Source organism: Pleuronectes platessa, chromosome 15 (assembly GCF_947347685.1).
Source record: "Pleuronectes platessa chromosome 15, fPlePla1.1, whole genome shotgun sequence".
Taxonomy (NCBI): domain Eukaryota; kingdom Metazoa; phylum Chordata; class Actinopteri; order Pleuronectiformes; family Pleuronectidae; genus Pleuronectes; species Pleuronectes platessa.
The window spans coordinates 21,423,660-21,531,636 of NC_070640.1; the positions used below are offsets into that span (position 1 = coordinate 21,423,660).

Sequence of the window (107,977 nt, forward strand, 5' to 3'; positions counted from 1 at the left end):
TGCTGAATCCGCCGTTCCACCTGCCAGCTTCAAAGACAAGTCTCAGAGGCCCAGTTCTGGAGATGGAGCCACACACAGACTGTGTGAATATCTGTTTGGGTGGTTTTAATTTCAAATCACACAATAGGTTTATCTGTGCCAGTCTCACCCTGCCTTCTTTGCTGTCACACACAACAGCCAAGGCCTGCCTGTGCACCATTCTCTTTGTTCACTCACACAGACATGAGATGAGAAATACAATAGATATCATCCTTTTAAGTTTCTGCGGTGAGTCCAGCTCTTGCCTCCCACAGAACACCTCCTCTGGATCACATGTTTATTTGCACTCGTCCAATTCCACCTTTTGTAATGTCTTGTTTCATTCCTGCATCAATCACTCAGCTCTCCCTTTCCTTGGGCATCGCCTGCAGATTGATTACCTTTCAGGAGTTCAATGTAATGACGGGAGGCCAGGCTAATTTCTGAAGTGATAAATGGTGAGCTAAGTGACTGCAATCCACTGGGAGGCAAATGGACCTGGAACTGCTCTGTGAAGGGTCCCCGAGCTTCGAGTCTCTAATGGCTGTCTTTGACGATGTTTAACACATGCAAAGACAAAGACTGTCACCAAGTACACATCCAAGAAACAAAAAGATTAAATCAGCCTGGATGAGATTACTGCTGATAATCCTTTCAAAGTTTGCTTTTTATAAACAGCATTTCAGTCCCGATTTGTAATGGCAGAGCGGTGAATGCTAATGAAACACTGTACCACCAAGTGATACTGGAGGGAGTAAATGGGTTTTACTCATTTAAATGTTCATAATTACTGAATAATATCAGGCCAACGGTTAGAATCGTGATGAAAAGAGCATCTGTGAAACCTCTCAATCTTTTGAGCCAATTAAGTTTGTTTATAAACCTGCTGTTAATTGAATTGTGGGCCTAAAACAGTCATTGTATATGTCATCTTAAAATGTTTTTATAGCTCTTCTATCTTTCGTTTAGATCATGTTATTTACACAACAGCAGCAGAGAACACAAAAGACTGCATGACACAGTTCATTGGCAGCTGCACACACGTGGCTTGTTTGAGTTGCCGCAGAGCTTTCAGGGAAAAATAAAGCTCTACAGATGATTCAATGAGAAACATTGTGTTGCAGCAGCTCAGCCTCCATCCAAACAGGAGCACTTGCATTTCGCTGTATAACTCAAAACCAACTGTATTCTGTCGGTTTCTGCCGATAGAAACGTCTGGGACTACAGTTGTCTGTTAATTTTAATTTTCCTACTGCTTTGTCGATGTTTTTTTTTACTTACACATTATTACCTTTTCTTGAAATTCAAAGAAAATTCGGATAGACCTTTTGTGTATATTCAACTGTTAACTGTGCATCAGTAAATGCTGATAGTATATGAAGTCACATATGTCTAATGCCAGTGTTTACAGAGATTGTCATTAGGTTAAGATGTAACTAATTGCCCTACGTTATCTTATTCCATACAAACAAATGGAGTAATCAGCTTTAAGTGTTTTACTTTTAATTCACACAATAGATGTCTTATGATGTCAATGGATGGATGGATGGATGGATGGATGGATTTTACTGATCTCAAACTGGCAAATTCCTGTACTGCAGCAGCAAGGTAACTGCCACAGAAGAATAGGAATATGAGAGGAAAACTAGAACATGTACATAATATACAAACATATGTGCAATGAACCAATATTGTTTGCTATATTATATTTTACTATTATGCCTCTATATCATATTTTGTTTTCCATTGATAAAAAACACACACTGAGTCACACCTGCTAAAATTACTGTATTAAGTAGGCAGAAATACTATTTGATAAACGATAATTTTTATCACATTACCTTGGACCCAGAGATATTCTGACAAAGATTTTTCGAATTCAGCAGAAACATTTATTTTTTGATGATGAAATTAAACGGTAGATTAGTCATTCCTTTTGTATAAGTGGAGACACAATGGCTGACACAGCAGCTGTTACATTTATTCTAAACAAACCATGAATTTAACCCTAACCCTAACCCTTAACAAACAAAATTACCAAACATGCAAATGCTAAAGCTTTCATGAAAAATATATATAGGTTGAATATTTATACCCTCCCAATAGGGTGCACATACAGATGCCTTTTATATGAAAATGTAAAGTGCACAACCGAGAAGTGGGAAAATGTCTCATATTTATAAACAGAGCAATATTTTTTTTTGATATTTATGGCAAAAGCTGTGGATCAGAAAGATAGGCAATTTCACTGACGTAATGAAACAGGTCCATCAATACTGCTCTGTTCCAGTAAAAGCAGAGTTCCACTAGTCATTATGTGCATTAGGTGCAAATTTAATAGATTATATGCAAGTTCCATCCCCTGCATATGCAACTAGATAGGGGAACAAAAAGAAGCCCAATTTTCAAGCGAGCATTCAATTTTGAAACGTATCCTCTAATGAGGGTTGTTGTTGGGCTGGACTTAATTTCAACTAATGGATCCCCTCTCAGAGAGCACTCACGCTATACCCACAGTCATCAGTGTCTATGTACAGTATACATGCGGGCGGAGAAGAGGGAGAGCTCACCGTGCATGCTCTCAGCACACACACTCCATTCTGTTTTAATGTCGTCTTCACCGTCGTAAATTATTATAACATTAATGGGCCTGTGATGGTTTTAAATAAAACACATCTGATTATATGGGAAGGAGAGTTTATTAATACTGTATTTCTTCCATACACTTTGTGATTTTGACGTGCACCTTGTCTCAGGGTGTGTGACAGTTGCCATTATTGCTCATCCTGCTCTCACCATCCCAGCCATTCTCCTCTTCTTTAAATAACACAAAGGATTTCAAGATGCTTTCTCCCTGTGGTACCTTTTTAGAATAGAGGACATGTAAGAGGACAAACTCTACATAATTATTGTAACCTACGATTACTGCGTCTGAACAGCTTTCAGAATTCAGAGGAGCTGCAGCCTCCAATAAAGGTCACAGTAAATCCATCTGACAAGCACACGGTGATAAAATAAGAAAACACACAACAGTGTAAAATCGATAAATTGCTCGGGGAAAGTCAACTAAAAGGTGTTTTTGTGCTGGTGCTGAACGCTGATAATTTTAGACATCCACCCACTGAGTTCCACAGAACACAAAACAATGGTGAATCGCTTTGTTGCAATGACAACACTTGTTGTTCGAACAAATTAAGTATTTTATGCAAAGAAAAATAATCTGAAATATGATGTTGCAATGTTTCTGTTCACATAAAAGATATCACCCTGCAGTGCTTCTGCTGCAGAACAAAATTTACTTTTTCAACAGAAGAATCCCACTTACCACATGAGTCACCACACAAAAAGAGAAACTGAGCAGGAAAATCGTATTCACACTCTCATAATTCATTACTAATTGGAAATTTGTTATTCAAACAAAAGCCAACAACTACTTCACAGTGCTCTTTCTTTAGGCAATGTGCACTCGTGCAAGTATAGCAGCAGATGCTCAGTATCTATAGTGTGATCTCTTTAATATCCAGATTCAAATATCTTCCTATAAAAGCACTTTAATGGTAAAAGTAAGTACACTCAGGAAAAAAGTTTACTGGCTTCTTTTTATCTTCATGATCCCGAACAGGATTTCATCTCATGAAATGTTTTTTAATGCAGTTTTATCTCAATAAAAAGCATAATATATATTGAAAATATTTACTGGAGCAAGAGCATAATAGATCCACACATTCAGGATCACACAAACAACGATCTCTCCACTGTGCACTGAAAGCTGACTCAGCTTAATCGGCAAACAATGCACCCTGTGAGACACTTTACACAATGCTTTGGACGCTGGTGCAGTTTGATTCTCCTGATCAATCTCAGCCGGGTCTCAATGTACTCTACGTCAGTTTCATAGCAAAATCTTGAAACGTTTCCAAAATCCCTCACCATTATGAGAAATGATGACAGGTCTACAGCTTTTATGCACAGTCTATGGTCGACAGTACAGATGAGTGACCAATCATCAAATTAACATTAAAACCCATACAATTCCACTGATGTCTTTTAGATTTGTGTCCATTTAAGTGCGCTGACTGGTTTGCATTTCCCATGAAGTTGAAAAAGCTCCCAAGGTCTGAATGTTTTTTTCTCCTTACCTAACATAACATTAGCCTTTTAAGCTTCACTCAAACCCTCACACTTGTTATGATTGTACCTAGACCTCCTGTGATCCCATGCTGACTGCAATCAGCGGTGAATCCAGAGGAGTTTCAATTAATCCTGATGTTATTCATTCATTCATCCGTATTTTTTTATGGTCTGTTTTTTGTGAAGGAATTTGTAAGATTTGTTTTAGGTGGTAAACCAATAATTATGTCCTTCCTACATTGGAAGAAAGGAAAACATAAGCCAGGATTTCCTACAAATGCCATTGCTGTTATGCAAATATTAGATGTTGTTTCATGGAAGTAAACAGTTGGTCGCAAAAACTTTTCACTAGGAGGCCATCAAAGTATTGCTCGAGAAGAATACACACTGAGATGATTTAATTAAAAGAGCTCCACTCAAATCTCAAATGGCAAAAAATTCAACGTGTTTGATGTAATCGTTTGTCCTCGCCTGAAAAGCATGGATGAATTGCTTTTTCAAATGATTATAAGGTCGATAACGATCTATATAATTTAATATTGATAGCAAGTGTAATGGTGTATTCAGTATGTATTACAAATGTCCATTACAAATCACTTTGCTGATATAGACCTTTTGGTTCACAATATTTGTTGTAACTGTCGTTGGCTCACTTTTTTCCAAGACAGGAGTTTGCACCTCTGTTCAGTTGCACTTCACTTCCTATGCCGAGTTACCATTTATACCACTATGACCCTCAGAGCTGACTCTGACTGTCCCCAGTTCAGTTTGCTGAATGTACCATAGTACCCATTCAGTCAGTGATTGTGCTGATTCAATTTAGTCAGTTCACTTGATGAAACTTTTGCTGGTATGTGGGCTTAACACTGATTCAGAGCTGATTTTTATATTTCGTTGTGTAGTGGGTAGCTTGGCCTATACTGGATGAAAGGATATGAGGTTGCCAAGAACATCAAGATTCATCAGCATCTGCAGATCATTCATATCCATTGATGGGACTCGTGGATTTATGGATTTTGTATATTTTATATAACACTGTTTCCCCATTTCATTCTCATTGTTGTTGTGTTTTTTAATGTTTATGTATGTATACTTATATATTAGTGCTGTCAAACGATTAAAATATTTAATCGCGATAAATCGCAATTAATCGCAAATTTTTATCTATTGTAAATGTCCCTTCATTTATTTTTTTTCCATAATTTTTTTTCTCGTTTTAATGCTCTTATGAACATGGAAAAGTGAATTGGCTTGCTTTATGCAAATGTTTTATTTTATTGAAAAACAACATTGCCAAACAGGGCGATACAAAATAAAATTATAAAGTGCACATTTCAGGTAAACAAGGACTATAGTGCAGCTAAACCATGGCTTAATATTTTCTTTTTTTCAAGTTTGCTGTGAACATAGCATTCAGGCCTCTTATTTCAGAAACAATGAACCGTAACAGTTAGTTTACCAATAAAAGGTAAGCCTACTACTTCTTTGCTTTCAGTCAGCTACTCAAACAGACAAGCAACAAAATAACAAACAAACAAAATACACAGGCAAGTGTCGGCCTACTTTGAAATAAATTAAACACAGAACTTTGTAGGGCTATTTGAGTCCTCCCCATATTTGTGGGAAATGTATGAAATAAAAAGTTCCCTATTTTTAAATAAATAAAAACATATAGCTGCAGCCTAATAGCTCAAAAACATATATTTAAGTTGGCGAAATATTAAAACAAAAAGCGAGAGCAGGTCAGACTGGAGGTGAACACAGATACTGAAGATCGGTAGAAACCAATTGCAGCTTCTGCTCTGATCAAGACGCTGAGGCGCTGATCTCTGATCAGCGCCTCAGCGCCCCTACTTTGCCTGATCCCTGATGTATTTGTTTGCCCTGGTTGACTTTCTGCCTGGTTTTGACCCCTTGTCGTTCATTAAACCTGAACTCTTGCTACATCTAAACTGCTCAAGTGTCGTGCTACTGTTTTCCCGTTTTCCATTTTGTGTACCCTGACAGTAACAGTATGATGAGATAATGTTTCTGTGAATTGGGGAAAGCGCAATAACTTCTGACTTTTGTGACGCCCTGATTACTTTTTTCTGGCTTCATCAATAAATACAACTGGATGTCATCTACGTAACAACTGAAATTTATGAAGCACTTAGTCTGATGATATTGCCCCAAAGGAGGCATATATATAAAGTGAAAAGTATCAGTCCCAGCACAGAACCCTGTGGAACTCCATGACTAATGCTTTTGTACATGAAAGAGTCATTGTTAACATTAACAAACTGAAATCTACATGGTGAGTATGACTTAAACCTGTTCCAGCCTCTGCAATAAAATCGAATGATCTTTGGAGTCAAATGCAGCACTAAGATCCAGCAGGATGAGAGTACATTGTCTGAGGCCATGAGAAGGTCGTTGTTAACTTTAGGCAGATGTGTTTGAAAATCTGTCTCTGTTCTATTCTCCAATTATGTTTTTACCTACAGCTAAAATTAGCACGCTACATTCTGAAATTGAACACTGGATCATCACAAAGGCTTTCCTATCCATCGAGAACACACTGAAGGCCTTCTTTGACTTTTCTTGATGATGCACAGGTCTGTAGCCATCCACTACTCAGTGGACTTTTCTAAGGGGCTATACAATTTAAAATAATCAATCACTGTATTGGTCAATTCAAATTTATATTAATAGATTATTATAAGGATTTTTTTTTCCGCTAATCAAATTGTAAGCATTATTGATAATTTATCTTCTTCATTGTACTTTGACTGAACATTAAAAATCATAATTTAGTGGAGAATGACTATCCTTAGGTAATTATGTGGCAATATTGTAGATTAGTAGGGGAGAGCGGGGTAATGTGGGACATTTTTTACATTTGCTCCCCTCTAGGCGAGCTAAATTTATATATCAGTAAAATTTACACTTTTCCCATTAATTCAGGATGTTTTCTAGCAATGGAAATGATCAGAATGTCTTCAGGACAAAGGGTAGTGAAAATATGATTGTTTTAAAAAAAGTGGTCTTGTGTCCCACTTTACCCAAGCTACGGGGTAAAGTGGTCCACTTACTTTTTCCCCGTAGCTTTAAAACTACCATAGTTAAAATCCCGACAGCTAGATTGACAACCACTAATATCGGACTAGTAACAGAATAGTGGGGATTGGTCAATTAAGCACATTTATGATTATTATGATTCATTTGATCTCTTGCACACCCTAGCTTACCTGCACATTGTTTCTCTGTCCAATTGCCAGGGACAGGGATATTGTTTTTCTCTGCGTATTCAAATGCCAGTTCACGGCACTTAACTGGAGCAAGGCCATGGAACTGGTCAGCTATTTGTTTCAAGTGTTTGGAAGCCCCTCCTCCATCTCATCTGTGAATATTCTCTTTACCTCAGCTACTGCACCACAGGCTACTGATTTTACTTTCCCTTTCTCTTTTTTCTTTATGAATCTTTTGAGGGTTGTCTTATCAATATTTCTATCCCTCCCAGCTTTTCTTAAGGACTTCTTTCCTTGCATGACCTCAGCGGCTGCACTCTCCATCTCTTCGAGGGGTGTTTGGCCCCAGGTTGTCTTCCTGGTGTATAGTTTCTTGGCATGATGGCTTTTCTACAATGTTTATGACATTAAAAATAAAACATATATAATGTAATATAACACTAAAATATGTTTAAGACTAAACTTAACTTGTGCTTCATGGTTGGGTAAAGTGAGATACTGTCCCACTTTACCCCACAGCATTTGTCCCACTTTACCCCGAAGCCACAATTTTAGAAAAACAACATCTCTTAGCAATTCAGGCTAATCTTCAGCTAGCATTAATCACATGGTTTTATATGTTGGAAGTTCACCAACATGTATGATATCATTTTTTCTACCTGAATCAATTTGTTTTGACACAACATTTGATTAAGTTCAAAGCAAGAAAATTTACTTTTACATGCAAAAAACACATTTTTGTGAAAAAACATACTTTCCACAGCACCTGCACCAACTTATCCTTCATTCCAAGGGGGGAATGGGAGGGGCTTTTAAACATAATAGTCACATGACCACAAATGTGTTTCGTTGCCTAGATACAGGGGCTGTTTCACATCACCCGATGTCCCACATTACCCCGCTCTCCCCTACTGGACATTTTGTTGGCCACAGGAATACAGCGTTGTTCTGAACAGTGGGCTCATTCAAAGGAGTGTTGATTTTCACGGCCAGCACCTCAGTGCTTCTGCCCAGGATTGAATTTATATCAGACTTTGAAAAGGTCACTTAAGCTGTGCAGGCCTGTGGGGGTTGGCAGTTATATTACCATGGGGTCCACTGTCCCTTCTGGCCCTCCCCATGAGTCGAGTGACTTTAGTTTCCTGGCTGTTACCATGTGCCACATGAGCCTGCAGTTTTTCTGTCTGCATATTAATCACCAATAATGGAGCTTGGAGGACGTTCTTGTAACGACAGGCCTTCGGGTCCATTCATCTTTGAAGAAGCACCAATCACCCTCCCCGCTGTTATTCTGTGGCAACTCCTCTAAGATCAGCTTCTCAGCTGTCACAGGGCTCCACTGCTACACACCGGAATGTGGGGGCTGATGGAGAACAACTTCAGCCTCTGGCAGCTGTTCAGACTTATAGGCTTTCTTGCTTGAAGGCAGCTAAGCAGCCAAAAATGACAACAAATGCTTTTTCACCGTTGTGGGCGCCGTCTGTGCCACTTTGGATAACATCCTCGAACCAGGACGGCTCCTTGGGGTCACACTTAAAGGACAGCCGCTTCAACTCAGCCGTCACACTTGGAGATCTTTGGGGAACTGTAGTTAGAAGTGCAGCTCTCAAACTTTTGAAGCAGATTTTCCTTTTGAAAGGAAATTTTTATCTGTTTCCTAGCTAGAGGACACACTCTTATTTGAAAGCCATGACTAATAATTTATTAATTATTATTGTTAATTGTGGTCTCAGGGGAAGGAAGGAACTTAATTGCTAAATCCAACTGCATTATTTCTGGTTCACCTCAAGCTCTGCATTATGATTTTTTTTTTTGAATCAGCGGCAAGCAGTTTGCTTTGCTCAAATATGACACTTGTGTAGTTTTGTAATTTGAAGCACTTCATCAAAGAGAGGTCCCTGAAATCGTCTTATCTCATGGATCGCTGTGGTGCAAATGACACAAACTAGGAGGTAAAACACAATGAAGCTCCTTAGAGCCATGAGAGAATGGAGTCAGATTCTGAGAATAATGCCATTATTACAAGTCACACCTTTACAAAAAAGCTGTCACGTCATTGACAATATCAAAATATTGATTACAGCACCTTTAAATCTTGAATTCATCTTAATAGCATAAGCCCTTCTGTTCTTTGCCTTGTTCTGTGGTTTTCCAGGGGATTGGAAATGTAATAATTTGGACCAATGAAGCCAAACTGCACATTTAATCATATCTTTTGGTCCAAATTAGACTGATGCTGGTTAAGGGGCCACGATATTCTCACTGTTACCACTGCTGCTGTGGTAGATGTGTTAATGCTGCGTTAACATTCAACTGATACAATCTGACCTGCACTGATTGTTGTTTCAAAGGCTAATTGATTCACTTGTCTGAGAATATTCACACATGAGTGTGACTCATTTAGGAAAGACACTGCCTCTGCTTTGTATTGCTCCCTGGTTTGAGCTTGCTCATCAAACAAGTCACTCATTATAATGCAGCAGCAGCGTACTTGATATCTGACATTTCATTTATTGGACTAACCACAAGCTTAATCTCCTCAAAGCTGCACTGGGAAACTTTGTTCATCTGCAGTCACATACTGACAGAAAGAAAAGTATTTAAACGATTTGACATCTTGATCCTCAATTCATGTGATGCAATTCTAATAAAGTGAACCACAGCAGCAAATGATCTAACACTGGTGAGACAACTTCTCTCTGTGAACAGTGATGTTCAGAATGAAGTCCGGATATCTGTCATAAAACAGTATCCCGGTCAGATTTAGCATTGTACAAAGTTGAAGGAGCAGAAATAGGGGTGTCATATATTTCACACATACTCCTTGCTGGTGACTACATTACCACAATGCAACTAATTAGGCCTGGAGCAGTTTGGTTTGAGTTTTGAGCGTGTTAAGCTATCTCTGACAATCCCGTTTTTAACTAACATTGACTTGTCGTTCATGTGCAGTTCAAAATGTGTCACTAAGCTAACTGTTCGTGTCAACTGTGCTTGCTCCAGGCACAACCATTCCACCTATACTGGAATGGAATGTTGGATCAGGTATGGATGGCTGGAGGGCCGACACAGAGCCTCATTCTAGTATAAATGGAACCCGTGGGCATGTACGTGTGAAAAGAACAAGTAGCTCTTCAGTTAGTGTTGATGTAGTCAGCTATTTTTTGATTTTTAGAGTCCTAGAAAAAAGAGGAATGTCTACTGTTAATCAGAAGCCTGAACAGCAGCCCTGAAATACATCATTATAAAGCTTAAGAGACAACATAACATTTACCTCAGTTTTATTGTGATGAGCCGTAATGTGTCTCCTCTTATCAGCTATTTTATGGCCACTTCCCTTCAGCAATACATTTATATTCTTTGTTTATCTTGAACAAAATGGGCTCAGACATCCCCTCGTTTCTTTCTCTCAAGCTCTGTTGTCATTGTTAACGTGCGGTAAGTTCTGAGTCAAGAGTTTCTGACCTCCTACCAGAAAAAGTGAACACGCCTCAAATTTAGACATACACTTTAAATGCCAAACAAAATTAACATGAAGTATAACTGATTTAATAGGATAACACTTTCTATCAACCTGGATACTGTAAAGAGTACCTGCTTTTTTCATGTTCGCAAGGAGGCCACACTGATGGTTCAAGTGTCTGATTACCAATAAAAAGTATCATTGTCAGCCATGTTTTTTGTTTGCACTCTAGGAAGTTTCAAGAGGGCAATTCTCAAGTTCCATGTTGTATTTTTGTCACAGTAATGTTGATAGAGTCATTGTCCCTGTCTCATCTCAGTCAAAGGTTGGCTGATGAACATAATTCTTCATCATTTGCATTAATGAAATAATCTCAATTTAGACACTCAGTTTAGTTGCAAACATATTTTGCCGTCCACTTTAGTTGTTTGTTCTCCTATCAAAATCTCTAGAGTCTAACATTCGTTGTCATCTGCTGTTAAATTTCACCAGCGCAAACACGTTTTGTATCATTTCTGCTCCTGGATTCCTATCCAGCTCTGCCTCCCTGAATCATTTAGTAGTCCATCTTAATATTGATCAATGTATTCCCTAATTCAACTTATATCTTGTTTGCACTCCTGTAATTTGACAGATTTTCCGCGCTGGCTGTCTGTTGACCTCTTTGAAACTCTCTTGCCTCGAAGCGTTTCAGTTTGCTCTCATTTCAGACATTTATCAGTGTGTCACTTTGCTGACAGAGTTAATGTGCTATTTTAAGCTAGATGAAGCTTGCCGTGGCTGATAACACAGTAAATTGCCCTTGTCTTAATGAGCCAGTTATGCTCTATATTGTCAAGAACAATATGTTATCTGGAGAGGGTTTCGGCATCCTCATTAGTGTGTTGTGCTTTGTGTAGCATTATTCAGAGTGAATATACAAACATGGATCGGCTCTTGAGGGTTGACGGAGGCACTTTTTAAGCAAATTTTTGCTTTACTGTCTTTACTGACCACAAGGTTAATGGATATCCCTACAACAAAACCATCCACATTCATGGAAGTTATTGGAAAACACTTAATGTGCATGCTGTTATTTAAAATGTGTTGTTTATACACTTTACAATTGTATTACTAGGGCGTACCACAGGGTCATAAAGGCCTACCACGGGTTTAATACTAAAGAGCATTTTCACAATCAAAAACCGACCTCTGGCCCGCTGTGAACATCTGCTTTTATTTAGTTCACTTCAGCCGTCATGTGAGGGTTATATGAGGCTAATTGCCCTCTGGGTGAGTGCTCTCCAGTTCTATGGTAATGTTCGAGCATTATAATTACCCCCCTGCTTAATGTTGAGCTGTTCAGAGGATGATGGAGGTATTGAATGTTGGCAAATCTACTTGTTTAGTAACATCTATATTTTCTAAATACTTGTGCATCCAGAAATAAAAGTCCGAAACATCACATACAATAAATCAATTTTGGGGGGATATTCATATTGATATATTTCACATTTGAGAAGGGAGGCTTGTTATTCACATTTGTTCACATCCTGGAGCTTCTACTCAGCAGTTCATCTAAATCGCCTCTGCAGCTGATCACTGACCAGCGAGGAAACAGTTTGGCATTTCAGTAGAATCAAGCAAGCAAAGCACATTAGTTCTGCAGCATGTACACTTTCAAAGGCAATTACAGAGCAACAGAGGTGAAAGAACTTAAGTGATGAAGCAAGAAATATTTTCTGTTGTGTTGAAGCTTCACTGCCTAATGTGGCCTAGTTATTACGTTCAGGTACAGTGATTCCAGTTGCAATGCATGAGCACATAAAATGATAAAAACATTTATGTCACTATATGAATGGGTGAAAAAGTCCAATGGAAAAGATCTGTGTTAGTACAGTCGTGTGCTGGTTTGTTTACCATTTCCACAGCAGACATCTAGAAATGCCACAACAGGAAAATCACAGTTGTAATTACATTAATGATGGGTCTGTTTCATTTTAATGTCCCAGCAAGACAATGCTGACACATCTGAATGGAATTCAGCCATGAATCATGTAAACTTCCAGTTGTTTTTGACAAGTAAGGATGTCTGTTGAGAGAAAGACCTCAACAGACACAACTCAGGGAAATACACAATACAATGAGCCCCATAGGCAGACAATCAGTTATCCCAGTGTAAGTGAAGGACGAACAACACTGCAACAATAGGCCTTTTTTTTCGCGAAAGATATTTTGACTTGTCACAGTGGGAAAAGTGTCAATAATGAAATGAGTGAGGGCAGAATTTCATTTAGTTGCTTCAGTTTCTGGGCTCTGGAATAGATCTTCTCGCACAGCAGACATTTTCACTTGTTTTAGCGGGAGGCATTACTTCTAACGTTAAAGAGACCTGTTCCAGGTCCGTGTCTCAGAAAGCCTTACCAGTAGACAGGATGCACAACAAAACCTTGAACTTGCATACCTCAAAGGAAAGCACGTGTTGTTAATGGTATTAGTAACACCTGCAAGTTCCATTAAAATAAGTCAAAATGTCTAAAGTGGAAATGGGGCTATATATTAATACACCAATAGTAGGGCCGGACCATATAGCCAAAAATTATATCAAGATAGAAATGTTTTTATCAGTCGATATCGATGAATTTCGTGATAAATGTCAGATTATTATGTATTTAAAGCTTAAAGACTAATTGTTGCTTCTGTGGTTTTAAACTCTATGAGCAGAGAATTACAAACACTTGAAAAACGGCAAAACTTTACAAATCTGAGATAGATTAAATATGTGTTGTACCTCCTCACTGTGTTTGGACAATGCATAAGAGATATCAATATCTTGAAGCTTATGCTATTATATTGCTATTGACTGTTAAACTCATTTGTATAGTTTTTATTGCCCAGCCCTAACTGATTTATATTAAAAAAACATAGAATAACATTCTCCAGATTTTCTGCATCCTCCAACTAGTCCAATGAAGCCACAGTCACCATTGACCTTTGAACACTAAATTCTAATAAGTTTTTCTTTGAGTCCAAGTGAACGTTTGTGTAATTAATGTGAATTTCTCTTCATACTAGAACAGGGTCGTCACTTTGATCTCAAGTGGGCCAGACCAGTAAAATCTTAGCATAATAGCTTTGTATTCCCCCATATTGTTTTCCCTGTATCCGGCCCTCGGGCTTTATGTTTTACACCCCTGTACTAGAGTCAAGAGTCAAGAGTCCAGAAATGTGAAGGTCAATCAAAAGCTTGACCTTTGACCCCCAAAATCAATTGATTCCTTCGGCCTCGAAGCATTACTGAGATTTCACCCGAATGAGATGGACAAATGGACAACCAAAAACATAATGTCACCAGCCATAGGTAGGTAGATACAGAGTGGAAAACGGGAATGAAATAGTACAATACTCAAATATAAAGAACAAAAAGGTCATGATGCAGCTAAGTTAGATAAGGAAATGAGTTCGTAATGTGCACTATAGCTCCTTGTCCATGCAGTAGAAGTTGAACCCACACAGAGGAATTCAAATGAAGCAGATCACACACCAAGAGAAAAGCAATAAATTGCAAATCAATATTTGGAGGCTATGTGGGAAGAGTTTATCAAATGTATTCCTAATGGGGATTTCATCAAAAGGAGAAATGAATAGACCAAAGAACAGCTTATCTGCATCACTGAAATGTTGCTTGCTCCTATTAACTCTTTAAAGTGCTGTCCTTCAATAACTAAGTATAGGTTCTTCCTTTTTTCTTTTTGTGCTATTATTATCGCCCATAAAATTTGCATATATCAGCAACAATGATTTGCATTAGAAAGAAAAAACTGGAGGTGTCAGGTCCAAAGTAGGAAAAAGGGTAACATTTTGTGGAGTACGAATATACATTTTACTGTAGATAATTACATATAAAAGAACTTCATGAAACCTAATACAATCCTGTCGTTGGTGGTGTTCAGGAACTAGCCATCCATTATCCAGCTGCTTTTCATTGTTATCCAAGTGACTTAACATTCGCTCCATGTGGGTGACTTTACATTAGGCCTCACTGATTGCCTCGCGCCATCATGGATTATTTCCCTCTCAAGATGTAGGTTAAGTCAAACCTCCACGTTATGATGTTTGGGTTTCATTTTCCTCCACCACACTGTAAATATAAAGCCTGTTTGACTTACCTAACAAAACAGACCTAATCCATCTTCTTCTGGCAGTTGAGCTTCAATTCTTTACCCTTATGATGTTTTCCCCTCCAGAAACAGGCTTTCTTTCTTCTTCTCAGCCTCAGAAAAGGGAATTGATTAAATTGTGAGTCTCAGCTGCAAAGAGAGAAAAAAAAGCGAACCTCAGTCGGAGAAAAATACGGTAAAGCCCCAGAGGCCAAGTAGGTCTGGCATGTAATGTTTCTTTATCTGTGACTAATGACACAACTTCTTTGGTATTCTCATTACAGCTGAGCCCTTCTGCTATCTCTCCCGGAGGACACTGATTTGAATGAGATAAAATGTGCATGAATTTCTACGTTTTCCCCGGAAGACATCAGCTCGGGTCCCGTCTTCATTTGACCTCAGGATGTTGAAGTTCAATCAGTAATGTTAATTTTCTTTCTCCTGACCGTGATGAAATGGATTCAAACAATTGGTTGGAGGGGGCTTATGGAATAAGAGGAGCTGTAATTGCTTGGCAAGCTTGCGAAGGCGCAAACACGGATTTCAGCTTTGGACTCCACTGGCACTTCTCTTCAAACTCTCCACACCTCAGCTCTCTACCCTCTCATCTGACACGTTCTTGCAGACCTCTCCACACACGAACGTTTTATAAACCAATTTCCCTGGAAAAAAATCAATTCATTAGACGTGGCCTCCAAGAAGAGGAAGGCAAAATTAAATATCCATGGTGCAGCAGTGAAAGAAGCTGCTGAAATGAGCCTGTCCAATCACTTAACAAGGTGTTTTTTTTATATTCCTGAGAGGTGGCTCTGTGTCAGAGTGCAGATAACCCTTTAAAAGACCAATTTACTTTTCACAATTATTTAGGCCCACCCTATTAACTAAATTACCAACTTTAGGTGATCTAGCCTCTGCACTATCCAGACTAGGGGCTACACAGCATGCCAATGAATTTACCTTCAAGTGGACACATCAGGAAAACGCCTGACCGTTACAAATCAGCTCCAACTTTAAATTGGATAAGCAAAAGTTTCTTGCAAAAAATAATCTCACAAATTTTCTGATAAACCCAACTTTAAATTGAACTAGTAATAAACAAATACACCACCCTGACATCTGTCAGAGCACATTATTTTATTTTAATTTACTGAAAAAAATTGGAGGTACATCATGGAAAATGCCAGCAACCGACAGCAGCTCAAAATCAGTTCAGTGTGGGAGTGTATGTATTGACCTTTGAGTTAATAGGCAGTGGATTGTGGGAAAGGGTCATCTAGATGTGTACAAGCTGTCTCTGGGAGAGGTCAGTTTGTGAAATTGAAGTTCACCTCAGTTTGATACATTATTATTAAGTCCCCTGTAAAGTCTGTAACCTACTATGCCGTGTGCACATCGCTACTTGAAAAGAACACAGGAGGAAGAGAAGTATTCACAGAGGACTTTTTAATAAATGATCTGAACACACTCACAGCTCAACGTTCTCATCAAAGGTGCTGTTCTTTACACAGGCGTCAGCGCTGTCAGGATCCGAGGCACCTGAAAGCATGAGTGAGGGAAACGTCTGCATCGTTGACATTAATACCGTCTTTGCAGCCTGGCGTCTCGACAAATGATGTCTGCGACTATCTGGAGAAATCACATCTATCCTGACATCCTTGAGGTGAGTTGGAAAAGACCGGAGATGATGCTATTTTGTATATTTTGTCTGTTTTGGTGTATCTGTAAGCCGAATAGTGATTGTGTGCTTTTCTCAATTTGTTCCCAGCTCACCAACCCTGGGTCTACATACTACTATTACTACGACTACTTCTACCACTACTACCAATTATACCACTCCAATTACTACTATTTCTAAATTTTTTACTACTTCTTATATTACTTATATTACTCCCGCTACTACTAATACCACAACTACTAATGCTACATTTACCACTACTAGTACTAACAATACTAATGCTACTTATAAAACCTTACTACCACTATTACTACTTATATTTCTCCTACTACGTCTAATACTGCTAAAATTAGTCCTAGTAATATTATTTATATTACTTCTATAACCCTACTACTACTTATTGTACTGCTGATACCTCTAATATTACTCATATTACTACTGCTACATGCTATAACTACTACCACTACTAGTACTATTAATAATCATATAATTATAATCCTAATTCACGTGAAAACCAAAGACAACATTGTTCGAGCCCAGGGCAGCAGCGTCTTTGTACTAAATCTTATTGAAGCCCAGTGGACACTGTTCAGACCATCAGGGATATGGACAAATCTGCAGCTAATGAAGAGAGCACAGGTCAGTGTGCCCGTGTGTGTTTTTGCAGTTCATATGTTGTCAAATTGGTGAATCTTTTTCTGTTACAGCTGACTTCTCTAAACAGCACTTTCCTCACACACTGTGAGCTGATACCGCTTTTGCTGAGAGGGCTGGACACGGAGATCTGAGCATTTCACATCCGGGTGAGGACATTTTAAAAAGATTTTTCACACTGTGTGTTTTTGTCAGGTTCTCTGCTTCCATTTATGATGCAGGATTAATTGGAGCACACTGTCCTCGGATGTGAGGAGGAATCGCTTGGCAAGCTGAAGGCAGCAGGAGAATGAAGGATAATACAGAACAGTTGTGTACACACTGTTTGAAAATACATAGCCTAACGTGACATTATGCTTTTCTCAGCTATCAGAGAGAGAGAGAGAGAGAGAGATGCGCAGGTCCGGCGGCGTGTTTGCCGTCGGGGGGGGCTGTAGAGAGTCCAGTTTGATCGTCTTCTCGGCGCTCCGCCAGGGCCGTGACCGACTCCGGCGGGGCCGATCCGAGGACCTCAATAAACCATCCAATGGGTAGTAGCGATGTGTGTACAAAGGGCAGGGACTTAATCAACAGGAGCACATTCTGGCACTGTGCAGGCTTTTAACAAAAGATCTTGTTTCCCTTTGCTGGGTTATCATGGGCATTGTGTACAGAATGTATTAGTGGTTATACTGTGGTTTATTAATGTTCTTAGGCAGACACATAAGGCACTTGTTTATTCTGTTGTGTTGATTCTTTGTTGTCTCTAGAAGTTCCGATGCACTGGTCCATTACTAGTTTGAACCTCAGCATCTGGGGTTCAAAATTTGTAAAATTATACATTATATACATTATATGCATATTGTTGTTATAATTTTTCAGTCCGTTAAAATAAATCTTGAGGAGAAACCTTTTGGGTTGTTTTGTGTCTGTATAGGCCTACTATAAAAGCACTTTGCATTTTTTATTTTCGTACTTGTACTTTTACTTTTGATACTTAAGTACCTTTCAACACCAGATACTTTTGATACTTAAGTACATTTAATACGAGCTACTTTAAGACTTTTACTCAAGTCATTTTCTGACGGATGACTTTTACTTTTACCGAAGTCACTTTCAGATAAGATACCTGTACTTTTACTCAAGTATGGCTTTCAAGTACTTTATACACAACTGGCTAAATATCAACAAAATGCTAAAAAAGTTTTACTCTTAACTCGATGGAGATGAACAACTTGCACTGCACTGTCAGCAAATGAAGAGAGCATGAATGAAATATAAAAATCTAACGGCAGGACACCAAACTGAGGCTGTTCAAATTCATAAACCCCTGTCGGCTTCATCTCGAGGCTGAATTCAGCCCCTCGAATCCCAGAGCCGGAGCTGCCGCCCTCTATTCTCAGCTCATCCCGTATCTCTAGTAACCTCAGTGTCATCTGGGCAGGTTATCCACGGTGGATTGGGAGATGTGTCATCTTGTCAGAGTGTCACCTTTGTGCTCTCCTGCTACAGTCTGCTGAAGCTCAGCTGCACAGTTACTGCAGTCATGTTCGAGGCAGCTCAGGTCACCAGGTCGCCGCTTACTTCATTTTCCATTTTCACTTTTTTTCCCAATTTCCCAGTCTGAGATAATTACGTTTCATCTGCGATAACTTAATGGAGACTGTGTGACATGCACGGTTCACAGATATTGGGGAGAGGATTTTAACATCACAAGTTCACTTCAAAGTCACTGGAGTCATTCAGTATGTTCACATGAAACCCTTTGAGCCTTTAATGAGCCAAATAGCTAGCACTTCACGAGCAAGAGCCTCACTCTCAAAAACTGCAGCCCCCCCGTTGCCTTTTTCTTTATTATGCCACATTATTTCAATCTCAGCTGGAGAGAAATAGGTAATAATCCTGCTCTCTTCCTCCAATTCAAAGTAACTTCTTTGAAGCTGCACTACTAGGACAGATTTCTTGTGAGTGGAGGACAAATTGGTCCATCTTTAATTTAACGTACATGAGAAATGTCTGTGTGGATGTAGTCACAGATTAGGAAAACACCCACACTCTTATGTTCATATCAAGTGGCAGATAGGATTCAGACTGACTGGCAGGTCTTCAGACTGTGGGAGGATCCTCAGAGAAACTCCTCACAGATACAAAGACGATGCTAATAAACACCATTGGGTTATATACAAACAGTAAATGCTTGATGACCACTCAAAGCTCTTTACTGTACAGTTTTGTCATTCACTCATTGACACACACATTCATACAGTGCATCTATGTGCAGCACTTTCTCTCACACGTCGCTCAGTGTGTGATAGACACCATTTGAGGCATTTTGGGGTTTGTTCTCTTACCCAAGGCATTTCAGCACTTGGAGAGGATGGAACTACTGACCCTCTGGTGGAAAACCCACTCCACCTACTGAGCCACACCTGCCCATGTTGACATGCCTTGAATGTGCTGTATACATTTTAAATATTGGTGGGCCAGTTCTGTTAATTTGGACTGGCAGTGGTGGAGTTCAGTATCAAAAAAATTAAAAAACATAGATTTAATTGAAGTGAGCTTTCTTATACACCATCTGATATTATATGTGATTGGAGGATGTTCAAACCAGAGTCTTCATTCTTAAACAGAAGGAAGGTTTGATATTCCAGGGGAAAATAACTATCCACAGTTCCTGTAAATTATATAACTTGCTCCATTACCGAGAAGCAAAGAAAACCCTGAAGCCTCTGAAATGAAACAGAATGTGAATAATAGGCAGCAGTGTTGTCGCATTCCAACTGACAGTACTGCAACATCAAATGAGCTTTGAAACCTTGAGCATTTTAATCTCCACAGGACACACATTTATTTGCAACCTTACCTCATATCATTATGGCAATGAAAACAGACAGATCTTTATAATGGTATACAAAATAAATTGTGCCTTTTTAGTTTATTTTTGTTTAAAATGCAATGCTTTTCCTGTTGTTGTTATTTACTGAGCATCTGTGGAGCACGGGCCTCTGACTCTGAGCACCCTGAGTCGCAGAGATGTATTATGCTGTCTCCATCTAGTGTTCACTAGTGAAACTACACGTGGCTCTGCTGAGACAAACAAATCAATAAAACAAGCTGCATCTTGTTCCATTTGTCAAGAGAAAAGGGCAGAGATAACACTTCCTGAATGGGTGAGGCAAGAGTTGTTGTGTTTTTTTTTCTAACAAGGACAAAAGTCTGATAAATAATGCAAAACAAGGTGAATTCGTGTAAAAGGAAAAAACTGAAACAAGAAAGTATGAAAAGGTTGTTTTTAATTGTCAAAGCTTCAGCAGCGTTTGTGAATACCCACTCTATGTAAATGTAAATGTTACGCCTGGTAAAGTTGTTAACAGTTTTCTTTTTTGAAAACATGTGAAAGGGATAAGCCCCTATAGACAAAATGTTGTGTAATAAGGACCTATTGAAAAATGAGGACAGAAAATTTATATTTCTCCGAAAAACGAAGGAAACAAATTTGCTATTGTAGTTCATCTAAATGACTGTGCTAACTTTAATATGTCCATTGCTTTATATTGTTAATTGACCTTCAGCTGAAAACCTGGTGATATGATCATATCATGTGATTTTTATAATTTGATAGTTTTTAGTGTAGAGCTAGACAGGAAATGAGAGAGTACAGTAAAATACATGATTGGATTTATTTACCGTAATCATTCTGCTGTCATTCAGTTCACATGAGAATTATATTCTTTTAAGTATAGTTTATCTACTATAAACTTCAGTGGGTGACTCAACAGGTCTCTGACAGTTGATTTAATGTCCTGACACAGTCTCACAGAAAAAGTCTTATAAACATACAATATAATATGTTTGTGCATGTTACGGGAACACGCTATGTCTGTCACATCATGCCCTCTGGCACTTCTCTCACATTCATCAGTGATGTCATTTCGGAATAGTGCATGTGTGTGTGTGTTTGTGTGTGTGTGTGTGTGTGTGTGTGCGTGTGTGTGTGTGTATGTGTGTGTGTGTGTGTGTGTGTGTGTGTGTGTGTGTGTGTGTGTGTGTGTGCTTGGGGAGCAGTATGTAGAGTAGCAACAGGCATCTTCACACTGAGGACTGACTCATCCACATATATCAAGCGAACACACCCTCGTGTCCTGGCATCATTTCTCTCATGTTGGCCTGTTTTCTTTCCCGTCAGCTTGGCAGCAGAGGGTGTCGAGGAGGCGGAAAGGCCTGGAAAAAAATAAAAAAGATGCTTCGCTGACAGGCTCACATGTCGGAGAAGTGAGGTAAATCCTCAGGTGAGTCACACTTGTACGTAAATGACACTATGACCTATTCAAGCACTATTCAATGCCAAATACTTCTTGATTTTATTTTAATTTGTAAATTGAAACCACAAACATATTTAGTTTGACATCACATTAGAATTCAAAAGATACTTAGTCCTCACTTTAACAGGGGAAAAACGTAGGAACCTCAGGGAGCCACATGTGAGGGATCCCTCTCCCTGGTCAGACAAAAGAGCAATAGATCCTGAACACATCAAAAATATAACAGTATTTACATAATGGAAAGGTGTGTCAATGTTAAAAGTATTTATACATAATAAAATGTCTGATAGAGATGAAGGGAGCAGCTATGTTATTCAGTTGTTAACAGTGTGTGAGTAGACATTTTGTATATCAAGCAGGCTGTTGTAATCCTAGTCCAAGATTAGCCACCAGCTAGATCATGACCCATCATCATGATCCTCGATCACTATTTTAAGCTTTCTGAAGTCAGATGAGCTCATCACATTTGTGCTGATTAGGTAATTGATTAAATGTTTAGAAATTGCACTGTGAAATTCACTGTTAATGTGAAACACCATTATTTAGAAACCAATTAAATTCATGAATTCAGTAAGCTAACAGTTCAGATGAGAATATATCTGTGTCAGACTTTTCTTGCGTTTCTCAGCAAAGCCAAGTTGACGGTGAAAATACTATTCACTCTTTTCTATACGGCAGCTTTTCTATAAAGCAACAAAGAGCCAGCCTTTTTTTCATTACTCTCCTATTCATCTGATGTAGAGATTTTCCTCTTTGTGAAACCACCAGCAACAAGAACTAGACGACCAGCGCAGCGTCAGTAGCAAGATCCTATCAGCCCACTTTCACTCTCAGAGTCTCTCGAGGACCCAGACAAGTAGATAAACTGGCTGTAGTGAGTGGAGATCTGTGTTTGTGCCAAAAAGGGAGGAGAAAGAGACATGCCGTCACTGAGAGCTGTCAGCCACACTTGCTTGTGAGTCAAGGTTTTCCGATGATTCACGTCTGTGCAGAAGCTGAGCAGCAGGCCCAAAGTGTAGTCACTGTCCTCCTTTTTCTTATCCTCCTCTTCTTAGTATTCCACTCCTCCTCTCCATTCATCTCTTTGTCTGCGGTCGCTTTCCTTCCTGCCTGCTAATTGTTGTCGTACCACAGCATTTATTTCTCCAGTCAGCCTGCAGTGCCTCTCCCCGGGCCAGCTCCTTTCAGCAGCATCTCCAGGCCCTTGTTGGGAGACCTCCAGGATGTTCAAAAAAACCTCTCCCACACCCAGTTGCACCTGCGGGCCGGCGCAACCCGACAGGGGATTTCACCGCTCTGATGACGGGGCACACTCTTCCTTCCTGAGCCCACATAAATCTGTCGGTGGGCTCTGTCCTACAGTCTAATATTAAAGCTGTTTTCCATGACATGCTGCTCGGCAGGGGAGGGAAAGCTGTTGTTGACGAACATGAGCTGGTGAGGCCGGGATGAGAGGTTGTGGTTAGAAAGGACTTTTCTTTATTGTCCTCTGATCCTCTGCATGAGCTGAGCAATCACTAGAGGTGATCTCACTTGCTGTTGTTGCAGAGCTTTACCCATAAAAAAGCTAAAAGATATATCCAGGAAAGCTAAGTGTGCATGATACACCACATGTACCTCTCGTTCTTTGAGATATTTTGCCTCACAGAGCAAAACCACCGTCGGTCTTGTCTTTCTAGCTGTCGGCCCTTGCTTTTATTTTATTTTGTGTAAATAGCACCTTGGCTTCCTTCAAGAACAATGACAAGAATGGACTTGTAAGGACATTTTTCTAATGAGTGAAGGACCTCTGTCATCTCTTACCCCGAGAGGTTGAGCCTTCTGACCTTAGGCTATAATCAAACACATAGACACGCACACACAGACATGCATGCACACATAAACACGCATTCTCACACTTGCACTCATGCAACAACAATGTTTTGTGTTGTGTGGAAGATGAGAGAAGCAAATAAATGAAACGTTGTTGTCATGAACGGAAAAGTAACAAGAATGATCTCATTTTAACATTTAATTCTGAAGTTTAGAAAACGATGTACAAGCTCTTTACAATTTTACAAACACCGGGTCAACAGACCCACAGAGACTTAATATGCCATACAGAGAATAAATACATTTACAAATGTTGAGCTTTGGGCTCTAATCGGAATCACATTTCTGTAGGATCCACTTTCCACTGCTTGAAAATATAGTGTAGGAACAGTAACAGTATAACACAGCAAATGCAGGCTGTCTTTGTCGATCAGTCGGCTTATGCATTTCATGGTTGCACACATTAAGTAAAATAATGTACAGTAATTCAGCAGTTTTGCAGCTTTAATAACTAGAGCAGCAGATTGTACAACATTCTTTGGGTTAACCAATTTGAAATGCAAGGTAAAAATACATTTGTTAGTATTTACAACATTCTGCAGTCTCGATTGCCATTGAACTTTTATTTATGTCTGTCAATAACGTTCCTACTATACTGAGTTGATTGCCACAGCAGAGAACACAAAAACCTCATGTGACGTTTCTCCCTGAGATGGTGTCAAAGTCCACTGGTGTCGTCAGGGCGCACGGGGGGGGATGTACCTGTTACAGTATGTCCGAGCACAGAGACAGGCTGTGCTCGGACTCTGACTTGTAGCTCACCTGCCATGGAAGCCCCAGAGCGGGAGGCGGCTCAACAAAAGTGTCCACATATCCCTGCGTGCAAGAGGCCCACATCCCCGGCTGGTAGCCCAGCCCCTCGCCCACCTGAGGGTACCCCAGAGGACTGGGCGGGTGGTTGTGCGGGCTGCTGCAGTGTCCATGCGAGGCGTAAAGCTGTCCCTCAGTGGGGTAACAGGGATAGTGTGGGGACGGGGGACACGATGACACCATGTTGTCCATGTAGACATGGGGCTCCGTGGGCAGCCTGTGTACGTGAGGCCCAAGTTGTGGCTGCACCTGGTGAGAGAGGGACGCGTGCCAGGGGATGTAACTCTGATGCTCTAGACGCGGGACCGTTAACCGGGTCTGGTCCGGCCGAGATGCTCCCGTGACAGCGGCCCCCGCGGTGGCCCTGTTGCACTCCCGGTGGCTGCAGGCCTTGCCGGGGGGGTTGGAGTTCAGGAACACTGAGAGCGCGGAGATGCGGTTGATGGCCCTCTGCAGCGTGGCGATCTTGGACAGCCGCTTGCCGCTGAGGTCATGGTTCAGGGCGACGCGCAGGGCATTGAAGGCCTGGTTGTAGTCCATGATGCGCTTCCGCTCGCGCACGTTGGCTGCCATCCTCCGAGCTTTTGAACGCACCGGTCGATTGCGCTTCTTGGTCTGGCCCTCCTCCAGGTCACTCGGGCTGCTGTCGGAACTCTCGCTGTCTTCGTAGGACGCCTTGTGACTCCCGTCGTCCTCTTCTTCACCCAGAATTCCAAGCTCGAGCTCTTCTTCAGAGAACTCTGATACTTCGACACTGCTGCAGCTCATTCTGTCGATACCAGGGCCGGGGATAGACAAGTCTGAGGTGTGTTTGCAGCTCCCTGACTGTTTGTTTGTGTGGGGCTGTCGGTGTTCGCTGCTGTGCCGACAGCCCAGGTACTCTCCTCCTCTGACTCCTCTGCTGCCTTGTGATTACTTGTACCTGACTCTTGTACAAGTTGGCCTGCTTTTAAAAGCTCTTGAAGTCACATGGCACAGTCACCTTTGAGGAATGGTGCACTCTCTCCCTCTCTCTCTCCCACTGCAGGTTTATGAGCGCCCTCCAGGCAAATGGCACTGTCACCTCCTCCTCCTCCTTCCCTCCTCTGACTCTCCCTCACATCTCTTACAGGATCTTACAGAACAGTTTCAACACTGCACATCAGTTTAAAAACATAATCTAAGCTCAGTAATTATTTGAACAAGACAATCAGCTAATTTCACACTTCCTGTTACACTTTTGTAACTAATTTGATTTGTATGTTTTCACTCCTTCACTCTTCATATAGACTCAAAATCAAGCTCCATTCTCTGTCATTGTAAAGAACAACATTTGAGCTGAATGACTACCAACATTCTTTCTCTGCACCGTCTACATCTCTCTCTTTGCATCATCATTATCTTTGAAGCGTCATTTGTCTACATCTGTCTCCTATGAATGTTCGTCTGAAGGACATTTGCGACAAACTTGATTTTCCAAGTGGCCTGATCCATTAAACGCATTTACTCTTTTCTCAGGTGCAGGAGGAGAGGAACCTCCTTATCCACCGTAGGTTAGATTTGTCCTTGCAATTAGCTGTCTCTCGAGTGGCGATTCGCCCCTGTCTCTCTGTCTCTCTCCGCTCAGGTTTAAGGGCCATGTAATTTAGAATAGCTTCCCTGGAACCCGTCCCCATAAATCAGGCCTGGGCAGCACCCGAGGACAAGAGTAGAATGAGCCTTCGACTTCAAAGAGAGGGAAAAACAAGGGCAAATTTTTACAATTAGAGCCTGCAATTACTGCTGACTTAAGCTATCGATCTTTTGTAGAGAAGAAGTGTTGCCTTTTTCTTTTTCAAGATATATATATTTATAAATAAATGAAATTGAATATAGTTTGTTATTAATTACCACGTAAGTTGATGAGTTACATATCATTTTCTAAACATTTACATACCAGATGCAGAATATAAACAGACTATCCTGTGTTTTCTTTACACATCTTAGACCTGTTTTGACTAATGTCTGGAATTGAATACTGGAGCTGGAGGAAAAGCCTCCAACCCAATGAAGGATCTCTATGTGTACAGTGAAAGGTGATTGCACTGACCTTTAGCTAGGCTTCTGGCCAAGTGCAATGGGTCAGGTAACTAAAGGGTAGGACCTCAGACTCTGAACTGCAGGGGTCGTTGAGAAGCATTGCTTCCTTCCTGCCCTCTTCGTTTTATTATGCGTGTTGCGGCTCAGGGACGGCAACCTTTAAAACAATTACAGCCCACAGTTTCAGTTCCTTAAGCACAGCTCATGATTTGAGGTGGGAAAATTCAGTCTGGTCTTTTTACTGCTGTGTCCAGAGTATCAACTTAGACCTGGAGTATTAACTCATTATAAAGTTTTTTATTCGTAAACCCCCAAGTATATTCTAATATAAAGTCAGATAAATGCAAATGCTTCGATGCATCCTGAGGTTTTGCACAATTTATTATTGCAAAATCAACACACTTTAATTATTTTATTTAACCTGCAAAATATTCTCTATTACACTTCGAATAAACCAGATGCATTTTATACAATGTTAGTAACAAATAACAATTATTCCTTTATTAGAATTTCCAGACCTGGATCCAAAAGCCATTCACAAATAAAAGTTGCAAATCATGTTTGTGTTTTCTAAATTTTAATTTGCTTCTAAATCCAATGAAATGTGTCACGAGCCTAAATCAATAGTATTTTATAATCGATGACACTAATGTTCACAACCTGAATATGATGCAGTTTTTATTAGTGTCATTGGTGAAAGCAGTTTAATCCCAATGATGACGTTAAAGCATGATCTAATTTCTCTCTTTCTTGTTTTGCATTGAACCGATGGGCCATTCCTGCGCCGTTATGAAGTAACCTCCTAATTACCACACCTTTTAAATAACCCTGGTGATCTACTGCATACCTTTATAGGTTCAACTGTTTGAAATGTTCGGTGCGGACCGCTCCGGAGTATGCAGGCTCTATCACATGCTGTGATTTATGGCTTCACAAACATGTCAGATTTACTGCCGTGGTGTAAAGAGCATGCAGACTACAGCCTCGGACTCTCCCCGACCATTCATTTTTGACAGGTGACAAGACACCAGTAATTATCAGCCGCCAGGAATAAATCACTAGATTTTATCACACTGCTCGCCGTGCCCTTGATGGAATAACCATTTTCAAGCAAAGGGGGAACCTGTCCAACGCCTCTGAACCTTAGATTTGTAAATCTCCTGCTATAGCCCCCATAATGACTGGTTGTTAGCCGTTTGTTATTAGAGGTCTGTGTGCCAAACATTATAGATATTTCCTAAGGGGTAGTTAGGGGTAATAAGTGAGTAAGGTCCGGGTTCGCTAACCTTGGCTTTGCAGTGGTATGTTAATACATGTTTTTGGTGTCTGCCATGGAATTTTCTCACCTTAATAAAAAGCCTCCAGTCAAAAAAAAGAAAGGGTTGCACTTATCTGTGTCCCTCCGCTATTTACCACAACACAATCCCTTAGGAATAGTTAATGTCTGAAAAATCAATGTTATCAAGTGGAAACTGCCAATCTGTAGCCTTTCATGGCAGTTATGCTATTTGTCATAGTCTAATTGCTTTTATTGCAGAAATACTGCATTACCTTCTCTGAAAGGGACAGGATTTACATGGAACATTCCTTATTTTCAGGACAGAGTTATGTTTTCCATGTTCCAGAAATGGCAGAGAAGGTATTACAACCTCATCCATTCTGGTTCTTTGTGAATTTTGTGTACTCAAGTTTACGTGATAGTTATTTTTGGTGCAAGGATAAATATTCAGTGCCTGTGTTGGAGGAAGAACTCAAGTAAAACTAATTTAACCAAACTAAACACGTGTAACTTTGTAAAACCAGTGAAAGTAAAAAGTGATAACATAAAAATCAATTGGCATCAAAGTAAAACTACATGTCAGGCAGAATTGTCCTTTCAATACATTATATTTTCTTTTAGTGGGATTTTATTCCAGATACAGTAACATGTTGGCAGCATTTCAATATCACAGCTGGTTAAGATCCAGGGAATTCTAATACATTTGCATTACTGCTGGATAATTGAATGTATAATTATGCATCATGTTGGGGATTATACAAATAAAATCTTAATTGGCAAAGTAACGAGAAGTAACTGGATGTATACCTTATGCAACCAGGTTTAAATTCAGTAAATTATGATTTTTATTTGGATTTGAACTAAATTGATTAAACTCTCTAGTTTCTTAAGCATGCTGATTTCCTGGAAATCCTGGATCCCTCTTTTGATCTGGATCCAGACCCAATATGTTATTAGTTCTTCTTTGGGTCATGCCCCAGACCCCCAGACCCGAGATGTTTTTTGCATGTGTTCTCTGGGTCTGTACAAATACAGGGGCTCCAGTGGGCTGTGGCCTTTAGAGTCATCATCCAGCAGCTCAGTCCATCTTTCATTTTGTATCTTACTGTCATAACCGAATGCTGTCTGTCATGTCTGATGGTTTCAAAGCCTCCAGTGAAGGAGACTCTCAGGCCTCCCTGAGTCACACTCTTCTTGAACAAAGTGAGACATGAAGTCTTGAAGAAACATTTGAACATTTGACAAAAGAAAAAAAAAAAGATCTGAGTTATAGTCGGGTTTTGTATGAGCTGTTCTACTCCTCCGTCAGCGTGTACCGCAGAGACGTACTGGAGTGAGACACGCGTCTTGAATTTTGGTGACATGGTGAGAGAGTGTCTGCATTAGAGATCTCGTCCAACGTGTTAAAAAACAGATCTCGCTGAGAGCAATTCACACTGACAGAACAAATGTGAATCATTCTGACTGAAATTACTGGCACTTGCGTGTAGCTGGCTGCTGTGATGCCTGTCAGAGAGCACGGGAGCTATAAAATCTCTGTTGTTGACTTGAGACGATCCCCCGGGTACTAGAGCAGGCACTGCCCAGCATAGAAAGTGTTATTCACACAGTATCTGTCACAGCGTCGGCTATTAATCACAAAGGTGTGCTGAGGTGTATTCTGCAACATTAGAGAAGTAAAATAGATGGTTGTTAAGAGGAGGAAGAGCATATCTTGATTAAGGCCTATAAATACTTCAAGTTGTCATCATCTTTCATCAAGCAGTTAATCATACCAGGATACATTTCCAATAGAAAAAAGACACAATTAAAATTACATTTTTTCTTTTTATTATTCACATGAATTATTTTTACAGTTATTATACAAATTCAAAATTCTTGACATGGAAATATCAGATTTTTTTTAATTTTGTATATTAACCTTGCCTTTATAATAATAGTAACCAATTGATCAATGATACATTTCTTTTCAGTCAGGTCATGAAGGTGGGCTGATGGCTGTGTGGAGAAAAACAGCACTTATAATGTTTGGGTCACTAAGAGATCCTGTGCTCTCTAATTTAGCCATAAGAAGAACATTACTATAACCTCTGCTGTTAGTGATTTATACCTTGTAATAAAACCATGCAAATCTGTCAGTACTGATGTCATGACATGTCTAACAGTTTCCTCCGCATTGGAATGTCAGTACACTTCCTCCCCTGCCCTAAATACTTGAATCACAATATGAATCACTGGTTTTTACAGGCAAGCATTTACTGTAAAATCATATGAACTGAAAACTGCTGAAAAAGACCTGTATTTATTGCACGGTGCAGTGTGAAGGCATTAAGCTGTTAAATCATGTTTTATCGTGTGCCATGCAAACGCTGAGGTTAATGTATGATATGACCCAAAAATATGCAAAGAGTTGGAAAAAAGAGGATCCCGACAGGACGCGGTGTATGTTCATCGTGCATTCCTTCCAAAGAGAAGTCAGTCATTACTCGGGGTTGTCATTAAAGGGTCCATTTGGAGTGTTGGAACATGTGGTCAAGGTTAACTCTCCGTAGGCTAGTTCCCACACAACCCACAGCAGTTAAAGTGAAGCCCTCTGACCAGAGGAGTGGTAACAAAGCATCAGACCAATACTCTGGTTAAATGGCTCTAATACGTTTACAGCACTCCCCTAAAGTGATGTGCGTGAAATGTCTCCTCATGGGAATAGAGATCGATTGACTGGTCTTAGAAGTCTGTGGTTTTACTCTTATTATCTGTGATCTGTAAAATAAGTAAAAAAATACATCTAAATAAAAATATCTAACAGCTGTCGGGTTTACTGGGAGCATATTTGTTTAAGGACAAAGGAAAGTTACAATTAACTTAAGGAGTTTTGTCATTACGTGGCTGATAATTGTAGCTTTGTGTTTGGGGTCAATTATAACCTTGTCCTGCCTCTGGCCATCAACCTCTCTCACAGCAGGAAAGAGATCCCACACCTTCTACAAGCTTTGAGATAAAGATTTAAACTTGTTCCACCAAATTAAGTCCACAGTTGTATCCTAAACTAAATATATATAATATTCATTCTAATCCTGAATATCAACTTTTTTGTAGCATAAGTCAAGTGATAGGTTCACAATGTCAAAGTCTATCTTAAGCTACATTCGGTGTGAATATAAACAGTGGGACGGTTTTTGCTCACTCCATAATGTTCAGAATGCACATAAGGGATCCATGTGTTTAACTGTAGATGGTCTTTGTTTTGTGCAGAAATGCATTCAGAAGTATTTCCAGTTAAGACACTTTGAAATGAGTCTGTGTATTTTGTCCCCAATCACTGCTCATTGAATAATAATCAATCTTTTGATGGTCACTATAAAACCTGGGGAATAATTGGAATTATTAAAACAACAACACTCTGTTTCAGTGCTCATATTACCACCTGACGATTGTTTCAAGGCTGACTTGTTTCAGATATAATTTACATTCCTCTGCAACACAACACTGAAACACTGCATTTATCTTGTTGTACATGTTGCAATTATCCCTTCAACTATAACCGAAACACTGGTAGTTACCCAAGAGTAATTTGTCAAGTATTTTTGTTTGACCACGGTTGATGTCATCCAAGAGACTGAACTCATTTCCCAGGCTTTCACTCTGCTACTGCTGCACACATCCTTAAAGAATATGATACTTTCAACAGGACGGAAAATGTCATATAGCTCCTAAATAACCAAAAAAATCCCAACTTTACAGTGTCACACTTATTGTAATGCAGTTACATATTGAACTCCAACTTCAGCTTGGAGGACAATAGTTGTATACATCAGTGCCGCTTAGTGACAGGAATAAGAAGGCCTCTCTATCATAGCTATCATATTATTAAAGGCAGGGAAAGAGAACTGTTATAGAAATGCTGCCCTCTAGTGGTAATAACATCACACACAAGTACTAAGGCTGCTTTAGCTTGGTTATTTAAATGCAGTTGATTTGTGCGGTTTTTTTTTATGGTAAATAGCACAAATCAACTGTAGAGGGAGCCACAATCCAACTTGACAATAGCTCTGGAGGACACAAGCAACTACAGGAAGCATGACCATGTTCAGCAGTCTTTTATTGATGTGAGGACCAGGAAATTAGCTAATTAAAAAATGTTAAGTCATGCCAGGTAGAGGTGCTAGGAGTAAGGATTAAAGCTAACTCAAAAGAAACAAAGAACTGTTCAGTGTGCAATCTTTTGCCAGAATTTAAAATGAGAATGGCACTCAGAGAGCACATACCTCCAAGGATTACCTATAGTTTCACATTTTTGTTTGGATCTGCTCCAAATTTCACACACCCCGTCCCCTAAACACGCCTATTTCATTCATCAAGATCAATGAAAAATTCTCTGACAGATCAACAAAAGTGTTGCAAGACACCCTTCCGTGCTATTTTAAATAGACTGAAAAGTAATTCCTGAATTCGCACCAAAATGTAATGGGAACTGTTCTGATCCATACAACATCCTTTCACCAAGTTTCATTCTAATCCATCCAGTAGTTGTTTGCTAACAATCAGACAATATAGATTTTTTAACCAGTAGTTTGGCACTTTAATGAATAGTTTGGCACTTGTCTTTATTTGATAGTGACAGTGGAGATATCAAGTGGGAAATATTGACTTAGTTTATCTGCCAGACAGCAGATGACCATAGTATAAAACTGTTTAAGATTTTTTAACTTATCCAACAGGCAGCATTTAAAAATTACTATTTAACTAGCACAGTGTCATTGTATGCTTATAGTGACATTTTGATAGGGTCTGATCTGAGGGGTGGTTAAGTTAATGTATATAATTATAAATATTTCTCAAGCCTTGTGATGTCCATGTAATGTCAGTGGTTTAAATGGCTTGATTATTGTCTCCCTGTGAGGGTTTTCACAGAAAAATGCTTTTGTTTGAAAGTATTTGATTTCTTATGAGATTTAGACCTGTGTTTATTTTCCTAATGAAGGGAGAAGGGTCCGGGAAGGTGACAAACAGTAAGAGGGAGATACTTTTCCTATAGTTGTCAGTTGAGAAAGAAACAGATCATCATAGAGTTTCTCCCCCATTTAGTCCAGGCATCTCACAGGTTTGAAAGATTTCTAACACAGATATATACAGTACCAGTTAAAAGTTTGGATACACCTTCTCATTCAATGGTTATTCTTTATTTTTCTTTCTTTCTACATTGCAGATTAATATTGAAGACAATCCAAACACATATGGAATTATGTGGTAAACTAAAAAAAAATGCTCAACAAAGCAGAATATGTTTTTTATTTTAGATTCTTCAAATTGCCACCTTTTGCTTCGATGACAGCTTTTCACACTCTCAACCTTCTTTCAGTCAGCTTCATGCGGTTGTCCCCTGGAATGGTTTTCCAACAGTCTTGAAGTGTTCCCAGAGGGGCTGAGCACTTGATGGCTGCTTTGCCTTCACTCTGCGGTCCAACTCATCCCAGACCATCTCATTGGGTTTAGGTCGGGTGATTGTGGAGGCCAGGTCAGCTGACGCAGCACTCCATCACTCTGCTTCTTGGTCATATAGCCCTTACATAGCCTGGAGGTGTGTTTGGGGTCATTGTCCTGTTGAAATACGAATGCTGGTCCCACTAAGTGCAAAGTGGTAGCCATGCTGGTTAAGTATGCCTTGAATTTTTAATAAATCACCAGAAAAGCCCCCCCACACCATCACACCTCCTCCTCAATGTTCACGGTGGGAACCAGACATGTAGAGACCATCCGCTCACCTTTTGCGTGTTTTACAAAGACATAGTGTTGGAATAAAAAATCCACAATTCTGACTCATCAGACCGAAGTAACGATTTCCACTGGTTTAATGTCCATTCCTTGTGTTTCTTGGCCCAAGCAAGTCTCTACTTGTTGTTGTTATTCCTCAGTAGTGGCTTCTTTGCAGGAATTTGACCATGAAGGCCTGATTCACGCATGGACAGCTGATGTTGAGATGTGTCTGCTACTTGAACTCTGCGAAGCATTTACGTTTACTCTAATCTGAGGTGCTGTTAATTTGCGGTTTCTGAGGCTGATAACTCTAATGAACTTATTCTCTGCAGCAGAGGTAACTCTTGGTCTTCCTGTCCTGGGGCTGTCCTCATGAGAGACAGTTTCATCATAGCGTTTGATGGTTTTCGCGACTGAACTTGAGGATACATTCAAAGTTCTTGAAATCTTCCGGATTGACTGACCTTCCTGTCTTAAAGTAATGATGGACTTTCGTTTCTCTTTACTTAGTTGAGTGGTTCCTGCCATAATATGGATTAGAACTGTAGTCGAATAGGCTTATTTACTGTATAGAGCCTGGCACCAACCCTGCCTCTGCAAACCACAACTGATGGTCTCACACACATTAAGAAGGCAAGAAATTCCACAAATGAACTCTTGACAAGGCAAACCTGTTAATTGAAAACCATTTCAGGTGACTACCTCATGAAGCTGAATGAAAGAAGGCAGAGAACAGCAAAGCTGTCATCAAAGCAAAAGGTGGCTACTTTGAAGAATCTAAAATCTAATACATATTCTGGTTTGTTTAACTCTTTTTTGTTTACCCCATAATTCCATATGTGTTCCTCCATAGTTTGAATGTCTTCAATATTAATCTGCAATGTAGAAAGAAAGAAAATACAGAAAAACCATTGAATGAGAAAGTGTGTCCAAACTTTTGATTGGTAGTGTATATATATATATAATACATAGTATTTTCAACAATAAGACCTAGGTTTCAAAATGTACATCCCCAGTCCCTCTTATTTCCCTTTTGGAACTTTGTTCATGCAGATTAAAATAAAATGCTTAATGTACCACATTACCTGGCAGCATCTTCACAACGTGAAAATGGAGTGACAGGCCAAAAAGGTTGAAACATATTGTCATGGTGTGTGAGGACAAGAGGTAGATATACACTCTATTCCCTGTAGGTGGTGTGAGTAGGCTGTATTTGCTTTTACGTTACTCTGAAGTTACCCCGAAAAAAGCAGGAGGATGAATGGGAAACTAGTAGATACGATGTTTTAACCATACATAATCCTATCGACATAAATAACATCTACGACCAGACTTCTAAACAAGAACAACAAGGAGAGGGTCATGTTAAGAGCTGGAGCCAGTTGACATCGGACGACGGGCGAGGTACACTGGAGGCCAGCCCCATCACAGGGCCGACATAGAGACAAACCCCAAACCTTACCCCAATCTGAATGTTTTTGGACTGTGAAGCAGAAAGAAACAGTAATCATAGAATCATAGTCTCATGAGCCATATATAGTCTATAGTCAAATTCTGGACTCTCAATTATTTTCTGTTTATTTTGAAAATTATTATCATGTTTCTACCTCTTGTTGTTGGTCCCCATTCTTTGTCATTGCCTCCCCCACCCTGATGTGTTTCCCCTATGTCTCCTTACCATTGCCAGGTGTGTTAATGCCTTGTCTACACATAATGCACATTTTTATTTTCTCTCTGTTTAAAAAATAAGTCTTCGTCCACACAACCTTCATTTTACAAAATATCTCCATACAGACGAGAAAATAAAAATGACCACAAACACTCAAAGAAGCATTCCAGGCCAGTAGGGGGCAATGAAGTTTACATCAACCATCTTTCAACTACTAAAGAACATTGCTGTGTTCCAATTAATGTTGGACAAGGCCTTGCTGATAATGTGGTGCAGTGAGGCTAGATTAAGCTACAAACTTCAAATGAGACTTTGCAGTAATAACCAAAAGCAGAGAAACAGTATTCCTTTACCAAACACTCTATTTTACATGTACACAGAAATATACAGTGTCTGAAAGTCTGCACTTTGGAATTCATTCGTAAAAATCTCTATTTTAGTGACTTAAAATGTTTTTGTGCGGATGAGAGACAATAGGAAATAATTTGCAAAAATATACAGTGTGGACGGGACGCAAGTCAACTTTTTCATTATATAGTGTAGTGAATAAGCCATTTTGTAGTGTAGTATCATAGTGTAGTGAATAAGCCATTTTGTAGTGTAGTGAATAAGCCATTTTGTAGTGTAGTATCATAGTGTAGTGAATAAGCCATTTTTTTGTGTAGTATCGTAGTGTAGTGAATAAGCCATTTTGTAGTGTAGTATCATAGTGTTGTGAATAAGCCATTTTGTAGTGTAGTATCATAGTGTAGTGAATAAGCCATTTTGTAGTGTAGTATCATAGTGTATAGGAATAAGCCATTTTGTAGTTTAGTATGATAGTGTAGTGAATAAGCCATTTTGTAGTGTAGTATGATAGTGTAGTGAATAAGCCATTTTGTAGTCTAGTATGATAGTGTAGTGAATAAGTCATTTTGTAGTGTAGTATGATAGTGTATAGGAATAAGCAATTTTGTAGTTTAGTATGATAGTGTAGTGAATAAGCCATTTTGTAGTTTAGTATGATAGTGTAGTGAATAAGCCATTTTGTAGTTTAGTATGATAGTGTAGTGAATAAGCCATTTTGTAGTGTAGTATGATAGTGTATAGGAATAAGCAATTTTGTAGTTTAGTATGATAGTGTAGTGAATAAGCCATTTTGTAGTGTAGTATGATAGTGTAGTGAATAAGCCATTTTGTAGTGGGGTATGATAGTGTAGTGAATAAGCCATTTTGTAGTGTACCACTACCTCGTGAACAGACGATGGACCCAACATCGATCGGTCAGACCATCATGCATTGCTTGTACTGTCAAAGGCATTGTCAGACTTGAGAGAGAGAGATGGAGAGTTACAGGTTTTCTTTTTTCTGATTCATTAACCTGCTGAACTCATTAATTAAAGAGGTGTCCGCACACTTTTAATTGTATACGTAACATAAGTCTCATGACAACACAATGCTAACATTAGCTGCTAGCTAATGTGATTTTCATCTTGATTTCTGGTGAGCAGCGTTTCAGCCGTGTAGCCGTAGGTCTCCCAATGGTTATTAAAACCCTTATTGGGATCCTTTGAGAAACAAGCTCGCTTATGAAATATTGGCATGAGTCGTATCAAAATTTCGCTAAAAACAAACATGTATTCATGCAAGAGATAATCTGGTACATCCAGTTCATAATTATTGGACAAATCTCAACACTGCCCCATTGGTTCCCCTCACTGGGTGTCAGTTTGTCTCTTCTGTCCCCCTGTGTTACCTCAGGCCTCTGCCCATGTTTCCCACAGACTTTTGAATTTGAATTATGAGCTTTGTATCCTGTTCTCCATCTGGCTGCCTCCCGAGTACCTGTAAGTTCCTCTGCTCCAGCAGCCTGTATGTGTGTGTCTGCATTTAGGCCCAGATAGGCTCACTGAAGGTATCACCATATCACTAAAACCCCCTGGATTAGCATAGGCCTGTATTTACAGTTATGATCAGATGAGTAAAAAAGATAAATCTGATTTACTGTGGGAAAAATTCTTAGATTATATATTTGTGAATATTTGGAAAAATGTTGGTTAAAGTTGGTTTTGATAAGAACTGATCATTGCCAGCAAGACGTATCTCATGAATGTGGTTTAATGTATAATGCAATGACTAAATTATATTTAGTATAATAATTAAGATTTTTATTATAAACCAAAGAGGGATTTAAATCCTGGACGTAACACATAACACACGACCAGCCTAAACAACAGAACTTGGTGTGAGGTAGTGCTGTCTGCCTCTACTCATGAAATTTTTATCCTCTCTGGATGCTATGATGATTCCATTTTATAAAAATTGGTGGTTTCAAAAAAACAAAAAAACAAAAATATAAATAAATAAATAAACTCGATGCTGCAGCAAAAACACACTCAAAAATAAGAACCAAATTCAGAGCGAACATTTTGATGACATGAAGCATTTTTTTTGTAATTCAGATTGAATGGAGATGTATTAGCCAAAACACACGGTGCAATGCATGCACCCTCTGTACACACATGACATTTTGCAGCAGGAGGATCAAATGCAGGTCCCCTTACAGAGGGTGAGCGCACAGAGAATCAGTCAGCTGCACCGTGGACCATGTGTGCATGCGTCCTCCTTCCCTCCCATTCAGCTGTTTTAAAACGACAACCCCCCTCCCTTTCCAAATCCTGCTCCCGCTCCGAGTGCAGTCATTTCTAGTGCAGAGAAATGTCCCTGGTGACACTGAGGGATGACGCAGGCTCTCTCTTTCTTTCCCTGTTTCACTACCCCCCCTGCCCATACCATCTTCTCCCTCTTTTGACTTGCTCTCCCCTTCTTTTTTTTTGCTCTGACGCTCCCCCTTTTCTCTATTTCCTCTCCCTGTCTTCCCCTACCCTTCTCCTCTTGCTGTCTCCCTCTCCTCCCTCCTTCTCCCTCTCTCTCTTTATCTCTCTCTCTCTCTCTCTCTCTCTCTCTCTCTCTCTCTCTCTCTCTCTCTCTCTCTCTCTCTCTCTCTCTCTCTCTCTCTCTCCCTGCTCTAGCACTGCAGTGCTGATTGTGATTGCACACACACACACTCACACACACTCACACACACACACACTCACTCACACAAGCACACACAGGAGCGTAGCTGAGCGGCAAGGACTGCAGCAGCATGCACCATCCGCGGCTGAGCTGTTCGGGGGAACGAGGAAGAGGAACAGAGGAGAGACATTAGTGTGCTATTTTCACACCAGCCTGTGTGTGCATCTTTTCAGCACCGGGGATGGTGCATTTCAAGAGCAGATAGCTTATGTTATCCGGCCTCCTCTGCACTGACTCTGCATCCCATTCAGCCTGCTCCTCCCACTCCAACTCTTCCTCCTCCTCCTGTCTAAAGCATCGTTAGACAGGACTACAGATTGACCGGGACTGGAGAGTGGTGGATGGTCAGGTTTTGCCCCGGCTGAAAGATTCTTCTATGGCTATGCTACACTTACACCTCCACTAATGGCTGGATTCTAATTGACATTTGGAGCTTGAAGATACCCCACAGCACTCAAGGAATCTTGGATGTGTGTCATTCTTTACCAGTGTTGTCATTGGCGCATTTCCTCTATTTCACTGCTTGCTTTTGCCTTCTCTGAGACTGGCTAGCAGGCACTGCAGCATCAGGACCGCAAGACCCATGAAGCGGTAGGGCATGAGGACCCAGGGGCGACCCAGCAGAAGGGCTTGAGTGCTTCCATTGCTACCACTGCTGCTGAGGTGCTTATCTTGATTTTTTTTTTTCTCCAGAAAAGGGTGTCTGGTGGGGGTTGGGGAGGGTGGTGACAGCACAGGTACCCAGGCCCCTGCGGGTTGCTCTTGCGTAGAGGCGCAGGCAGGACGTCCTGTGGGAAAGGGGTGAAGAAGGGCTGGCTCAAGTGTTGGGCTCCTGATGGTGGCTATTTTTGTCTCCCTTAGCTGAGTGATTGGGACAGCGGGTGGAAGAGAAGATGCTTATGGCCCGAGACACGGCGCGGGATGAGGCTCAAAAGCTACACAGGAAGTGGCTGAAGCACCAGGCCTTTATGGCAGAGCTGGCCCGCAATAAAGAATGGCTGGCCAAGATAGAACAGGTGAGTGGAGGGGACCAGGGCATGGCGATGGAGGGAGGGAGAGATGGGGAGGACAGATAGGCAGAGCAGGTGAGTTGGGGGGGAAGGTACCACGCCAAAGAGAGCACATGACCGAGAAACAGTGATGATGCTGGGTGTGGTGGCAGTGAAATGGAATATTTGAAAGTGGGAGAGATGTCTTCACCCAGTTTTCATTTCATCGCTTTGCTTGGGGACATCCTGAATTACACTCTCAAGGTTATACCGTTGTAGTGGCTGTGTTGTGATCAGGTTCACAGGTGGTGTGATCCCTGTGGCTCCGTGGTCTGTTTGCTCTCAGAACAGACCATGCAAATTTATATTCACATAACACACACATAAACATCTGCAGTAGTGAAGGCCTAACGTACAGAGATTGCACATTCAACAAATATTCCCTTATTTACAAAATGTCCTCAAGGAACGCACAGCTAAAATGAAGTCAGCTCACAAGAAAACCCTCTCAGGTTTGCTTCTTTTTGCCCTGCATTCCCATCATGCTTTGCAGCATCCCATCCACACAGAATGTTCTCCATGCCCTCTGCCTCAGTGGAGCTCATATGGGCTCTTTACATGTGAATTAGTCAATAAGACTCCATTTCTGCCAAAGGCACATTGCATTTGGACATTTAAATGTGTGGTCAGCTCAGTCACATGTCAACATGCTGATGCACAGAATATGACATCAATGCAGTCTGTATAAATGTTCCTGTTTGCTTACAATGTAGAAACCTGCTGTTTGTCTGTTTGTTCGGCACATTATAACATTGTAACACAAAATTATAACATACAATATCATTATCTAAAGTACTTTACATACTACAGTCAAGAACTTCCAATATTATATTAAGAAATCCAAAAGTTCCAACCATGAACATCTATTGGAGACAGGGAAGAGGAAAATGTGATTCTTTGATAGTGCATCTGTTTGACTTTTAAACAGATGCACTCTACGTTTGTAATGATTCATCGTAATAATAATAATTACACAAAACTGTGATGTGTTTAACCAGAAAGTGTTCTATGAATTTAGCCCCAATCATTATAAGAACATTAGAAAACCTTAACTCTGTTTGTTTTTGATTATTTGATTCTTAGTTTTTTGCACCTACTCTAATATTAATGAAGTGGCTCCTATTAATCAAGTATCAGTAAGTCAAAGCTGTGACTGTAACACAGTTCAATATAATACAGTACTATAACACAAGTCCCTTATAGACACATGTAAAACAATCTGTGTCTGTAGTACCAGTTCTGTTGACATTTGTTTGTTCTTTAAGTAATCTTTTTTTTTTCAGACATTAAGAAAGTATAGATTGTGTGCGACTGCATATTACCTAATGAAGAAATCCTCACAGAGTCACCCATGTGTGAAATGTATTTTAAGGCTTATCGTGCTATAGTCTAGAACCACCCCCCCCCCCCCCCCCCCCCCCCCCATTGAGCCAGCAGACACCTTGATTTAGTTCAGTCACGATGCTAAACAGCTGAGAGATGACTTGTGATATGACTGTGATGCATACCAATCAATGTGTGTAGGCAGGTTTGTGCTTTTTACCAGGTGACATTTTATTTATTTGTTTTAATTCAGGTTTAGTGACTGAATCTGTGCAACCATATTCATTTGTGTTCTCAGCAATGTCATGTCCTGTGGCTTAGCAGTGCAGGATATTATGTTCGTTCAAGTATAGCCGGTTTAATAGTACACAACACATGGAGGAAACACCTGGGATGGTGTTCTTACAAAGTCAAATGCACAGAGGTTCGTATATAGGAAAATTTATAATCAAATATGCTATACTGCAGCAGCTCAAATGGAACTTAACAAGATGCAATATGATCAAACAGATACAGGTTGTGAGTTCATCAAATACATTTTTCATATTTTAATTTAAAAAACAGAGTACAAGACACTGGATGATGGGTTCAGCTTAGAGAAAGACTAAAAATACTCAGTTTGGTTTGTTGTTATCATGGAGAATCTCTTTGTGAATTGCGCTGCACCTTAGAAAATTGTGCATTTGTCACTGACAGCTGATATTTAATTGAGCAATGGATTCAATCAAAAATACATCACGGAATTGTTTTGGGTGTCATTGTATGTTAGGTTTAGTTTTTGGGATTACTAAACTTATTTCTCATCATACCACTCCCCAAATCATCTAAAGTGATTAGCCAGGTTTGTGTTGAGATGTAAAAAGAAAAGAATTTCAAGAATAAGAAATGAGAGTTATGATATTAGCAAAAATCGTTTTTTGTCCATAAAAGCAAACTCAACAAGGCCTCTTGAAAACATAGGGTTATACAATTCTGTCATAATTTTTACCAGTGAAATTAAATACATAAAGCTTGAATAGATAATTTTTCAAGAGGAGTTGGACATGAGTAATGTAGAGCATGTTTTATATTAGTTGAGTACAATGACCACAGTTATACAATGTTGTGAACATTTCTTAGCAACTATATTGTTATGTTAATTGAATTTGCCATTATAGGTGCTACAGTAAACAGTATTGTGTGCTGCTTTACTTCTGAATCATGAGCATATTTGTTGAATCTTTGATGCTAAACAGCAGAGAAATAAGCTGAAAGGACTGACTCGAGTGCAGAAGATGGCTGCTCCATAGTGGATGTCTCCCCTGAGCTAGCTCCTTTGTGTGTAGTCCCATACACTTCCACCGACCCTCATGTCTTCCTATCCCTGCTAGCATTACTTAATCTACCCCCACTGCTCTCCCTGTCGTTACCTGAGAGACAGCGAGAAGAGATGACGCTGCGTCCTGCCATGGTCGGAGAACTCTGCGTCCTTTTGGAAGGGTTCCCGCCTCAGCCCCTTACCTCCCTTCTCTCTCAGTACTTACTCAGCACATGATGCCGGACGCACAGCTCCACGCCGCCGGGTGTATGTGGAGGATCTGTAGGTGATCAATGACCTTGTGCCAGGGCTCTCCGTGGGCTCAGGGGTCAAAGCTTTGTAAACACTAGCCGGAGATCATAGATCAGTGGCACCACTGTCATCAGTCATAGTTTTTCACCTTTAACTTACTAGCTGCTGGACACCTTCTGGTGATGTGGGATCAACATAAGAGTCAGTTTAGATTTTTCTGTTTGCCACTGTCTACATATAAATCCTCTATCACTCTTAATCTTCAGCCCCCCCTTTGTATGTGATGATAAGACCTTTAATTCAATTCAACTTGTATGGCACCAATTCACAACAAACATTATCTCAAGGCACGAGAGTCACATCCATATTACCCAACAGTTCCCAAAACAAGCAAACGCTTTGGCGACTGTGGAGAGAGAGAGAGGAAAGGAAATCAGATGGTAGGGAATAGGATGATGTCTTCACTGCATTACACACATTCCACATATGTGTCAGGGCTGGTGCACACTTAAGGATAAGTGGGCTCATTTTAAACCTCATTCACGCCTTTCGACTATCGCTGGGCGTTTTCGATTAGAGGCCAAATGGAGCTGATTATCTGCCCAAATAATCTTTAGGTGTGAGGGGTTTAAAAAATAAACTTAATACTACTGAATGTTTCGGAGCCTCCCTGATAACGATTCATGTTTTCTCTTCATTTGTTTTTCGCTCAAAACAGACCACACGCAACTGCATATAGTGACAACATGGATCCTCCTCCTTGCTTTTTTTTTTTTTCTGAGGTCACATTTGATCACGCGAGTTTCTGTGAGATCCCAAGTATCGGATATCACCACTATGAAATCGTTTCTTACAAATGGCAAGTGTGTGGTCTTACGTTTGGCCAAAACTGGGGCTCCTGAACAGAACAGAGCCACCGTTCATATCAGCGACGCCTATTTCCCACTATGACAAGACAGGGTCTGTAGTGAGAAGGCCCTACACTGTCGGACATCTTTTCCCTGTCTGTTTCACTCCAAACCAAATTAAAAATTAATTATTCCTAGTGTTGCTCAAATGGGTGTAAACCCATATTGCTCTGAGTTATTTTCAGGGGTGAATGAACACATGTGATGCTCTGGTGAGTATATAGCCGGATGGTGTACTTTATATATATTGCATTTTATAGATTTCCATTTAAGGAAAGAAAATGTCACCCAGTACAGTGGTAGAGCCCTTTTTATCATAATTTTTTTCCAGTAAATATACATATCCTTTTTCCATCATGTATTGCATAAAAAATCTGACTGTGGGGAATAAAAAGCAAAGACTTCCTTCTCATATCCCTCAAGTTCTTTCTTAAAATATCTCTTAATCTCTTTATTTTTCTTAGTGTATTATAAAACAACAATGACCTTGTAAACTGAGTAAATACCAGCACCAAGTTCTGCCACTATATTTACATTCAAACATGACCTGATAATTCACACATGAAGAGATTCGCAGCATTAAGGAAGACATTTTTCTTTCTTTCAGGGTGTATATTTTTAAGTGTGACTCTTTGGTGTGATTTTAATGGTGAAAAACAGTGGTCAAATTAAGTTTTACATCCAGATAACAATAAAACACCCATTCAGCCCCTCTACTCTTTTTCTCTTCTATAAATTTACAGATTTGATAGATTTTTCTTTATTGGTTTGGGTTGTTATAGTGATGTCAGGTAAACAACATCTCGCAAAATATTGTTCCGAACTGATTATCTAACTATGGCACAGAAGAATTAAATACTCTAAGGAAACAGTTGACTCATGCTGTGTTTAACACTTTAAATAGTAGAGTCAAGAAAGTGATTACATTTTTGCTTTAATTCAGATCCACAGCTCAAACATACCTTAAATTTCTACATCTATTCTCTATGGGAGAAATGTTTTTTATTTCATTGCAACAGTAGACAACAAGAACTATAACACACACAGCAGATGCAATTAAAGAAGGCGGTTTACTGTGTCCTGTCATAATAAACATATAATTCCCGAGCAGTTTGGATTTTTTGACCTATGAATTATTCAGTAAGCTTTAAGGTTATTACATTATTATATCCTGTCATTTATTTGCATCTAACACATTAAGTAACAGTGCTGAAACATGATCGCTGAAAGCTCACTTAATTCAAGACCAAGCGATATTAGATTGAAACATGTATGTCACATTGTCTCATGGTGTTAAATCTGTATCAAGACTACATGTTCTACTATGAGGTTGGCTAATCATTTAATACCAGGCATACTGTAGCGGTATCAATACTACATGACGACAACCTTGCTATTACATTTGCATAATAGGTCGCATCTACTTAAGGATTTTGACAATATCGCTGCATGGTATTGCTACGTAAGCTAATTTGAACCTCTTCCACCAGATCTTAAGTGCCTGGGTGTGTGAAACAATGTCCTGCTCAGACAGTTTCTAGTTGTGCATTAAGGATCTCAGTAACTTGCATCAATACTCACAAGGTCAGTGAATTGAATAAAGTTAAATCAGGCACAAAATGCAAATAATTATTCCAAGTTTATTTCTCCAAAGACTTGTTTGCTAGAGCTCATGAAACACCCAGCTCTGGTTTAGACTAGGAGTGATATACATGTCATCCTCACAGTATTCTGTAAATATATTGACAATGCACACGAAAAAGACACAGGCTCAGTTGAAGCTGCATGCAACTAACCTCTCAGGGCTTTTTCTAACTGGGTCCCACCAAACACACTGGTATGTAAATAAACCTGAGGTCATATTAGGATTTGATGAGTGGCATTCACATCCAGTAGTTTAACAAACCTGATATTTTCTTGATGCTCGCGACAAAAAATAGATTATTGTACCGTTTTTCTTAAAGATTACAGCAACACAATTGAATCGTGTTCAGCAGAAATAAAAAAGTATTTGGTTTAAAAGTAGAAGTGAAAATAAAAGTATAAAATGTTTTAGTGAGGATTTAAATATGTAGAGTTGATGTAGATCAAATGAGTACCTAATGGAAATTATAATAGAAATGGAAATGAGATTAGTTATATGAAACAGTAAAGTAATACTAAACTAAATGGACAGTAAGTAGTAATGAAAATTTGAGTAAATATGTGTAATATTGCAGATGATATTAAGCATGATACTTTGAAAAAGTAACATTGCAACTACAGGTATTATTTATCATTGTCCAATTATCAGTGGTCCTTCCTGTAATAGGTGCTTGTGATGAGGATCACAGGAACATCCTGCAGTTTCTTTCAGTAGTGTTGTTTTTCTTAGTATGTTTGTTAACCAAGTCAGTTAGTTTTCAGATGATTCTTATATTACATCAATATTCTCTTATTTCTTTTAAATCTGTCCTCACATGTCTGTATTTTCTGTCTACTAAACCTTTTTGTTTTTTAACATTTTCCTCCAGATTAAAAACATGCCTCACTTTACATCTAAATAAACTTGTTATATCTTTGCCGAAGAATCATCACCGTCCCATCATGTAAAATAGATTAATGTCATTTCTGCTATTTAGGAGTAATACATTTGAGAACAAAGGCTGATAATGGCATTTCATATCAGACAGTTGTTTGGATGGTACGTTTCTATTTTATGATAATGGTACTTATATAATAATTGCCCTCCATGCTACACTGGTCAGTAATTTCTTTCCTGTTTTTTCAAAATTAAAGCACAAGCCACAGCCTTCCCAAAAACGATCTATGAGCCAAGATATTTTTTTTATCATATGCAGGTCATGAGTGTGTTTTACTAAGTATGACTTAGTTTATATCTAGATTGAAAAATCCAGAATTGCAAACAGATGCCGCTGCTGGCAAAAAAGTTGCTTTTTCTGATGTTATTGTAAATACATATATGGTCATGTTAGTGTTGCATTGTGGGTTGGGCTGCAGGGGACAAAACAACACGTAGTGAGTTTCGCAGTATGATGACTCTTTGATTAGCCAGATTTGAGTTTGGACATCTGCTCAGGGTTTAGGTGTTTTTGTGAATTTACCGTTAGCAGAAGCTTAACGTTATGCAGAAGTTCCCAGTGTTACCTTTATCAACGCAGTAGGTGTGAATACATTTTTGTTTGTAATACCACCCACTGTTTCACTATGCTTCATCAGCATTTTAAGAAAGCCCGCAGAAGAAGACAGTGTTGCCATAATAGCATTATTCATTTGTGGTATAGCCATTAAAATATCACACTATGTCAGCCATGACTGCCTCGAAAATTCACCTCGCAGATGCCCTTTGGATCCAACTGTGCCCAGGCTGTAGCAGAGCCGAGCACACACCCGCAGCCCCATCCCTGTTCTACAAACCTTTGATTCTTTCTCCTTCTGCTTCCCCTCTTCCTTTCCTCTCTCCACCCCCTCTCTGATTCCCTCTCCCTCTGCTTCACTCTGTGTGTCAGTAAAGCCAAGAGAGAGAGAGAGAGAGAGAGAGAGAGAGAGAGAGAGAGAGAGAGAGAGAGAGAGAGAGAGAGACCTGCTTTCTGCTGGCTCTGCATTATGAGACGGAGAGCGAGGCTGAGGGAAGATAGGAGCGAGAGAGAGGGATGTGAGAGAGTGAGCACTAGCAGCAGTTAAGCAGTGAGCCTGTGCCAAGAGGAGGAATGCAGCACTGCATTATGAAAGCCATAGGATATAGGCCCTGCTCTCTGTGAAAGATGAAGGAGTAAAGCAGGATTTAGAAGATAAAATCCATCATCTGCACACTTGTTAGTACAATACAAGCTAAGTAAATGATGAAGACATCACCCACTATCATACAGTATAGATCAGTGAAAAAACAGAGCTATTTTCTTAAAACATAGAGAGAAAGACACTGCAGGGATCTGAAAGCCTCAAAGGCCTGCACTACGAATGAGCTTTTGTGAGCCATATTAAAAAAATATCCCAAATCTTGTCATAAAAGGCAAACACCTCCTACCATAGGTAATGGGAGGAGAGTGATGATAGGAAATGCTTCATTTTCTCAAAGACAAAATGCCTCAATCCTCGATCTCCCTGCATCCAGATCACGACGTGAACGAAGCTGGAGTATTAAAGAGGGGAGAGGAGTCAGAGGAGCACAAGCTAAGGACAGAGCAGGGCTTTATTAGATTTAACATGCATGATTTTTAGGTCAGCCCGGGGCCACACTTTGCTCCATACACCTGCCTCCCTGCAAGCTGGGGGCTCCGAGCCTTGGCATGGAGCTGAGTTGTCCCAAGTTATTTTGGGGAAGGAACTGAATTATGTCACCGAGATTCTTAACACTATGTAATGGTACTCTCACAGTCTTGATCTGAAATAATTGAATAAATACAATGAACTAAATATTCACTCATTCAACCTTTATTTCTTTTTTAAATAAACAAAGCATTCCACCAAACCAAGTAAACAAAAACATGAAACAAAAACATTTGCAAAAATAGATAAGGAAGTGTGAAATTAAAGGCCTTAGGAATAAAAACAGTACATGGAATTTAATTTAAAGCTTACTAATAAATCAAAAACAATGATTTAACTAAAACAAGAAGAGTTCGGTGTAAACTTAAATTGGAATTATGTGGAATAAATTAGATCCAAAGGTACATGGTTGAGAATGGGGCTGTTTAGTTCCTACAATATTACTCTTTCTATGAACAACAAGTGCCTTTTGATTAAAAAAAAACAGTTGATACAAGGTTATCAGATTCCTAATCTTAACATCTCAAGTGGTGGACATTTCCACTGTAATTCATTTCTAGTCCCAAGTGAGACAACAATCATATCAGCCCATACGAACCATCCCTTGAAGAAAGAGCTGACATTTGAGTTAGAGGCGAAATAAATCACTCAGCCAGGAAATGACAGCCCAACACATAATGTAAGTTCTAAATAGGTCAGGTTTAGCATGTGTTGAAATACACTGTGAGTTGCAGTAAAGTCCGAACAGTGTTATTCAGTGGATAAACTTGACTTTCTGTCTCCAGGAGGGTCTGGAGCTGATCCAGGAGAAGCCGGAGCTGCGTCCGGTCGTCCAGCAGAAGCTGGAGGAGATCAGAGAGTGCTGGTCCGACCTGGAGAGCACCACCAAGGCCAAGGCGCGCCAGCTCTTTGAAAACAACAAGCCCGAGCCGGCGGTGAAGAGCTACTCGGACCTCGACAACCAACTCTCCCATCTGGAGCAGCAGCCCCCTCAGCTGGAGCAGGCGCACCACCTGCCCACCTTCAATGAGCAGCTGCAGAAGTTTCAGGCAAGTGTCAAGGCTCCCCGGCGGGATTCTGAGAAGAACCCTTCATATGTGAAGCAAGTTGCAGGTGCTCTGAGGCCAGACATGATAAAATTGTTAGTTACCACCAACAACCAGACCCTCTGTAAATCCTCAGCCATCACTAGCTCATTGTCATCCTTTACACTGCCCTGTTTTAACTGCATGTTTGCACTCAAGCGCCTACAAACATTAATTCCATAGATTAAGCCATTTTGTTTATGTTGTTTATGTAAACTGTAACTTATGTACAAAATGGCACAGCCTACTACGGAAGCATATATCATTTAAATCTAGATTTGTTTCAATCTTTTTGACACTTAGCCTTCATTAGATAGTGATAGTGGCAATAAGACACAAAACAGGGTGAGAGGGGATGGGAGAGTGACAGTAAATGATCCAGCCAACCAAAAGTCTGACTGATCTGGGCATATTCACCCAAGTTTTTCATTTCCCGCTCCAAGAATAATTATATCTTTGCGATAAATTGAGATGAGATGAGATGAAATGATATAAGATAAAGCTCGGAAATTTGATGTGTTGCAAGAGAAAAAAGGACAGTGAAAAATAGATATCAGTGAAAGTAATAAGAGGTCAACATGCAATATAAACGCAAGAAATTAAAATATTGAAATAGAGTAGAAATGATATCTTCAGTGTAAACAGAATATATACAGTGACAGCAGAATACATATATATCATCATAACTCTACTTTTTGGACTCCACCCATTTGACATTTAACTCAAGCAGCAGTCTGACTGAAACTCTATAATCAGCCCCGTTGTAGCTCATGACTCTGACAGACTGTGTAGTTCAGCTCATTGTAGTTTATGTAATTTTCCCAGCTGTTACATGTGTTCACACAGGCCACTGTTGTGGTATGCCCTAAACACGCGGTTCAATGGCATTAAAATATGCACCATATGCTTTTTTCTCTTTGAAGTGAGGCAGTCTATTACATAACCCTGAAATGTTCTGATAGGAAAAAGCTGATGTGCTGTGTTTGTCCATGCCTGTAACATGACCTCCCTCTTTCCCCCCGTGCAGGCTATGGAGTCTCAGATAGGGGACTTTTACAAGGATGTGGGGGAGCTGGGAAGCTTGCAGGGGGTCTGCCTACCCCAGCGAGGCCTGATGGCAGGTGACAAGGGAGGCGGCGAGCAGTCAGGCATGGTGGAGACGCGCATCGTCCGCCTCATTGAGCCCCTGAAGGAGAGACGCCGCATCCTGCTGGCTTCCAAAGAGATGCACCAAGTCGCCCAGGACCTGGAGGATGAGATAGTGAGTGGCACAGCTCTCCTCCATACACGCAGATCTTTTTCACACAGCAGTTAGAGTTACTGCATTAACCCTCCTATTGTTTTCAGGTCAAATTTCATCAGGTTTGAAATCTGGATACCTGCATTCGCTTAATTGTTTCTGATCAAAACAAGGCGTTATTACAACCCCAACAATGACTTACTGAATACATTAAAACTCATGTTGATCATCATATGCTTCAAATGTGACCAGGTGGAAATGGATTATTTGTGCAAAGAAATTTATAGCAAATGTTGGCAAACCATCTTGAATTACAGAAATGATAAATCCAAAAATAATAGTAATAAAATCTAGTAATAATAATTTTACAATAATCTCACCTCACTCTCTAAGGTGTATAACTTCAACTGGTACAAGAACATGCACAAACACACACACACACACACAGTTGTGTCTCCATGACTATAGCGGACATCACATTGATGTCCTGGAGACTAACTCTAACTGTAACATATATACTACTTGCCTAACTCTAGCACTCACCCTTACCCTAACTTTAACCTAAACCTAAACCAAACCTTTCTAAAATGTAATGACTGAAGTTATGGAGACTTGATTTCTGTCCCAATAAACGAGGACAGTTTCCCATTTTGTGATTGTGTAAACAGATTTAGGTCCCAAGAACATGAGTAATACCTGGACCACATAAACACACACACACTCTCACACTCACACATGTTTAACCTGACTAGAGATGTCAAGTGTTGGCTTGGATTTTAAAATAACTATTTTCATTGGGAAGTGTATGTTCTCAACCTTTTTCATTTGAAAAATATTTTTATATAATAGGAGCATTTTGAGGTATTTTTTTCGTGCTTGTTACAGTTTTCAAACCTGTCAAGTGTTATCAACGAACATTATGGGTTTAAACCGCAGTAGGAGGGTTATGTTTTATGGTTTTATGTATTTAAGGAATCTGAATTTAGAGGAATTAATCCTTCTGAAAAACGACCTGACTTTGTCTTCTTGATAGCTGTGGATTCAGGAGAGGCTTCCCCTGGCCTCCTGTAAGGATTATGGGAATAACCTCCAGAGTGTACAGCAGCATGTAAAGAAGAACCAGGTAAGTGTCAAAAATGACATATTGTGACGGTCAGCTGGGATGTGACCTAAATTCTAAGTCAGGGAACTTACCTCTTATCGGTCCCTCAGACACTCCAGAGGGATCTGACCGGGCGCCGCGCTCGTGTAGAGGAGGTTCTGGATCGGGCGGGCATCATCGCTTCACTGAGGACTCCTGAGGTGGAGTTTGTACGTGAAGGCGCGGGTCATGTGCGCCAGCTGTGGGAAGTTTTGCAGCTGGAGACGGAGAGGAGGTCTGTGATGCTGGACGCCATGTTGCAGTCTCAGCAGTACTACAGCGAGGCAGCTAAAGTGGAGTCCTGGCTGTCCGGTCAGAAGCTCTATCTCGTCAGTGAGGAAAAAGGCACGGTACGGACAACCCTGTGTATTTCATATCGGTAAATCCTCAGTGAACATATGACACCGACAACCTCACATTAGTCTCATATTTTTCAGGATGAGGCGAGCACTCTGCAGCTGCTGAAGGCCCATCTGGCTCTGGAGCAAACAGTTGAGACATATGCAGAGACAGTCGGCATGTTATCCCAGCAATGCACGCGTCTACTGGAAATGGGACATCCAGACAGGTTTGGCATGACCTTCCCTCACACCCCTCACACTTAAAATGTCTAATTTCTACATTTTTCTTGTAAAATGGTATAGGAATAACACACCAATAATTCCCCTGTTGGTTGCTCTAACACTTTCAATAGTGAGCACATCACCAAGCAGCAGTCCCACATAGATCGGCTGTACGTGTCTCTGAAGGACATGGTAGAGCACAGGAAGACCAAACTGGAACAGCAGTACTGGCTCTATCAGCTCAACAAGGATGTAGAGGAGTTGGAGAGGTGGATCACTGAGCGCGAGGCGGTGGCCAGTTCCACCGACCTGGGCCATGACCTTGAGGACGTCACGGTCAGTCCCTCATTTCAGTAGCTACACCACTGTAACCACAGCAGACTGATACAAACCCTTGTTCAAACAGCACAAACCACGATCATATAAGTGTAATAATATGACATCTTTTTACGTGGGATCCACCGAATACATTGACCAATTATTGAACTGATTTTTATTGTCACCAGATCTGGATTTTTATTTGGATCCACCAAACTGCACACATTTATTAATATCAGTCCTCTAAACATGTCTGATTTAGTTCATCAATATTTATGACCAATTATTATATTATATTATATTATATTATATTATATGTTACTGAGGGGTGTATTCCTATTTTTGTAGATTAAGGCCCAATCCCATTTCACTCCTTGGCCCTAGCTCTTAACCCTTACACTTCGTTTTGCACGTTCACAAGTAGGGGTAGGCTGTCCCAATACCTGTGGGGACGGAGGGATTGGGCTAAGTGTTGGGGCTGTATAGCCCTCGAAACATAGATTATCAGACCCTCACCAAACCAAGGGGTACCCAGAATGCCTTGCGAATACCTGGCAAGCAAAAATGTAGCAATTTCTCCATTAATATGGATTTAAAAGTTACGATTATGATTGTAATATCTTAAATTTCGTTTCAATATTATTGACACAGAAGAATTGGACTAATCCAGAGTTGTAATATATTCTCTAGGATTGGTCACAATTGTACAATTTGAATATACCCCCCCGCAGGTTGAATTTTGTTTTAATCAACTTTAAGACTTTTACATCGTTCCGCCATCAAGTGGTAAGGAGGTCTAGATCCTTTCCACTTTAACAGAATGAGGCGGCGTGCCAGAAGTTTTGTGAACACAATCACATTATACATTTTAGATGACCAATTTGCATTGAAACAAACCAGTTTTATTCTTTAGTCTGAGCATGACAAAACATACATTATCCTCCTCACTGATGGTAGAACATGGTTGATTTCCAGGTCATGGGATTCAATATATTTAGCTGAATGGAAATCATGCATTGTCTCATTGATTAAAACGAATAATATGCCTCACAAAGGTGGAATTTATTGCAGGGCTGGTGTATCAGAATGAGTGAGTTCACGTTACTGAGTCCAGTGTCTGTACTGATCTGCGATTTCGGTGTTTCAGGTGCTTCAGGAGACGTTCACCAAGTTTGCCGCAGAAACCAACAACATCGGCCAGCGGCGCATGGAGCAGGTGAACAAAATGGTGAACGAGATGATCGACTGTGGCCACTCGGACGCGGCCACCATCGCTGAGTGGAAGGATGGACTAAATGAGTCGTGGGCGGACCTCCTGGAGCTGATGGAGACCCGCCGACAGATGCTGGCAGCTTCGCACCAGCTGCACAAGTTCTTCACCGACTGCAAAGAGGTACAGTCAAAACAAATATCTGTCCCTGACCTAGGTGCGTCGTACTGCCTCAAAGGGAAACTGTCTGGCCGTGACACGCGCCTTCTATTTTTAAAGCGCTCGTGATGATGCCACTGTCCTGTGTTGCAGGTCTTGGCTCAGATCGCAGGGAAGATGAAGCAGTTGCCAGAGGTGAGGGCTTGCCAGGCCAACATCACCAATCCAGCCACCCTGCAGAGACTCATGCACTCCTTTGAGCATGCCCTTCAACTGCTAGTGGCACAGGCAAGTGATATGACTTCTTTCCAAACCCATGAGTCATAGTGTAGTTAGAGTCGTTTTTCTTTAAAAAACCTATACGAGTGTCCCTAACCCAGCCTTTAGACTATACAACAATATTTCATTATTTCATTTTTTGTTTGTCTATGTATTTGAAAAAGCTTGTTTTGTTTTATTAAAGATCTGAAACCCAGAGTAAATCAAGTCTTCCTCACTGACTGTACTTGCATTGGCTTCAGTGTGATCAAGCCATTCATTTATCCTGTGTTGGTGCAGGTGAGGCAGCTCCAGGAGAACGCCGCCCAGCTGAGGACTATCTATGCTGGTGAGAAGGCTGAGGCCATTATGGCCAAAGAGCAGGAGGTGATGGAGGCGTGGAAGGAGCTGCTGAGCTCCTGCGGGGCTAGTCGCGTCCAGGTTACTTCAGTGACCGATAAGGTGCAGTTCTTCTCGGTAGTGCGTGAAAACCTGATGTGGATGGAAGGCATCATGGGCCAGATAGGTTGGGATGAGCCCAGGTGAGACATTTGCCATCTTCCCGCCCAGCTTTGCACTGGTTACTCCACTGTGTTGAGATGAAAAATAGATAGTTGTCAGTGTGTCGTCCAGGCTTATTCTGATTTAGTTTTTCACTGTTTAGTTCAGCTGTAGACTTGACTTTCATTACCGTGCAGTGTCATATTAAGCTGCTGTGCTACCTCTGCCTAATTTTGACGACATCTGTTATTACATTTTTCATATGGTGTAGGTGTGGGCTATCACTTTGACACTGTGATCACTGCCATTATCTTTTTCCCAGTATAACTGTGCTACAAGTTTGAAACAATACCAACTTGGCTTGAAATCTTCAAGTAAATGTTGAAATAACTACAGATGCAGCAAAAAAATCAGCTGGTATTTTGATAACTGGTTAATTGAGTTTCAAAATGGCCTATTTCCAGTTTCTTACATGGTGAGATTTGATGCCTCTATTTTTCTTACGTTTAACTTGTTTTCTTTAAGGGATAAATTATTTATTTTTTTACTTTTTATTTGTTTATTTTATTCATCAAAAATGTAGAAACCTCAGAGAAACCCATTTTTTAGGGATCCCTCTCCTAGGACGTTTCTCAGACATTTCTCAGTATTTTCTGCCTTTTTAAAGTAAAACATGACTCATTAATTTAAACAATATTTCACCTTAATCAGTAATTGTCTAGGTTTCTTCACCTGTACAGATTATGAACCCTTTGAGGGAAATGTGGGATTTTAAATTAATATACATGAAAATTATTTATCCTGATAAATTGTTTCCACTCATGAAGCTAAAGAGCCTAAACATTATTTTAAATAAATTACTCATATGTTTAATTTGCTGCAGTGCAATATGTAAACTGGTATAGTTGTAAATCTTACAGATGTGATTTTACAATCTGCAGGTACAAGAGTACCCTAAAAGTAGTTTTCCTTAATCTAATCTGAATTATCCAAACTAATCTTTCCTCAGGGATTTAACAGCTCTGGAGGTGATGATAAAACAACACATGGAGCTGAAAGCCAAAATAGACGGCCGGAGCAAGACCATACAGCAGTGTGCGGATCTGGGCAAGATCCTGATTGCTGCAGGAAACCCTGCATCAGAAGAGGTTGGTTATTGATCAGCCACAAAATACAATTCATAAAACCAATACTATACAAAACTTATTCAAATTAAGATGGAGCAGTATGTTGCTGTCATCATGACTGTCATTTGTGTGTCACCACAGATCCAAGAGAAGCTGGACAGTCTTCTGTCTAAGCAGAAGGATCTTGTTGAAAAATGGGACAAGCACCAGGAAAGGTTGCAGCGCAGTGAGTAGCTCAGTAAATGTCTCTGTTAGAGCAGAAGCAGTTTATAACACAGCAAAGTGTTAAATGTGGAGTGGAGTTAAACTCCCTTTCATCCTGTTATGTGCAGTTAATGTATCATGAATCATGTATGAATCTGATTGTTCCTGTTTGTGCCAACATTACACGCTCACCCACAGATACAAATCTAAGATGTGAGCTAAAACATAACAACAACATAACCATCACCATAAGTCACACAATGTGTACACACAGACTGTATGTAAACACCAGATTTTACTAGACGGTGCATTAAAATGCGGTGTAATGGTAACCATCTTGTTGGTCTGCTGTCACCTCCAGAGCAGGAATACTTCCAGTTTGCCCAGGAGACGGTGAGGGCGGAAGCCTGGCTAAAAGCCAAGGAGCCGCTGATCACCTCCAAGCAGCCAGAAGCAGGAGAGGCCCCGGCCCAAACAGACGAGGCTGAGCAGCTCATCCTCCGCCACGAGGCCTTCCGCAAGGCTGCTGTAACCTGGAAAGAACGCTTCAGCTCCCTCCGCCAGCTTTCCGCAGTAAGCTCGACTGTAGATAAATGTTTAATCAGTTTGGTGGAGTCAGAATTGAATGCTGCTAAAGGAAAAATGTGACCTTGGCCTGTTGTGTTTGCCTAGCAGACATGGGTACATGTATTGTTATGGGCTTAAATCCATTTTGTGACATTTACTTCATTTCGTGCACCTTCACTCACTGCACCCCATCTGCTTCTTGTGAAGCGTCATTTAGTAGCCAGTAAAACACTAATTTAACAAATATCCCTGATAAGTTGTTATACCAACAATTTATTGGATCCATCCTACCTTTGAGTTCTGGTTGTAACTGGGTTTATGTCTTGTGTCTTTTAGGCTGAGAAGAAGAAAGAGGAGGAGAAAAAGACAACTCCCCTGTCCAGCAGAAGGATGTTCCCATTATCTTGTCTGACTCCAAACGTTGCTGCAACCAGTGCTACCTCACCTTTCTTGAGGCAGACGGTACAGGCACATATAGAACCCAAACCCTTACAGACCTGTCTGGATATGGGTGCCACTCCGGCCACCCAGAGATTGTCCTCAACGCTAGCCAACTACAAGCCAGTCATAAATGGATCAGGCTACCACGGTCATGAACAGCAGTGCAGTGGGAAGTTGATGAGCTCCCCGTACCTTGGGATGAACCACCAGGCAGCTGGAGGTGGAAGTGACTCCGGTTTCTCTGCATTGACCTCCCATAGTGGTGGAGCAGACACTTCTACTTACCTTGGAATAAACCATCAAACTGTCGGCAGTGCAGAAAGCTCTGGGTATTTTGGACTGACTGCTGGGTGTGTGGGTAGTATCCAAAACCATTTTAGCAGTGGCAGATTAGGGAGTTCGGGTAATTTAGCTCAGCAGCCAAGTAGTGGAGGTTTAGGAGGCCCTGGATTACTCCCTCAACAAAATATGGGCAGTTCTGGATATTTGGCCCAAACACAAAATATGGGAAGTCCTGTATACTTAGGACAACAGCCTAATTTAGGGAGTTCAGGATATTTGGCACAACAGCCTAATATGGGGAGTTCGGGATATTTGGCACAACAGCCTAATATGGGGAGTTCTGGGTATTTGGCACAGCAGCCTAACATGGGGAGTTCTGGGTACTTGGTGCAACAGCCTAATATGGGTTCTGGATACATACCGCAGAATTATCAGAGCAGTGGGGGATTTGGTAGCTCAAGCCTTCTGGCACAAAATCAGTACAGCAGTGGAAGTCTGGGCAGTTCCAATTACCTAGCTCAGAGTGGCGGCATCATGGACCCTAAAATGGCATACGCATGGCAGCACCTCAAAGCTGACTTCATGCAGCCCAGGATCAACCACATCCACAAGGCTGTAAACCCCCTCCTAGAAGCCAGCAGAGTGCAGCGGGAACAGTACGGTGACATCCCAATGGCAGACATGATGGGACCGGAGTCTGGGCTGGAGCTCCTTCATGGCCGTCTCCAGAGGGATCCCCGCGGTAGTCGCTCTGACCCTCAGATGGACCATCTGAGGCGAGAGAGGGAGTACAAGCTGGGTAGGCAGACCTCCAGTGAACAGGAGATCCAGGCCAGGCTAAACGAGTTGCCAATGATTGTGCGTCAGGAGCGCTACAGGAGACGCCTGGAGAGACAGTCGTCCAGTGAACAAGAGGGAACGGGCAAGCCGAGGCTGCAGAGGCAGGACTCTAGTGACCTGGAGGGCTCCATTAAAGATGGCTCTGACAAGCGCTCAGGGTACGAGTCGTGCTGGTCACACTGCAATTCAAATGAACTTTGCAAAATGTTGCTTTACAGCGAATGCCTCATCAGCACTGTCAAGTGTGATCCCAATGATTTTGAAGGTTGCATACAATTGTGATGGTTGTTTGGGTGACTCATCTGTGTTGTCACTACAGGGAGAAGAGAAATACCATGGCAGAGATTGTAGAACAGGTCCAGGAGAGAGAAGCAGCATCTGTGAGTTAGCTTACATACAGTGTTTTTAATGTTCATTTTCTTTGTGTCTTTGCATCAGATTCATGTTTTTCTCTGCTTTCTCAGGCACGGGGAGACCCCTATCGGCCTCCTAGCAGCCTTTCAGCACCAGTGACTCGTTTTGACGGACGACCTCGCGCCCGTGACCGTCCAAAACCAAGGAGGAGGCCCCGTCCAAAAGAGCCTGAGGAGAACCGACGTTCTCGCTCAGCCCCAGCAACTGGAGCCCCAACGACACCCCAGCCACCCTCACTCAATGCCCACAATGAAGGCTTCCTCTATCGCAAAAAGACCACCAGCTCTGACCTAGAAGTTCAGCAGAGGAGCCCCAACAGGTACAGCCATCACTGACAAATCATAGAACAGACATAGCTCAAAAGTGACGGTTGGCTAAACCCAGTCGTAGCTTTGCAGGACACATCTGTGAAGCCTCAAATGTTTTCATATGTTGACAAGGTGTGCGTAGGTCTCTGACAAGAGCATTATTAGCCTTTAAATACTTAGAGGTCGGTGTCTTTTTTTCTTACAAGTTTTTCCAAAAGACGTAAGTGCTGGAATATGCTAATGTTAGTAAAGATTATCAAACCAGTTAACTAGCTAATGAGCTACCGAGGCCAAGTAGCACATTGTGAACTTCCTACAGTTTGTTGGGTTGCATTAGCTGAGACATGTCGGACATTTATTTCCCCACTGGGTTGAAGTCGACCCTGGATGCTATCACTGTTTCTGCTAATGTTTGCACGAGCAGATCTTTCCTGTTCTTCATTGTACTACAAGATAGAAACCCTGTAGCAACCAAGGTAGTGTTTGTCAAATATATAGTTAGTTCCACACTCGAAAATCCTTTTCTCTTTGTGCTAAAAGTTAGAACATAATTTGTGAAAATATGCATGATGATAAGCTAATCATCCACACAGTGTTATGTTAGAGAAAATATTAATTTGATTAGTATTATATATATATTAACTCTACTTAGGCCTTGGACCTGCAAGGTCCATTAACTTGGTGGTTTTAAGCCATGTTCAACCCATAAATGTGATATTAAAACCAGCATTCATGTATTTTATCAAATAAAAGTCATCAAACTGACTTTGCAGCTCAAAAAACGAATGGATTACAGGATCTGTTTAATAATACACAATAATAGGATTGTCTAGGTCTTCAATGTACTACAGCAACATGGCTGTTTCTTTATTTCCATGTTCTCTACTGGTGAGGGTGGACAGCCCTGTTATTCATATTTAATAAATTGAATTAAAAGTTTTAGATTTAAGAGGAAATTCTCCATGGTTCATCTAAGATGACAATTCCTTTTGAGTTAGGTGTTGTGTGTCAATCTTTAAACATGAAAGCAAAATTTAAGCAAAAACTACATTGGGAAAAAGACCAATTTAAATGTATTATAATGTAAAAATCAAGCAATGTTTTTGGTCTCAATCTGTTAACATCTACTTAATGTGTGGTTGTGGTTCAACAGTAAGTCCTGGGTGAATGTATACTGTGTGCTGAAAGAGGGACAGCTGACCTTCTACAAGGATGCCAGGAACCACAACACAACGTACAATGACGAGCCTCCCGTCGAGCTTAGTAACTGCTCATTTGATCCTTCAATGGGATACAAGAAAAAGAAAAATGTTTTCCTTCTTAAGTAAGAGCTTTTTTGTTGTTCATACTTTAAAAGTAGACAATTTGATTTCAAATTTAGATTTAAATTGCAAATTGCAAAGTGTAATTTTCCTTAACTGGGATGAGGAACTAATAATCCCTGCTCCTTTTGTTTGCAACAGAATAAATGATGGACACTTCTTTGTTTTCCATGCAAAGGATGAGGTAAGCACATTTTCACTTAAGACATGGGTAAGAAAAGCTAATGTCAAGACATAATCCACCTTTCTTTTAACTGAGGAAAGGCTCAGTTGTTATTTAAGATTTCAATATTAAGTAGGAACTGTTGAACTTGCTGGTTAGAGCCACCGACAAGGTATGTGAGTGGGAAAGCATTAAAGGGCAAACTGAATCTTTTGTTTATTTCTAGAATCTAGAGTATATCAAATTCTGAAAAATGGAACAATATTCACAAAATACTCATGTTGAAGAAATTAAGTGATTTTGATCATCACCTTATGCAAATACATTCCACACATTGCATCGCTTATTTCATTTAAGCTCCTTAATGTATTTTCTCTGCTGATTTACCAAAATAACATTGTATTGTGTACAGGCAGTAGTTTCAGTTTCAGGGCAACAGCAAAGGGAACATATATGATGCTCTTTTCTGTGTTGAAGAGCATTTCATTCACCTTACCGCAGTCCCAGCTTTCATTAAAGATGCACAAAAAAGGAATAAACTTGTAGAATACAACACAAAATAATCTCTCTTACCAACATAGTTTCATTTCTATAACTATTTTAGGACCACTGAGGTAATATTTTTCCAACAGGAAGAAGATATGAAACAAGTCCAAATAAAATATATGGTTTTGTGAATCAGAACTTTACATTAATCATCTCCTAACCCATCACAGTTATCTTGTGGCTCTTCAGAGGGCCTCAACCACTGGGTTGCAAACAATAGTAAAGTGAATTTACAACACTGAAACCTGAAATCAGTTTGTAAAAAATAAGGGCATTATCACAGTTTTAGTTGCTCTCCTTTGTATCAGGCTCAGATAATGTCTATCACTCCTATAATTACAAGATGGTGTAAATCTCAAAACAGATTTTTGTAAATCCCAAAATCTAGTAGTAGATAAGTAAGAGAGTTCTTGTTTAAGATTTCTGTTCTGGTCTGTGTAGGAGGACATGAAGGCGTGGACTTCCAACATCACCGCGGGTATATCTGACCAGGAGCAAATGGCCAAGTGGGACAAGCCCGGCACCTCGTCCATGGACCCTGACCGCTCGGAGAGGAAGGAGAAGTCGGAGGGAGATGCGGATGCCAGGTCAGAGAGGTCAGAGCTCGCTGAGGGGGAGGAGAGGTCCGAGAAGGAGAGGTCAGAGAAGGGGGATGGCTCTGAGAAGTTAGACACGTCAGAAATCGCTGACAAGCTGGAGGGCGGGGCAGGGGGCTCCAGCACGTCTGGAAAAAGCAAATGAGGAGCCACTTTGTGTTTTCATTTTACTCACTGACTAAAGGCGTAGGAGGCGGTGGGTGGGAGGGATGGATGGATGGAGAGCATGTGCAGCTATAGGTATGCAGATCCTCAGTCATAGAGCCGGAACACACTGAGGCCACAGTCCTTGGACTGACTACTGTAACTGTGACAGACTCATCTCTCAGCCCCTCCCCTTCACCCAGGCAATACATCAGTGCTTGCATTGCGCCACCTGCTGGTAGACAGCAGGTTGGCCCAGACAGACACAGACAGACAGACTGACTGACTCCAGCAAGTGGTCCCAGGAATTAGTCACTGTCATGTCCCATCGTTGATCGTTTAATCTTTTGGATTCACAGCATCCTTCTGTATGTATCTTTGACTGATAATGTAATGCTCTGTCTATCTAGACAAACCCAAGAAGTGGTGAATGAAATGTTCCACGATATTAAAAAAGAAAAAAAGAAAAAAAGATTTTTGAAGCAATATACTTTTTTATTTCTTCTCTTTGTTAGAGAGAGAAAATGGGAAAGGAAACAAGAAATAGTTGCAACTCTATGATTTGTCACTTCCACTTAAGCTTATGCCAGGCAGTTGTGCACCCTAGACACCTGACACATCTGTATACTAATCATAAAGACATTTAATCCCATCACATGGCTAGCTTTCAAGTGTATTATGGAATGTTGGTGTTACCCACCTGACTTCATCAGTGTCAACAAACACACATTTCTACGGTTTAATATGAGTTATTTTTATTAATATTATTATATTATAATCATTATTAGTTCATAACTATCCATGTCAAGAAAAGAGCTTTTCATCAGAATCTAATCCATTGACCTGAGTTGTGTGGTTCCAAGTGGCAATGCTCAAAGTAACACTAAGCCTATGTGACACAATGCCTTTGTATACATGACAAAAATCTGAACATTGCATGAAATAATCTGTTAGTGCACCTCTTAAAACTTGCCTTTGTTTTTATGTTCTTGAACTATGTTGGGCAGTATTGGAATTGCAATAATTCAATGTGAGAGGGGGGAGTAACTGTATTTTGCTATCACGGGACCACGGTAAGTCCGACAAAGTGGGGCGGTCCCCTATCCATAGTGCGCATGAGAATGAAGAGGGAGGGGGGGGGGGGGGGGGGGCTGTACTGTACCAGAGTACTGACTGCTTCTTGATCTGTAACATTAATTACAAAGCCAAATGCCCCCTCTGCTGTTTGTACTGTATCACTGCAATTTATTTTCCTCAGAATGTACTGATTTCAGCTGTCAAATGTTCACTCGCCACAGAGTCAGTGGTGCCCAAAATTGTAAAAGGCCGTTGGCTGAGAGTTGCACCTCTCTTTACCCTGTGTCCTTCATTTGAAGCTCAACCCGATTGGAATCTCTCCACCAAAGGCAAGTTAAATGTAAAACTGTCATGATCCAAGTCATGAATTGTATATATCTATCTTTGTATGTATACCAATAAATCCAGTGCTCTAATAAAAACAATACTCTGAAGCGAAATGGGTAAAATTAAAACATTTGTATTAATCCACAGATTTAAAAAAACAATCATCACTCGAGAATATATTAATGTTTATCACATTTAAATGAAAAATATGCAAATTAGGAGTCACTATTAACTATCATAGTGTATATAAATACACCATATCTAGTTGTATTAAACACCTTTTACCAGGGAAGAGCAGGGACATACTGTAGGTATGCTTGTTGTATTTTTATATGCTTCTATTTATTCTTATCAGATTCAGGAGTTGCCCCGCAGCCCCAGTAAGAACTTGTAACAATAGCTGATTGAGTAGTCAGTGTGTCTGTGAGAGGTGTGCTCAGTGTATGTATTACCAACAGGAGATAGTCAACTAGCCTGAGCTCCGTGCTCCTCTGGATTATTGAATTTACTGGCGATTAAACTTAAGTACAGTGTGCTGTGATGAGAAATGAACAGGCGTTTGTCCCCCTACTGTTTCTGTTATTTTCTTTTACATGTATAAGGATGGTTAAGCTTCCGTTAAAGGCAGTGGTCATTTTGACATTTTTCTTACGTTACAGACAAGCAGGAAATACAGTGTAATGAAACACAGGTAGTAAGTGAGACTTCCTTCAGATTCTGCTGTCAGTGTTTTCCCACATTTCAACATGTCAAAATGCAAATATGAAAAAAAAAAGAGTCTTCCTTTCTATTAAAACACCAAAAGCATATCTCTGATGCAGCAGTGTTTGAATTGACTGACTTGAGGATTTGGGTGACAGTGCTGCTCTTTGTGTCTGCATTCGCTGCTGCCCTCAGATCGGGTTGAGCGAGAACAGATAAGCTATGTTGCGATGTGAATGTTAATTTTTATTTGGGAGCCTTTGTTTTACTTTACATACGTGCCATGTCATGCAGTCTGCAGAGAGAGTGGTTCAGAGGAGAAAGCTTTTGGTCATTGAGATGAAGAAACACTTCATCTGACTCCGCGGTCATCTGATGAAAATCAGTGCAATACATATTTTTATCACTGGAATAGGAGCTATAATATTTTCATGTGGCTGTAATTGTTCTGAGTCATTCGCTCACGGCAGATATTTATCCCGCATCACTGTGTGCGTTTTAAGTATTTGCTTTCCATCACTTTTATGAAACACAAAGGATTTTTTGCCCACTAACCTATAATAAAAGTGACAGTTGAAATGAAATAGACAGCATTAACTGTGACTGAAGAAAAAAAATATATTGTGCAATCTCTGTTTCCTTCATTGATGGTCTTACAAGTGTGTATGTCTTTGTTACTTTACATGACATAACTCTGCTGCTATGACATAAAATAAACCTCCGAACCCTGCTGATGCAAACTTTACGTGGAATTGATGTGGACACGCACGCTGGTCTCGCATACGCACATGCAAACACACAATCAAGCAGTGTGGTTCTCTTCTAACTTGCTCATTGCTGAAACTGACACAGTGTCCATGAATTCCAGCTGAAACGCATGACTCTGTCATCGTGAGGCCGCAGCAACTCTGGCTAACATTGACTGATCAGCTACATTCACTCTGTGCTTCCAAACCGACGGAGCACATTTCGGGGGTCACACACAGGACAAAACACAGTAAAGTATGTTGCTAGGACACTGACATGTAAACACACCGAATCTGAGGAGGACTAAAATGTTGGATTTTTTCTTAGAAACATTCAAGTCTGTGTGTGTGTGTCATCTTAACGTGTTTATCGCCTCATGGACGTAGAGCTGAACAAGCCTTTATACCGACACTCTGCCACAGGACTGAACTATTGGAGGAAATCAACTGAAGGGCTGGTATTTTCCAAACTGTGTCCAGGTCAACAACTTATCTCAACGCTTCAAATCCACCTCGCTCGCTTCTGTACATACAGTCACCGCTGCAACGCAGACATTTTGATGCTGTATTTATGGATTTCTTACAGCAACCGATGAAAATGCTGAATCTCATCCAGGTTACGTACGTGCAGTTTTGAATAAGATGTGAGAGGACATGTGAATAGCCTCGTTCATGTGAGCAAAAATAAAGGTACATGCAACTTTTGTTATGCACTAAAGTACAGCCCCCTGCACAGTGTGAAACAGTAGTGGTGATGCAGGGTCTATTCTATAATTAAAGAAAAAGAAAAACATACATACATGTATACAGTATTGCACAAATTCTGCCCAACTTGATGTATGTTTCAAGAATTTACATTTTAAATATGATTTGTTTATTGAATTGAATAACATCTGCCAATATCTGTCTGTGGAAATATGAAATATGGTATTGTCTCATAAAATCTCTTCATCCCTTCATTTTGCCATTGTCTTTTTTCCCCTCCATAGCTTTAAAGCACGAGCTAATGATGGACACGTTAAAATGCTACGCTACATGAGAGTTCTTATAAGTAAATGATCCTCAGAGCAACATCCTAAAAGGCTTCAAATGAATTGTTGATTTAATGGATTGATTGATTGCAATTGGCAATACAACTCTGAGGATTCCCAGCAGCTTGTATCTGTATTGTGGCACGTGCAACAATATTTGTAGACCATTCCCCAAAGGGTTTTAACAACTATTGCCATTCCATGAAAAACTGAGCCGTGTAGAACAAATTCTTCATGAATGTTGAGAGTTGCTAATTATTAGAGGAATTACAGGCATGATGTGATGAATCAAATCTCTTTTCCTCATGCAGCATGGAGAGGAAGAGCCACATGATTGTTCTCTGTCTCATAAACCCTTAAAAGAACCTGCTGCTGACTCATGACAGGGTATTTTCAGTCAGTTGAACTTCCAGGTGTCTCTCTTCCTTTGTACATTGGCCTTTTCTTGTCACTTTTCACTTGATTATGAACCTCACAACTTATATCACAGTGGCGCACACTTACGCAGCTGTGGCTCAGGAGATGGAGAGGGCTGTCCACTAAGCAGAAGGTCAGTGGGTCGATCCCGGGATCCGTTCCACATGCTGAAGTGTCCTTGGGCAAGGTACTGAACCCCAAACGGCTATGCTGACAGTGTGTGATAGAAAATGTGCTACATATAGAAGCACTATATTAAAGTGTAATGTGTGAATGTGTCTTGTACTGTAAAGTGCTTTGAGTGTTGCATAAGGTAGGAAAACTGCCATATAAGCCATTTCCATACATTATCACATAGGCATCATCAGATATAGACGTCACCAAAACATAAAATACATTTCCTATCACACTAAAACTACACTTACTTTCTCACAGTAAGTACCCATCCCCTGCAGCTCACTGAGATCTGAAGAGTTTCTTATTTGAATAGAACCATTTCGGAGCCATTCAAAACATTCTCCTGTCTCCTAAAACAAATGATGAATATTGTTATTTGTGATCAAAGCAAAGACCTGTTTCCAGAGCAAATAACGTGTGTGTAGGTGATGCTGCAGAGAAATGCCTGGGCTCTGTGGACAAATTATAGAGGACATTCTGCATGCCTGTCTGAACTGTGAGTAAAGACTTCAAATATCTTCTCCCTAAAGAATCTTAGGGCTGCTTGTCATTCATTAAAGGAATTCTTCTCAATTGGAGAACAGCCCCTCTGCCGTGGCTTTATGTTTAAGTTAAATTCTTGTCTCTGAGTGACTGACAGAGCTCACTGGGACAGCTTCTCTCCTTCTGTTGACCTGTTTGGAAAGACAAGTCCGCTGTGTGTTTTTTCACTGACTTGGAGTCAGTTCCATGCATGACATGTTAAATACTGTAGGATTTTCCTCCTTAGGACAAAATGTCTTTTGGTTCCAAGAAAAACAAAAGTTACAGGAAGGGAGCACAGTGTGGCAAAACAAAAAAGCCGCCCTATCAAACTGAAATAACTATAATTATTCAGTTCAGAGGGGATTTTTAAATATGTAGCTACTGAATGTGGTCGCCAATTTTCAACATAATAGTGTGTTATACGGAATTAGAAGATAACATCCATGCGCACTGATTTGTTTTTTTTTGTGAGGTTGATCTATTTAGTTAACTTCCAATCTCATAGATGTTGTTGCTGCTTTGTGGCTCATTTTTCCATGTTTAGTTATTGATTCTGTGGACCTGCACATACATGCACACAATTATGAGCTTATGCTGTCTCGTGCTCAAAGTGAAATGAAAGCTACGACAGACTAACTTGCAAAAGTAGAAAATATCAAAAAGTAAATACAGTAACAGAGGAAACGAATTTATTATGTGTGGTAATGACTTCTTCATTAATTGTATAATGTCAAGTATAGATGCATATGTCTTTGTGATGTTGTTGCCGTTGTATAAAAAGGGCAGGATGTGAGGCACATAAACAGGGCCCCGATTTCTGTGCTACATCACTGTGGTCGTGTGTTGTGGATGTACTGAGGAGAACAGTATGTGAACATATCAGTTCTCTCATTTGATCCTTCCTAATGCTCACTCAACCTAGAAATCATCCTTTATCTGGGAGCTTCTGATCTCTGCTCTGAGGAGCCATGAGCATTCACCAGAATTCATCAATACTAACCTCAATGCTACCAGCCTACCTGGAACAAGACATTCATGGTCCAGGGCGGAAAACTTATAATTGCTGGAATGGTACTAATACAACCAAGCCCATTGAGATGGGAGTTATGCAATTTGAAGAAGGAACACAAGAGGATTCAGCAGATTCCAGGTACAACATTTGAGATCTCCAGATCCAGGAGAGCTCAGTCCAGAGAACAGCTCAGATACTCCAGAACCCTCAGTCTCTCAGGCCACATGGTGGAAAAGGGACATTTATTTTGTATATATAGTATATATTACCACTTTCCTCTGAAGCATCTGGACTAAGATATCATGATTAGACACATATATAAAAGATAAATAATTATTAACAAACAGAATATCAACACATGGTGAACTCCGTCCTGGGAGAGGGATCCCTCACATGTAACATCTAGTTTTCTACGTCTTTTTGTTTTTACCCATAGTGAATAGGTTGTTTTGGTAGTTTTTCCTCACTCTTGTTGAGGGTAAAGGACAGAATATGTGATTTGTGAATATGGGCTACACAAATAACATTTGATTGGTTGATCCATACATAATAAATGAATTTAGAAAAGAGTGACAGATGTTGGTCAAACCGTTTCTAAAAGCCTACTGGTAAGTGTTTGGACAGTGTGTACATTTAACGGGAATACAGGCATCAGTCAATCTGAAGTCAATACATAACACTGCACCTCTCTGACAGCTGACCGGGTGCTGTCGTCATCAGAAAGGGACGTCACTTCAGATGACAGCGTCAGGCCGCAGAATGTGGGATGAGCAGAGGCATGCGGTGCAGACGTCACGGCGAAATCTGATCTGAGACTGCAGGCCTGGGCGTGGCGCTGTCACGTGACCTGTGGCTCTGCACGGTCATGTGGGTGGGGCGCTGCTACGGAAGCCTTTGATTGTAGCCAGCTAACGAGTTAGCATCCTGAAAATGGCCAGCTGGGGGAGGGTCTCTGCGGTGCTGAGGAACGTATTGAGGGGCCCCCGTACTCTGGGGAGCTCCGCTGTCTGCCGGGCAGTGGCTCCTGTTGTTGTGGGCTCGGTTGTAGCGGGAGGCCTCCTCTGTTATTATCAGCACCATGCTAACAACAGAGCTAATATCCGGACTCTGCCCTTCACTGTTCACGCTGATGAAGAGAAGGTGAGAGCGGACACCCACACACACACTCAGACACTGGGCCTGGTACGTTTCATATGTGAGTTATTTAAACGCATAGCAGCTAAATGTGCGTCAGCGCTACAGACAGGGCGTGAACACTTAGTATCAACAATGACGCCCTCTAGCGGCCACTCACTGACACAGCACACAGACTGTGTATCCTGACTAAAGCTCGTTCTTCTCCTGCCTGTGATGATCATGGTGTTTGTCTGTGCTGCTTTAGGAAGCTGCTGCTCCTCCTCTCTCCGCCAGGAAGGTCCGCTTCAACAAGTTTGCCTCAGTGGTCTGCGAGCAGGAGCCCTACATGACCCCCAGAGACTTCCTGTTCTCTGTCATGCTGGAGAAGGTCGACCGTAAGCTGCTCTTTGTCCTGCCCATGACACTGTGGAGCCCGAATGGAGTCTGACATAGGACTGGGCAATAAAACCATATCTATAATTATCACAATATAGCTTTCATGAAAAGCAACGTAGTCCAGCATATATTGATTCAATGCTTAGCCATTCTGCAACCAAACTGATACGATGAAGTAGTAGTATTATTGAAGAAAATAATTTGAGATTTTTACATTACATGTTGGTAGAGTTAAGGCATAATTTAACAAGAAAAAGTCACTATGACAATAAAGTTGTAATATTAAGATAATAAAATCGTAATTGAGAGCTAAGTCATAATTCAACAGGACAAAGAGTGATTATCAGGACAATAAAGGGATCATTTAAAGAGAAAAAGTCATAATGAGAATAAAGCTTTAGTTAAAATGAGAAAAGATTCATAAATAAACATGAAAATTCATCTTAATATGATCAGTCGTGCTTTAGTTGTTATTAAACAAGAAGGTCCCACAGTGAGGAGGTGTAACACTTGACCGATCTACCTCAGAGTAGTAAAATGTTTGAAACCACAACCTTCACTCAGGAGCGAAAATCTGTGTGTAAAGTTATTGTGATAATTATCTGTATAAATTGATAAGAAACATACACACTAAGCACTGGCCAATCGGCTTGCTGCTCCCTCACTGCGAAGAACAGTTGAATGTTCATAAAGAGTGGAAATATAAAATTGTTGCACTTTAAAGCATCATCGCTCCTTTAATCATCATTCGACTGACAAAACTGAATAACATCATTGATGAGTATACGTATATAATATCATGTGTGAGTTTGATTGTGATGGGAATTGTAATTTATGTTCATTTGACGAATGACACATAACTTATAAATGTAACTAGGCTGCCTACAAAAATACTTTACTTAAAAAACTAACTATGAGAGTAAAACGTGTGTTAATGACACTTTTTTTTCTATTCAGGCAGCCGTTTTAATCAGCAGTTCACTTGTGATAGCAGTAGTTACAGTTAGATTAAGGCTATAAGTGAACTATTGAAACCATTGAAAATTACTTCAAAATGTCCACCTAATAATCCTACAAATACACATGTTTCATTCTTGTGTCATGTGGTTGTTCATTGTTGATGGTTTCAAAAGGCCTTAAATTAATGCATCTATGTTGAACACTAAAACCTGGCCGACCCTCAGACATATAAAACCAAGATGCATGGAATGAATTTACATGTAATGCTGACCTCCTGCTGTTAATCTTTTCTGTCTGTTTTCATGTAGGGAAGCTCCAGAAGAAGAATCTTACAACACAGGTATGTCACATCTCCCCTTCTCTGCACATGAGGAGCCCAGTCATACTTTGGGACTAAAGGTGCTGTCGTCTGTTTCCTGTTGGTGTCTCTCCAGGAAGTTAATAAGATGTTGGTCGCTGCGTCTAAAGCGTGTGCTGGTAACGATCTGTTCAGAACCTTGGGAGACAATGGTGAGTTGTTAATCTGTCGTCAGAGGGGAGTTAATACACAGGAGCTCCGGGCCTAATACCCTGGATTCTCTGAGACTGGATTCAGGTCACACTTAACTTGTGTTTATCTGTGTATTGGAAAATACGTCTGTATGTTTGCACGTTATTTCTTTTCAATATCAATTGTTATATTTCTTGGTTATCTTCTGTCCAAAGGAAAATGTATCGTCCATGTCTTTATGTATTGCAGGCCTGATATCTTACACAGAGTACCTGTTCCTGCTCACCATACTCACCAGTAAGTCACTCATACATCTCCGAACCTTACACGAGCTGCAGGGCCTTGTACTTCCCTGACTCAAGTTATTAATACTAAGTAGTAATCTCAATAAAGGATTTGCATGGGATCTTTTGTTTGCATTCAGTGATGATACTGCTTTTTTCCACAATTCTGTTCAACCTTTGCACACTTGCACATTTAGAGTGGAGAGCGACAGTTTCTCAGCAGCTGCTGATATTTGTTCCTAAGATGTCCACTTACCAAATAAATTGATTTGTTTGAAGTCATCTGTATTAAGAAAACTAGACAGAGTCCTGATAACTGTCGATGCTTTGCTGTTGCAGAGCCGCGCACAGGATTTCACATAGCCTTCAAAATGCTTGATGTGGACGGCAATGAACAAGTGGACAAAAAGGAATTTCTCAAGGTAGGACCTCTGACATATCCAGCTTATTTAGCAGAGAAAGAATCAAAGGAATAGTTAACGTGATATAGTCACAAGGGATAATTTGTGTTACAGACAGGATTATGATTCTGTTTGTTCACATGTCTGTGTGCACCTAAATGTCTAAATATAACCACTTTTAATGCTGCCGCTGATGCCACAACAGTGTAAGTAAGGAGACGTGGAACTGTGTGAAGGTGAGGAACAGCTGCAGTGCTCGTGTCATCTGTTCTGTGTTTAGAGCCTGAGTCTGCTCCTCAATTTACGCCAGTTATTATATATTTATTATATTACTCACAGTTTTTGTCTCGTCCAATCAGGCTTGTGCTCTTTGATGACAAGCAGACCTCTGCTTGCTGAGTCTAGCTAAGGCCTAGACTAGTAGACTGCATGTTGGCACGTCATGAACCTTGTGTTGTATTGTTTCGTGTTGTGACTTGGTGCAAAGGCCCAAAGCGTTCAGTAATACGAGCCAAGTGCATGAGATCTGCTCCAGTCTCCTGTGTGTGTGTGATTTAGATGAAGGTTGCATCTCTGGTTTGATCTGTGAAATTATACTTTTTTGTTCTTTTTTGTTTGGTAGTTCAGAGAAGAAGGATGTATGCACTCATAAAAATCTAGTTCATACATTTTCTCTGGTTAAATAGAAAAAATAATATTTTCTTTTTTATTTACTGAAGCTCAAGAAAATTATTGGGAAAAGTAAATTGAGAGTTCCTAAGGACACTGAGGTGAGTATTCACATTCTCTTAAAATAATACATAACTCTCCTTTTTCGGAATAATTTATTAAGTGTAACATGTTATCATTCAGATTAAATGTTAACTATACACGTTACATGTTGTTTACAGAAACCAGCAGAGGAAGGTGAAGGTGTGAAGACGACACTACAGGCCTACTTCTTTGGGAAGGAAGGAGAAAACAAGTTGCAGTACAAGGACTTCCTCAAGTAAGAGAATGGCCTCTACAGAAACACTTTGCAAAGGGAAAGAAAATGAGGCCATCCCACAATTCCTTGAAATAGCAAAATTCAAAGTTCTGCACTATTCCACACCAATGAAATCGGTACATGTATGTAGCCAGGAGTAAGTGCAATAAAATTCTAGCACGGCTGTTTTATATTCGTAAGCCGTCAGTAACTCTATCCCCGATTCCTCGACCTCATGATGTTTTCCGCAAAGGAAAATATGTTTTTGTAATGCACTACAGCAGCAATAGTCTGACTCACTGTAGATATGTTTGCAATTGGCTGCGAGTCACATGCAGCCTCCTCCTACCTGCCTGCCATCTGCATGTTATTGTTTTCAAAACCCTCTTCTCTACAGGAAACAGCAACTAGAATCAACACGCTGAAAATCACATGTTTTGACAAAGATTTGGATCTTGCGATCACACAGGCAACCTAACGTATTGCTGATTTGCGGGGTGTTTTCTATGCAGTGAATTAGCCATTGTAATGACGGTGCTCGCCACCCGGCATACGTTTCACCAAAACACTATTTTGCAGGGCGCAATCACTGCAGACATGATTTAGGTCCTTTTTTTATTAGTCACAAAGTTGCAGTGCATCAAGCCTGTTATGGTAGTGTATTTACACAGGTGAATGAAAACTGTTAGGCTGGCCTTTGAAATACAAACAAACATTGAGGTTGACATAGAAAGAAAACTGTAAGCTGATGTTTAATCCCTATCATAATTTTGTCTTGTATAAATACAGAGTTTACAGTAGAATAAAGTCACACTAACTATATCATCTTTATTTATACAGTAGGTGAATCAGTGTTTAAAAAACAGGACTTTTTCCACAGAATTGAGACTTCATTGTAAAGAATGGTTTTAGTGTTAGAAATAGTAATAAAGTGATTAGCCAATATTGTCACATTTCCAGTAAACCATGTGTCCTTCAGGTTCATGGAGGACCTGCAGGCGGAGGTCCAGGAGATGGAGTTCCTGCAGTTCTCCAGAGGTATGGACACAATGCGAAGAGAAGACTTTGCAGAGTGGCTGCTTCACTACACCAACGTAGAACACAATGACATCTATTGGGAAAACATGAGGAAGAGGATCCCAGCAGGACAGGTAATGAGTCTCCTCTGCCACTCTCACATGTAACAGAAATGCTGTGAAAATGACTTTTAATGTCACTTGACAGTGAACTGACCCATTTTGTGTTGCAGAGCATCACATTTGATGAGTTCAGAGCCTTCTGCCTGTTCACCAACAATCTGGAGGACTTTTCCTTTTCAATGAAAATGGTCTCTGGAACCAACCGTCCTGTTGGAATGGGTAAGAGCTCGTCTTGTCAGGACAGTATCCTCCTCACACTATTGACAGTGGATGACATGTTTTCTGCTTGTGATTGCAGCCCAGTTTAAGCGAGCTGTGAGGATCGCCACGGGACATGATCTGTCTGTAAATGTGCTGGACACCGTGTTTAAACTCTTTGATATGGACGGAGACAACTGTCTGAGCCATAAGGAATTCATTGGTGTGATGAAGGACAGAGTACTGCGAGGGCTGAAGGTGAGGTCATCCATCTGAAACGTCTTACCTCTGCCAAGGAGTTTATGTTTTCAGCCCTGTTGGTTTGTTTGTTTCTTTCTTTGTGAGCAAGAATTGGCACAAATATTGGGTGGATCCCCAATACACTTAGTGGAAGGATGTGGTATGGGTCAGGCAAGATCACATTCAGTTCTGCTTCTGATCTGAATCCAGGAATTTGTTATAATTTACTTTAACATTGTGGGATAGGGTGTTTCTAGAAAAAAAATTGTAAGTTGCAATTATGTCTACATAAATGTTTACATTCAGTTGTTTCATATTATGCAGATAGCGAATCTGACTGCTACTAACATTTTGAGACACTTTTAAGATGCACCTGTTCATTTATCAAATGGTCTTTTATGCCCCAGTGTGTCGTCTCTGAACGTCACAGTATTGTTGGCCTAGTTTAATTCGGCCCTGTTCTCAGGTACAGCCTGACGGCTTCTCTGGCTACTGGAAGTGTGTGAAGAAGGAGACACTGAAGGCAGCCAAAGAGGCCCTGGGAGACACCGGCTGCCCCTTCTGAACCACCATGATGTTCCAGAAGGAATCTGATAGACGATCACTCATTCTGGTGTCTAATAATCACATAAGCCCGCGTGAACACGAATCTAAATGTAACCACATGTAAAGAAGCTAAGGATTTATACCACTGTCTTTTGTATGGATGATGTTTACATAGGAGCAGATCTATTAATTGATTTACTGAATTTGGGTGTGGTGTTTACAGTGTTCCAGTAATTATCTTAATCAAGTCATGCATGTTATATTCAGAGTGGCTGATGACTTTCAAATTGACCCATGCACTTAACACATTTAAGCAGCGTGTTTACGAAACTGGTGATCTGCGTTTCAAGGCGAAGGCTTAATCTGTTCATGTTGCCATAACACGTTTTCATGGGCTTTTATAATAGAGGGGTTTTCATGTTTTTGTTTTAAGATATTTATATAATAAAGATTTATTTTTAAATGGTGAATTAACATTTGTGGTTATTAGAAAACAAACCGGCAGCAGAAAAAAGCAGCTATGACTTATAACTATTTTGTAATTTATTGTAGAATTGACCTGTTAAGATCACATGAGTATGTGGGTTAACCATTGAAGATTGTGGTGCTAATTATTTCATCATACATACAAGTCAAAAAGTAAATAGACAAAACAAGCTTACGTCTGTGATAGATGAACAAATTAGTGACTGATGCCAAGGTTATCAGTGAATACAGCATACACAGCTACAATACAATAAAATTACATTGCGCATGAAGCCATCTTTGGTCTTCTTATCACTATAAACAAATGCATATAAATTTGTATTGTATCAAAAATAGAAATTACATAGCCATATTGAAAGTAAATTCACATTTTTGACATACAATATAGGGAGAATACCTAAGAGACATAGTATGGGATTACATTTTTTAATCCTTGGCTTTAAGGACCCAATGGTTTTTGCCACATTTTTAACATTCATTTGTTTAGAATTGAGGGATTCTGTGAAACCATCCATTACTATCGCTGTCACCCATCTGTGTAGGACAATATGAAACATATATGACAAACACACAAACGAAAGACAGAAGAGATTGTCATTCTTTAAAAAAAAAAAAAGATCAAGCATGTGCTTTGAATCCTGGGCTTTGAAACAAGGCCTGATGAGGAGTCTGCTGCGCTGGACACGCGAGAGAGGGAGAAACGTGGTCGGGACTCAACGTTCTGTCGTCCCTCACAGGTGTGCCGAGCCCTGACAGGACGGACATGTCCCGCCACTCACGAGTGAGCTTGAGTTGACTGTGTGTGTTTGTGTGTGTGTCGCTGTCCTGCAGGGGTTCAGAGTTATTGTGTTCTCAGAGGCACAAATGATGAACTGCAGCCAGAGGACTTCTGCTTGAGATAATAGGGAAGTGCTTTCAAAGTGTTTGATCCACTGGGGAGAAAGAGGAGAAGTCGGTGTGAGACTTTGGGAACATTTTGAACAAACGGTACAAACAAATGACAACTTTTTTTATTTTGTCTATCAACCGAGCAGTGATATTATCAGGGTTAGCAAGCGTTTCTTGCTTGTAGTAAATCACCAGAACAAGCTGTCATATTGTTCTTGTAAATATGACATGGTTTCAAGTCCATTATATCTCAAAACATGCCCATGTCGACATTTTCAAAAATATTTTTGTTTGGTCCAAGCAACAGTTCAAAGGCTAAAGAGTCTGAGGAAACCAGCAAATACCCGATGCTCTACAGCACATTGAGTACAGTGGTTAGTTAATAACAGGGCTTTAACACCAGATTAACACTTGGACTGAACTTCAAGTTAATGACAATTAAGCCTCGAGGCTTCTATTTTTATTATTTTGTAAATATTTTCATTATGATTGAAACAGATTTTTGTGTCCCATTCTACAACTCAGCATCCAACAAAACCACTGAGGTGTCATGATGAAGGACTACACACTATAACGACTCAGTTTATGTTGATCATGTGGCTTCTATTCCAATAAGGCCTTCAGGATTATTTTCATTATTGATTCACCTCTCATTTAGAAAGAATCGGACCTATAAAGTTTAGAAAATTGTGAAATGATTTTTATTCAAAGGTGAAACCTCTGGGGGGAAAAATGGTTTGTCAGGTCAAAAGGTCACATTCATTATGAGAGAAGAAATGCTGCAAATCTTCCTCCTGATATTAGGCTTCAAAGGAAAATGCTTCAAAGAATAATCTGTTGATTAATCATCTGTCGCACTAATCTCATCATTGAAAACCAAAGTTCTGGTGGGGGAAATATTTCCAGTGTGAGCCAGCTCATGAACTAAAATTAGTAGAAGTCATTTTTCATTACATCCAAGGTTTAAAACATTTGTTTAAATGTTTAGTTACACTTATTCACCTGTGACTTTGCACTGCAGCCACGGCTTCCTTTATTCAACATGCACATTCTACCTACAGGAGCCTGTGCAGTTTGTAATATTAAATACCATGATGATTAGTGCTAGTTGATTAGATGATTGTTTAATAATCTCACTACACTGACTCAATGACTACATATATAGCTATTGTGACAGAGGCATCATCAACTCATCATTCCTGCCACTAGTTTAAGGTTGTCTTCACCTTTGTGTTTATTCTATTGGATAAATTAAATAAATTGGAACATTAACTTTCAACTGCAATTTAAAGTAAAGAAGAGTCAACTCTGAAAGAGGGGGGGAAAAAACATCAGAACAACATATCAGCTCTTGATTCACACTGATTCTACTGTTGTGTGCCATCCCAAGTCTTAATTTTTTTAATTTTCTGCAAACTCAAATGTTTAATCTAATTGAACAATGGTGACGAATCCTTACCAAGCCTCTCAGGATAGATGTAACCCTTGAATTCACTTGTAAAGGAAAGATGTTGGACAATAAGTAGAACAATTAAATGCAAGTTTTCTCACCATCTTACCATTCACCACAACAGGATGGAGACGTCAAGGGTCGCTCTCCTTCTTTACTGTCACATCTCCGTCTCCGGCCAGGATGGTCGCGATCTCTCCCTGCATGAAGGCCCAAGGCACGGTGGATCCAGCCAGGGGACAGCGCTCCCCACTGGGGCAGTACACCTCACCTCCTTGACCTTGGCTGCGGATGAATCCCCGGGTACAGGGGAAGCAGAACTTGTGGTGCGGGACAGAGGGACACTGGACAAAATGAGTGTCCTCCAAGCGCTCTCTGCAGAGGGTGCAGCAGAGCAAGGTGCCCTGAGCGCTGCTTGATGACTCACCGGCGGTGGGGTTGCTGCTGGGCCCCACCGAATTTAAGCCCTGCCCCATGGATGCCTGGGAGACTGAGGTGGAGGCAGTGGAGGGACTGCTGCTGGTGGGACGCCCAGCTGAGGAGGAGTGGGCTGTTGACATGCTGGGGCTTTCTCTGGCCATCTGACTGGAGCTCAGACTGTCTGCAACTCCCATGAGTGCCGAGATGGGTGAGGGCTGGCTGTGTAAACGGGGCGGGCCTTCTTGAGGGGCAGCCATGCCAGGAAGCGGTTCCATGCCTGAGTAAGCACCTCTGGGCCAGGGCTCTCTTGCGCTATGTTCAGGCCTCCCTTCGCTCTCTCCATTCTCTGAGCCTGGAGAAGCCTTGCGGCGGCGAGCTGTGCTCTTTGCCTGTACAGGGCGACCAGCAGGTGCCATGGGCAACACTACATCGGGCTGTGGCAGAACCTCTGGGATTGGGGGCTCTTTAAACATCCGCACGCCATCATTCAGCAGCTCGGCCAACCCGCGCCAGTCTCCTGTGCCCTGCCGCTTCTCATACTCCACGTAGCGCAGCCCAGAGTTCACCGCTTTACCTGCATCTTTGGCCGAGTCGCGGAACATCTGCCTGACCAGGTCTGGGACTCCTGAGAAGATCATTCCTGACCCGGAAGGATACTCCACAAATACCTTCAGGTCAAACTCCGGGTTGGCGCTGGCATCGAAGGCCAGAACACGGCCCATCAGGTTGTGGTCTTTCCTGAAGCGCACATTGAAGGGGACACAGCTGCTGAGAGCTACGAGCACGTCCCTGACTGCTTTGGGGCGGTTTGGCCAGCCTTCAACCCTGCTACGAGAAATCTCATTCAGTTCACTCATCACTTCATTGTTCCTCCACAATGCAGGATCTATACCCACCAGAGCAGAGGTGCTAGCCCCCACGCTCAGTGCCACAGCCTGTCGTCTTCCAGCATCACCCATGATAGGTGCTGAAACTGCAAGAGGTGCGGTCCCACCCCTGGAGCTCGATAGAGGGGCTAACAGCCCATGAGGGGTCGCGACTAACCCCTGAGCTAGCAATGCGTGGGATATGGTGCCATGGAGACCAGGGACTGGCCCGGCTATGGCCCGACGAGTGTTCGGACTCTGCCGGCTGCCCTCGGACAAGGCCACATCTTCAGCTCTGTGCAGCCCGTTCGGGAGGCGAGAGGACACCCCATACTCACCCCTCCCCCTGTCCAGGCGCTCTCCATGCTGCCGCCCTGCCTCCACGGGCCCCGACGAGCTGGGTTTGCTCTGCTGAGGACCCGGGGACCTACCGTCTAAAACCCCGTGCGTGCTCTTCAGCTGCCTGGCGGTTTCGATGAGGAGCTCTATTCGGTCCGCGCCGTCGTAGTTGACGCATCCCCGGCACACGGCCTCGCTGAACTCCCACAGCATGGCCCAGGGCATCTTGGGCAGATCGCAGAGGTAGCACCATTGCCGTCTGGAGGAGGACTGCGAGGCGGAGGACATGTTGTTTACAGGCCCTCGACCAAACTTTCTTCGGAGGCCTTCACGTAACGCGCTGCGCTTTTCGGCTGTTCTTCAGTTCTCAGACGCGAGCCGCCACATGCCGCGGATTTCACTACGGAAAGTCAAAGGAAATCTGAGCTAGAGAAACGCGACCGCTGGTGACGACATTTAAAAGTTAGCAACGTTTCCTCTCTCGGTTTGTTCGCGTCGGTCTGTGTGGAAGGAAGTAAAATGTTATAAGACACCGGAAACACCTACGCGACTATGACGCGAGGCGGAGTGGGAGTTGTAGTTTTTAACTGCTTCGCCGTTTTCTTTATATTTTCCTGAACGTAAGTGTTTACACGTGTCTCTCCGATCCGAGAGACGTAGAATAAAGTTGCACCAGACTCTGTGGACGGTTGTGACGTGGACATGGGAAGATCAGATTTACATTGTGCTGTGGAACCGGTTCAATGGGCGGATCCAAGATTATTTTGAATCCCTTTCGTCAACGTTCCCAGTAAAGCCAGCCAGCCTAGTATTGTGAATATTACTCATTTCATAAAAACCCGGAAGTAGTCATACACATAGTAAAACTAGACAGAACTATCACTTTATCAATGATCCTGGAATAGGCACAACTTAAAATGCTCATGATCAAATGTAGCACAATTAAAAATACCATTCCATTTGTAAAATCGGAGAAACAACAGAATAAGGTTTCTGTTGCGAGATATCTGGATATTTGTTTTAAACAAGGCCTCAACTTAGGAGATGTATCATTACACGTTCATTGATAAATGTTCATGTGGAGAAAATGTGTCTAGCTCTAGAAACCATGCGAACATCTTAGGTTCACAGGAGGATGAATAGATGCATAATAAATTCAGGGTCTTGTTGATTGACTATGATCAATAATTATTGAGGTTTGTTTCTGTCACACTACCGACATCAAAGTGATCAGTAGAGCTGTTGAACATACATTTATCATATTTATAAAAAAAAGAGAGTATACAACTTTTTGATAATGGCAGCATTATCTCATGGTTTATGTGTAAAGACTGTATTTAAAATGAATTCATGTTAAAGGCCACCAGACGTGTGCATGCAGCCAACAAATAATTAAAACACTAATGGCATGTCATGTGATCTGCACGTAAAACTAAGTGCTTATTTATAGTGATGCATTTTGGGTGTTTCTGCCAATTACTCAAAGAATAAATATATGGTAAGTTAATTTATCAACCCAGCCCTTCTAAAAGCAACGCAGCATAGGGCTAATTCACAACCAGGCAGATTCAACAACAGAGGCCTCTGTCTGATGCAGGCTTAGGTCTTCTCCTGATATATATATATATATATATTTAAAAAAAGCTTTAGATAATTAAGTAAACACAACCAAAGTAATACTCATGGTACGGTTTACTGAAAGACAATGACTACATATTGGTGACTATGAACTTTATTTATAAGCCAATAACAGGCCCATAATTAAACATTATCTTAGGTTAGTGTGCAATGATTCAAATCCAATATCGTGTTAACATACAAAATAAACAAGGGATTCAAAAACATGATAAAACTAATAAAATTATACAAAACCAGGTCAAGCACATCAATCCTAGGTTTGGTCATCACTGGTTGAATGTTTAATATGTGACAACTGATTTGCAGTAAACTATGCAAAGACACAAAACATTACAAATAGCTTGAAGGGAGAGTATTCAGTTGGCATGGTGTGTAGTTGAGAAACACAGCTTCAGTGTGTAAGGGTAAGGCCCACCTGTAACAGAGACAAAACATTAAACATTTTAAAAAACATTATAAAGACTGTTAAATGAACAGTATGTAGTCAAATCTACATGACTGTGTTGGTATGTTAATGTAATGATGAGTGCTTACTAGGGTTTTTCATCTGGTAATGGTTCATCAGAGAAAGGCCTTCCATAGCGTCATTGATGGATTCCCACTCCAGCAGGCCGGATGAACTTCGCTCACCTAATGTGCCAAACAAGATGACTGATTAAATTACCACAATGGATAATACTCAACTGTTTGTTAATACACTCAACTAAACAGATCTGAAAAAGCCTCAGCATAAACTAAAATACATATAAAATTAAAAACATATTTTTTTCTGACCCTGATTTGACGTTCATCTGGTATAACAGTTTCTCTTGAGCCAACACAGACACACCTACACATGCTTTTATAAATTTCAGAATTGACTACTGTAATGCTGTTCTTACCAAGTCAAATATTGCGCAACTGCAATTAATACTAAACTCAGTTGCACGCATGCCGACGAAGTACGGAAAGAGAGCACACATTACAGCAATTTTGAAGTGTCTGCATTGGCTACATGTGAGCTTCAGAATTGATTTTAGAATTCCTTTACTTGTTTATAAAGCTCTTAATGGTCTTAGTCCTAGCTATCTATCAGATTTGCTTTTATCCTAGAAATCATCTCGCCCCTCAGGTCCTCTTGCAATGGCCTTTTAATTATTCCCAAGGTAAGAACAAAAACTCACGCTGAGGCATCCTTTCAGTATTATGGTCCTCGTCTGTGGAACAGCCTGCCTGAGGACCTGAGGGCCGCAGATAGTGTTGATATTTTTAAAGGCAAACTAAAGACGTTCCTTTTCAGTCAAGTTTTTACGTAAACTTTTCTTAACGACCTATTGCTTACATATGTATGTATGTCTGTCTGTCTGTATTAAACTATTTATTTATTCTAAATTGGTTTTGTTAGATTTATTTATCATTATAATTATTGACTTTATCTTTTCTGGATTATTTTTTATGTATGCTTATTTATTTATCCTATCATCTTACTTCTAAATTCTTATCCTGTCCCTGGTGTTTCTTCAATTCTGATAGTTTCCTCTGTACGGTTCCTGCTATGTTATTTTTTAGTTTCTTAATTTTATTGAAGTGTTTTGGGTGTGGGTGGGTAGATGGTGATGTGGCACAGCGACAAGGGGTGTGGGGGGAGTTGTGTCAAGCACTTTGAGCTAAATTTTTTCATTTATGAAACATGCTATACAAATAAATTCTGATTGATGATGGATTGAACAGTGAAGAATATTAATTCTAATGATATAACCCTCCCAAATTACAGTTGTTTACAAGAGAATTTGATTAGTATGCCAGATTCAGATGATAGCGTGGGGGTTTGATGTGATCTTTTAATCATGCGGATCAGTTGAAGCTAAATACAAGTGACAGTGTGTTGCATATACCATAAGAGCTGTTAGGCCAACATACAGACTGTGAGTGTAAAGCTAGCTTAGCAATTATCCCCATCCCTGCTCTTTACATATAGAAACGCTATATGGATTTTAAATGGACATATTTTATGTAGTGTTTTTACAGTCCTACCTCAAAGTGCAAATCACAATCCATCGCACATACTTTTTCTATCACACATCATTAACACAATGACAGCACAGACATCTGGGGCGGAATCATAAATAGCAATCATGACATAAAACAAATTACTCACCTTTTCCAGAGAAAAGCTTCACACTTGTGGGCTCCTTAATACCCAGTTCATCACACACCTGGAAAGACAAACCAGTGAAAATGTGAGACGGTGGTTTGTAGAAAATCTTTCATTCACAGGGATGACCCTGAAGGATTTCCGTACCTGGTTGAAGATCTCTTCAGATATGTCAGGTTGTGCGTTAAAGAAGTGCAGGACATTGCTGGGGTGCTGGATTCGGTTTTTGGCTGCCTGCTCTGGGGAGGTGAAGCGGTTGTTGCGGGAGCCATGGAAATCTTTGAAGCTGCTGGTATTATCTTCTAGCTGGTAACACTGACCTGGCACGATAGCCTGCTGCTTGGACACACTGCCAAGGAAAGAAAGCCAGAAGTCATATGTCTGTGTGTCTAGCTCTACACACCGAATCGTCTTTATTTTTTTAATAGTCAATGCTATTATCCTGTAATATTTTGAGAAGCTCTTACCAAACACTGAGTTTCTGTCCGAAAAGGAAGTTATTGTTGAGGTGAGTGATTGCTCTGTCCACAGAGTAGCAGTCTCCCATCTCCACCATTGCTGCTCCGGGCTTACTCTTCATGAACTTAACCTAAATAGGAGAAGCATCCAGCTTCACTACACATAAACCACTTCCTCATAAAATTGTTGATGGAGAACTGTTGGTAGCATAACCTTTCATCTTTTACAGTCATACAATGAACCGTGTATTTTGTTACTATTCCAACTACAGTGATCAATATTTGGTATCTTTAGAGTCGATCTTCAGGGGTTGTTAGGCTCCATTTTACTTACCCTCTCTATGTTGCCATAGAGACAGAAGATGTTGAAGACCTTGTCAGCATTGATCTTGGAGGGCTCAAGGCCATACACCATAAGAACCGGGGAGTCAGAATGAGGACCGTACTCAGGGGGCGGTGGTCCATATCCAGGGCCATATCGCTGGCTACCCCGACCACGCCCACCCATCCCTTGCCCCATGCGGTGGGAAGGAGGGGGGCCGTAGCTGTCATCATTGTAGCCATGATAACCTCCTTGAGGACCACCTTAATTGAAGAAAAGGTCAAGATACAGTATTAGGGTGTTATCCACCATTTCTAATGCAAGACCCCTGTATTTATTGAATACTTACCATAATCAGGTGGGTGGTCTCCTAGAAGGGCAGGCTGCCTCTGCCGTTTGTTTGGATTGCCATTGGGATCTAAAATATGGAGAACAAAAGTTGCCTATCAAACCATTAAATGACATGAGCTACATTGTGATAAGGTGCAAAACAGTGATTAGCATGCAACAAAAGGAACTAACATCCAATGAGTTAAAAGAAAAACCTGCAAGCTCTATTTTGCTAAATTAATGTGACATAATGGAGATTTTTAACGATGAGTTTGAAAGATAGCTTTCGAGACCTTCCTACATCTGCCATCCTAATACAAACACACACCTTGTGAATTGTTCCAATTGCCTTCACCATCAGCATCTGTGCAGGTACACACATACACATGTCAAATCCAAAATTAACATTGAAATGTTATAAATTTGGCAAAATGTATCAACACATTTCTTAATATTTAGAACAAACATTCATATAGAGGATCAGAGATTAAATAGGCATCAATGTTATGAGCAACACCTGCAGTCTAAGCATGTTTTATTGGAAACTATGACAACAAATCAGGATAAGACACAGGTTTCACATCAGAAGTGACAAGACATCAAGCATTTAAACTAGAACACAGTGTTAAAGGGGAAACAAATTAAAACAATTGTAAACTGGCTTAAATTCATCAGGAAAATTAAAATATTCAATTAAGTAAATTGTATATGTTTAAAAGAAAAATCCCACAAGCTCCATTTGGTAAAACCAAGATTGAATTCTGTGCATCAGCATCCATGTTCTTTTAGAGGCCCTTTCTGAAGTTTAGCAAATCAACAATCTACTCCTAGCTGACTATAGTGAGCAGTAAATGTTAAAATAGGGAAATAGTTTTTAGTCTGACCTGTGGGTATTCACACTTTACTGCCTCACAAGTCTTCACAATTAATGTTTATTCAGGTCTATTCATCTGCACTGATTTGTTTAAAGCACATCCACCTTGTCTACACTACTGCAGATATTTTTTGAACAGAAATTTTCCTCTACTTAAAAAAATAAGCTATGTCTATGTGACAATCGTGTAACAAAATGTCCCATACAGACAAGAATACAAAAATGACTACAAATGCTCAAGCAAGTAAATACCAAAGAAGAACATTGTGAGCATGCTGTTAGCTTATACTCATGTCAACTGGTATATAGCTGCCATTGTTGTCAGTTCTGGAAAATGCTCATTACAAAGCAATAATGGGAAAGCGCTATGTAAACTGTGACAGCATCGTTTCCCAGACTATTTTACTTTTTCTTCACACAGACACATAGAAACCAGAGTTTTTGAAAGTCTACAATTTGAAATGCATTTGTAAAAACATTTTGGTGATTCAAAAGGCCATATGCATGCGGCCCAAATTCAGACGGAAATGTTTGTTTTTTGCAAAATATCCGCATTAGTGTACGGTGCTAGTCGCCTGGAAAAAAAAACTGGGCTGCGCCCTTTAAAGTGTTCACAATTTATTTGATGCAACATCCCTGCCTAATCTATCACCAGAAGATGCTGCCCAACAATAACTAAGATAAAATCATTATTGATATAGGTTGGGCAGATATGCCCAACTGTAGTGTTGCACTCAGCAGGTTTATAAACCAGAAATATAGTGGCCTATCAGCAAACATGTTTTCTCATTAAAACCCGTATTTAATTCATAAATGTTAGGTGAATCAGTGTTTTTATCATGGTATGTTATCCGTTGTGTTGAGATTGAAGTCCCACACACACATAAAAACAAGCCCACACACCCATCCACAGCAAACAAAACCTCCTGTGGTGACAGATCATGTCACTATTATGTGCCACCACAATAACAATGTGTGTTACTAAAACCTATATCTAAATTAGTTAAATAAAAGCTTATATTGAAAATCCATCTGAAGTGCCGCTATGGCACCAACATGGTACAATCAATGTACATCTTTCCAAATGCACTTAATTTGATCTATAAATCAAACTTACAATTACTCAACCACTCACAAGCTCATTCCCTGAAATACTAAGGTGCTTGGTTAACGGACACAATGCGTTGTAATCACAGTGCCATTAATTTAACATATTCTTTGAATATCGCAACTATAATTTCGAATGGGTAGTTGCAAAAAGCTGGTAAATAATTGACGTTCATCTATTATTTGCTGGTGTTACTCAGGTCACAAGAGAACATGATTGGAACAAGTTCGGTCAGATTATTCATTCATTTCGTTCAAGTACTTACAGCACCACACATGGAGCATGGGACACAGTGGGCAGGTAGGGGGCAGTCTTCAGCAAGGATGCTACCCGCATACCTCTGATTCCAGCCTCAACTCATTCTCCCTCCTCAGTCCTTTCCTTCTTCTGTCCTTCCTTGCATCCCCACCACCAGGAAGAAAATGACACCCATGGTCCAAGCTTGGTTTTGACTTGCTGCCAGTTTGTTTTGAAAGTTGCTAATCGAGGCTCATTTCCAGCTTACCGTGCTCTGATCACAAAGCGGGACATTTGCACCATTTCAGAGTGGGCTGTCAGTCCAAAGATACACTGAGCCAAACCTGCATCACACGGGAGGCGTTAAAGGTATCACTATGGGCCAGTTCAAAAAAATATTTAAAAAAAGGGTAAATGAAATAACGCAGAACAACACAAGAACAGCACAGAGAGGAGGGAAATGGGGAGGAAGGCACAAGGAAAAACAGAACACCAGTCCATAAATGTAGGAAGCGTTGCAAAAGGATTGTAATCTGTTTGCCTCTGTGCTTATATGCTTGATAGGTGTTTGATGCTTGTGTCTTCATCAGCCCCCCTGTGGATATTTCTTCTTGTGTAAAAATGGGCGTTCACATGATGCTTGCTTATTTGAAAAGGCATCTAGTGACGATGTGCTGTCGTGGTGGTTCAGCTCTGTGTGTTGTCGCGGATATTCAGCTCGTTGTGTTGTCATGTTGTGTTCGGCACAGGATGGCAGAGACGAGCGGTATTAGCATCTGAGCAAGAGAATGGCATCTTTTTTGTTTATTGCCCCAAGTATGTGATGTCATCTGTTCCCTGGTCAGGCTGAGTGTGTCTGAAAACTCCTCTGTTGCTCCCTGTGGTTGTGTTATGGCAGGCACATCCCGAGGGCAAAGAGGCGTGGCAGAAACGACCACACGCATGACTCCAGCCCTCATTTTGTGTCAAAAGTGGCGACTCCTCAGGGCTCTGCAGATGTGCTGTACTGGATGAGAGGTGGTGGTAGATGCTTATCAAACTATCGTCAGTCTGTGGTGGATATACAAGGTGTCTGTTTGCGTGGTCTTGGAATATTTCTGTCCCTCAATTTGAAATGGTGTCTACTGTCCAACACCAAAAATAAAGCGGTTTCCCATGTCAGGTGGTGAAGATAGGAGTGATGATGGACTTGGAATAAGGAAGTATCAAGTTGAAGTTGTGTTCCGGTGTTTGTTGCCCCACTGTGTCCGATGTGAGCCAGAGAGCTGATTTACTTTAGCTGTGGGTGCTGCTGTTATACTGTCGCTGTAGAAGTTGAGGTAAGCCTGTATGAGTTTGCACAGTGAGGACACAAGGAGTACCTCTGGTTCATAAGGCAGCACAAACTAGAAAACCAAGAAATGTCTGGAGAGGACGAGCTGTCAAAAACCTGTATGAAACCTGCAATGTACATGTACCGCCTGTGTACAAGAGAAACAATTACATCTTTTAGAGTATCCGGCGAAAAAAGAAAAGAAAAATTAAATACATTTAACACGAGCAAATTTCTACTGCTGTCCACAAGAAAATGTTTACTACTTGAATGAGGTTTGAGCAGGAACAAGGCTCTGAGCACAAAATACTTCAGTGAGTATCCTGTATTTTAACCAGTATTTAGGTCATACGAGTGTGGCCATAATGTGCCAAGTGGCTGATGATCAAAACATTGATTTATTAATGGTTTGTTTTCACTTTGTTATCAAGAAAGCACCCAATAACTAAAATTAAATGTATACACGCTATGACTTTATCTTCTTAAAAGTTCATTAATTATTCCAAAAACAATACACATTTTAAATATAGATTTGAAAGCTGAAACATCTAGATGCCATGAAGTGTGTTTGTAATATATATTTTACACCAAAGGTCCCATGAAATGCAGAATATTAATTTGCTCAATAATAAGTAGTTGTTGACACCTGATTACAGCTTAATGCACCACCTGCCCTCAATCCCAGGTCAACCTGCATGTTGAAATACATGTAGAGCACATCAATGCCTGGGAAACAATTCACATCTCAAGGGTCATTTCATGGGACCTTTAAACAGAGGCATGTCTAGCTGTCTCTAAAGTCAACTCAGCTGGCTAGTGCAATGTCTAACCTCAGCTATAAAATCTCCACTACGTTTGAAAGAATGCTAAAAGGTGTGATAGTCTTTAGTGTTTACTGGATGAGAGTAGGCAGGGATGTGAAGCTGTGCAGCTGTGGCATGCTCTATAGGGAATGTGAAACTTTGTGAAGAATGGTGTGCCTGCATATGCTACTGTGACGGTTGCTATGAGCGGTACACATGCATGACACTGTAACGGAAGTTGGCTGCCCTTGAGGTTGCTCCTCATGCCCTTACTTTGTGCCTGCAGTGTGACGAGAAAATGCATTAAGACTGTGAAGGCATCACAGGAATACTGCCTATGAACACATAGTCAATAGGCATGTGGAACATCTGTGATCTGAGGCAGTGCCCCCGGAGGCAGACAACCCTAACCATCCCATACAGTGGCATGAGAGGAAAAGAAGAAGAAAAATGGGAGCAGGAAAGCTTGGGGGCTGCATGTTACCTTGGCCACTCAGGGTGGGGTTAGTGTAGTCCCACGTGTCTTGGTCGTTTTTGAAGACATTAAGGCGTGCTGGCTGTGAATTGCAAAAACATTTCCCCTCTCGTTAAGACCTAATGTTAAATCTCTTGGTAAAAAGATGGATTAGATATTGTCATAGACTCACCTTGGCATATTCAATCTTCAGAGTGCAACAGCCAGAATAGATGTCTGCCCCATTCAGAGAGGCTTTAGCCCTCTGGGCACTTTGGACCGAATCAAATGTGGCAACAGCAAGTTAAGGAGATCTCTGAAGTCTAAATTCAAATACATCATCAATCAAGTATCCTTAAATGTCAGCTTGTTATAGAATCATAGTGGATCAAAATATAGAGAAACGTGGCCAGTAAAAAAATACAGTAGTTCTTAAAAAGGATATTCAACCATGGCTTGAACACCATTCTTCCTGAAGATGACAATCCTCTGTACAGGACCGCAGTTGTTACAAATGGTGTAGAGCACATCCTGCAGGAGCACACGTATACATTTACACTTTAGATTTCAATAATCACATATGACAGTTCAATTTTAAAACAAAACCAAAGACTAAATCATCCTGCGCTGGTGATTGCTATCGGAAACCAAGTTACTCTATTTTGCAATAAAAAAATAATTTATCAACATAAAGGTGGAAATGAAATCCAGTGTACCTGTGTTTAGAATATTGTCTGGAAAAAAAAATATCTGCATTTCAAAACACTGAAATACCACAAAAGCCACCAATCCCCCTTTATAGTACCGTTTGATGGCTATATTGGCACTAGTACTTCGAGCCAAATAGCAGTTAATTAAATTTACCTAGTCCCTTTCTTATTCATAAAGTCAGTTTCAATCACTGCTCAAATCAAACACCTCAAACAAAGCTTAAAGTAAGGAAGCCTGATTAATGATTCAGTTTGAATTCGTAATCATACAATATTGTATACACATTGGTACAATACTATATAAATTATGATGTGAAGCTATTGTGGTACAAAATTATTGCTTTCATAATCACATTACCGTGGTGATAGGATAGATGGGGTTGATGATGGTGAGCAGCAGCACATTGTTGACGCTCCGCGTGTCATCTGCGTCTCCTGGCCGGGAGATCTTTTGACTGGTGGAGTAGTTGATGAAGGCAGGGTGGCCTGCTATGTAAACCTGATTCTCTGCGGCATAGTTAACAGCATTGCAGGAGCCATTCATATCTTCATACTCCACTAGGGCCTGGCGCTTCTTGGGCATCATAACCACATAACTGTAAATAAATATTTCAAGACAAAAATTACAATTGACCGAGTCAATTAACCATGCATCATCTATAATAAAGCTTCATTCATATAAATGTTGAAAAAAATGAGCAACTCGATGGAACGGATATTGCCTTGACCTGACATTTTATATCAAAGTTGGTCTCGTAGGGCTTAATAAGGTATAACTTCATCTGCCAGCAAGAGTGGGGAAAAACTACCAAAAAAGAAAATGTAAAAACCCAGGATGATAAGTGCAATATATGTCACGAACAAATGTCCCAAATGATCTGATCACTAGTGGAATGATTTATATCAAAAAACTGTTCACACCTAGTATTGTAAGGACTCCTGTGTGACTACTGTGTTCAGGACCAAATGATGTTGCTTTAATCCACTCTGAGTGAACTGATTTGACCATTGTAAATGTATTTTGCAATTTTGAGAGCGGGAGAGAGAGAGAGAAGCAGACAGACAGAGAGAGAGAGTGTGTGTATCAGACTACAATCTATGCTCCCAGACAACTACATGTGCTGCATTCCCAGCATTCCACAGCACAGACGAGTTACAAAGTGTCTAGTGTCTGACTGCAAATAATAATAATAATAATAATAATAGTCTTTCATGGCTGACTGTGTTTTTTCACACAACCATCATAGTGAAAAGCTTGATTAGCAGAGAGTGGGGCTTTCTGTGAGAGTCTGTTCGTGGCTACTATGACACTGTAAAGTGTAATAATTACACCACTGAAGAATGCATTGACACACAGGGTCTTCAGTGGCCTGACAGTACCTGATGGCACCAAACTCCTGCAGGGCCTCCACCAGGTCGGCCTCCATGATCGCGTCCACCAGGCCCCTGATGTGCACCACCGGGGAGGGCAGCGGTTTGTGAGGGTCCTCGTAGCTCTCCTGAAAACGAAACATGATGATGCTTGTGGGGTCTTAAAATACGTCCACCGCCCACAGAAAGGCTCAGAGCAGCGGCTGGTGATGTGAAAACTGTGACCCAAATCATTTGGTTTCATAAAATGTATCAGGTTATAGAAGATCAGCGTTAGCAACCAACGCCATGAACGATGGGGGGGGACCCGACACAATCGTCATACTAATGACATGAAGACCGTTAACATGTTCTCTATCCGTAAGCAAAAGCATAAACATATAATTCAGTCACTTTTTAATTAGACAGCTAGATAAACCGCGTAACCACTCTAATGTGTTTCTACTTGGGCCTGTCCCTCTTCATGGCCTGGCCAGTATCTAGGAGAACTGGTTTAACATATCCAGCTAGTTAGCTTCTTCAGTTTAGCTAGCGGCGAGACCAGCATCCCTTTTTCAAGCTTAATTCATCTCTCAGAAAAGCCAAACCTGGCATATTTTAACACAGCATCTCACGACCAGGACAGACAAACCGGAGGGCCTCACCGTCGCCATCCCTCCGTCCTCAGTTTTCTGTCTTTTCGTCGCTCTGCCACCTTCTCCGTAGTATCGGCCCGCAGCAGCAGCCATGTTGTCCTGTCTGCCGGAGCGCTGCTGCCTTCACGGGCAGTGGGAAAAACGATTTTCTATTTGACACCTTTCTCGAGACACCCGGTTTCCCCAAACTCCAATTTTATTTACCAAATTGTCCAAAGACTCAAATAATTATAAATATTCGACGCACGAATACTCATTGGTGATCAAACATTGCGATCGCATCACGGCATTTTATGGACAGTTAACATTGGCACTTATTTTTGGTCTGTTGCAACTTGAGTTTATTTGATCATTTTCTTTGTGATGTTGCATTTTCTTTATTTACTATCATTGATTTAAGACTTTGCATTAATTATATTAATTAAATTATAATTTGATGTCTTTGGTTTTATAAATTAGATCATATAATTTGCTGAATTTGATTTTAAATGTCAATGTACTAATGCAGTAGTAGTTGTTGTATTTAGACCAACATTATTTAGAACAACCATTGATTTATTTTCAGAGGGTGGCCTTCGCCCTGACGTATGTATCACATCTTCCAGGGTTGAAAAGATTTTGGATAACAAGCAAAATAAGAGAACTTAACAAAAAAAATGGAACGAAACCTAACCAGCCTCACTGTCACTTGACTCAGTAATGGACTGTGCATAAGATTGACAGCTTTCAAAAGTGTAGATAATCATCTTGGTCGCCTGCTGGTGTTTAACTGCAGTACTGGTCATAAGTACCAATGCTTTCATGTTAGTTGATAAGACATGGACCCAATGAAACAGTCAAAGTAGATTCTAAATACATTTTTCTCAAAGATGGGTTCGGTCAATGTATCTAGTTCTTGTAACACTGATGTATGTCAGCGTGTTTCATATATATTTGGTTTGAATTATTTATTTGTCATGATTGAGAATTTAGAATTATATGTCTAGCACATGCATTACATCTATTCATATATCCTATTATTTTCATTATAACAACCTGACAAAGCTTAAACAGATGTTACATTCTCTCCCTCTCTCTCTCTCTTTGAGGTTTCTTCCCGTTAAACAGAGTTTTTCTCTCTCTCCATGGCTGCCAGTCATTGTGGGGACTTTGAGGTTTCTCTTTAATATTGTAGGGACTCAACATTAAAGTGCCTTGAGATGTTGGGATTTGACACCATACAAATAAAATTGAATTGAATAATCGGCTTGACCCTTTATGTAAAATATACAAGATGGCAGGACCAGAGTCCAAGATATGTAAGCAGTATTTTTGTACAACGGGAGGAAGTGAAGACATGTTATCAATCTTGTTCTTTGTACTCAATGCTTTTCCATGACAGTTTACACAGGCTGGTAGGTTGATCACCAGAATCCTGAAATGTCTTTTCCCCTTAACTTACTTTGTAAATGAGACATTTATCAGAAACTCAATTCAAAAATGTTCCCCAAAAAATAAATCTTGTCCCTGTATTTGAACCACAGCATTTATTACTTGGATTGTATCTCATATGCCTATTTGGGGTTCATGGCCTTTACATCATAAAATCTTCCTAAATACCCAATATTACTGCCCTTTTAGGAATCAGGAATGTGTCTTAGATTTGAAAACCTGGATCATATCTTCAGATTTTAAAAGCTTGCATTTTTATATCAGTGTGCTCTAAATTTCAAATTCCCTCAGAAAAGCCATGTCCTCTTCTGCACTAATGAGGAAGTAATGCAGTTCCGGGCCAATGTGGATGATGGATCCGATGCAGAAACTCAGTTAAAATTTCAATGTAATTGACAACTTACAATAAATTACAATAATATACTTTTGTTTCATACCAGGTCAAATACAATAAATTATAAAGACATTAAAATACAGCATTGATAAACATGTAAGACTTATCAGGGTGTATGAATCATCACTTTCAAACAGTCACACTAAATGGCAGATACTAGGTCAAATTTCTTCATTCCACAGCTTATTAGAAATTCATTGTCTGTGTTTCTCATTTTCAATTTACATTTCAATATTTGATCCATTTAGTGCATTTTTCAACATTATTGTGATCAATATTTATTGTGAAATTAACTTCAGTGGGTGCAGAACATTCCACTATACATGTCACATATCTTGGAGAAACAAAATTTAGCGTGAGATATTTCACAAGGTCTCATCTCCCAAACTGTTCTAAGTTTTTATACCATGGCCACAGAAGCTTTTTGTTTCTGATTGGCTGGCAGGGTTTAATCAAAAATCAACACCAGGACAAGTCACACAGTTTTCATCAGTTTAACTATTGTTTTAAATTTGTTCACAAAAAAACGGAGGTAGCCAAAGCAACAGGACATTTGCAGAGTTATGTTGTGCATTAACTGTAATGGGTCAAATTGACTTGTAGAGCATGAATAATGCTCAGGTCTAAGTTCACTGACATTAAATAAGACAGTTTGATGACAGCCTCTTTTTGCTTGTGAGCAGTGGCCATGGCATAAACATAATGATACACTCAGAGGTGTAATGATATGAAATAACGGCAGGCTCCACTGCTGTAACACAAAGAAGAGTGGTGTTCAACCCTGATTTTTAGAGCAGCTTGTTGTGTAATATCACGTAATCACGCAACCTGACGTTGCTTTTCTTATACATTTTCTGGGTTACAGAGTCTAATATACGGATCCAGTATGTACAAGAAACAAGACCAAACTTGAAGTCCAGGTTATAGCCAGTATGATGCAAAATCCAGTGACTTCACAGAGGTGCAGACCATTGGAACTCCTTTATCAAAAATGGTCACTGCAGGTTATTTAATCCACTTAACGGAAAATAACCAGTCTGTCTATTTTACTGACTGGAACTGTCCTGGAGTGGATGTAACGCACAAATTTGCATGCGCAGGTCTGTAGAATTTTGTTAATTTCTTCTTGAACCCCGGCAGCAGTTGTCAAGCGGTGACAGGCCTTTCAGCGGTAGTTACTGTAACAGCACTGACCAGGTCAATGTCTTGTTGATGTGTGTGTTTGCAGTCATTACTCGCCACACCACGCCCTCTCAGAAGCCTTGTATATGGCAATAGGCCTCCAAGCTGGAGAAGAGGATGTAGAGGAACCAGAGTCCAAACAAAAACAGTGTGGTGATGATTTTAGGGATCCGTGCGCCTCCCAGTTCGCCGCCAATGGACGGCCTCCGGCGTATCATCAACACTCCCATAGTTAAGAAAGCAAAAATGGTGAAGAGTGTGACGGAGAAGGCCAACGAGCCAGGGTCCACACGGAAGACCTTACCTTTGACCTCCCAATACACAGCAGCCACAGACCAGGCCACCCCAATACCCAAAAACACATTAACTGCATTGCTTCCAGTCACATTTCCCACTGATGCATCTGCATACTGGTCCTGAGTGGCAGCCACTTTACTGGCAAACGTATCTGGAGAAGAAAAGAGGTTAGTTGCAGTGTGTACTCTCCTACATACCTAGGGACATACAGCATATAGAGCTTAACAGTGACTGCCCACGTTCAAATCAGCTCTGGCTCCAGAGGTCAATTAAATTTTCTACATTGTATTTTCTGAAAATTCTTTGAATTTTCAGAAATAGGCAAAGGTTCAATGTTGTATACATAATCGTTTTAAGAGTGAAGATACACATCTCATAAACCATTGCAAACCCACAAGCTGGCCCTCTCAATCCCTACTCTTCAGTGCATGACCAGATTTGAGCTGAGTTTCCCCTCTATGTACTCTTTTCCTCATCTCTAAAAAACCACAGCATGTTAGAATGGTTTCTCTGTTGTAACGTAATGCATCGCTGAACCATCCCATCAAAGCCGTCATGATTTGAATGTGTAACACGTAATTAGTTTTTTCTTAAAACAGAGATGATAGCATACAGACTTGTGGCTTTGACAGCAGCATATAACATCGTTTCACAGTCTTATAGCTTGTGGTAAGTCTACCTGGGATGGTTAAAATGTTAGGGCTGATATGTAAAATCTCAATATTTAGAAAATGAATAGGATTTTTAACTTCCTCAACCACACTGCTAATCTCAATTGGATTTCCTTCAATGAAAAAAAACTGAGGTACAATTCACTCACCAGGAAGTGAAGTCCCAAGTGCCACAAAGACCACTGCAGTGACAGCGTCTCGCAGGCCCACGGTGCAGCCAAAGTGGGAGGCAAGGTCTCCGATAAAGGCGGTCAAGAAACCAATGACAGAGATTGATACTAAGAAGCACGCCCAGCCATTCCAGATATCGGTGGGCGGGATACAGGCAAACAGAACCTTCCAAAATAAGCACACTATGTGCACAAAGTAGTCGAGGCAGTTGGGCATTCGCTGCTCTTGTCCCTCATCTTCATCACCTGATTAAAGAAGACACAGTGAAGAAAAAAAATCAAACTAAGCAATGAAATGCATCGGCCACAAATTATGCAATCACATTTTGAGTCCATCATCTTATAGTGTCATAATTAATCTGTAAACAAGAAAACTGCATGTAAGTGCTACAATAACTTTTTAGTTGTTGGTGTGAATCTGGACATTTAGTCTTCCTTTGTGGTTCCATCCTGGCTCAGCAACTCGCCGGCCTCTGGTATTTGTGTGAACACTGCCTCTCTGCCAAGAAGTTGTCTTATCTCATGGTATTTACATGAGCCTGATAAATCTAACATTTTGTATGCCTGCCTGATCCCTAACCTCTGTTATATCTCTGCCCAGGAGCCTCTACAACTGTCACACTTCCCCTGCTCTCCCACTGGAAACCCCTCTGATCTGACCCCACACCACCTGGTTTGATTGTTACCTCAGCCAAGTTTTTCTCTGCATTTGTTGTCTTACTGTTAGTTAGCAAAAGTTTGCAAGAACCACTAAACTGTGGTGTAAATCCAGATCAGGGGTACAGGAACTTTCACTCTCTAAAACATTGAGAGATACAGCATTTTTTGAAATTCTCCTTGATTTCTCAGAGAATAATTCATGGATCTTAATGAAAAAATTGACGAGAATATATATTCTGATATTTATGAGTGTGCATAATTTGGTGCAGTGAATATAAATGTGGTATCATATGGAGAATATTGGTCCTTGGTGTAGATTTTCCCTTAATTGTGTTATCAGTTAGCTTTCTTGAATCACACTATTTAGTAGCACATTTTCACATTGTTAACTAAAGCACTGACTCTGTTTCATTACGCAGTCTGACTGCGGCTTCAAATCCTACATTAAATTATAAAAGTTTATTTAACCATTCTGGAACAGATTCATTCACATTTTATAATTTATAATAAAAAGTCTTTAACATTAGAAAATGTAAATGTGTATTTTTACCACATAATTACCTGGTTATATATGTTGTACATATATTACATATATGTATAATAGACATGCAGCTGTACTCCAAATTATCTCTGATAGGGAAGCACTATATATACATAGTACAGCAGCACTGTGTGAATGTGACTAATGTTGAGTTTTTGCACTACACTCACTCCTATAAACCTAAGTAAATACTGTCCATTAACAGATTACACACACACACACAAAAAAACAAATGCATTAACAGCCACTGACCTGCACTGACTGTGACTGCTTCAATGAACTGCTCTCTCCATGAATGACTGCCAATCACTACAGCCAGGTTAGTGTCCTTCAGGAGTTTGTCCACAGTGTTCTGTTATAGCACATTGAAAAGGTCAGTGAGAAGGCGGATCACATGGTTGCACATAGATTATATGGGTCCACATTTCTCTCTTCAGCCTCTTTGGAATTTGATCTTCAGAGTCTCAAATTGTTTATTTTGAGCTTTGATGCAGACAAGGTGCAGCGTAATATTCAGAACAAATATGACAGTGTTGGATATGGCACATAGAGTGTATCCACAAAACCACTAGCTTCCCAGTTCTGCTACAAAATTTGAATTTAATTCAGAATAAACCGACTCTAACATTGCTCACACGGCGCATACTGACACCCACATGTTGCCTCACTTGCATTTTCACACAAAATGCATGAAACAAGAAAATTTGAGGACTGGCGGAAGTAGTATTTTGCAAGTGTATGATGCGAGATGAAGCAGGGAATGGAATGAGAAAATTCTAATCAGTCTCAACAACACACAGCATGCAGGCAGTAACTGTACCTGATCAAATACTCCATTGGGAGTCTGGTGTGTGAGAGGGCACCAGGTGGTTAAAAACACATATATATAAGTTTTCCACATTGCAGAGACTTTTTATTATCACTCAGATTAATAATTAAAATGTCAACTTTTCTGTCACTCCACTGTTTTCATGAACCAATGAAGATAATAAAAAGCTCATATTTTTCAAACATGTCTTTTCCTTGTAATAAATTATTTATTTGAGTACAGAGGTTGTTGTCTGTCAGACACTAACATACCTTGAACTCGCAGGACTCCTCTATGATCACCTCCAGCCTGCTGTGCTCTCCTAAAATGGGTTTACCCATCTCAGAGATCTTCCTGGCTTCCTCCTCCTCAGGGCTAGGGTTTCCTGTCAGGAGAGGGCAGTTATTTAATGATCATGTCTGTAATATACCCACATACAAAACCCACACATTCTAGACCTCAGGCAAGGGTACAGGCCCAAAACCTACAGAATAAAGTTTTAAAAGTACTTTAAGCAGCATCCATTTACTCCCTGATGAAAACAGGTTATTGGGGTGACAATGATGACAAGGTATTTTTGCCCTGAGGCCATTTTTATATGTGAACTCAAGAAACTGTCTGGAATATATGGAACACGTGCAAAACCCCCCAGTGAGTGTAGCAGGCAAGATCGTTTGTCCAAGATGAATACCATTTACCACAATCATGTTTGGACTCAGTACTAAAAGGCGGAGACTGCGGTGGTGGAGGCAAGTTGCCAGCAGCCGGGTGTGGGTGGCAGTGCAGCTGAGCAGGGACAGTGAGGAGGAGGTCGATTTAAAGGGACCGCATTGTTGAGAGAAAGGGCTGTGACTGGTGAGTGACTGACGAGCACCCATAAACTTATCAGTAGCAGACAGCTTATGACAGCTGAGCACATGACTCCGTGTCCTGCATGAACTAGCGTCCTTGGGTCTCTTTAAAGGTGCTTTATAAATTCAAGTTCTTATTATTATTATGAAAGAGATGATCTCTTAAGCGAACTACTGAACCTACACCAGTTACCCCTGTACTCCTCTAGAGGATTTGACACTCCCATCACTAACAACAGGAGGACTAGTCCTTGCAGCACCTATAGGCCCCTGCCTCAGAATCGCTCTTGTTTCTGTCACCGGTGGTGAAACACCATCCAGCAATGGTCTGGAGTGGTGTTATCCAGCCCGTGTCCCACCTTCCTCGTATTTAGTAAGAATTGTGCCAACCTCAGAATTGGTCTCAGCACTACAACCACTGGTGGCATTAGCCTCCAAAGCAAGCTTTCAGAGATGCTTATGACAAGAAAAGGATGTAACAAAAGACTAAACCTTATTTATGCACCTCTGTAAAACAAGCAGAAGCACTAATCCAGGGAGAATAACATAAGAAGAAAAACAAAATTCACACCAGGAAGCATTGGGCAAGATATTCACTGATCTCAAAGAAGCAACAATGTTTTTATGGATGAATGGGCAAATTCACAGTTATGTATGGATATTTGAAAATGCTGTACAGTGCAACTTTAACAGCCAAACCTTACCTTGGTTTAACAACAACGCTGCATGTGAGGGAAGAAAGACAAAGATTCAATAACTCTCTCTAACACATCGGAGTAGCCTCACAGAATCTAAAACTGCAAAAGGAAAAAGACACTCTCCTTTGTCTTCATTTGGCATGCACAGCACGCCCTAATCGTTAGCTTCCATTTCCACTTTACCTCATTAAATAAATTACTATTCATTTATACTGATGTCATTGATTCTGTTGACCTCCACTAACATGGACATACCCAGTTCCTGCACCATCCTGTAGTCACATTGAGGTTATAGGGAACAGGGAACTAAAGGATCCTTCATTCATAATTGGCTGCAGTGGCTGCAGTGCTACAGTGAAACAGAGACTCCAGTGAATGACAGCGTGTTATCTTCGGTTACTGGCTCTGACGCAGGTGCCCGGCACGCAGTCGCCCACGCTGCTCTTGTTATTGTTTTGATACCTGAATCTTGGATATTGCTAATGTTAATTTAAGTGAGAAAGTAAAATATATTTCTTTGGTTTTTGTTGATTGCCGCATAATTATTGATCATAATCACACAAGTCATTTAGACATCAATGATAAAATGCAAAAGCTCACCAGAGAGTCCTCGCTTCAGCCATTTGGGATCCTCAAGCACAACAAAGAAGGTTTCCTGCTTTTCATATTCTTCCACGTTTATGATGCGCACTTGTAGCGTCTTACTGGAGATATGCAAAGAGTACACACACACACACACACACACACACACACACACACACACACACACACACACAAACAAACACGTTTTTCATTTCTGTAACAAATTAATGTCATGCTATTAACTTTTATGAACAATGAGGGACATAAAAAACCCAAACCATTTCCTCTACCATCTAAATCACATCACAAATTGAAGTGACCTAAATAATTAATCACAATGGGTGTTTAAATAATTCAGGGATGAACATTGTATACACAGCTTTCCAAGGAAATAGATAAACTGAATGAAGTGCAAAACAACTTGTAAACTCTGGTTTCTCACTGTCTGAATACCTAATACCATGTAAAGTTCACAGCTGAAAAAAAAGAAATAAAATAATGAAGCTAACCACTTGAACACTTTCCCATTAACTCTAATCCACAAATTGTTATTGTTGTGACTGTGTAGCATCCATTGATGGGCGCTGTTACATAACAGAGTCTTTCACTAAGTGTACAATTAGTGCATGTGCAAACACAGCTTATATAACCTGACAATTTAATGAGAAAACAATCTGTCACCTTACATGGGGTGATTGGAGGTTTCCGCACCTGATCGGGGATGGTATTATCTTTGGGTGTCAAGTCGTCAGGGTAATTCTGTCTAAAAGGACCTCCTCTACTTAGTGCGGGTGACTGACAAGCTATAGTAATCTCTAAGTGAGGTTCAGGTGCCTGTTTACTGACAGCACTAATAAGCAAATGTATCTAGAAGCATTGAGGATGCTGTATGTGGTTCAGAATTAGTGCTTTGGAAAACCTGTCAGTGGTTTTTGGACTATGTGTTTGTGGTGATTATACCAAAAATGTAGAGACTATGATACCATAATTCAGCTTTGTCAGTTATTTTGCTGAAGATGGCTGAATGAGAAAATGAAGATGTCTGTTCTGAAGACTTATATATACTGCAGTTGCACTTTCCTTCAAAATTTCTGCTCCCTTCAAAAACTTAAGGATAAGTTATTTTGGTACGCTATATATACTCATAGATATATAGACCAAAATGAACAATGAACTGATCCTACAAAAAAAATGTTTTGTTGTATACAAAAAGTTTTCCAAAACCCACAAATGAGTCAAAGTGTATGTTTAGTGTTCCTTTATCAGCCTGATGCTGTACATTATTTTTAGTTAATTACACCACTTCAAAGCTGCCATAAATACTCCAAATATGTAGCCTACTTATCGTTAAGGAACATTTTATAAAAATGGTAAATCATAATCCCTTAAAAAAAAGAAACTATGTGTCAGTGGCCCCTTTCTAAAGTCGTTTTGGATAAAAGCTTCAGCTAAAAGAAATGTAATGTCTTTTTATGGAGTTAATTAAAAATGACAAATATAGAATATTTTAAGCTTTGACCTTAAAACACATTTGCTTGAGGCTTCTTAATCATTGGGGAGCTTTGTTTTATTTTATCGTATGTTAAGGAGCCAAATTATGTAACCATAACAGACACAAAGTCAGTCGCAGTCTCAAAAGAACAGATTGACTCCGACTCCTACATTCATACCTGCCAGTCACTGCCTCACCTGGTTTGTTCATTGGTGAATTCCAGCTCCCCTCTAGTCTCATCATAGTCCACCCCCGCCTTGGCACTGCCATCCTCTGTATGGTATGGCACAGCTACAGTGCCCCTGGAGCCTGAGTTCCTCACCACCGTCACCGTCAGCATGCCCATGCTCTCACTCACCCGCAGCATCCGCTGACCAAAGGTGAAGATGCCGGCGTGGTCATCGTCCAAGATGGTGATAGTGGCAATCAGCGGCTCCACTAGTCTACCTTTGGGTGGAGTTCCTGTCCCTTCATTTGCACTTTCTTCTAACCTAATTTTCTGAAGACGCACAGAGAAATGCTCATCCTCCTCAAAGATGTCATCGTCCAAGATGCCGACCTGGGGATGAAAAGTGTTCATTCTCCTCATGGATATAGATACTCAAAAGTCACTTCAACACAACTTAATAATTTGACTGAGTTTCCATCAATGTCTTACCCTGAAATAATAGTCTTCTCTACACTGACTGATGTCTAATGTAAACTAACTTTGCAATCTTACTCAAGCATATACACAAGTGTGTGTATTTTTTTCCCCGAGATGTCATGTCATAGGTCAAGACAAAAAATGGTCCATAAATCTATAAATACATTTTCCAAGATATAAAAATCCTCCCTCATCATATGCTAGGGAATGATTTGTGATTGAGAAAATGATAATGATGTGTGAAAGAGAAAGTGCTGCACATGTATGCACTTTATGATGTCAAGGTATGTCTGTATCCTACGAGACTATAGACACAACCTAAAGCTAATATTGACAGAATCTTTTTTTATGATCTTATGGTAGGATAATGACATCAGATGATAACATTTTGAAATGGAGACTAACAAAATAGCTATCACTTTAATTACTCACCTTGATCTCTTTGCGTGTCTCCCCTGGCTTAAACACCAGAGTACCCTCAGTGAATTCGTAGTCCGCCCCAGCGTTGGCGGAGCCATTTTCTGTACAGTAGTCCACATAGAAAGTGTTCTGACCTGTGCCCCCCTCCAGGATCACCCCCAGGCTCAGAGAGCCACAGTTCTCAGTGCACTGGTACTGGGCACTTTCGAAGCAGATGTGCGAGCATGTGGCCTTGTCGGACTCCTGGTCAGCCGTGCGGCGTGCATGCTCAGCAGCATGTTTCCTTAATATATTACCGGCACCGATCATCATGCGTGTCACCTGGACACGGTAGAAGGCGCGGCTCTTCTTCTGCTTGACCAGGGCGGAGTAGTTGGCCATCTCAATCAGCTGGTCCAAGTCTTTGTCTGGATGTTTCTCCTTCAGGTCTTTAAGGATGCGAACCACCTATCCAAGAGAGGAAACTTGTTATAAGTTGTTTTCCTTTCCAACAGAGGTTTGAAGTTAAGACTAACAAGCTGTGTGTGATGCCGGGTCCTGCAGAGGATCGGGTGGGAGTCCACAGCAGGATGAATGCAAATAACTGATTTTATAAGGTTTGAAGACTAATATGAGGATCTTTATCAAGATAATGCTACCATTGCTGCATTGCTGCCATTCAGACTAGCTTCAGCTAACACAAAATACCTAAGTTCTAAAAACACTAGAGCGGTGGTCCTGATAGGGTAGAGTAATAGTCTTGAATCCCTGCTTTCTTACAACAGAAGTAGTCTTTCTTTTTAAAACAGTCACTAGAGTGACAAAGAGCTTTAATTACTGAACTCAACAAAGATGTCAAACAAAAAGAAAAAAGCTGCGTCTACAATGTGGTCAAGTATTTCATAAGCCACATGTCTTACCTCATCTTGGCTCGGGTCTAGTTCATTGCCTGTCTGCACAGAGACCGTCACACTGGAGGAGTTTCCAGGGCACGCGCTTCTGTCCGACAACTTTCCATCCATGATCATGTCAATGCCTTTTGGCTCGAGGTCACCCTCCATTTCCACAACAATGCCATGCCGCTTGTCAGCGCGGTAACGCTTATGCATGTATTTGTAGAATAGTAGGCGACGGTCAGCAATCCAAGCCAAGATCACACACACCGGAAAGTAAAGCAGCGTCACTGCGGCCTCCCACACCTGGTAATACAGGCAATATGAGCTTTACATGATTTACACACATGATGTACTCTATTGTATAGTTTACCAAAGTCAAATATACAGAAACACACCTCTACAATCCCTGGTGAGATGACAGCCAGTATGAGGTAGAGCCAAACGTAGGCGAAAATACTCCAGAAAGAAGTAATAAAAAACACACGCAGGTGTTTGATCTTGCGAGACTCTCCGTCAGGGATCACCCACACACAAATACCAATTATCACAAACATGTTGAAGGCAGCGCTGCCCACTATGGTGCCCGGGCCGAGCTCGCCTGCATCAAAGTTGTGCCCACACACCTGTCACGGTGAAACAAGTCAAACATCAAAAATACGCAAATCAAAGAGATTTTTAATGAAAGGTGTATTGGAACTGGACTTCAGTCTATCAAGAATCGTGGGAATATTGAAATAGAACATGTTTTAAATGAATAACTATACATGACAGACAAAGAGAATAATCTATTTCCAAGCTGACATAAACCTGCAAATTGTAATTGTAATGTATTTGTTTGTAAGACTTACAGTTGACACCAATTTCCGCTTATTTTATGGTGGTAGTTCTTTTAAAAAAAAATTATAGATAGCATATGTAAATAATTAACAATATGAGAAAAAGTCAGACCCTTTTTAAAGATGCATGAATACTACATTCTCAATGAAAGACAACTATCTCTTGTGTGTTGGTATGCTGTATCTGTGTACCTCAATGACCGAGAGCAGGATCTCAGGTGCAGAGGAGCCCAGGGCCATGAGTGTGAGGTTGGACACAGTCTCATTCCAGATCCTCACAGTTGTCACTGTCGTTTCACCATTAGGTTTGGTGATGGTCACCTCCTTCTCCTGCAGGGATGGATATTTGAGAAATTGTCAATTATGCTTATGATGCACATGTGTTTCTATTAATGTCATTAATGTCAAATGAGATTCAAAATCCTTACAGTCTGAGGGGTGTCATGGTAATAGAAGAATTTGCTGGACAATAAGCTGGATTTTGAGGTTCAGTTGGATTTCTGGGAGGTCCAAAATCTTGAGCAGCTCAACAGTCTGATCTCCCACATGTTAACTGTAGTGCGCTTATTTCAATATTATTGTAATAGTATGTTACAGTTTGTGACTTCACTGTAATATCTATCTGAGATTACTGTGATTCAAAACTAAACTTGCAGAACAGACTGATCACCACCATCTGTGGTTCACTATTGTTTGCCTCCATGCTGGGAACAGCCGAGTTATTATAATATTAGGTTGTCCATACATCTATCCATCCCTTCTTGTTAATGTAATGTCTCAGTACGGTTTTGAAAGAAATTTCATAATTTTCCACACAAGCTCACTGAAATAAAGGATGAACTAATACTGGGGATCGAAGGTCAAAGGTCAAGGTCACATCAAAAACCCGTTTTGGGCCACAACTCAAGAAAACATATGCTAATCATGAGACCAAGTATACACAAATTACTTATAGGATAGAATGATGATGATTTTATATTGAAAAAGGTCAAAGGTCAACTTCAGTGTGACATCATAATAACATAGCGCTATAACCCAAAGCACAAAGCGTTATAATACCTGAGAAGTGATGACCTCTATGGATGCCATGAAGCGGTCTGCCAAGATGGACACACCCAGAAACATGTACATGAGACATAGGAAGTAGATGATAGCCCTCCCCGCTTGCTCCCCCAGTGGAGGGTTGAGCGGCAGCCATACTGGCAGCAGGACACCAGGTCTACACACTACGACGCCTGCACACTTGATCTTCCAAGGTAGCGTAGAGTTGCCTGCGGGCTGAGGCTCATCATCAGGGCTAGATGCCCGCTCCACAACCTGTGGCCTGAAGGGAGTGCTGGGGTGGGCAAGGAGGAGCAGGAGGAGGAGGAGGATGGATGGGGAGAGGTGAACTGGAAGGCGTCCCATGATAACCCTGAGTCAGGAGGAGCACGGTGGTCACTGGGGGAGCGGATGGGTCAAAAGACTCTCCTGTAGACACAGACAGAAGCATGTTATTCTCAATGAAGAGATACAAAGGGGTGTAACAGATTTGCAGCACATCTTAGTTAAGATTGTATCTGTTATATAAGAATAATGATTCTAAAAGAGTAATACAAATATTAACAAGACATGAGAAGTCACCCACTATCAATACTACTAATAAGGAAGATTGTTATCAGTTGGTGGATTTAAATCGAATTTGTGATATTCACGGTACGGTATTCTTGCATTGTTTTGTGTGGATGTGATGTCTGTCTGTCCGTCCGTCTGTCATTCAACTTTGGTCCAGACAGAAATGTCTCAATAGCTCTTGAAAGGACTGCAATGAATTTGTGTCCAGATATTCATGATCATCAGAGGATGAACCCATTTGTGGTTTTGAATGAAATAAAATTTGGTCCTTGTTCCGCTCACCCCGCAGACCTCAGTCAAATCGAGCAAGATACGGGGCTACTGCCATTTATTAATATGACACAGTTAATGATGTAGTTGCATTAGGGAATAGACTACACTCTGGAAATACTTTGACTTTTACTTGAGTACATTTTTGTACTTTAAGTAAAGTGTGCTTTTAGGCCTCGACCTTACTGTGTAAAGTGCCTTGAGTAAAAGTATATTATTATACAAACAAACTAACAAATACAATTTAATTATAAACTTCCTCCAGCACTGGGTTTTTGTGTAAAAATACACAAAAACGCATTACGACGCAGGTTGTAAAATATATCTCTGCACACAGTGCACACAAACAGAACAAGTTGGAGTATTAAATGTAAATCACTTGCATTTGTCAAAACCTGGTCAAAGCCCTTGTTCCCATGGTAAGCCTCTGTTTTACCCTAATGCTTTACCCAGCAGGTGACTCAAGCACAAACCCATTGAAACAGTTACAGGGATGTCTTTTGTCCAGACCAGCACACTCATCCTGGGTACAAGATGTTTTGTTTCTGTAGTCATTGACACAAGCACAAAGGCTTGTTATTAGAATTTAAAAGTAAACTGACCCCACTGAGTCATCTTAACTGCATATCAAAATGACCTCTGAAACTAAAGCCTGGTTGTTAAGTCATGCAGCTCCTGTGGTTAACATTATCTGCCACTAATCACTGAACCCTGGTGGTAAGAATGACTAAGCAGTAATTCACATGTTTCGGTCAGCAGCTCCATGCCAATATCTCTGTGAACACTTCCTGAAGTAACGTATATTTCAATTTTAAATAAACCTCTGCAATTACATGAAAAGAATGAAAGAACAGACAGAAGTTTATCTGACATATCTGCAGATTTGAAATAAGTTGGTAAATATTGTAATATTGACAACAATTACTGGCAAGCTGCACGAGTTACCCTTATGTGTGTTAACATGCCTTATTAATTGGCCATCAGGGGTCTTATAACTAATCATTTGTTCATGACGCTACCACACATTCTGCTGATTTGAAACTCACATTTCCACTTATAGAAAAAATATACTGTAATATACTGTGGCCGAGAGAGCTCAACGCACTGCATATAAAAAAAAACACTTGCAAATGAAAAAACCATTTGATCACCACAAGTGCTGCAAAAAGTCACAACACATGCAAAAAGAGAAATGCACCGCGTTTTCCAAAAATGGGATGAACCTGGCTGTAGTTCAATGCTTAATACAGTACCATCACCACTGACAAGTAGCGGACTTCAATAACCTCTGTAATTGCATGTGTTATGACTTTTTGCAGCACAAGTGTCATCAAATTGATGAAGTTGTTTTCCTAATTTCCAGGTGTCAAAAATACAAATTCTTAATTGTAGCTCTCTGCCACCGTAGTAATAAGAATAATTTAATTTTGTTATAAATTACTTTAATTGACAAAAAAAACATAGTGATGAACTAAAGCCAAGGCACAGTGTTAATATCACCTGTACATTAAATGTGTTGATGCTGAACTTTATAGAGAGTTGTCACATTTTTTTAAAGGAAAGTGTGTATGCGTGTGTTTGTCTCTATCGCTTTTCACATTTATTTAGTTATTAGTCGATGGTGTCGGATTGGGAATCGGGATTGTTCCGATACACTTTAACCTTTAACACCGGGCCCTGGCTGTCCATGTGTGTGTGGCAGGTGATCTGTGTGTGCACAAAATATTGGAACTCATTATGTTGATGAGAAATGCATGCTTCGTAAGTTAGTTAGTTAGTTAGTGCCTGTAGCACCCCTGCTGGGGTATAGGCCGTCGACAAGGGACCTCCAGAGTTCACGGTCGCTGGCGTTCTTTTCTATCTGCGACCAGGTGCCTCCCAGTCTCTTTGTGTCTGCCTGAAGGTCCCGGCGCCAGGTGTTTTTAGGACGTCCTCTGCTTCTCTTTCCTTGAGGGTTCCAGGTCAGAGCCTGTCTGGTGGTGTTTGACTCTGGTTTGCGTAATGTGTGCCCGATCCATCTCCATCTTCTTCGTCCAATTTCGTCTGCTGCTGGGGGTTGTTTTGTTCTTGTCCACAGATCGTTGTTGCTGACCTTGTTTGGCCAGTAGATTTTCAGGATTCTTCTGAGACATTTGTTTATGAAGGTTTGCACTTTATTTATTGTGATCTTATTGATTCTCCATGTCTCTGCCCCATAGAGCAGGACGGATTTTACGTTGGAGTTAAAGATTCTGATTTTAGTCGTTTCCCGTATCTCTCTAGAGTTCCAGATGTTCTTGAGAAGTAGAAATGATGTCCTTGCCTTACCTATCCTAGCTTTTACATCTGCATCTGTACCACCCTGACTGCTGATGATACTCCCCAAGTAGGTGAAGGACTCTACCTCTTCTAACATGGTGTCACCAAGGGTGATCGGTTTCGTACTAGTTGTATTTATCCTTATGTTTTTAGTTTTTCCCTCATGGATGTTAAGTCCTACTTGTGAGGAAGTCTCTACGAGTGTATTGATCTTGTCTTGCATCTGGTGGTAGCTATGTGACAGTAGTGCCAGGTCATCTGCGAAATCTAAGTCATCCAGTTGGGTCCATAATGTCCATCGGATTCCGTTCTTCCTTTGTTCTGTTGTTGTTCTCATGATCCAGTCAATGGCTAGTAAAAACAGGAATGGGGATAGAAGACAACCCTGTCTGACCCCAGTCTTGATCTGGAACTGTTCCGTGAGCTGTCCATCATGTATCACTCTACAGGTCATTCCAGAATAGCTGTTTTCAATGATGTTCACTAGCTTAGTGGGCACTCCATGGTGTCTCAATAACTTCCATGCGGTCTCTCTATGTACACTGTCGAATGCCTTCTCGTAGTCGACAAAGTTGACATAGAGTGGGGAGTTCCACTCTAGTGACTGCTCTATGATAATGCGAAGAGTGGCAATCTGGTCGACACAGGACCTATTCTTTCTAAATCCTGCTTGCTCGTCTCTCAGTTGGTGGTCAACTGCATCCTTCATTCTGTCCAGGATGACTCTATTTAGCACTTTGCCTGGCACAGAGAGTAGGGTGATCCCTCTATAGTTGTTGCAGTTTCCCAGGTCTCCTTTCTTTGGGAGCTTGTTAATAAGGCCCTCTTTCCAGTCAGATGGTATCTCTTCTTCTTCCCAGATCCTTTTGAAGAGTGGATGCAGCAGGCTCACCGTGATACCAACGTCTGCCTTTAGGGCTTCTGCCGGGATGTTATCTGGCCCAGTTGCTTTCCCACTCTTCAGCTGCTGTATCGCTTTCCTGATCTCCTCTCTGCTGGGTATGTCACAGCTGAT

At 40.6% G+C, this 107,977-nt stretch overlaps 6 protein-coding genes across 14 annotated transcripts; 2 read left to right on the forward strand and 4 right to left on the reverse strand.

Annotated features, from left to right (window-relative positions):
- Positions 1-24,191: 24,191 nt before the first annotated feature.
- On the reverse strand, positions 24,192-25,064 carry bhlha9 (basic helix-loop-helix family, member a9). The gene has a single exon (XM_053442369.1). It carries the CDS (start codon positions 25,062-25,064, stop codon positions 24,192-24,194), a length of 873 nt encoding a protein of 290 aa, XP_053298344.1.
- Positions 25,065-39,006: 13,942 nt separating this feature from the next.
- LOC128456651 (spectrin beta chain, non-erythrocytic 4) lies at positions 39,007-60,641 on the forward strand. Its single transcript, XM_053440906.1, has 19 exons — positions 39,007-39,129; positions 47,997-48,260; positions 49,324-49,557; positions 50,570-50,659; positions 50,749-51,027; positions 51,115-51,245; positions 51,372-51,576; positions 52,706-52,951; positions 53,081-53,215; positions 53,486-53,727; positions 54,696-54,834; positions 54,955-55,039; positions 55,379-55,590; positions 55,921-57,311; positions 57,467-57,527; positions 57,612-57,880; positions 59,023-59,193; positions 59,333-59,375; positions 60,342-60,641. The coding sequence occupies exons 1-19, from the start codon at positions 39,007-39,009 to the stop codon at positions 60,639-60,641; spliced, it is 4,620 nt and encodes a 1,539-aa protein (XP_053296881.1).
- A 6,854-nt stretch (positions 60,642-67,495) lies between these two features.
- Positions 67,496-73,861, forward strand: micu2 (mitochondrial calcium uptake 2). Of its 2 annotated transcripts, none has more exons than XM_053441105.1 (12): positions 67,496-67,794; positions 68,036-68,165; positions 69,435-69,466; positions 69,561-69,636; positions 69,866-69,913; positions 70,240-70,322; positions 71,021-71,071; positions 71,192-71,289; positions 72,248-72,419; positions 72,518-72,626; positions 72,706-72,863; positions 73,318-73,861. In XM_053441105.1, the coding sequence occupies exons 1-12, from the start codon at positions 67,585-67,587 to the stop codon at positions 73,408-73,410; spliced, it is 1,260 nt and encodes a 419-aa protein (XP_053297080.1). In that variant the 5' UTR covers positions 67,496-67,584; the 3' UTR covers positions 73,411-73,861. The 2 variants fall into 2 exon arrangements, with proteins under 2 accessions (XP_053297080.1, XP_053297079.1); XM_053441104.1 differs by having other exon boundaries at positions 67,497-67,794; positions 73,312-73,861.
- A 55-nt stretch (positions 73,862-73,916) lies between these two features.
- Positions 73,917-78,516, reverse strand: LOC128456761 (interferon regulatory factor 2-binding protein 1). 2 transcript variants are annotated; one of them, XM_053441103.1, is made up of 2 exons: positions 76,325-78,516; positions 73,917-74,809 (listed from the first exon to the last, which is right to left on the reverse strand). In XM_053441103.1, exon 1 carries the CDS (start codon positions 78,126-78,128, stop codon positions 76,350-76,352), a length of 1,779 nt encoding a protein of 592 aa, XP_053297078.1. In that variant the 5' UTR covers positions 78,129-78,516; the 3' UTR covers positions 73,917-74,809; positions 76,325-76,349. The 2 variants fall into 2 exon arrangements, with proteins under 2 accessions (XP_053297078.1, XP_053297077.1); XM_053441102.1 differs by having other exon boundaries at positions 76,317-78,516.
- A 1,040-nt stretch (positions 78,517-79,556) lies between these two features.
- On the reverse strand, positions 79,557-90,337 carry hnrnpl (heterogeneous nuclear ribonucleoprotein L). Of its 2 annotated transcripts, XM_053441313.1 has the most exons (15): positions 90,236-90,337; positions 89,601-89,719; positions 88,579-88,816; positions 87,954-88,041; positions 87,704-87,798; positions 87,541-87,613; positions 83,051-83,086; positions 82,742-82,810; positions 82,405-82,655; positions 82,080-82,201; positions 81,760-81,961; positions 81,616-81,673; positions 80,642-80,698; positions 80,013-80,108; positions 79,557-79,893 (listed from the first exon to the last, which is right to left on the reverse strand). In XM_053441313.1, the coding sequence occupies exons 1-15, from the start codon at positions 90,317-90,319 to the stop codon at positions 79,835-79,837; spliced, it is 1,647 nt and encodes a 548-aa protein (XP_053297288.1). In that variant the 5' UTR covers positions 90,320-90,337; the 3' UTR covers positions 79,557-79,834. The 2 variants fall into 2 exon arrangements, with proteins under 2 accessions (XP_053297288.1, XP_053297289.1); XM_053441314.1 differs by lacking the exon at positions 80,642-80,698.
- Positions 90,338-93,286: 2,949 nt separating this feature from the next.
- Positions 93,287-104,187, reverse strand: slc8a2a (solute carrier family 8 member 2a). 6 transcript variants are annotated; one of them, XM_053442395.1, is made up of 13 exons: positions 103,840-103,926; positions 102,973-103,110; positions 102,340-102,567; positions 101,969-102,247; positions 101,082-101,516; positions 100,201-100,562; positions 98,530-98,633; positions 97,418-97,426; positions 96,996-96,998; positions 96,653-96,765; positions 95,825-95,924; positions 94,351-94,617; positions 93,287-93,681 (listed from the first exon to the last, which is right to left on the reverse strand). In XM_053442395.1, the coding sequence occupies exons 1-13, from the start codon at positions 103,909-103,911 to the stop codon at positions 93,305-93,307; spliced, it is 2,487 nt and encodes an 828-aa protein (XP_053298370.1). In that variant the 5' UTR covers positions 103,912-103,926; the 3' UTR covers positions 93,287-93,304. The 6 variants fall into 6 exon arrangements, with proteins under 6 accessions (XP_053298370.1, XP_053298369.1, XP_053298366.1 ...); XM_053442394.1 differs by having other exon boundaries at positions 97,418-97,434; positions 98,520-98,633; XM_053442391.1 differs by lacking the exons at positions 96,996-96,998; positions 97,418-97,426 and adding an exon at positions 97,936-97,953 and having other exon boundaries at positions 103,840-104,187.
- Positions 104,188-107,977: the final 3,790 nt, after the last annotated feature.

What these genes read in the sequence shown, in the direction of transcription:
- bhlha9 (XM_053442369.1), bottom strand. Translation starts at nt 25,064, where the DNA reads ATGAGCTGCAGCAGTGTCGAAGTATCAGAGTTCTCTGAAGAAGAGCTC.
- LOC128456651 (XM_053440906.1), top strand. Translation starts at nt 39,007, where the DNA reads ATGCTTATGGCCCGAGACACGGCGCGGGATGAGGCTCAAAAGCTACAC. An exon ending in AGCATGTAAAGAAGAACCAG is followed by an intron (nt 50,660 to 50,748) that starts GTAAGTGTCAAA and finishes TCGGTCCCTCAG; the next exon opens with ACACTCCAGAGGGATCTGAC. An exon ending in GAAACCCTGCATCAGAAGAG is followed by an intron (nt 54,835 to 54,954) that starts GTTGGTTATTGA and finishes GTGTCACCACAG; the next exon opens with ATCCAAGAGAAGCTGGACAG.
- micu2 (XM_053441104.1), top strand. Translation starts at nt 67,585, where the DNA reads ATGGCCAGCTGGGGGAGGGTCTCTGCGGTGCTGAGGAACGTATTGAGG. An exon ending in AGAAGAATCTTACAACACAG is followed by an intron (nt 69,467 to 69,560) that starts GTATGTCACATC and finishes GTGTCTCTCCAG; the next exon opens with GAAGTTAATAAGATGTTGGT. An exon ending in CAACCGTCCTGTTGGAATGG is followed by an intron (nt 72,627 to 72,705) that starts GTAAGAGCTCGT and finishes TTGTGATTGCAG; the next exon opens with CCCAGTTTAAGCGAGCTGTG.
- LOC128456761 (XM_053441103.1), bottom strand. Translation starts at nt 78,128, where the DNA reads ATGTCCTCCGCCTCGCAGTCCTCCTCCAGACGGCAATGGTGCTACCTC.
- hnrnpl (XM_053441313.1), bottom strand. Translation starts at nt 90,319, where the DNA reads ATGGCTGCTGCTGCGGGCCGATACTACGGAGAAGGTGGCAGAGCGACG. An exon ending in CAATTGGAACAATTCACAAG is followed by an intron (nt 82,811 to 83,050) that starts GTGTGTGTTTGT and finishes TCCATATTTTAG; the next exon opens with ATCCCAATGGCAATCCAAAC. An exon ending in GGACAGAAACTCAGTGTTTG is followed by an intron (nt 81,962 to 82,079) that starts GTAAGAGCTTCT and finishes TTTCCTTGGCAG; the next exon opens with TGTGTCCAAGCAGCAGGCTA.
- slc8a2a (XM_053442391.1), bottom strand. Translation starts at nt 104,187, where the DNA reads ATGGGACGCCTTCCAGTTCACCTCTCCCCATCCATCCTCCTCCTCCTC. An exon ending in TCTCACCAGGGATTGTAGAG is followed by an intron (nt 102,248 to 102,339) that starts GTGTGTTTCTGT and finishes CTGTATTACCAG; the next exon opens with GTGTGGGAGGCCGCAGTGAC. An exon ending in AGCAGTCACAGTCAGTGCAG is followed by an intron (nt 94,618 to 95,824) that starts GTCAGTGGCTGT and finishes TTCTTTAATCAG; the next exon opens with GTGATGAAGATGAGGGACAA.